The sequence below is a fragment of the Juglans regia genome, chromosome 1 (assembly GCF_001411555.2).
Source record: "Juglans regia cultivar Chandler chromosome 1, Walnut 2.0, whole genome shotgun sequence".
Lineage (NCBI taxonomy): Eukaryota > Viridiplantae > Streptophyta > Magnoliopsida > Fagales > Juglandaceae > Juglans > Juglans regia.
Genome location: NC_049901.1, coordinates 38,353,444 through 38,482,222, shown reverse-complemented (window position 1 = coordinate 38,482,222; position 128,779 = coordinate 38,353,444). Strand labels below are relative to the sequence as shown.

Sequence of the window (128,779 nt, the reverse complement as noted above, 5' to 3'; positions counted from 1 at the left end):
CGTTACCTTGTTCTCCCGCCCCGGAACCACGTATTGGGTCGGGATTTCCTATTAGGTCCATTTTCCCCGACCAAGGGAAAACGTCTCGCCCCTTCCCCTTTCTGTGCTCCCAACTTCTTCTTTAAGATGTTAAGTAACGTCTTATTGGTTGCTTCTACCTGACCGCTAGCTTGCGGATGTCCAGGAGATGAGTACTTAACCTTGATCCTGAGCTCTGAGCACCACTCTCGATAGTGAGAACAATCAAATTGCCTCCCATTATCGGAGATGAGGCTTTGGGGAATACCGAAACGGCAGATTATGGATTTCTAGAGGAAATTTGTTATTGCCCAAGCTGTGATTGTTGCTAAAGCTTCCACCTCCACTCATTTGGTAAAATAGTCCACTTCTACTACGACAAATTTTAACCCTCCTTTGCCCGCTGGGAGGGGACCAATGAGATCCAACCCCCATTGGGCGAAGGGGCACTAGGTAGTGACATAAGTAAGTTTTTCAGGAGGACAATGAGGTATAGGAGCATTTTCCTAGCATTTAAGACATTTCTAGGCGAACTCATCAGCATCCTTGTGAGCATTAGGCCAATAGTATCCCACCCGAGCAGTTCGTAATGCTAATGCTCTCCCACTATCGTGATTCTCGAAAACTCCTTAATGGATTTCAGCCAACACGTACTGAGCCTGCTCAGAAGAGATGCACCTTAACAGAGGCTCGGCGTAGCCTCTTTTATACAAAATTCCCTCCACCAACGTGAATCTGGCCACTCGGTTCCTAATCTTTCAGGCTTCCTCCCATCGCTGGGAAGGATTCCCTCTTGAAGAAATTTCAAAATATCTGTGGCCCATTCCGGGGCCTGTTGGACCTCAATAGCTTACACCCGAATTCCCACTGCAACCATATCAATAGTTCAGACAATCACATGGTCTGTGAGCGGAACCTTTTCTTGCCCTAAGGCCGACTTGGCTAGCCAATCCGCTTCTTGGTTCTCTCCTCTAGGAATCTAATGGATGGTAGAATACTGGAAGAGATCTTGCTCTTCTCCAACCTGCTGAAGATATATTTTCAGATTTTCTCCCTTCATAAGGAACTGTCAGATTACCTGTCCCACCACTATCTGTGAGTCAGCCTTCACTTCAACTTCAATTGTGCCAAGGGACCTGGCAATCGTTAGCCCTGACAAGAGCGCCTCATACTATGCTTCGTTGTTGGTGACTTTGAATCCTAGTTTGAGCGCATAGTCAAATCTTTCACCTGAGTCCATCACTATGTGCACTCCTGCTCCACCCCCTGCCTGACAGGATGAGTCATCAACGTAGATCTGCCATGGCTTGCCTTGGGGTGTGACGACCACTTCTTCCGGGAAGTTTGAGAATTCGGCTACAAAGTCTGCTAGTACCTGTCCTTTTATCGACGTCCGTGGAAGATATTCGACCTTGAACTCGCTTAGCTCGATTGCCCAGTTAGTCATCTTACCCGAAGTGTCAGGTTTCTGCAATATTTTCCTCAGGGGAACATCGGTTTGGATCTTTATTGGGTGGGCTTGAAAGTAAGGGCTCAACCGCCTGCAGTGATTACTAACGCGAAAGCCAGCATCTCCATTCGGGGATACCTGGCTTCTGCGACTCGAAAAGCTATGCTAACGTAAAAAACTGGGCATTGAACTCCCACCTTCGTTCGGGTTAACACAGAGGACATCGCATTGGGTGACACCGCTAGGTACATGGTCAGGTTCTCTCCAGGCGTGGTTTGGCTAAGCAGTGGTGGGTGAGCCAAGTACTCCTTCAGCTCGTCAAAAGCTCTACTACAATCTTCATCCCATTCTCGCGCTTTTCAGAGGACACTAAAGAAAGAAAGACACCGGTCAGTTGACCTGGCGATGAAGCGGCCCAGGGCAGCTATCCTTCCTGTCAGCTTTTGAACTTCGTTGATGTTCCTCGGTGGAAGCATATCCATGATGGCCTTGATCTTTTCGGGATTGGCCTTAATTCCTCGTTCAAAGACCATGAAGCCCAGGAACTTCCCCGATTCCACCCCAAAGGCACATTTATGCGAGTTGAGCTTTATTTTGTACTTTCTCAGTACTGCGAAGGTTTTGCGGAGGTCGTCAAGATGTTGTTTGGCCTTCTTTCTCTTAACCAGCAGATCGTCTACGTAGACTTCCATGTTTCTCCCGATCTGGTTCTTGAACATTCTATTAACCAGGCATTGATATGTTGCTCCCGCATTTTTGAGACCGAACGACATTGTCGTATAGCAATAAAGTCCCTGATCGGTGATAAATGCCGTTTTCTCTTCGTCACTGGGACTCATTCTAATCTGGTTGAAGCCAGAGTATGTGTCCATGAAGCTGAGTAAGGGATGCCCAGCCGAATAATCTACTATCAAGTCAATCCTTGGAAGAGTAAAACTATCCTTTGGACAAGCTTTGTTCAAGTCGATGAAATCACACACATCCTCCACTTCCCACTCGCCTTATTGACCAATACAACATTAGAGAGCCATTCGGGATAGTAAACTTCCCGAATGAAACCCACAACGATGAGGCATTCCACTTCCTCAGCAATAGCTGCATATTTCTCCGCACTAAAACTGCGGCGTTTCTGCTTGACCCTTTTAGCCTCAGGATTTACACTGAATTGGTGCTCTATCACCGATCCGTCGATACCCAGGATTTCTTCATGGCACCAAGCATAGACATCACAATGCTCCAGGAGTAGCTATTTCATGGATTGACTCAGATCGTCGGACATTTTGGATCCCATTCGTACAGTCCGCTATGGGTCTCCAGGATCCATTGGCACCAAGAGTAAGGGTTCGTCGGGCTCTGCCTGCCTTAGCACTTCTTCATTCCTCACTTCACAGTCTAACTTGGTCACCGTCGGAGGCTGAGGCAGGGTAGCCTCTTCGAGTCTCGCCTATCTTAGCCCCATTCGCTCTCACCCCATGCTCTTGTTCGGTCCGAGCAGGAGGTGCCGATTTGGAAGCCTGGTCGTGGTTCCGCTCTAGAGTCTGTATGGTTACCGCCTTTGACTTCATCTCCTTGGTGTAGCAGTCTATCGCGGTCTGCTGTTCACCCCGCATCTCCCCCACCCCGAATGCGATTGGGAATTTTACCTTTAGGTGATACGTGGGAGTCACAACCTTCATTTGGTTCAAGGACGGTCACCCGAGTATCACATTGTACGAGGAAGGGGCCTTGACCACCAGGAAGTCAACCATGAGGGATGTGGTTCTGGGAGCCATGCCTACCAATACAGACAGAGCAATCGCACCGACTGGTTGGATGGTGTCCCCTGTGAAGCCTTTAAGGGGCGTTGGCGCTGGCCGTAATCTATCGGGAGTAATCCCCCATTCTGCTAAAAGCTTCCCAAAAACGGATGTCTGCGGAACTACTGTTGTCAATCAATACCCTCATGGTCTAGTAGTTGGCTATTTGTGCTGTTACTACCAGCGCATCGCCATGAGGTCGTAACAATCCCTCCCCATCTTCTTCACTTAATGTTACCAAATGTTCCCTGGAAGGGTCTCTACGGTATGGCTGTTGGGCGGAGAACACTTCTTCCTACCTGGCCTTCCTTGCATGGGCCTTTTGAGCTGAGGAAGTCGCTCCCCTTGCATATCCCCTAGCTATGGTATTGATTTCCCCTATGGGGGATTCTTCCCTTCTTGAGTTTCCCTGATGCAGGTCCTCTTTACGAGGATTTGTAGTCCTTCTTCTGTTGGGACTTGCATTATTCCTCTTAGTAGAGCCTTGGCCTTTACGAATTGGGCTATAGCTCCTGCGAACTAGATCCCGACTTTCCCGAATGGGACTTCAGTCCCTGCTTTTCTGAACGAGGCTCCGGTCTCGGTTTCTTTGGACGGGGTTCCGGTCTTGATTTCTCCAGGATTAAGGGTGGTATTGTCGTGGTGACTCACTTCTTTCATTATTGCGTCGGTCGGTTTGGGTCTTCGGATCTTCAAATCTTCCCCATTTCGTATAACAATCTTGGGTGTTGTGCCCGCTGCTCCTATGAAAGGAACAATATTTGGGTCACGACGGACCCTGTCTCCACTCTCCCACTTCTACTGCCAAGCTAGAGTGCAAGCGTGGACCATGCTTCTCATTGCCTTTGATTTCGTAAGCCCCTTTCTGGCAGGCTCCTCGGTCTGGCCCTTGATGTCGTTCTATCATTGTCTGCCCTTTCCAAGTCACGTTTCCTAGGTGTTGTCAATGCCTGGAGCTTGTCCTCCCCGTTTATGTAGCCATCTACTCAGTCCATAAACTCCCTCAAAGTTGATGGTGTCTTACGGGCGATTTCTATCATAAAGCGACTGCGAGGCCAGACTCCTCCCAATAGTGCCACCAACGTGATCTTTTCGTCTTGGTCGTCCCTTGTCATCCATTCTCTGTTAAAACGAGAGAGGTATGACTTAAGGCTCTCGTCATCTCTCTGCTTAACAGTTAGCAGATAGGCGGCCGGCCTTCTCCTCGTCTGGCTGGCCATGAACTGCGTCAAGAACCGACATACCAGTTCGTTGAAGCTCTTTACTGTTCCGGGTTGTAAAGAAACAAACCCCACTCACGCCGCCCCCTTTAACGTGAGGGAGAATGCCCTACATGCTACCTCACTAGGGAAACCGCGGAGAGTCATGTGGGCTTTGAAGGTCTCCAAATGCTCCAACGGGTCCTTGGTCCTGTCGTACACTTTCATCTGAGGGACTTTAAACCTTGGAGGTATTGGTACCGCTAGAATCCCGATGATGTACGGTAGTTCAGCATTAGTGAGCAGCTGATCCACCGTGGTGGGTTGACCCATATGCTTTGCTACTTCCATCTGGATTTGCAAGTTTATTTTACGTCGTTCCTCCTCTACGGTGACTGCGTTAGGTTGGGGGTGGTCCCTAGAATGATGGCTTTGTTGATCCGCTTCGGTCTTTTCGACATTCCTTCTTAACGCAATGTTCTCCCGCCGAAGAGTCTCCATATCTTCCATGAGCTTCAGTATTGCCTCGCTTTGCTGGTTAAACCTAGCTTCGACCACTTCAGACTGCATCCTTTCATGCTATGAATGCTGGGAGCGGGTTTTTGCCAGCATGCAAATGACACGCTATTTATGGGACAACAAAAATCTCACAGACGGCGCTATTGTTGATGTCGTGTTTCGCAAGTCTGGGCAACTTCACTCTCCCGGTATCCGAGCGCTAGCCTGCACAGTTACAATGGGGGGACTTTGGGGCCCGTCGATCCTCCGATGTTTAAGTTAGTGTCTTGAAGAAGATGATAATAAAACAGAAGCAAAAAACGATGATATGTATGAAGGATGATAGTATTTTTTCTCATTACCTCATTTATTGCTTGGTTGACTCTTATTTATAGTTACCGATTAGGATTCCCTCGTAGTGGGGTGTTGCGCAGCATGGGACAATACGCTCCGTGCAATTGATTCACTAAGCAGCTTCCATGTCGTCACCTCGCCGAGCAGCGATGGCCTCTGTGCTGGGCCACATTAAATGCGACATGGCCTCCTGTCCCGCATCCCTTCTGTCTGGTGATGTATGCCACGTCCTGTTACCAAAACCCAACCCAAGTTCCCTATCCATACTCTGATCTGAGCATTTACCTTTCGTGCCCAGACTTAGGCGACGGGACTGGGCCTTACTTCGGCCCAACCTCCCACAATGTATTCTTCCTGCGACCCTGGGCCTAATGTAATGGATTTTCCCCCCATCACAGTAATCATGCTATGTTAACAATGGCATCATGGTCCATATGGCATTATGTGTGGGTGACTTGTCCTTTTTTCTCCCACGGCTTTCGTTTTAGTCGTCTTGTGCTCGATTGCAACAATCTTGGGTATGGTTGGCACCATAGATATATGAACAAAGTCAAGAATCTTGGGTCTAAAATGTTATGATTTTAATACCATGCGTGTTTGTAATGAGATCTTTTGTTTGGGCTTTAACATAAATTATTGCATGTCATCGTGACATCGTTGGATCAGTTTAGAAGGGTAGGATATTTATCAGAACATTGCCTACTAGCATCAAGGATGCTGCCATTTTCTTAAGCCTAAACCTCTTACCATCTGACAGATACATCAACACAAATATAATATATCAAGACTGGTATATCAATAAGCAAGCGATGTAGTTGCATCATTTAAATATGTCAAATACACAATTCATGATAGGTACAGTAGCACTTTTACAATTTGACCAAAAAAGAAAACCTATTTTAAAACCTATTTTTCATCCATTACGATCTAATTACCCTTGCTAGTCCACCACACTCACATATATCCAATAGGTGTCATGGATGATAAATGCACAATCCACTTCATCCCCTTTTCTTTTTTCTTCTTCAAATACAAAAGTCAGTCCATCCTTTGATACTTTGAGATCCATATTTCCATTCCCTTCATTTGTGTTAAAACCATTGTCATTGATCTATAAAATTCTCAACATTTATTTCCATCTTTCTTTTTGGCAAGAAAGAAGAAAGATATATGTTAGTTTTAAAATTTCACACAATTTATGGTGGATTTAATTAAGCTCTAAATCAATTATTAAAATAACTAAATAATAAATAAAAGCCAAAATAAATCATATTCATGCACCTTAACTTTGTTACACAAACACAATGAATAAATAAATAATGTGTGGCTAAACCAACATATCAGAACTATAAACAGATTGGGACTTAGGGCAGTATGCAAAGGGGCTACCAAATCTTTACAGTTAGCACTATCAACAATTTTTGCTATAATTTTTATGAATTCATATCATTTGCAATGTACAAGAAAAAAGACAGAGAAAGATGATATAAATCCCAACAACAATTCATTTACCTTACAATCATGCTGAAGATCCAAATTCTTTTATTCGAATATGAATAGCGTGTATAAAGTAACTGGATTCAACAAATTGCCACAAGGCAAAGCACAAATAACCATCTTCCAAGGTGAGCAAAAAGCTGCCACATTGCAAACAATACCACTAGCCTTAACACCAAAATTAGCAAAATGAACATAAATAATTGAAGCATGCACATAAACATCAACATACTCAGCAATACAGTAAACTTAAGGCACTGCTCAGCTTAATTAAGGTATCAAACATCTTAACATATCTACCTTCCATCTTAAACAAGTACACTAGTAGCTACTTTAATCTAACAGCTTCCTTGCAAAATGACGCTAAAGAATGGATCTATAATCTCAAACTTGCATTATATTGTTACACTAGTGATTGTAATCTTGAGTAATATTTAATTTCAGCAAAAATAATTTAATATACGTAAGGATATCGATGTCTAAATCTTGATATGTATGAGTAGCACAAGAGTTAACATCATCCAAGAGTTAGAAAGATGGTTGTACCTATCAAGAGAAGACAAGACACCCATAATTAATATCCTTAAAGAATCAATATTATCTAATTAGAAAAGAAATGAACAATTCCACAATTGATTGAGCAGTAGAGGCTATAGGAAAATCATGCTCAAGCAAGCTAAGCGAGCCAACATTTGTGACAACGGTTCTATCTAGGCATGACCTATTCTTCTGTTAAAAATTTCAAGACATATAGTTAATGTCGATAGATTACAAAATATAATTAGAAACACAAACTACAAAAACTACCTTACTTAGCCTTTGATTCTTCCTTGCTTTCAACCGATACACTGCCATCTCAGCTGATGATTATTTCCTCTTAAAAACTAGCCTACTTTACTGCGAGTAGCAACATGACATTCTAGTTTTTCAGGCCCCTTTGTCACCCATAATGACTTAATAAAGCAGTTATCACACATTGGTTGGACCTCAACCCACTCATGCTTCAACTTACTTAATTGAGTCATTAACTTCGTACAACTTTCATCTGAGGTGCCTGCAATTGAAGAAATCTCGTAAAAAGCCTTGTTCAGTTTATTCATTCGGTGTGCATTTGGACTATAATTCAAATCATCGTGACTACTTCAGACAAATGTGCAATCTCATTTCAGGTCCTTCCTCCACCTATCAAGTATGTATTTTGCAGGCACCTCTTCCTTGTCATGGAGTGTCAACACACGGATGACATGTCTACATAAAATGCCCTTAAAAGCAAACAACTGACATGTGCAGCTTGCTTCGCACTTTTCCTCATTAAACTTAACAATATATTTTGTTGAATGCCAGCCATATTGATCTACAAGTTCAATCTCATTCTTGCGCCTAAGTGCATTATCATATTGATCTACAAATTGTTTTAAAGTTGTCTTTGAATTTATGTAATCAACAAATAATGTATTCATACCCTTGCATCTTTAAGTAGATGACATTCCTACCCAAAAGTCATTCTTGACTTAAGCTAGCACCTACAGATGACGCTCAGAATATAACCACTCAAGCCATGAATGATTATGCAGATCAAAACTGTCAAGAAGTTGCAGCCAACACTTGTTGAATGCATCACGACTCAACGTGTCATAAACACACCTGTGTGAACAATCCAAAGATCAGTTGTTGAATTACCCATAATATGCCACAAGGAGATAACACAACATTCAAGAAATAATCAAGGAAAACAAATACCTATGCAACTGACTTTTGATATCATCGTATTGACTGTACGCTCCAAATTTCTTGGGAACTTTTTTCATTACATGCCACAAGCAAAATCAGTGTCAAGATTTTGAAAACACCTTTGTAATTGCATTTTGCATACTTCATCTTGGTCTGTTATTATGGCTTGTGGTGCACGACCATTCATGCAATTAAGTCATGATTCAAATAACCAAACGAATGTGTCTATATCCTCTCCAAAAATCAAGACATATCCAAATAGACTTGACTGATCATGATGATTAACTCCCATAAAAAGAGCAAATGACATTTTGTATGCATTGGTCAAGTATGTCATATCGAAATTTATTACATCATCGAATGATTTATATGCAAGTCTACTACAGGCATCTGCCCAAAACACATTCCCCAATTTGGTTTCATCATCAACGTCCATGACATAATAGAAACCATCATTTTGCGACTGCATACGAGTGAAGTAGTTTTGTAGTGCTTTGACACCTCCTAACCCAAGCTGAAGTAATCTGCTAATCTCACCTCACGTATGTGATTACATGCATCTCTCTTTCCAAATGTGAGATTCTCATATCCTCCTACCTCAGCGACGCAAGAACTGTAGTTCTTGCTTATATGAATGCCGGCCATATCGTTGTATTCTAATCTTCTCTTGCTCGACTCATCCAACCTCTTATAACATCTAATATATCTTGCTTTTATAGGATTGGGAGCATGATTGTGCACAAGGAAAATATGGGTCAAACAAAACTCTCCCTCAGAACCTAATATGACATTGATCTTTGTCTTGCACCCGTTGTGTTCCATTGGCCTTGGTTTAAGAATATTCGACGTTGTGCTCATAGATGTGCCTTAACTGACACAAGCAAAGGTGAAATACCTTATTTTTCCATCATCTTCAAGTTTAGAACTTCGCTTTGTCACTCCAAACCCAACTTGTTTTGCATAACTCATGTAGTATGCCCTTACTTCCACAACTGATGCAAATGGCATTCCTGCACTTGGCTCTTTGACAACATCCTTATTTCCAACATTTTGTTCCATTCCTACATAGACATACATAACAAATAAAGACAAAAAAAAAAAAATTAATAAGCCTACAAAGAAAAATAAATAAATGAAGCATGTAAAAAAAGCTGATGATACATCAAATATGACATACATTCAGCAAAAATACACACATCACACATCCAATGCATTTTCATATATATCATCATTGAAATTCATAGGAGGTAAATTTGAAGTTGTGAATTTATCATTTGTATTAATTTTTATTTAACTTAATTATGAGTCGAAATATCTTGTTCATTGTGCAAAGTTAAAAAAACCCTATTTAACTCTGTTTGGTTTCACTTGTAAGTTAAATACACATACTTGGTTTCCAAGAAAAATATGTATTAAAAAATATGCTTGTAACCATAATTATCATATTATTTAATTATCATATGTATTAAAGTTAACTCTATTTGGTTTCACTTGGACTTACATAAAAAAGTCCTATTTAACTTACAAGTAAACTTATATGTATTTTTTTACCCATACTTAATTTAACATTTGTATTAATTTTTATTTAATTTTAATTATGCTTGTGTTTTCTTTTACAATATTCACTTGTACTGGTGGCAAATACACATCTGGTTCATTGTACAAAAATATTCAACTGATTAGAATTACAATAACAAATTAAATTTACTTGTGAATATTCAACTGATTACACAAACAAAAATGATTAAATTAAATTTACTTGTTAAGGAATCAGATTAAATTTACACAAGTGGCAAATACACCATAAAGTTCATTGTGAATATTCAACTGATTACACAAGTAAAAATGAGAATTTCATTACACGAGCAATTGATTTGTTCATACGGCAAGAGGCGCCCTGCAGAGGCACAACGGAGGTGAGACAACTATCCTCATTGCAGGCGGTGTGTCACGGAGGGGGGCTCGAGAGTTGGGCTTGTCATCTGGTTTCCAGGGGTGGGCTCGATGTCGTTTGGGCTCGAGTGGTGGGCTTAACAGTGGCAATCCACAAAAAATAAACAAAAAATGAACGTCATTCAAGACGTAAGGAACGAATGCAAAACGAGAGAGAGAGAGAGAGAGAGAGAGAGAGAGAGAGAGAGAGTAGAGGAGAGAAAGAGGGGCTCGGTTGTTCTAATGCCACTTTGAAAATTTCTTTTCATGCTTTCGATAGGAGGATGGCTAGAAGCTAAAGCTATTAGAAAGTTAAGTCAGACACATCAGAGGCTATCAGAAAGATTGTCAACAACAAAGAAAGGAAAAAAAAGGACGCGTAATAAACCTGTAGTAGTTGGTGATAAGTGTATCATAATCCTTAAACTAGAATACATTACATAAGTCTTAGTTAGTTGTTTTAGATAAGAGTTTATAGAGAAATCATTGGGAATGTTCTTAGTGCTAGAGCACCATTTAATTTTGGAATCAAAATTTTCTACAACTTTCTACAATTTGAAAAGAAATAAAAACAATGTGTAGGCTCTACATAGTTATTTTATTTTATTTAATAAAAATATGAAATTTTATTACTCAACAAGTCTTAGGCTTCTGGGAGCACTAAGAGAACCTATCACTTAGCCTTCTCCATCCCGAATGATCACCCATATGCCAATCTTTCCCTTCTCTTTATCAATCGCAGCATCCCAGTTGGCTTTGTAAAACTGATCAGGAGGCTTAGTCCATTTCTGATGGATCTGTCCAGCATTCTGTTGATGAGGCTTTTTGTGGTTCTGAGCATTTTTAAAAGCTTGCCAATCATCCTTTGCTTTGTTGATGATGGAATTAGGATGTCTGAAATCTTTTCCATGACAAAAATCATTACTTCTAAATCATATCAACCTTGCTACTATTGATGCTTCCTCTAGTTCCTCTTGTTGGAGAGTATTGCATAGTTTACTCCAAATGCCCAGAAAATAGTTACTGTGAAAAGTCATCTTTTGAATTTTCTTACTACCTTGGCTCTAGACATCTCAAGATCCACCACAACTCTAAATGGCGTGACCCATTGATTTTGGGTGTAATTTGCAGATAGGGCACGAGTCATTCTCCACAATTTTCCCCTTGCAAAGATTGGGAAGGGTCGGGAATGCACCTTGGCAGGCTCTCCATGTGAACATCTTGATTGCATTTGGTACTTTTAGTTTCTATATTGACTTCCAAACAATTTCATTTCTCTTGTCATTAGAATAGCTCCCTTGACATCTATGTTCAATATCTCTATGTAAATGATAGGCACATCAAAAAGAAAAAATGTCATCCTTTGTATAGTGCCACACTAGACTATCCTCTCTTCTCCCAATGCAAAGTGGGATACTTTGAATTAAATAAGTGTCTTAAGTAGAAAAAAGGAGGTTCAACTTACTCATATTCCAGCTATTCAAATCAATGTCAATGAGCTCAGTAACCTAAGCATCTTCATTTGTATTCGAAATTGGTGACTGGATCATTAAAGAGTGAGGCTTAGGAATCCATTTGTCTTTCCATATTCTGACTTGTCTTCCATTTCCTATCCTCCATATCAGACCCTCCTTCAGTAATTTTTTTCCTACAATGATACTCCTCCAGACATAGGATGGTCTGCTCCCCAAAATAGTCTCTTGTAGATCGTTGTTTGGATAATACTTCTGTTTGAATACTTTAGCAAGTAGGGAATAAGGGTTCTTTAGCATTCTCCAGCTTTGTTTTGCCAACATGGCTAAATTAAAGCTTTTGATGTCTCGAAATTCCAAACCCTTATCCTACTTTGCTAAGCCCATCTATTCTCATTTTATCCATTGGACTTTTGTATTATCTCCATTCTATCCCCACCAAAATTTTCTCAACATTTTGTTCAGCTTCTAAGTAATAAAAGAAGATAATAGAAAGATGCCCATGGTGTAGGTTGGAATGGCTTGTAGAACGGCCTTCAACAAAATTTCCTTACCTGCAGTAGACATAAATTTTGTTTTCCAGTTAGAAATACGAGCGCATGTTTTGTCTAATAGAGAATTGAAAGCTAAACATTTAGATCTCTCCACTGCAGCTGGAAGTCCCAAATACTTCTCATAAGTTCTAGTTGATCTCACCCCTGCTATTTGCAAAATTGTACTCTTCACATCTGGTGGAGTGTTCCTACTAAAAAAGATAGAAGTCTTTTCTTTATTTAACTTCTACTCAAAAGCCCTCTCGTATTGTTCCAAAATACATAAGACTCTACTCCATTCTAAAGAATTTACTTTATAGAACAAGAGACTATCATCATCAGCAAAGAAGAAATGGTTAATAGTGATAGGAGATCTTCCAATAGGCACACCTGAAATGATGCCAATATGCTCAGCTTGGTTCAAGAGTGAAGTAAGAGCCTCAACACATATAATAAAGAGATATGATGAAAGGGAGTCTCCTTATCTTAGACCCCTTGAAGGTGAGAAAGGGGCCTGAGGTTCACCATTGATCAATATGGAATATGAAACCGAGGAGATGCATTCCATAATAAGCGAATGGATCAAATCCCATTTTGTTCATTACTGCTTCAAGAAAGCTACACTCCACACGATCATATGTCTTACTTATATCGAGTTTAAGAGCCATGTAATAATCATTTCCTTTCTTATTAGTGTTCAATGTATGAAAAGTTTCATAAGTCACAAGAATATTATCAGTTATTGTCTCTACATAGTTAAATGATGTTCTAGACGATATAAAGTCCAATATTAAATATTATAAGATCCACATTATTGGATATAAAATTAATTGGATTCAACCCATTGGAATCCCATTACCAAGAGTAAGAGGAAGAGATAAAACAAGAAATAAACCCAAATGAGATTAATTGACATACAAAAATATGAAACCGACATAAAGTAAGTAAAACTCAATTATTCCAAAAAAAAAGAAATGAAATCTCTATAAAAGAAGGGGACCACTATTGATCTAACAACTCTACAAGAAAAGATTTCTTCGCTACACTCTCTTTAGATCCTCTCTCTTCAAGTTTCTATAGGTACGACGTATTCTTCAATCTCTTCTCAACACTAATTTCTCTATTGTATTGAGAATTATGTGAAGTCATGAGATCCTGTACAATCATCAAAGATAATGGATTTCACCTCCAAACGATCCATGGTAGCTATCGTATTTTTATGTCGAACCACGTAATTCTCTCTTTATTCATTTTTGTATATTTTATTTATTATTTATTTCATGAATGAACATCCGCACATCGAATCAACATCCAAGCCATCATCGTAGACTATTCGACCATATGATTGGATTATGGCCATGTTGAAAAATTGCATCAACATAAATACTAAATCTCTCTCTCTCTATAAGTTATAAGTTGTTTATAGTAGGTGAGAATGGTAACCAAACTCTTTATATAAATATATATATGCTATGAAATGAATGAGAATAAGAAATGGAAGCAAACTCCCCATGGGAAGGGGGAGAGAGAGAGTGCATTTCATGCAATGCCATGTGAGTAAGACTAAGAAATCATAAGTATAATAGCCCATTTAGACAATCATACATTCCTATGAATTTCATGATATCTCTATTACGCAATGTGTGGGGTTCATCTAAAAGAAACCACATTATTTTATGTCATCATCAAATGCATGGACTAGACTATGATGTGAAAATGAGAGCGATGGGCCGTTATCAAGACTTTATGACATTGATTGGATATAAATTTTAGGTAGATTTTTGGTATTCGCAGTGAGTCAAAATAAATGTCAATCAAAGAAATAAGGTCATTAATATTTCTTTTAGCCTTTATTATTATTATAATTATTGGCCTTAATGTGCATTAAATGTCTTGTTGAATTTACCATGTTAGTCTAAAACAATTAGGCATGACATCTATATATATATATATATATATATATATAGGAGTTGGTGTGAGGCACCTAATGTTATTGTTTTTAGAAAGAAAGCCTAAATTAAGCGTCTTGATTAGTGGTGGCTAATTTAACTAAAGTAATACTAGATACAGTTTTCATATGTGTAAGTCTCTTATACTCGCATTAAAAAGAGTGAGACTTACCATTAAAAGATAGATTTTTTCATATGGATCTTAAATTTATCCATTTTTTTTAAAGAAAGTACGCGAAATTTACATATCTTAAAACTGAACAAATCATAAAAATGAATAATTCTACATATAACCGTGAAGTGCGTAAACGCTGCGTAATTGCTTTGAAAAATAGTAGAGTTCACTATTAAAAAGTTATTTTTATGTGAATCTCATATTTTATTCATTTTTTTCAAAGTAATTATGCGGCGATTACACAATTCACGATTGTAAATATATTTTCTCTTTTTAAATAGTTAAATTCAGGATGAAGCTATGGAGCCATGGTCTATATAATAATATACTTCAACCTTATCTATGCAGTAGTATGGATGTAATGTCTTCGTGGTGACCCTTACTTCAATTCAATCATTCCCATAGCATCACTCTAATTTTTTATAAAGATAGAAATTTATTTTTATTTTTAAATAAGAGTGCTTCCTAAAATACAAATAGCAATCTAGAAATGTACAAATGCCTATATTGTCCTAATAAATTAGGGTTTTCAAATAGGAAACTAAAAGCCCATTACAAATAAGTATAGCATGAATCATGGTGCATGATATGAACATGAGGTAGTTCTCCACTGAAAGTGGAGACCATTTATGACAGTTTTGAATGGCATTTCGGTTGTCATTGATGTTGTGCATCAATAAAGATGAAAGAAGATAGCTTAAAGAGACCTATATATATATATATATATGCAAGAGGGAGGAGTTATAAGTACTTGTGAATGCACGTGATGCATGGCCAAGCGCATTCGAACTGGAACATGCATACCCCTCTCATGTGGAGCAAGAGTAGGGCTAATATTGAAAGAGCAACAAAGAAGACAATAATGATCATAGATTGAAATGATCACGTAGATCTACAAAAACAAAAAAGGAGGGAAGGAGCCCGAAGGAAGAGGGGTTTCAACATTAGGGATGGGAGCATAAAAAAATCTTGTAAGTAAGAGGAAATGAACAAGAAAGAGTAAAAGTCAACTAAATATCGGAAAGGAAAGATGGAGCCCATGGTTATGTTCGGATTGTCCCACATCGATTGTGAAAGTGGCTAATAGTCAGTTTATAAGTTTGAGAAAAAACTTCATATCTTGAACTAGCGTTTGAGGTTGATCAAAGAGGTCCAAGACCACGTAAGAGGTTATAAGTACAAAAATTCTTATAAATAAGAGAATAACGAAAATGGAAGAAAATTGAGTTTCAGATAAATAAGAGAACCCCTCTTCATGAGGTTAGAGAATATCAATCTAATTTTACCACTACTTAGAATATGATACTCTCGGTTTAAAAACCAAAACAAGTCTATATATAATTTTTTTTTTTTAATTTAGACATATTTGTTATGAAAATGATATATATAGAGACAACTAGTTTACAACTTACAAATAAAATAATATTTTTTTAAAATTTCAAATAAATTGTAGAAAAATTGTAAAGGGATAGTTGCTTTATCATTTCTCCACAATCCAAACACCTCATCACTAGGATCTCCGATCTCTTGCACAAGCATCAGAATTTTATGCAATGTGAGATGAAACATAATAGGTCAGAAACTCAGAAGTGCAGGCTTTGAATCTATACATTTTTCCATGTAATTCCGGATTGCCGGATTTCTGCTTCTAACTAGAGGGTCCAAATACACCCAAAAAAAAAAAAAAAAAACTATACATGATATTTATTATTATTATTATATTACTATACGAAAAATGATAAATAAAAAAGAAAAAAAAAAATAGTGGATGCCATGTCCATGAAGTAAAGCAGGCAATGTTTTGGAAGCTTGTCTAAAGCTGATGTGACTTGCTTTGCTCAATATCAGCGGTAGGTGGCACCAGTCCATTTCATGCTTGTCCTCAATATTGAAATTCCACGTCTCTTCTGGCTGGCCATGCTGGCTGCTTTCTGGCCTTTCCTTTCGGCTTTTAGGCATGAAGATAAAATACTGATCCATTCTATTTATGAATTTTCTTTTCCTAAATAAGCATATTATATATTAAATATTTACAAAATCATGCGTCTAGAGGTTTGAATTAATATTTAATCACTTGGTCCCACCTATTTTTCTTAAAAAATAAAATAATCGCTGATAACAGTTTCCAATTTTTTTGAAAAGAGAGACTCTTAACAATAGAATTATAGAATATGTTCATTATATTTATGAATTGATGTAATTGATAGGCCTTCACTGATTAATAAAAATAGTATACAATTTAAAATTATCTATATTTTAAAGAACACATATTCAATACTTTTCAACCTAATAAAATTTGATTGGTAAGATAAGTTAATTAAAATTAAATTCTTATGTAAATTAAATCATGTCATATCAGTTGCGTGGACTATATATCATTCACATCCACTTATAAATAAAATAACTTTTATTTAATTTATCAAGTAGCATGAAATGCATATAATATATATATATTCTATGTATACAAATTATTATTAGAAAAATTCTTCTCATCAACTACTATTCATACCTCTACTCCTTCACATCTTATGAAAAAAATTATAGATAGAAGTAGAGTGTGAGAGTGAATAGTGACTGATGTATAATATTTATCTTATTATTAATATTTTATTTTTGTTGGCCAGCTTATTATTATAGTATTAATAGATACTAGAAATTAGTTGTAATAGAGATCGTATGCTAGCTAGCTTGTTTGGCTTCTTTGTCTTTTTATTGTCTTGTCTTGGACATGCATGTAGGGTATTGAACACATGACATGATTTTTATGATCGAGTGGCATCGTGCGTATTGTATGTTTGTCGACTAACACGCTTCAAATTCACATTGATTGATTCCCTTTGTGAAGTCCTAAGTCTTTACAATAAGAAAATTCTATACACCATTCTATATGTCTTCTTGTTCTTTGAGATCGTAAATAGATATTGGTGCTTAATAAAATTAACTCTCCCAATATGAGTATAAACTATATAATTTGAAGATTAATCTTCATGTATAAACTATATGTCATGTGTCCTATTGATGCATGAATGCATCGCCCTTAGTAATCATATAATTTGATACTATTAAATGGTAGAAATAGGAAGTGGGCATTGATGGTTAGAGCAAAGGGACCACTTCATAAAAGGTATGTGATGATGAGTGAACGTGGGTGGCGTTCTCATTTCCTCTAAGCTTCTTTTCTTGTTGGGTTCACATCCAGGGTGGTACTAGTTGTTCATTCAGCACGAATTATTGCATGCAATTTTATATTAAAGAAATGTTAGTATGTCGTCTGAATTAACCCTCTCATTTTGACTGCTTATATATTTTATTTTATTTTATCTTTAACTTTTTTTATTTAATGATTAAAAAAATAACTTTTAATGTATTGATGTATTTTTTTTAAATATTTAAATATGTTAAAAAATTGAAAATAAAGAAAAATAAAAAGATAAATTTGTATTAAGCGCACACTCAGTTACCATTGTTGAGGGCAACCTAGCACTACTCTGAATATATATAACACATCTTTATTTCATTTTTTATAAAAACAATAAACATAAGGCCTTATTTTATTTATTTATCTTTATTTATGACGAAAAAAATATTGTATATAAGAGTGGACACAACTCGTGAACATATACGAATATAAAACGGAATTAATAGGTTTGAACTTAATATAAATGAGTAAGTTTGGGTATAATATTGATTTTTTTATAGGTTAAAATATATAAAAAAAAATTATTAATTTTTTTAGTAGTTAGTCTTAGGGCTTGTTTGGAAAACACATCTCATCTTATTCCATCTCATCTTACATCAAAATCTCTTATAATTTCATTCCCAAACATCACTCAAACATAAATATTTTTTAATTTCAAATTTTCAACTTCTTCATCTAATCATTTTAACTAATCATTACAACTTTTCCAAACTTTCAAACAAAACACAAAAAATAATTCAACTTTTTCAAATCCTAAAATAAAAATAATATTAAAAAACTATATTCTAACAATATTTTAAATTTATAATATTTTTATTCAACTTTTTTCACTACTTTCTCAAAACTAAATAAAATATCTTAACTTAAACTATTTCACTACTATTCACAAATTTCTCACTCATTTCATTCCCCAAGCATCCCCTTATTATTATTTTTAGATATTGTGGTTACTAATAAATATAGATTTTAACTTTTATGTGAAATTATGTTAATCAGGTCAAATAGGTTATGCATGTTAGTTCAACCCATTTATAGGTTGAAATGAGTCGTGTCATGTTAACATATTTCTAATTATTTATTAAACGGGTGACACAACACAACTTGTTATTTAAATGAATCGTATTAGAATTTACTACAAGGAATATTGTCATTTCCAACGAACTCAATCGCCCCAAACATCAAGTTTCAGTCGCAAATAACCAATTGCGTCTAAATTAAATTGCCATCATATTGTAGCAATTAAATTGACTTAATTGAGAATTTGCTGCAAGAAATCAACCGAGATGCAACAGATTTAGCTTTTGCGGCACATGATGCTGCCGTAAAAAGATTTAATTACCACCGCAAAAGTGGTTTAAGAAGTCAGAGTCCTCGCTACAACACATAAATCTATTACGGTGGTTATTGCCCACCACAAATGATCTGGAGTACTGGTCTGCATTACGGACGATAAATTTATCGTTGCGAATAAGATATTGCCGTGACACAAAAGTCGCCGTTATAAGTTGTTGCAGCGATATTATTTGGAAGAGAAAAATGTTGTTGGTCGATGCAAAAAAGAAAAAAAATGCGGCCACACGCTATTGCCACAATTGAACCATCAGTTGATGCAGACCCTTTTCTGGCGATATTGCAGTCCCTAGAAATAGTATTTTTTACGACAATTTTGGTTGCCATCAAAGGCAAAGACTTAATTTCGTTTTCTGGCAAACTTAGATCGTCGAAAATAGTGTTGATTTTTTTTAAATTAAATTTTTTTATTGCTGCAGATGAGAGTGTGTAGTAGGCAATTTGCATTTGTTAAAATTTTATTTTCCCCCTTCTAATTTAGCATGATAAGATGTTTACCCAATGCATCCTTCATATTTGCTGGTTTAAAAAAAAAAAAAAAAAAAAACTTAGCTCATATCCATGGGAAAGGCCAAAGCAAATCAACAATCACAATAACAATTGAAACACAATATCCAACACTATCAGTTCAATCGACATGATATTAATTGATAACAACACTCCACCAAGCACATTAATATTATAAGAAATTAATCCAACTCAAATAGGTATTCAGACCACGCGATCTTTCCCATATAAACCGATGTATTCTTCAGTCCACAATCTAGCATTGGATGATACTTAGGAAACAAAGAACTATTCTAGTGCACGTGAAGTAGCAAGTGAATCAACCATATGCCATCAAATTGCAACATTCTATCCATTCACTAATCAAAATTGAGGGCCAAACAAAGAATTAAATAGTTAAGTACTTTCAAACACCATCATCTACTACAAAACACCATCCACCTATATCTACACATTCCCAAACCAGCCATAAGATAATTCCCAAACCAACTAGGAATTTAATTTTTTTTCCCAAACCAATAGCTATTTGATATATAATGTACTCCAAAATGGATAGTTCATCAAACCATTTTGCATTCATGAGGAACACTTAAAGGGATAAATATATTCTTTCTAAAAAAGGGTGATAAATACCTTCAACAATCGGTCACCAATAAACATTTAATCCAAGCTAATGGTTTGTGAGTCGGCACCATATATATATATATATATATATATATATATATATATTTCTTTCTTAGCTTCCCCCAACACTTACTTGCTTCAAAACTGGACACAGGGAGAAGTCATGCCATTAAGCTTGCTGTAAAAGGATGATAATTGCAAGTAATTCGACAGTTTGTTAGAAGCACAACCCAATATGTTCAATGCCTAGAATATTGTATTTCCATAACATTCCCCCAATAGTGAACACTTGATCATGATAAGAAAGAGCTATATACATTAATCAATCAAACATGCAAAAATATGGTAACAAACCTGCACATCTAAAAGCAATTTTACCTATATATAGAGCATATTGACTTTGAGTTTTCCAACATTGCCATTGCACATGGACAATCTCACAAGCATTGCTTCCTCAATTCCATGAAAACAAACAAGCTATCTCTGAACCACTTTACCTTCAAAAGATTTTACTTCCCAAAAGTTGCACACAGCCCCACTAATACCACATTACAAAAAGGTGGTGAACATTGCTTCCTCAATTCTATGAAAACACACAAGCTATCTTTGAAGTTACCTAGCTTCAAAACATAGCTCTTTCCCAATAGTTGCACACACCCCCAAAAAGCGTACATATTAGCAAAATGTTAGACAATTGTTATTGGTTTGTCATCGCCCTAGTCATCCCCAAAACCAAAATATTCCAAAAATTATTTCTTACTATTCTTGACTGGAGGTTATGCACCTCCCTGAGTCTCTCTAGGAGACTCCCCTTGGGACTGCTTTTCAGACATATAAGTATTCATAAACGTATCAAATTCTGCTTGCCACTCCAAGAGTACCATTACGTCCCCCATTAATGCATCTAGTTTGCTCTTGTAACACTGAACATCTTTTTCATGCCTTTCTGCATCTTTCTTATGCCTTTCTGCAACTACTTTTAGTTCTGCAATAACTTTGTCATTGCAATCTCTAGATGACTCCGAAATAACCATCTCTCCTAACCCCCTCACATACCCTGACCTGTGGCCCAAAACCTATTTGAATATTGTTGCTGTAGCCTTTTTAGTGCGCTTCTCAGGCTCCAGCTCAGCCAACTTTAATGACATCTCTTTCTATAGAAAAATATGAACCAAAGAGGGAGATTATCCACATCAATAAATAGCTAAATTAAAACATTTCTGCAATGAGGAATAACAGTAGACATACATAATTCTCTTGAGTCAAGGGAGTAACAAATTTTCCTTTTTTCTTTGACTACCTAACGTCTTTAAAGAAATCAACTAAATGGCTATTAGTATCACTCTGCAAATGAATCATCCCTTTGATGTTAGGAAACCAAGAAATATTACACCAAACAATATAAACACAGTGATGACAAATGTAAGAAGTATCTACCATTAATTCCATTAGGCACATAAATGAGGTTCTTCCTACAGTATGATTCATTTGTTGCTTTTGCCTATTACATTTATTCTGGTCCGATAGCCTCTGAAACTCATATACATTGAACCCATTACATGGATATTTATATTCAATCATATAAACGAATTAGAGGCAATCATGACAATCAAACCAATTTCCATACATCCAGTTAGATAACATCAATAAAATTTGGTTGATCAAATTACATAACACTATCGCATTACCTTAAACTCATCGCTTGACCATCTCGTACATAACTTTACCCAAACATCAGGGTTCAACCATGATGGCCTATTGGCGAGTGCTTCTTCGGTATTCCCAAATTGCTTGAAAATCTTATGGAGCTCATATCGTATTGCATTGAATCTCTTCCGGAATGTCCTCATTACCGTTAAGTGATGATTTTTCTTCGTCCAGTCTAGGATGAAATGAACCTAAACATCAATGAGAAATCATCATAATTAATATACAGACCATAATGTATTAACTTTTTTTCATGGTGGGAGATTAATGAAAACCCATTGAATTCAGTCCATTCTCATAAAGCATTCAGATGTAACCTGAACACGAGTTACCAATTCATCCTTTTCATTACTTGGTACGTCGTGCCAAGTAGCATGACTAAGGTCGCTATGGTGCTTTAGTATCCAAGCAATCTTTGTTGTATACAACATAGTGTTCTCGCAACAAGGGGTTGTCTCCCCATCCTTGATTTTCAAAGATATTTTTTCATGTTTCTAGACCTTATCAAATTCTATGCACTTTGACGATCCACGAACACGTTTCCGCATAGGTAGTTCTAAATATACACGCACAACAAAATGTCACTTTAGCATGCAGTACATAATTCAAATAGAAGTGGTATTTTACCCATATCATTTATGTTACCTGGAGAATCGTCCCAGACATTGGGAAATTCTATCATTGGAACCATATCAGGTGGCTCGATTGAGTCATCCGAGCCACTTGCCATCTCATCTCTAAGGTTCAGGGTAGAAATGGGCACTGTGTTTCTAGCTTGTGTTTTGCACGACGATCTATCTTGAGCACATGATCTTCCACCTCGGGGTCTACCTCTCCCTCTTTTGGTTAATGTCATATCCTGCATACTTGAAATGATGTTAGGCATAATAGAAAACACTTCTTTAGATAGCATCAACCACTTGTCGGTTTTGTGTTTAATAGGCCTAATGAATTTCTATTGCACACAGGAAAGCAAGGTTACTGAGAAGAAGTCTTGCATCAAATGGGTCACAATCCAACCCCCTATCCTAGTCCCATTTATGCCATCACATTGCAATGAATGGTGGCATCTTAACCATGCTCAGATATCTTAGCAAACAGATTTAGGGCTAAGGTGTAGGGAAAGCCATCTAATTGAGGGGAAGATGGCGTGACCATTTATGCAATAATATCTTAGCAAGCAAATTTGAACCTTAAGGTAGTCCATAAATGTAAAATAGCATCTATCTACGGGATAAATTGATGAGAGGGAAGGGTAGTACTTGAAAATTGCTTCAAGGGAAAGTTGGAACTGCGTAATAGAAGTTCAGATGAACTAAAAATTTATACTTTATTGCAGGAAAGGTTGTACTTTCAACCCATAATACTATATTTTTAGTAAAGGTTCATACTTTTAACCAAAAAAATAACCAAATGGCTCTAACCATCTTAAAATCAAACCATTAACATCAATATATGACCGAATACCCATGGAAGGAAAGCAGCAAAAATCGTCCCAAAGATATAAACAAGGGCAGATTGAGAAGTATCATCGTAGATTCCAAAGAGTTGAATGTAAAAGGTGGTGAGATAAGGGGTCAACGTAGAAAGTGCTATAACCTTCCATGACTTGTGGGTGGCTGATTTAGCGTTGCCCAAGGAAAATGTTATAATGTGGACATCAAAACAGAAGATATATACAGTAGCCGTCATTCCAAACACCACATACAATACTTATCCATGACCACAATTTCAAACTAACAATTATAAACCCAAGGAACCAAGTGAGTTGCTTTGGTTGTAGTACCCAAAAATAATTTAAGTACCCATGGAGGTAGGCTATTGCAGATATTCTGCTCAAAATAATAAAATCTCAAGACTAACATCAATACAACAGTTGCAGTCAACGAATTGTATAAAGAAAGAACAATTGGAATTACCATTGTTTTTTTTTTTTGGAATTACCATTGTACCAACACTACAAAATACAAAATGTATTTATGAATTTACTAGCTTATATTGCAAGAAGAATTACTAATAGGATTATAACAAATTTTAGGGCAATTCTTACATCCATACTATCAACGACAGTCAAGAACATAGTTAGATGTCATTAGCAGTGCATGGACATATTTTAGCAAGTGACTAAACCAAAATGGATAGTTTATAGCATACATCCAGTCAGAAATCCAATAGCAGCGTGGATTGACAAAATAATGAATAATTTGTACTCAAAATCAAAAAACCACTCAAATAGGTAATAATGACAGCATATAATTCACTCTTGACTACGTAAGTAAAATATTTAAATGGAGTGGGAAGACAAAACATCAATGAGAAACCAGATCCACAACATTAGTAATATAAGTTGATGGGTCACAAAATTCACAGTTTTACTAGCTAGTGCTGCCAATATGTATTCCTGCAATGGCTATATCACATGGCTATAATTTTTCTTCACCAAATGGCACAATGTTATGTATTGCAATGTATGTTACTAAATTTCTAGTGTAAGTTATACTAGAAATCAAAGTATCTGTGTGCATGAAAGTGCTATTTATTTTGCACTTCCATGTGCAACCAACAAAAAAGAAGAGATGATATCTCTTTATTGTGTGTGGACAAGACATGCACGAAAATACTTAACCCCTTGTTGAGAATAAATGATCTCGATCGTGTGGACAATTACACAACGAAGTACACAATAAAAAAATTGTATAGGTCAATCAAATACTTATCTATGTCCACAATTTATATCTGCCTATATATATATATATTATATATGATGCTGATTTGCATGCAGAACGAGGGGAAACTAATTAGGAATAACACAGGAACTAGCCTAAAGGGATTGAAAAGGAAACCTATTGAAAGACCCCAATAATATTGCTATAGAAATTAGGAGACAGAAATCTCTATCTCAAAAATTTTGCAAAATGATGACCATGAAACATCATGATCTGCCTTGTTGATTATATTAATTAATACACTTTATACCATCTATATCAACATGCAAATTATTAATAAGAAGGAAAGAAAAACGATTGAAGCAGAGATCTTCCTACCTCCTAAAATAGAGATCAAGTAATGAAGGTGTCGCGCGTTCATTGGCAGAAATCTTCGATAAGGACAAGCTGGAGCAGCCTAACGATGGAGGAGAGACACTTTGCTAGAGCGAGAGGCATAGATAAGATCAAAGATCAGTGACCGTGACAATAAGATAGAGACCTAGCTCACAAATTGATAATAAGAAATCCAAAGACAGCGGAGATAGAAACTTACCATGTCCGGTGGAGACCAGTGGCATCGCAGTAGGTGGATCAGCTTGTTTTTCATCGGCGATATGAAATATTTCAGAGAGAGAGAGAGATGGTATTAGGGTAGATTGGGGATGAAATGAAACGTGGATGGGGTTCCTCAGTGAATTCGTGTCCCCTAATGTTTTTTGCCGCGACATTTTCTTGCCACAATAGGTCTAAGAACAATAATATCACTTCTGTGCTGCGACTTTTTGTTGCGGCGATCACATTATAGATGCATATATTTTTGTTGTTGTGAATTACGGTCGCCACAATAACTCAAAATTAAATATAATGACTATTCGTCGACACTTTTTTTTGCAACGATAAATTTGTAACCTCAATATTTTTTTCACTGCGACTTTCGGTCGCCATAATAACTCCAAGTGTTATGTAAGGGCCAATTGTGGCAACAATATTTAGATGCAAAAAGTACTTTTTCCTGCTGATTTCGACTACGCCGGAGCCAATACACCCCAACAATAAAACCCAGACATTTGCGTCCACAATCATGCTGCCGGAAATTTAAAAAGCCACAAAAAATTAGATTTCTTGTAGTGAAATTTGAAGGTCTAACCTGTTTACCTTAACAGGTCATATTTGGATTTTCTTATATAACCGAATGTCTATAATTTGATACGACATGACCACAACCCACGAACACGAATTCTCACCCTAACTGTATGCATGGTAATTATGAGAAAAAGTATGCCAATCTACGAGCTACACAATTTCCTTATTTGTAAACATGATAACCAGACAAGAACTCGTTGAGAGCAGAGAAGTAGAACAACATCTCATAATGCATGATACTTTCAAGGAGGATTAGACTTGATCTTGATCCAGATTATCACAACCATCATAAAAAGAATGTTCCAAAATTATGTCTTAAATATTGAGCTGATAACACAAGTCTTTAAACCAACCACACCCAATTCCTCAGCATATAAAAACCAACCACACCCAAGTCTAATAAAACAAATGAGCCCAACTCGAACTTTACTCAAAATCAAGTAATTTTTTTTAAATGTTTAGAATACTTCCATTATTTACTTTATATATATATATATAACCATTAACTTTTAACTTAAAAATTAAAGTTCAAGTTGATAATAGGTACAATTATGTAACCTAATACTATATGCCTAATATTTTATATGCATATAATTTTGATATGATATAAGTAAACATATATATATATATATGTATATATGTATATAAAACAAAATTAATTAAATTATACATAAATTAAGAGTTTTTAAATGGACTTGAATGAATTGAGTTAAGTTTATATGAGCGATCGTGTTAGCAAGTTTAATATGTTTATGTTAAAATGAAAATTAATATTCACTAATGTTGTGTTTATTATACAAACTAAGTTAAAACCGAACTTATGCGATCTAACAACTTAATCCATTTTATAGAACTTAATTGGTGCACGGACATGAATATCTTATGGAATTTCAAGACATTGTGCATGAACAGTATATGAAAATGAGAAATTCTATATGCAAGCTTTACACCAAATACATTCACCTAATTAACATGTGATTTATCATTTTAATTCTTTTATATTAATGTTTAGATACGTACATGTTTAAATAAAAGGACAAAAATGACAAATTACATATTGGTTAACTGGAGATGTATGATGTAAGATTTCTTTATAATATTTTAAACTTTTCTTACAAATCATATCATCTTAAGTCAACAGTGATATACACTGACTTGTATATAAAAATTTTCAAATGAGTTATTTTATTATTAAATTACATAATTTATATATCATTTAAATAATCAGATTTGATTTATAAATTTAAATTTTGATATTTATTTTTTAAATTAAATTATTAAATATAAATATAAATATTATTTTTAAATATATAAAATTAAAATGGTATCGTGGATATAAAATTCTTCATATAAAAATAGATCACTTTTTTTAATTTATTTTTTTATATAAAGTAGAAGATTCAACTGAGATATGCTGTGCTTGACTGTTCAGGCTGAACGGTAGAGAAACAGTTCCTCTCGACCACGCAATTTAAGTAATAAGTACACAGAAAAAGGCAAAAAAGTACAACTATTGTATAATTTAAAGATTTTTTCGAAATTATAATATCAAAATACAATTATTATTTATTTAGCTGAAACGTACGTTTAACTTTCAATTAAAAGCATATAATTTGCGGGACGAATGTGATTTTCTATGGAAATATGGCGCGCGTGAATAACGCGGCACGTGGAGAAGTTGAGTGCACTGATCTCTGACGCTTGCCTTAGCGTGTGCGCATCACGCTCTCCATTCCCTCTACTGACTCCGTCACTCCAGTCCTAGCAGCCCATCGTCTCGTATTCGAGTGTCGACACCTGGGATGGCGTGGTGCATTTCGAGGAGAGTGCGTTTAAACTCGGATCTTTCTTCCATTTTGTAAATTTATCTGGTTTTCCTGTAACGGTTCCTGGGTACAGTGCATCAAGATCGTGTGGTTTTCAAATTTTGGTGCTACGAATTCTCTCGCTTTAAAACACGGACTTTTCAAATTTGGAGAAATCCCGTGCTTTGCTTATCTTGTTTCCAACTTTCATTTGGTCTCTTCACCGTTGGAATTGTTTGAGTACTGTTGGAAGATATGGTTTTGCGCGGAGTCTGGTAGATTTTCTGTCGCTTTCTCTCGCGCTTGAGCAATTTGGAATTGAAGGCTTATCCGGAAGTTGTTTTCCTAGCGATTCTTGGAATCGGGATTGCTGTTTTGGAAGCAGTGAGGGCGGAGGACGTGAGACCAGTGAGCTCTGGAAAAACTGAAGCTGATGAATCTTCTTGCAGTTCTGGCATCTGGGTCTGGCACTGTTCCTTGTTCTCAGTGATGGGTTGCGTTTATTCGAGGGTTTGTATCGGCGAGGTTACTACTCCGAGAATCAAAGGTACCCAAAATGCGAGCACGGGGGAGATCGGCGTGTTCTCTCCGGCCTCTTCCGACGACGGCGAAGGGGCCGAAATTAGGGACCGGTTCAACCAATTGGACCACAACAGAGACCCCGAGTTGGGCGTCACCAGGCTCTCTAGGGTTTCGGCTCAGTTCCTACCGCCAGATGGGTCGAGAACCGTGAAGGTTCCCGCAGGGAACTACGAATTACGGTATTCCTTTTTGTCTCAAAGAGGGTATTACCCTGATGCTCTTGATAAGGCTAACCAGGACAGCTTTTGCATTCACACACCGTTTGGTACTAACCCGGACGACCATTTCTTTGGGGTCTTTGATGGCCATGGCGAATTCGGAGCTCAGTGTTCGCAGTTTGTGAAGCGAAAGTTATGTGAGAATTTGCTTCGTAACAGTAAATTTAATGTTGATGCTGTTGAGGCATGTCATGGTGCCTTTTTAACGACGAATTCGCAACTACATGCTGATAGTTTGGATGATAGTATGAGTGGAACCACTGCAATTACTGTACTTGTTCGTGGTAGGACTATATATGTAGCGAATTCTGGTGATTCCAGAGCGGTTATTGCGGAGAGGAGAGGGAAGGATATTGCGGCCGTAGACCTTTCGATTGATCAGACGCCATTCCGAGCGGATGAGCTTGAAAGAGTTAGGCTTTGTGGTGCCAGAGTGCTTACACTGGATCAGATCGAGGGGTTGAAGAACCCGAATGTGCAGTGTTGGGGCACCGAAGAAGGTGATGATGGCGATCCACCGAGATTGTGGGTGCCAAATGGGATGTATCCCGGCACGGCTTTTACACGCAGTATTGGTGATTCGATTGCTGAGTCAATTGGGGTTGTTGCTACCCCTGAAATTGTTGTTTTGGAGCTCACACCGGATCATCCTTTCTTAGTGATTGCAAGCGATGGGGTATTCGAGTTTCTATCTAGCCAAACCGTGGTTGACATGGTATGATATCATGCTTATTTATGGCAATTCAGATTTATGTTCTATCAGAAATATGTGTTGGTACTTAATCGGTTAATTGCAAGCGAAGAGCAATTTCCCTCCTTTTTGGCCCTTTTTGTTACAACAAGAACAAATATATAAGGGCATTTTCCGAATTTAGGGTCTTTTCCGTTGGAGATGTAATCGAATTCTGGAAGTGTTGTAAATATGGTTGAGAGGATTCAGTCATGAGGCTTGATTGGGGGAAAAACCCCCCCGAGAGTTGGAAGCAGCATATGCTATACTTTTATTTAGCAATAAAGACCTGGAAATTATGTGACATGCATGTAAATGGGTTAAGTATAGTTTCAAACTTTCATTTCATATATAATTCAGTAATTTTTAAATTCCACATGTATCTTTGTTGAATTGCTCATAAGCAGTTTCTCTACAAAAAATATTTATGTTGACCATAATAAACAAGCATCCATTTCTATTTTTAATCCTTAAAGCTGAAATGTGGTCATGCAAAAACTTCAACATATAAGAAGTTGACGCAGTGTTCAAAAAAATATTTAGCTTCTTTTTAGAGTCTTCTCCCACTAGTACATTTTAAAAATGCTTTAAGATCTTATTCTCATAGATGAAAATAATTCATATCGCATGAGTTGAATTCATTTTTTTACTGATAAAAAATTTGGATTCAATTCCTCACCAGTGAGATGACTAAAATAAGCTCGACTTACCGATTGACCACATTAGCTTCTCAAATATTTTACCCACCTTAAGCATTTTTATGATCACAACTTACACGATCAGCTATTTCTTTAGTACTAATGTTTACCCTTAAAATGATGAGTTTATTTTTTCATTTTTCCTTTTCAAATCTCAATGTTGCATTACTTACATTTTCATGTCTAGAAACAGGGTACATTGTTAAATATCGTACCCATTCTGTCTTCCAAATCTTGGTTGGCATAGCTCCTTACTTGGCCTCTACTTTTGCAGGTTACAAAATTTAAGGATCCCCGTGATGCTTGTGCTGCAATTGTTGCAGAATCTTATAGACTTTGGCTGCAGTATGAAACCCGTACAGATGATATTACCGTGATTGTTGTGCATATTAATGGATTAACTGACGTAAGTATGCTTGTTGTTTGCAATATATTTGTTCATTTATTTTTGGAAAAAAAAAAAAAGCATTTCCTTATGGGTACCAAGTGAACTTATAATCTTCTTTCTTTCTTTTTCTTTTCGTTTTTTTTTTTTTTTTTTTTTTTTTTACAGACTGCTGGGGGTCAATCAGCAACTCATGGTGCATTTTTACGCCCCCCAGTTCCTCATGTTATAGAGATGACAGGATCAGAGTCTCCTTCGACCTTTAGCTGGAACTCTAAGAACCATCGTGTAAGGCATGATTTATCACGGGCACGTCTCCGTGCCATTGAAAGTTCCCTGGAGAATGGGCAAATTTGGGTTCCTCCGCCTCCGGCCCACAGGAAGTCTTGGGAAGAAGAAGTAAACCTTTTCCATTTTGTGTGCGTGCGTGCATGTGTATGCATAAACTGTGTATGGAACATAATAGTAGCATTAATATTCATAGAAGCAAATCAGTATGGGTGCTCAAGTGTTGCATACTTGCATGACACAGGCACACATTGAACGGGCACTCCATGACCACTTCCTCTTCAGAAAACTTACTGACACCCAGTGTCATGTGTTGTTGGATTGTATGCAAAGAGTTGAGGTCGAGCCAGGGGAAGTTGTAGTTAAACAGGTCAGTTCTTTAGGCACTCTACTTCTCAAAACTTAAGGCTTCGTTTGTTTTCACAGTTCATCTCAACTCATCTATCTAATCATTAAAACTTTCTCAAATTTCTACACAAAATATAATAAACAATTCAACCTTTTCAAATCCCAAAACAAAAATAATATTAAAAAAATATATTCTAATAATATTTTATTCAATTTTCAACTTTCATCTCAATTCATTTCAAAGGTTCCCAACAGCCAGCTAATGCATATGGGTCAAAATAACAATATGAATGAAGTACTATTACTGTTGTACATGATGATATGTGAATGTACAAACAACTCATTATTTGTCATTGCATGCAAATGTTACAGTACATCCTGCATAAGGAAATTGACCTTCAAAATGGTAAGCTGTATAAGGTGTCCTTTTGCATTGCATCAAATCTATGGGTGGGATTTCATTCATGACACTGAACCCTGGCTTGAATTGCTTGGGGACTTGGTCAGAAAATTGGAGATTGTATTCTAAATGTAACTTTGGCTGGAGTTTTGGAATTATGCAGGAGTGTCATTATTATTACATTTTGCAGGGTGGTGAAGGTGACTGCTTTTATGTTGTTGGCAGTGGAGAATTCGAGGTCTTGGCAACCCAGGTCATTTTGGTTGCTTGATTAAACTCAATCTTAATTTTTGTCATTCCTTTGATTGATTCTTCAAGCATATCAAGATTATTTACTATAATGGTTTTTATCTTGGGCAATGCAGTTAGATTTTTATGCCTCAATTGATATCTCATGGAGTGTAGTTCAGATGGATAAATTTTATGTCTGTTCATAATTGCTTATTTTCGGTGAGTTCATGAAAGTTTTTGCTCATTACTAGGAAGAACAAAATGGTGAGGTCCCAAGGGTTCTGCAGCGCTATACAGCTGAAAGGTTATCATCCTTCGGGGAGCTGGCTTTAATGTGAGTTCTTTCTCTATTACTGTTATACTCCTAAACCAAATTAAAGATATGATTTCTTCACAGAGACTCCAATTTCCAGGAGTTGGTGAATTGTTCCTGTCAATATAAAAACTGTAAGACACCATCAAAATCGGAAACCGACGAATTAAAATGACTTCAAAGTTCAAATCCATTTTAGCATGACCAGTTTAATGTTTTAATGCCCAAATGTGTGTGCCTTGGTGATGACTTATTATTCATATTATCATTCTTATTGTTACTTCTATTATTATTACTGCTACTTATTAAAAAGTGTTGTATTGTTATTATTTTGAATTACACAAACATCTTTTTTTTTTCTCTGAAATATGTCAAAATGGTCTCTTCTAGATTTGTTTATTGCTGTTGATCATAGTGGTATGTAATTTTTTTTGTGTTCTTTCGTTGCTATTTGTGACACAATAGGTATAACAAACCACTCCAGGCCTCTGTTCGTTCTGTAACGAGTGGAACTCTCTGGGCTTTAAAGAGAGAGGATTTTCGAGGAATTTTAATGTCAGAGTTCTCTAATTTGTCATCCTTGAAGTTGCTTCGATCAGTAGATCTTCTTTCAAGATTGACAATCTTACAGCTGAGTCACATTGCAGATTCCCTTTCTGAAGTTTCCTTCTCAGATGGGCAGACAATAGTTGACAAAGTAAAGTTGCTCTCTTAAAGAATAGACCCCGCTTCCTGTGTATATTTCTTTTCATATTCCCTCTGTATATTTCTTCTCATATTCCTTCAGCATCCATTTGCAGAATGAAGGCCTTTCTGCATTGTACATTATCCAGAAGGGACATGTGAGAATTACTTTTGATTCCGATTTATTGAGGAATCCAAATGTTTCCAGCCTCATGTCTGACAATCTAAAAGATAGTGATAATCCCCAGAGCAGTCCAGAGCTCTCAGTGGAGAAAATAGAGGGAAGCTATTTTGGTGAATGGGCCCTTATTGGTGAATATATAGGTTCCTTGAGAGCAGTTGCTATGGGCAATGTTATATGTGCCCTTTTAACGAAGGAAAATTTTGATTCAGTTGTTGGCCCTTTAACCAAGCTTTCTGAGGATGAACACAAGTACGTTGAAACCATGTTTTCACATCCAATCTTCCCTTTTAAATGTCATGGGTATACTTTGGAGTTAATTTGGCAAAACAATGACTCTTCTTTTTCCTTTAAACTGATCGATACCATCAAAAGTGCTTCAGGTCCCTGATACTTCGCATTTATATCATTTAGGTCAAGGAACTATTCCTCTGATTTTCCCAAGGACTTTGCCAAGAGTATTGATGTTTCAGCTTTTGCTAAAATTCAGCTCTCTGATTTGGTAAGGGGGGCCGTGATCTGCTCGAAACTAATATTGCCAAGAACTTATGTTTAAAGAAATCTACTTCTGAAATCATCTAATGGAATTTCCAATGTAGGAATGGAGGAGGTGTCTATGTTCCACTGATTGCAGTGAGATTGGGCTTGTACTGTTAAGAGACTCAGGTTGGCTTTGCCCTCTGCTATGATACCTTTTGTTTCCCCGGATGGAATTAGGTTTTGATGCTTGTTTGCTTGGAAGGCCTATATGCTACTAAAATGTGCATGAAATTGAAATGACATGAATTCATGAATAAACATTTCCTCCCCACACTAGAAAATCATCCCTATGGTAGAATGAGGATATATATGTTTGATGAATTGTTCTGTGTACTGATGAAATGATTTTCCATGATTCCAATTGACAATCAGAAAATCTGCTTAGTTTGAAGAGATTTGCAAAGCAGAAGGTCAAAGGTCTGGGAAAGGAAGCACAGGTCTTAAAAGAGAAAAACCTGATGAAGAGTTTGAGTCCTTCAGCTTGTGTACCTCAGGTTCTGTGTACTTGTGCCAATCAAGTTCATGCTGGCATACTTCTAAATACATGCCTTGCTTGCCCTTTGGCTTCCATACTTCACACCCCACTCAATGAACCATCTGCACTATTCTTTGCTGCCTCTCTCATTTCTGCCTTAGAAAATCTACACAAGGTCTGATATCTAGATATTGTTTACTTTTCCCATTTTCTTGTTTGTTGCTGTATATTTATTATAATTTATTTTCTCAATTTTTTTCTTGTATTTCAGAATGGTGTTCTTTACAGAGGTGTATCCCCTGATGTTTTAATGTTGGATCAAACAGGATATATACAGGTTGGTGCTGTATTATGTTTTATGCTGAATTTTCTTCATCGATATCTATATTCAAGTCGTGTAACTGGCATGGATTTAACTTTCTGCCACCTAGAAAGGGGTGAAATACATACATGGATAATAATATAACTCTTTCTTGCTGTAATCTAGCTAGTGGACTTCAGATTTGGGAAGAAGTTACACGGCGAGAGGACATTTACAATTTGTGGGATGGCAGATTCTTTAGCTCCAGAGATAGTCCAGGGAAAAGGCCATGGTTTACCTGCTGATTGGTAAAATTGCAAGTTGTACTTTGCTGTCATGTTCATCCTAAAAAATGTCTTTTATCGTTAGATCTTTGTGAAGCATGTGATAGTTTTACATTTTCACGCTAATTCATTAAAAAAATGTGAAATGTATAAATAACTTATATTCAGGGCTATTACCCCAACAAACAATGGACGTAGAGGTATCTGAACTTTAATCATCCCTATGCTGTTTGAAACTTTTGGCGATTTCAGCAGCCCCCTTTACAAAACAAGATTAGCAAATTACTCATAGAATCTTTTTGAGTATTACAATTGTAACTATCCAAGGGATGATGTTGCATTGACACTCGAGAGGCATTGATAACATCTAAAACAATATTCAACTATTAACTCATCCAGTTCTTCAGTATCACCATGGCTCCTCGATTAGAAAGAGAATTCCTATTCACTTTCATGACAATGTCAGGAATTATTAGGAAGGATTTTATAGATGAAGTGGGACGTCAAAATACCTATTGCCAAGTAAACAAAAGCTCAAGAGCAATCATTACACTTTCTGAGATTCTTCAGTTTTATACCATGGATGGTAAGGTGGATACATATTATAGTACTGTGTTTTTTTTGGGAGGATGTAATCTTTAATTGTAATTGGAATTACAGTCTGTGACATTTTTTCTTGTCTTCTCTTTGACAGTATTTTTGGAACTGTCTGGAGCCCCCTTAATTGTTTGTATATGTGCAGGTGGGCGTTAGGAGTCTTGGTATATTTCATGCTACAAGGTGAAATGCCATTTGGGTCATGGAGAGAAAGCGAGCTTGATACGTTTGCTAAGATTGCTAAAGGACAGCTAAATCTTTCAGAGAGTTTAAGCCCTGAAGCTGTTGATCTCCTCACCAAGGTATCATTGAAAGTATCTTGTTATTAACATTTATCTCTCACTTCCTTGATTGTACTGGGTGGGTGGAAACGCTTGGGTTTTTTTACTTGGTCATATTCTTATAAATGATTTCTTCAGTTACTTGAAGTTGATGAAAACACAAGACTTGGAAGCCAAGGTCCTAATTCTGTCAAATGCCATCCGTGGTTTAATGGTATTGACTGGGAAGGGATTATGAATCATAGCTTTCCTGTTCCTCAAGAGATCACCTCCCGAATAGCGCAACATTTAGAAGGTTATTCTGAGGAATGCAGTACTCTAGTTTCCTTTTCTCAGACTGTAGACGAACCCAACGTTCCTGAATGGCTTGATGACTGGTAGAAGAATGATCATCTTGGGTTTCAAATTCTTTTAAACCTTTTGTGATTGAAGTCCTACTTTCTCAAATGAGATTGACTAGTCGCTTATTTGAAGGATTAGAATGCTGACATGCTGAGTTGATGGAGAAGATCAAGTTTCTTGTGTAAATTTGGTCACACTCCCTTATATATGTTTCATTTTGGTAATATCTTTTCATGATAGAATTGGTAGAATATTCCTTTAGGATGTTTGCTCTGCCACCTAATTGGCCATTTAACCAGCTCGGAGGAGAGGTCAGTTAATAGATTGTTATTTATCACTTTTATTTATTTATTGTTTTCTGAAATTTCCCTAATGTAAATGCATATATATATGTAAATGAATGAGGTTTCCCTTCCCTTTTCACAATGAGATTCTAGCTTTTTAGCCTAAATTTTCCACTGTTGTTGATTGTGATTTGATTTGGCTTGGGAGAGTGATATTATATTTTTCTTTCTTATTTTGTCTTTGTTGCAATCCTAGTGTCGTTAATACATTGGATGTATACGCTTGTTCTGGCACTGAGATTTGGAATTGGAAAGATTCAACAATTTGTGCCCTTTCACTTGCCTTCTCACTTTCTCTGATGTGTGGTGCTGTTAGTTTCTTGCTTAATTTGAAATTTTGAGTTCTTTGCATAACATTAAAATGGTGTATATATATATATATATATATTGTCGTTGTTCATGAAAGCCCTAACCCCATCAACATAAATAGCATATAATAAGCTCTGGAACCATGGCGGTGGCAGGTCACATCACAAGACTGTAGCTTTTGCCGAGCTGCATGTGGTCATTGTGGTGTTCCTCTTCTTTGGTTTCTTGGGGATAATTCAAAAGAACCTCTGCTAAAAGAGTTTCTTAAGAGGACAAGCAGGCAAAAAAATTGAAGAGTTGCATGAGCACCCGAGGCTCGTGTCTTGGCGCTTACTGCAGTAAGCTTGTCTGGGACACAATGTGGATATATATATATATATATATATATATATATATATATATATGTGTGTATATATATAGTCCGGCTTTGAGCATTGTTGGCGAGGTTCCTATGATGTGCAGGCCGACCCTAGGGTATTTGTTTTATCTAAGCAAGTTATATTTTCATTATAATAACTTAATATAGGATACATGGGTAGGGGGTGGGAACAAACACCCTCGACGAAGCAAGTACAGCTCAAGGGAAAAAAAAAAAAAAAAGGGACTTTGCATTCCCACAAGTCTTGGATAAACCAAGTGGGGGGCACTCTTGTCGCCTCTCTAACTCAAAAATTAGGTCCGTTTGGATAGTGAGATGAGATGAAAAATAATTTATAAATTTTAATAAAATAGTTTGAGTTAATATATTTTATAGGGCTTTGGGAAATGTTAGAAAAAAAATTGAATAAAAAAATTATAAAATTAAAATATTATTAGTATATAATTTTTTAATATTATTTTTGTGTTTTATTTAAACGTTTAGAAAAGTTGTAATGATTATGTAATAATCAGATGAAAATTCAAAATTGAAAAGTGTTTGTATTTATGTTGATTGGATATTGAGATAAGATGAGATGAGATTGACAAATTTTGCTATCCAAACCTGGCCTCTATTTTATTTGTTAGGATTTCAGATGACGGAAGCTTGGGAACGGGGGAGTCTTGGTATATTTCAAAGAGATCCGAAAACTTGTTGATCAAGAATTTCATTTTTGACTTTGAGATGAGCACATCACCAGTTGCATGAAAATTGAAACCTCAAAATCATATGATCCATCAATATTTTAACCTTATTCCAAAATTTAAATACCCTCCTACCAATAATAAAAAGAGGAGATATGTAGGCACCATGTCAGCAGCAGACCTACTCATCACTAAATTATTAAACCATGATGTTAATTAATTAATTAACAATGATAATATTACATTAATTCATGATAAGATAATAAAATGTGGTGAGTCAATAATTTAGCATACACCCAATATCTCATATATCTAAGTCAACAGTTTTAAACTATCTGCATAACATATAACCCCAAATGGCATCTTCTCTTCTTTTAAATTTATTAATAGATCAATGCAAAACAAAACAAATCAATATGTATTTTAAGATCCAATATGGATGGATTCCTTCTTTATTCGAGACAAACGAAGTGGTTTTAGCTATTACGTCAATGCCGTTGCTGATAATGTGCTAATTTAATGAATAACATCTACAACTCATGCTTCAAATGATATATATATATATATATATATATATATATATATATAAAAATCATGCAGCATGGGGTGTTGTATTGACGTTACTACTTTTTCTGATCGCTCTAAAAACAGAGTCGGTAGGTGCGAAGTCGAATATCATAAAAGACGCGAGTGTGTTTTGAAGTCATGAATTGACATTTCACGATAGATGACATGGAAAAGAAAACTGCGTGGGATTTGATGGTAGTATCAACAAGATTATCATTTCTAATGATCTATTTATTGAGTAATGCTAGATACAGTCTTAACGTATACAAATCTTGCAAACTGCTTTCGGGAAAATCTAGGATTTACTGTTAAATTTTTTTTATATGGGTCATAGATTTATCCATTTTTTTTGAATGGAATGCGTGAGACTTATATAACTTAAGACTGTAAGTATCATTTTTTATTTTTAAACAATGAAACAAAGAAAATGAAATAAAAGGTGTAATAATATTTACAAGTAGCATGTTTGCGAGATTCCGGGGTTGTGCATTTCGTTTAGCCAACAAGTATGCATGATTGGGCGGTGTCGTGAGTAGTTTTTGTTCTTACAATATTGTTTAGCAAAAGAACAAAAGGACAACATTTTGCACGTTACAGAGTGGTGGAGAATTCCAAGGGTTTATCATATTGATCCAATGGGTCTTGCAATTGCTTCAGTTCCGGTTAAGGTTATTGTGATCATCAGATTCTTTGGGATAGAATATCTTTCTAAAAGTTGCTTCATGCATGGAACCAGGGTGTCATTCACCTAAGATACTCTCCAATTATGTGAATGTATTATATGGTTCAATGCAGAGAAAGATAGACAATGCACTAAATGCTCATATGAGACTTGAAAAAGGTTACGAGTCTCACGTGTAAAGAGGTTTTGAGTTGAAATGAGTTTAGTGATTTGAGAGTTGAATGTTTGGATATTAAACTCACCTTAAAATTAGACGAAACTAAGAAGTCTATGTTCCAAACGGGACCTTAATACTGTAGGTTCCACTAGACATGTTTATCTCCCTCTGTAATTTGATCATTCAATTCGATCAAACAATTAGATAGGGTGATCTTTATTGTGCTTTCTTCTGGCATAAGTTCCCTTCTTCATAATGTAAAAGAGTTTGTTTCTCAAAACAAAAGCAAAACAAGTGCAGAGGTGCTGAACCTTGATGAATAAATTGGCTTTTACTTTCATTTTTTGGAGATCAAAATCTCACTACAACATCATAAATTGAAAACAATGTAATGACACCATGTGAAACCATAGAAATAACATAAATGAAAAATGAAAGGTATATCTGTTCCCTTTGAACTCAACATTAGTCTTTGCTTTCTCAAAATGCTAACTAAAATCTACATGAAAACTGTATCCATGATCAACTCAAGCTGACTTCTATCTCCATTAAATGTCAGCGAAATTCAAGAACTATGAACTATGCAACAGTGATGGAAAAGATATTCTTTGGAGAGATAAATATATGTATCAATCTGATTTTTTATACATCTAATGCTGCAGAGGTTTGTGTGTTCTGAGAATGTTGAGACCTTTCTCTATTGGCATACCATTGAACTGTTCCTCTGGCAATTGGAAACCAAAGCCGCCTCAATCTTTCCTCTTTCACATCATTTCCAACCAAAGAAGACTCCCCATTGATTCTGTTCTTCATACCCGAATCTTCATGTCTCGAAACAGCAGTGATTTCAGACATTGATCTTCTCTCGCCCGGATTCATATACCTTGATGTCTGACACAATTTCAATGTGGCATCTGATGTAGAAGCAAGTCCTGGAAATGAAATTGGACTGGTTTTGTCCAGTGTGCTAACCTTGCTATCAAACGATCTCTTCATCTCCATCTCTTCCTTTATCTTCACAATCTGCTCGTTTTCTAAACCTCCTGCTACGGAGGCCGACTGAACATCATTCGAATCCAAAGAAGAGAACCTGTTGCTTGACGTAGCGTTAAGCATCTCCGAATTCAAGAACATCAGGTCTGAAGAACTCACGCTGCTCCACCGGTTCTTGAAAACAAAATCAGATGCAATGATCTTGTGATTATGTTTATGCAAGACTCCATGTGCCTCCTCACCATATCCGGCTTCTTCTTCCTGCATCAAAGATTTCTCTTCCTTGTCAACCTTTCCAGCTTTTCGAAAGCTACTTCCAAGACTGAATCTTGAAGACCCACGACGATCTTCTTCTCTCTGGACAAAGAGCTCTATGGTTGAGTCGCCTCTCATCTCCGACTGGTCCATCAATCTCATGCTATTTGTGTATGTAAAAATTGTTGGGTCCTCAACGCTGACCCTGTGCCTGCAAAGAGGACAGCTTGAGTGCTTTTCAAGCCAATTGTCGATGCAGTCAATGTGAAAGGCATGCTTGCACTTGGGCAGCAGCCGGAGGATTTCGATATCTTCGAACTTGGAAAGGCATACTGCACATTCAAGTCCTTCCTTTGACCCATTAAGAGAAGAGAATCTGAAGAAAGGAAGTGACTCGATCACCGTCTTGTCGATCCCGGAAAATCGAGAGCTTGATCGGATAAATCCCAAGTGTTGTATATTGCCATGAACGGAAGCTCTCCTGTGACAGAATTTTGCATAGACAAGGAGAAGGATTGTCAATGAGAACATGACCAAGAGGATCCCCAAGACAACAGCAAGACTAGGTTGAAAACTTTGTGATTCATCCCCTAGGTTGGAGGAAGTTTGTGCTTCGACATGGAAGAACATGAAATAAATATGCAAAATGAGAAAACTCAATCGAATCATGGCTGCCGGGTTTTGTCGAGTTATCAAGACTTTCTCAGAATCCTAGAGCTCTCCGACAAGCATTCTTCTGGAAAAATGTGAAATACTCATTGTTTGTGTAGATAACTTTGTAATGTATATAAATAGTCTGAGATCATGGGGTTGTTACTTCCCCCAAAAGGCAATCCTTCTGTTTTGCCAAAATTTCCTTGGTTTCTTCATAGATATTTCTCATGGGTACTAATTTAATTTATAATCTTTAGATCTTAGCTTAAGTATTAAATGTTTTGAGATTTGGTAGTGATGACAATATGGAGAAGCTTACAGTTTTAAACAAAAAGACTTTGGCCAATGACTTGGTAGAGGGTGAGAATAGAATTTCTCTTTTCTGAATTCTATAAACTAAGCCAATCTGACATCATTAGACCTACAAAATATCAAGTTTACAAACGTAATTAAAAATCATCTGACATCATTGGAGAGCTACGAAATTGATCTTAATGCATGCAGTCAATTTGAACTGTTCATCAGAGATATGGACCATGTTGCATATATAAGCGCTGACGCATTTGATCATACTCCTCTGGCTTTGCATCTTGAAACTATGGTTCAAAACTGACTTGATGATGGGTGATGCAATGAGTGACTGTTCACTTCTTTTGTTTTATTTGGTTTCTTGGCCCATTTGGATTCATAGTTGAGTTGTGATGATTTTAGATGAGTTAAATAAAATATTATTAGAATATTATTTTTTAATATTATTATTATTTTGAGATTTGAAAAAGTTAAATTATTTATTATATTTTATGTAAAAATTTGAGAAGATTGTAATAATGAGATGAAATGAGTTGATGTGAATTTTCAATCTAAACCGAGGATGAGTTAATTGCATTTTCCTCCATAGATTACTGTCCAATTCTTATTTACATCCACAATTTTTGGTTCAGACTCCAATTTGAAGTTTCATCAATGAAAAATTACCATCATCTTTAGTAAAAGTAAAAGTATATGCATAAAAACCAAGGTATCCTTTACATAGTTATATATATATGTGTGTATATTCAATTAAACTGAAGGAGAACATGAAACTTTCAATAATACTTTCATCATGAAAATTAAGTGGTAAACTAGTTGGCATGCATGAAAATACCCACAAGAAAGTCAATGGGGTTGGATCTAATTGTTCTATACCTGTGCTGCCGCTGATTATCTCAGTGTAAAGGTCATGATCCAAGCACTTATGTAAGTTAGTTCTGTTTCCATACTTAGAATATCTCAGTATATATAATAATATTAGTGAAGTTATTTGAGTTATAATATTTTATTAAGTTTTGAAAAAAGAAAAATGAAGAGGAAAAATTGAACAAAAATATTATAAAATTAAAAAAAATATATATATATTTTTTTGAAATTTTAAAAAAATAGTATTGTTTTTCGTGTTTTGTTTGAGAGTTTGGAAAATTTATAATGATTATGTAATTATTAGATGAAAAAGTTGAAAATTTAAAATTAAAAAATATTTTGTGTTTGCGTGATGATGATTGAGAAGAAAATATCTGAGAATAATTGTATTGACAAACAGAGCCTTAATTTGCTGAAATATTAAAAAAAAATCTCTATTTCAAATTAGTTTATCTAACTAAATCACCACTTCAAGTTAGTTTCCCAAGTCAAGGATGAGAATTTTGACAAAAAAGATAAATATGTTAATGAAAAGAGACAAAAGATATATATATACTGGGGGTGGAGTTGCTTTCCATGATCTCTAAAAATTATAGGAATTATGGTACTTTCTTTCTGGTTAGTGTTAGAGGGCGGAGGCCAGAATCCCCCCCCCAAAAAAAAAAAAAAAAAAAAAAAAAAAGGGAAATTAGGAGAGGGGCTTTCTGGCTTGGCCCTAGATGATACTATTTACAAATTGAAAATGATACTTGACCGCCTCAAAGTTACTGTTTAGATATTTTAATTTTTTTTAATGATTAAAAAAGTGACTATTAGTAAAATTATATATTTTTTTTCTTAATGATTAAGAATATTAAAAAATAAAAAAAAAAATTAAATACACTAAGGAGCGCGTCTTACAGGACATAGCGAACGCCCTCTTAACATTATTTTTTATAAATTTCTCATCTCATTTTATATTATTCACCAGACGAAATAAACCCTTGGGATTGCTTTAACAATTCCAGGCAATCCATGTAAAGGATATATACATGGGAGGAAAAACCCTGGCTAGAAATTAAAAAGGGTATTTATTGTAGAGAGCACAATGTCTTGTGGAAAATAAATGCGGGTCTGAAGTGTTGATGTGAGATACCTTGCAAAACAATCAAAGCTATTGCGTGCATAAGTTAAAAGGTCATGAATTTTGACAAATTTGCTGTTTGTTTAATTATTTTTTATTGTTTAAGATATAATAATAAAATGTCAATTTCAATAATTTGAAGGGAAGTGGTTAAGCATATAATAATAAGAACTTTGGAGAATATATATTTATATATATATATATATATTTTATTTCTCAGCACATGAAAACCAAGATGCAATCAAGAATAAACACAAAACCGGCCGTGTTTCTTTGAAGATGCACATGAGGCATGACAAAATTGCTGTTAATAATTTAAGAGAAATACTTTAAATATAAAAAAATTATATAAAAATAAATTAAAAATTAATATGATTTGATATATACGTTAAATTATAAAATTATTTTTATTATAAAATAAATCTAACAGATTTCATAAAATCACGTCAATTTATAAATTTATTTTTGTGTACAATAATTCTCTTTATTTAAACATGACAGATAGTAGATACGTGACCAATACGAAAAATGTAAGTTGTCAGTATCAGGCTTGTTTTTTGACACCTGTATTGTTTCAACTTCTTCTTCACCCCCTAACAAATTCTTTCCTTTTGAGTTGAAGGAGCTTCATATTAAAATAAAAAACAGGCGAAAATCATCTCTTTTTTTTTCATAATTTAAATCTTTTGATTTTCCTTTTTATATCCTATATAAATGTATATTTTAAAAATAAAATTAATTGCTCTCTAAAAACTGCAGAAAATGTTAGTTAAAAGCCACTCACATCTCTAGCATAGAGTATTTATCATGCTATTTATTTTTCATTTATTATAATATGAAAAATGATAAACATCTAATACTTTTCACAACATATTTCATAATCATATTTTAAAATAAAAGATATTATTATAAAATATCATATAAAAGTAACGTAATTTTATAAAAATATCTCTCATTTTACATCATGTATTGTGAAAAGTATTGTATATTTTTTTTAACGGCATTTCCCGATGCATAAACAATTATGACCGAGGAATACCGTTTAAAAAAAAAAAAACTTTTATGTTTTTGAGAAAAAAAAAAAGGTTTGGACATTCAAGGAATACTTCTGTTTTTAATTTTTGGTAATGCTAGAAAAGTGATAAATATTTCAACACAAGCTCGTCCATATGCTAATGTTCTTGCATGTGTAGGAGAGGAATATATACATGTAGTGTTTGTCTTCTTGTAACTTGTACGTAACTGTGGCCTGTGGCCCATGTAAGAGGGAAAGCTGTACTTGCTTGGCAGCTACCACCAAAAGTCAGCTCCAAAAAGATAAATGGATGTAGCTGATCTATAATCTATATGTGCGCACCACCGTTTTAGGTCATAGCTGCAATGGCTTTTTGAATATTAAAATTCATCCTTATCGGCCAGCCGCCAGCATTTCTGGACTCTTTTCTAAAAAGTTGAAACTGGTGCGGTGCGGTGCGGTGCGGCGGGGCACAAAAGCCGTGCTACTATGGCAAAGTCTTTCTATTTTCTTCCATCAGTCCCAAGCATTTGCAATAAATAAGCTTGTTTTGTCCTGTAAAAATAAGCTCTAGGAGAAAAGGAAAACGACTGAATTAGATTTGGAGACGTTTCTGTTTCATTGAAAATGTAATCATGGAAGTTAGTAAAAGATTCTCAGGTAGCCCATATTGCTCAGTAGTGTCATTTAGTACGCACTAATTCCACAAACCAGTATTAGATATTCACAGGAGAAGTTCATAATGAATGAAATACTTGGAAACTATATGCAATTTTACCTACAAATATCATCCTCATCGAAGCCTCATACCAACTATACAAGGTCAGTTGCAGTACCCTGAGAACAAGAATTCTACTTTTGACATTTAAGACAACAAATCCCATAAGCTAGTGGGGGTATCATGTTGGGTTTCACAAAGCAGCTAAAACTCGTACCATTTATACAAAAGTGGTTAACATTTTTCTCAAAAGGTACTGTGAAAGGCTTGATTCCACTATTTGACCAATGGATGACAGTAGAACATTATTACATACAAATGCAATATTTGATTGCAGATGCCAAGCCAACTGAATAAACTAAGACAGATAACTAAGCAAGCACATAGAGAAAAGGAGGAATCTCACAGGAGTAGACAAGACCATAGCCAGGTTTTCCTCCATAATTTTCAAGAGTTAATAGTCTAATTGTACATAATGATACAGAATCAGATCTGAGCAGAGGCAGCAGGATTGCTACCAGGAAATGTCACTGGACTAGTGCCATTCTCTGGATTAACATGCTCTTCGCTGGCATGCCGAACAAACTCTTCAGTAGACATATGGGAACCATGACAAGCGCACACAATTTTAATTTCGTTTGTGCTGTATCTGTAAGTAACACCAGAAATTGTTCTACCATTTGGGCCTGAACCAGTGGTGGAAACCCATGGTAGGTTGGGGTAAGAGCCACATCCCCCAAATTTCAGCTCTGCTGCAATGCCCGGCTTTATAGCTGAAAAATTGATTAATGAACCATCTGCTGTCGAACGATCAGAAGCGTCTTTTGCCTTGAGGTTTGTGCTACTCCCTTTCAGATCTTCTTCCACCTGAGAAGAGGAGCCTTCCTCAGGGCCATGCTGTTTGCTATCACCTTTGGCCCGTTCTAATGTCCTCCCATCATATTGTGTAGCCTCTGATGAATTAGGTGGAATTACCAGCAATGGCAGGCACATCAATACAAAAAAGGGTAAGAATTCATTTCCAATCATAAGCCTTGACCCGCAGTAAAACATAATACCATACGGTCAATATCAGTAATCAATTTTAGCAGAACTCTCAACAGTTAATTTTTAATAACAGTATAGCAAGGGATAGACAGAGACACTAGGCCATTGGAATAGGTCCTAATTTCACTGGTTGAAAGATGGCAGTGTCATGCAATTATATCATCTAGCAATAATATCCTGCAACCAGTTAAACTTTAATGTGGATCAAACTCGGGCTGAGTAATCCCAGTTCTCCCTAGGGCTTTAGTTATTGAATTAATTTAGCATCCTACGCCAGGTGACAAAGCAATGATGAACAACAAATGAGTCAAGATTGACATTTCAACTATATGCAGTTCATAGTCATGAAAGGTAAGGCTCCTTTGTGTGCTGAGGAATTGGGAAAGGTAAAAACTGAGTATATTAGACCAAACGCTTGTCCACCAACTGGATTTCAACCATGTTTCCTATTAAGTTCTAAAACAGTTAAAAATGAAACCTTGAGACATTTTACCTGAGTTTGGTGGACTTCTGCCAGCATAGGGTGAGTGGAACTGTTGTGGTTGAGAAACCAAACCCCAGGAGTTATCCTTGTCTAACATAGGAAGCTGGACTGGCGAATACCCAAACAATTGTGGCAAGTTTCCAGGATTCACAGGTTGTGTCCCTGATCGATCACTACCGGCAGAAGGCATCCCCTGCAACATTCCCGGGGGTGGATGGCCTGATGTGCTGGGTACCCCAACAGAGTTTGACTCCTTCACATGTAAAGAGTAAGGCACATTCATCATGTTTACTGTTTGGACGGAGAAAGGAACACCGTAGGTCATATTGCCAAGCTTAAATTCATTTTCCGACGGACTATTAAACCTCTTTTGCCCATTTAAGTCCACACCGCTTGAATCAGCCAACCCATGAATCTCCTTTGGAACCTCAGCAGACCCACCAACTCCAAAGAATCTTTTGGGGCCATCATCATGTTGTGAAACAAACCTTGATGTTGAGCCCTCAACTTCAGATTCTGCCACATCTTCATTTTCAGCAGTTGAACCATCATCTGTTGTTATGGAAATGTGGGATGCTCTAGTCTTCTCATGGAAAACAGCATGCACTTCTCTCTCATGCTTCTTTTGATGGTTTATGTCATCAAACATCATCTTGCGCTTGTTAACTGCCTCTAGTCGTTTTTCTTCCTCAATTTCGGCAGACTTGTTAATGTTTGCAACCCAGACTCCTCTCCCATTCAAGTTTATAGAAGCATCTGCTTCAGCAGTGGTCTTGGAGAGGTCATTAAAAAAGTTCTCCTGAAGCTTTATTGACTCACTTCTCTGCGATCCGGTACTTGAGTCTTGCTTCTGGGTGCCAGCTTGGAGAAAGTTCTTAAAATCATCCACTACTTTATTCCCTCTATCACCTTCTTCTAACTTGATATCTGAGGAGCTGCCATTTTTACCCTTGGACTTGATAGACAATCCACCACAAGATAAACCCAAGCTAAGCTCAAGCCCATTATCATCTTCCATTTTATATGAAACCAAAGATTATCAAAATGGCTTAAACGTAATCTTTTCTGCTTCTCATTGTCAAGTAGATGAATTCCCTAAGGATCTCAACCCTGAAGTGATGAGCAACCATCTTCAAGATACATCCATGAAAAAGAAGATTTCACTACAAGTGAAAAATCTATTATCCATCTATTATAATATATAAATTTTGTAGGAGAGAACTTAGCTCCCCTTTAGCCACATCGTCTGCTCCCCCATTATATACACCATTAAACGAATACTAAATACTATATCTACTTAAAGTTAAGGTCATTAAATGGAAAACATCACTTCTGATTGAATTAGTAACTTTCAATTAATATTAGCACTCTTTTAGTTTTCCAAGAATGTTTTATTTTTTCTTTCTCGACTCATGCTTTTTTACCTTTGACTGGTTTCATGAAAGGTTATTGAATTTTAGATGAAGTTAGAGCCTATAAGTTATTACTTTTAGTAATTGACTAATAAGCAATGAATTTCGGTAGCAACAGCACAACCAAATACAACAATACCAATAAATCTGGTAAATATTTTCATTAAAATTGATATTTAACTCACCCCCCATTTGGTGATAAATCGATCAATACAAATAATTTCTGATTTGGGGTATATCTGGTGATTTTCCATTTATATTGCACGGAAGCCTGAACGCTACAGAGGTCCAAGTCAAACATTTCCAGTTGCGGTCCAACAAAAGTTTATTGCCAGAAAATGGAAGATGCAAACAACTACAGAAATTACTACAGGTCTTGGATATCTAAGAATTCAAGTCAGTTTAGTAAAAACACCAAGCAATCTCAACGTATTTTTTTTTTCAAGAATGACTTTTGTAAAGTGAGCTAAAACTAAAATAAATTGAGCAAAACACAGTCTAAATAAAACTTACCCAGTATACAATACACTTCCAGAAAGCAAAAGTAATCAACTTCATAAACAACCACACCAAATCGCATCCATACTAAATTAGATCCCCATTCGCACATAAGACTGGTTGATAGCTGAAAGGGTGTTAAAGAAGAATAGGTACAAAATTTCCAAACTTAGGTTTTGCCTATTGCCTACTGCAGAAAACAAAATACTTGATACCGACTTTCCCTAACACAACCACATCCGTATTTGAGCAAAAATCTTCACATTCAGGAAAAATAACAAGAAAAATTGAGACGCGTTCTCAAAATTTCCTTCCATATCTTTTTTCCTCGCAACTAGTTGGAGCACCCAGATCTGCCCATCACCAAATCACGCATGCAAAGCCCATAAAACGAAATTGAAGACACCCAAAAGATGAACCCTCCCCAAAAGAAGAGAAAGAAACAGATTAGAGCGGTTGAGCCCCCAAGTAGAAACGATAGGATGCATTATTAACTATCAAATTACATTCAATCCGAGGAGAATCTAAGTCCCATATTTGACACATATATACCTTCATCAAAATCCCATAAGATTCAATGACCGAAGCTCATCGATTCCCATAGATTGCCAACAAAAGAAAACCATTAAGTTTCAAAAGCTTTCCCAAAGAAAAAAAAAAAAAAAAAGTTCAAATAAAGAACACAAACAACAAAGACAAGAAAAAGAGATACCTGAATTAAAGGCAAGACTAGATCAAAACTTACGCCGTCTTGCACAGAGCAGAGTGAGCCAGGGAGGGAGAGAGAGAGAGAGAGAGAGAGAGAGAGGGGAAACGAGGTAGATTTTTGGAATATAATAGTGGTAAGGAAAGAAATTGTTGAAATGAAAACCACCTATTTCTTATTTTCCTTTCCTTTTTGTATTTTGGACATGTGATGATCATGTCGATTCTCTTTTGGTCATTTTGCTATTATTTATTTAATCATTTCTGTTTGATATTTTTCACCGACTCGTCCTTTCTCCCAATTCTTTTATATTTATTGTTCTTAAAATATCTCTATAATACGAGTTCGCTCCGGACCGGAAAAATTAATCGGATTGAATGGTTCGATCCAGATCGGATCAACAAATTCCATTCGGTTCCGGAGTTTATAAATTTTAAACCGGATCAGATTGGACAGACTGAACTCTTATATATATTTTAAAAATATTTTTTAATAATTTAATATATTATTTTTATTTAATAATTATATAAGTTAATAATGAATTTTTTTTTTTAATTTATTATCATTGACTATTTAAAATATTTTTTAATAATTAGTTAAACAATACACATTAATAATTCAGTTAATTTTAATTTAATAATTTAAATAAAATTTTTTATTAATTTATTTAAAAAAATAATAATAATAATTGGGTCCTATAAATGTTAGGTCCAATCCGATCCAAAAAAATAAATTTCAATCCATCACTCCCAAGACCATACCGGACCAATTTACAATCCTAAATACATACATAGGTCTGTCTTTAAGATTGCAACCTTCATTAATGCTTTACTGATTATAAACTTTGCTTTCAAAATGCAAAACCCCCCAAAAAAATTTTAAAGCCTAAAGGTAGGTACAATGAAAAATATTTTTTTTTTAAAAAAACTATAAAAAGATTATTAGATATTGACGCGATTTAATATAATTTAATGTATATTGTGTTAGATCTACTTTATAATAAAATATATTTCACAATTTAATCTAATATATCAAATTTTGTAAGATTTTTGTAGAAAAAAAACATTTATCCATATAAAAAAAAAAAAAAAAAAAAACACCCCTACCAAACTAGACAGTAGACACAGAATTATTGCACGAAAGTAGGTGTACCAACTTATTTATCTTGTTTGATTAGTTAATTGAATCTCAAATCATTTTATTTGTAAGTTTGTCTTCAGAATATGAAAACTTACAGGATAAAAGATTTAATTTGTAAGAAAGGGTACTTAAGATTAATTTATTTATTTTTAAATCACGTTCGGTTTTATAAATTAGAATTTGAAAATTTTGTTATGATCTTGAGCTTATATAATCAAATTTAAAAGATAAAAAAAAAGGATGAGAAGAAAAATTCAACTATGACTATTTAAATTATAAATAATGGTAAGATTTCTTTAAACTTTGGAATCTCTCTTCAATTATCATGCATTTTCAAGAATTGACCAAACCATTTTGAGCTTTTAATATTACGTTGGACTAAACTTACCACAATCCCAATAATACGTCTTTGGGAAGTTAGGCTAAGGCCTGGTTTGGATACCAAGATATTTTAATCTCACATTATTTCATATCATCTCAATATCTAAATATTATAAACATAAACATTTTTTAATTTTTAATTTTCAACTTTTTCATCCAATTATTACCTAATTATTATAACTTTATCAACCTTTTAAATAAAACAAAAAACAATTCAACTTTTTCAAATCTCAAAATAAAAATTATATTAAAAAATTATATTATAACACTATTTTATAATATTTTTATTTAAATTTTCTTTCTCATTTGTTAAAACCATATAAAAATTTTAATTCAAATCATTTCATTACTATTCACAAATCATCTAATCTCACTATCCAAACTAGGCTTAATAACCAACATATACTCTTATAGTCAATTGAAATAAATAAAAATATTTGCGAAAAGAAAAGGGATGGGAAGAGAAATAGGGAAAATTGATGTAATACATTATGCTATTATATAATAAATAGAGCATTTAGTGATTGTTTGGATTGAGAGAACTCTCAACTCATTTTATTTAATTATTATAATTTTTTTAAAATTTTACATAAAATACAATAAACAATTTAATTTTTTCAAATTCCAAAATAAAAATAATATTCTAAAAACATTTTATTAAACTTTTAACTTTCATCTTATCTCAAAATATTATCCAAACCTCCCGACCTTAAAAGAATTTAGCACACTGATCTCCAAACTTTGGCGATTGATCAATAGCCCTTTTATACAGTGTTTGGAGGGGTGTAAACAGTCCAATCTGGTTCGATTTTAGATAAAATTTAGGACCAAACCAGTATGTATCGATTTATTTCCATGATGAGATGACCATCAAGAATTATAACTTGTTAGCTTTTTAAGTTATTTTAAAATTTATTTTTTTAACAATTTTAAACGTTAATGGTCTTTTATAAAACCGGATCCATTAATTATAAAACTAAAGCGACATAACTTGTGAAAACAAAAGAAAAAAAATTAAAAGATTCCACTAACTTTAACTAGAAATTAATAATTTAAGTTGATGATATACTCTTTTTTATTTGATAGCTTTTACTCAATTACACATCAGGGAAATTATTCATTTCACTTGTACCCATCATAGTTCTTTTATTTGAAAAATAAAAAATCTTACACAAAAAAAAAAAAAAAAAAAAAAATTGTACATTGATATTACTTTACATAATAACGTCATATTTATTTTCACAATAAAAAAAATTTTACAATCTAATTTATCATAAAACTACATCCATGTTTAAATTTTCTTATGCAAGATTTGCGTGTAAACCTAACACTCTTTTTTTATTTTGTTAAACTGCTAAAAGTCTCAATTTACACCTCAACTACTTCATTATATATATTATTTGATTCTAATTGATAATATTGTCAGAAGTAGGTGATTTGGTTGAAGATTAGGACAATATATTCGTTTCAAAATTGAGAAACACTACACTAACGAATTTTTTTTACCGAATTTTGTTTTTATTTTTTATTTATTTATTTTACTTAATAATTAAGAAAATATTTTTTAATAATTTTATTTTTTTAAATATTTAAAATGATTAAAAAATATTTGAAAAAAAAAAAGAAAAAAATTTACATTATTTGACACCCATTCGGTAATGAATTTTGGTGAGAGTATCACCGCTCTTCAAAATAATATATTGTACCAACAATAATTCTTTGTATCAGCCATTATTTTTAACAACCCGAATACACTGGCCATGTTGGCACAATCTGAAATTACCAATTACTTCCCAAATAAAGGAAAAACCTTTAGGCCAGATGGGTGTGAAACTATTTTTTACACCGGCCAATAAACAAATGCCACGTAGGCATTCCAAAAAGAGAGAAATTGCAGCCGCATACACCCCATCTCTCCCTCTCCCTCCCCCATCTGCACTCGACGCCAATGGAAGGAAGCCCCAAAAAAATTGTCTTATGTTTGAAAGGTTAAAAAAGTTTCCCTGTTTGGTGAAGTTTCAGATATTGTAAAAACCATATTTATTTATTTGTTTTTCCTTCATGGGTTGTGTTTGTTGATGGTTCCCTCTCATTCTTCAAGGAGCCCCTTGTCATTAATATACCTAGTTATTGTAGTTTTGTGAGCATGCAGTCTATAAATTGATGAGTCCTGCTACAGCCCCCGCTCCCTCTCCCGCTCTCGGTCCCGCTCAGTGTAAAATGTAATGTTTTTTTATTTTATTTTTTTATACAGGTATTTTTTAACACTATAAAATATTTTTAGAAAAAATAAAAAAAAATTATAATATCATTAAAAAACACTTACTTAATCATTAAGTAAAAAAAAAATATATTAAAAAAATAATTTTACACTGAGCGGGACCAAGAGCGGGACCGGGAGTGGTGAGAGTAGCATTATTCTAAATTGATATAGCTGAATTTTTGTCTAGCAACAAATCTCTCTCTCTCTGATATGGAAAATGGGTGATTGGAGATGATTAGTAATCTTTTGAGTATTAGCTCTATATATTTAATGTAATTTGAAGTTGAATTTTGCAAACAATTTTCCGATTATTTTCAAATTCCTTCCAGAGGCGTTGAGTGCAGGTGGGGGAGGAAGAGGAAGAGAAAGAATGAGAGGGAGAGATGGAGAGCTTGAGGTTTTTTCACTGCGGAAATGTTAGAATGTCACCGATTTTGTCTCTCATTTTTACCGTTCATATATGTAAATTTTTTTATTTAATATTGAGAAATTGAATTTTAATGTATTGATATATATATTTTTATTTTTTAAAAATTTTTAAATAAATAAATAAAAACCCAGTCCTGGGGGAACGTAGCACGACTCTTTTCAATGCACTGAATAGTTTCGCTCACTTGTAATGGTCTGAATGGTAGTTTCTCAATTTGTTATGTTGTAAGAAAAGGACACGTCACTTGCACACTACCCGGTGTGGCCAGTGTGTTAAAATTTTGATTGATCCGTAGCACGACTCATTGTACCAATTTGCAATTTACTTGTGTCATCAATAGACACTCAAGATCCAACAAGCAATTCTGGACCTAAGCTCAAGCTCATTATCATTTCCATTATACGTGCAAGAGCAGTGATACAGTGACAACCATAATAAAATAATACTTTTCATTAATTTAAATACATCAAATCAGAATCAAAATAAAATATATATTTAAAAAAATATTATTTTATTCTAAGACGGTAGAAAATTAGTAAAATAGTTGTTGGTTTATCATTTCTGATACATGCAATAAATTTTCAAAGCCACATACATGAAAAAGTGAAAATCTCAATTATATTTCAATGGATCTTATCATTTTTTCAAGAGAAATGATATTTACAATATTAGAGTTTTCAAGCCCCGTGTATCCTTTTTGAAAAAATTGGATAAATTTGAGATTTACATAAAAAAAAATAATGCTTTTAATAGTGGATCCTATTTTTTAAGGGAGTGTGCGAAACATACACACTCCAAAACTATATCTAGTATTACTCATTTTTCAAAGTCTACTGACAACACATCTAAAAAATCTTCTCAATCCATATACATCTTAAAATTGGATTCCAACACTTTTACAAAATCTCTTAAAACTCATCTATATTTTTATAAATTCCTAAAATTTCAAGAGAAATTATTATTATTTTTTAAAATAACCTCAGTATTCATTCGTTGATCTGAAACAGTATTACAAAGTTTTTCCATTACTCAAGATACTCTCAATACAAGCCAGGACTTATTCTATCCAAACAATTTCAGAAAACAATTATAAAGCTTCTTTAGCTAGGCAATGTGCTGCCTCATTAGCTTTTCTATAAATAAACTTAACACTCCATTGACTTCTTCCCCTTAACAATTTCTTGGCTTATTCAATGACACATCCATATCTAGAAAGATCTTCTTTTTCTTCATTAAATGCATTCACTATGACTTGATCATCACCTTAAAAAACAACTATGTTGAAATTAAGGTCTCTACAAAATTCCATGGCTTTCCTGAGTGTATAACCTTCTACTGCTGCAAAATCAGATACAAGGCTTCTTTGTTCACCAATAGCAGCTATAATTTCACCTTTTTTCATTAGTCCTCCATTTATGTATCACCATAATTGAATCAGACCAGACATCTGCAGCTGCAGGGCAGGACCCTAAGGCATGTATTGCTGTTTCTGCTTCCTTCTTACAAATTGGACACAGTTGTTCTTTTATAATTCCCTTCTTGTAAAGACTGTTTTTTGTAGTTAACAGTTCTTTTGCAGCTTTCCACAAGAAAATTTTGGTTTTCCTTAGGATATTCAAATTCCATATTACCTTCCATCTGTTCTCCCCTTCCCTTCCATTTGAGCACTCACCTTTTGTTGTCTCCCTCCTCTTCATTTCCAGATGATAAGCACTATTGACAGTAAAGAAACCTTTTTTAGTGTACCCCCATATTAATTTATCTTCAACCTTCATTTTGCTCATGGGTGAGCTCCATATCTGCTCTGCTTCTTCTTCACAGAAAATTTTCTTGATCAAATGCTCATTTCATTCCCCACAGTAATCAACTCATAAACTTTGGCTTCTTGATCTAAAATTGTGCAAGGATATTGGACACAATAAGAGGAAGGAGTTGGTAACCACTTCTGCCCCCAAATTTTAATTTTTTTGCCATTCCCTACTCTCCATCTTAATCCTTTATTCAACAAGTTTAGAGCTCCCCAAACACTCCTCCATATGTGAGAAGGTTTATATCCCAATTTTGCTTCTGTCAAAGGGACTGTTCTGAAATATTTTTCTTTAAACCCTTGCTACCATACTCCTCGAGTCCTGTAAGAATCTCCACCCTTGTTTAGCCAATAGAGCCATGTTGAATGACTCTATGTCTTTGAAACCCAACCCTCATTTACCCTTAGAAGTCTCTAGTTTTTCCCAACTGCACTAATGCAAATAGTTACTTGTCTTTTGATTTCCCCACCAGAAATTGGCCAGTAAAGAATTTAACTCCTTACAAAAGTTTTTTGGAAGTTTAAATACACTCATAGTGTAAGTTGGTATTGCTTGTAGGATTGCTTTGATCATTACCTCCTTGCCAGTTGTTGACAGAAAATCATTTTTCCAGTTATTAATCTTATTCCACACCCTTTCTTTTATGTCTCTAAATGTGTTATATTTGGATTTTCCAACTACAAGGGGTAGTCCTAGATACTTCTCATAACTGCCCTTCATAACTACTCCTCCTAACTCCATCATCTTCTCTTTATCCTCAACCCTCGAGTTGGAGCTGAAAACACTGATGTTTTTTCCTTATTTAAGAACTTTCCAGAGGCCTTTTTATATAAAAACAAAAGCTCTTGTAACCTCAACCATTCTTCTATTTTTGCTCTCCCAAAAAGTATGCAGTCATCTGCAAAAAGCAGATAATTGGCACGTATTCCACCCCTTAACACAATTACCCCTCTAGTATTTCCCTTCATATCAGACTGGTTTAATAAAGAACTGAGGTCCTCAGCACACAAAATAAAGAGGTATGGTGACAAAGGGCCACCCTGCCTTAGAACTCTTGATGGATGGATCTTAGAACCTGGTTTACCATTTATAAGAGCAGCATAACTAACAGTGGATACACACTTCATAACAAGATTAATCCATTTCTTGTAAAAACCCATCCTTTCTATCATTCCTTCCAAAAAAACTCCACTAAATTCTGTCGTAGGCTTTAGACATATCAAGCTTGATGGCCATATTATCCAATCTGCCTTTTCTCCTTGCTTTCATGGTATGCAATACCTCATATGTCACCATTAACATGTCAGTTATTAGCCTTCCAGGAATGAAGGTACTTTGATTGGGTGAAACTACTTCATTCAGAAATTTTTTTAGCCTATCTGCCAATGCTTTTGAAAAAAAAGCCCCAAAGCCATCTGGTCCAGGTGATTTCAAAGGGGCCATGTGTTTGAGAGCTTCCTCAACTTCATCTTTAGAGAAAGGTTTGGACAAATTGTCATTCATTTCTTCTGTTACACAGGGAGCCACTGCCTGCAAACAAGCTTCAATATCCCCATGGCTTGGGGTTATGGATTTGAACAACTTTTGGAAATAATCATTAAACACCTTGTCTATCATTTCAAGCTCTGAATGCATCTTATCCTGATCATAAAAAACTGTCTTATACAATTCTTCTTCCTCCTTTAGTTTGCACAGCTATGAAAAAACTTGGTATTACGATCACCCAGTTGATACCAATCCAATTTTGCTCTTTGCCTCCACTTTAAATCCTCCATTTCAAGACAAACCCCTCTCTTCTTGGAGTTTTTTAATCTCCACCATATTATGGCTCCCTTCATTCATCTGTAAGTTTTTTAACAATTCTAGTTTTTCTTTCAAGATTTTACCCTTGTCATTCTCTAATTGCTTGTTCTATTTAACAAATGCTCATTTGCTATCTTCCAGCAACTTCTAAAGTGTCCTAGCAGGATCTCCCCCTACTTGTCCAAGCATTTTTTATGACTTCCTCACAACCTTCCTCAAGAGACCATCTAGTCTCATATCTAAACATCCTCCTCCTCATCCATGCTATTGAGAGTTTCTGGTTCATACTCAGCAAAAGGGGTCTATGGTTTGAACATCTTGCTGTTAACACCTCTACCCACCCTTCTTTATAAACCTCCTTCTATCTTAAATTGGTTACTGCCCTATCAAGCCTTTTCTTTATGAAAGTCTTACTGTCATGCTTGTTACTCTAAGTAAATTTGTCTCCCCTCCAACCCAGATAAAAAAGATCTCCCCTTTCTAATACATTTATAAACATATTCATTTGCTTCTCCTGCCTTTACTTCCCTCCCACCTTCTCATCATGTGTAAAAATTTCGTTAAAATCTACCACCACACACCAACCCACCCCATCATTAGGTCTTAGAGAAGCCAACAACTTCCAAGCTTCTTTCCTTAAACTAGTTTCTGGTTACCCATAAAAACCAGTCAGCAACCATCTCTCTTTCCTTTCCTCATTTGTGACCCAAGCATTAATGTGTCTGTTTGAGTAATTCAGGATCTCCAACTCCACTGACTAGTCCCATAGAAGCATAAGACCCCCCTTCCTTCCTTCTGGATCTACTACAAAGCACCCCTCACTTCTCACCCTTCTTTTTATTTTATCACTCTTTTCACTCCTCAATTTTGTTTCCATAAAAAAGATCACATTTGGCCTCTCTCCTTTACCAAATGGCAAAGGTCTTGAACTGTTCAAGGGTTGCTAAGCCCTCTGCAGTTCCAACTTAGTGTTTTCATAATAATTGGTGGGACTGTTCAAGAGCCTCCACCAAAACAATTTGTGCCTCATTCACCTCACTATTATTGCCTTTTACTTTTTTCCTCTCCCTTTCCCCCTCTTTTCCTTCACCATCTTGTCTAAATAGCCTTTTTGATAAACAAGAAGCACTGTTAGAAACCTTAGAGTTATTTTTTTCCCTTGCTTTCCTCTTCCAAACCCCCATAGTTCTTCCTTTTGCCTTCATTAAGTTGTCACTTTTTTCACTTTTTTCTCCCAATTCACTCATACTCATCCCGTCCCTTGATTCCTCACTCTTTTTCTCTTGATTCTGTTGAAGTTTCCTTCCATATTTCAGTGCTTACCATTTTTGCATTCCCTTTATCATCTTCTTGAAAACCTTGTCTTTTACACATCACCTCCTCACTTCCTGCATTAAGCTCTTCCTCCCTCTGAGTTTCATTTTGTTTCTGACTTCCTTCCTTCTCCTTCACACTATTATTCTTTTCCTCATCCTCTACACCCAATACATTTCTTACTGTCATTTTTTGTTCCCATCTCATATTTCTACCTCCTCTTTTTGCTTAAATTTAGCTCTCATCCTTTCCCTCATCCAAGTACCAAACTGAGTCACTTTCTCCTCCTTCCCAAACATCCTCCCTTTCCATGGATGATACAACCACATTTAAAACATAAATGTGGAAGTTTTTCGAATTTCAGAGGAACCCAATAGGTTCTCCCTTTAATGGAGATAGTCCTCCCCCTAGCCAATGGTTTCCCCAACTCTATTTTTATTAAAATTCTCAGATATGAACCCCACCAACTCCCATCATCCTGCGACTCTACCTCCAAAATTCTACCCACAGTCTCACCTAGTTTTTCTCCTCTTGCCTTGTTCATACATACTATAGGTAAGTTGTGATACTGAATCCATAATCTCTCCCTACTGAAATCCATCTGCTGTGGTGGGATGAATCTACCTAGGTGCAATATCACAACATCTGGTTGTCGAATAACCAAGGTCTCCCATCAAGGATCCTCTGTTTATCAGCTTGGTTAGCAAATGTGATTACAAACATATTTAAACCCACCTCTTGAAACTGAGCCTTCCTAGTTCTCCACACTTTAGCCATTGTTGCTTCAATAACCCCCTGACTTATATTTCTTTTGATCCATACCTTTCCCACTAGACTACATTCTCCCTTATTTTTCAACTCCTCCGATATCTCATCATCCAAGTCTACATTTTTTTGCAAGGTCATTCATCATTGCTACCACCCTTTCCTGCTGTAAAAGGGAAAGAAAACTCTACCACCCCTAAAGGTGTAAATTTAAACTGGAAAATCGAAAAATTAGTCCAGACCAGAAAAAACCGGACCAATTGGTCCAGTTTTGAACCGGTCCAGTCCGGAACCGATTCCTATATTATGAAAACCAGTCGAATCTGGTCCGGTTTCGGTTTTGTAGTTTTCGTGACCGGACCGGTTGGAAAAAAATATATATATAAATTAATTTTATATATTATACAAAATATTTATATATATATATATAAGTTTTATATATAATATATAATTATATATTAAATTTATATATATATCATATATGAAATAATTTCATATTATAATTTATAAATTATTACGTAAAATGTTAATCTTAAATATGAACATTTGTAATTTGTTTGATCATATGTTATTAATATAATTATATATAAAATAATGTTATTGTAATTTATAAAATAAAAGTTTAATTTTAAAGATGAAAATTTAATTGATCATATGCTTTAAACATAATATATATTAAATTATTAATAATATTTTATCATAAGAAGTAACACTTTATTATATATTTTTTACATTTTAAAAAAATCGAAAAATCGGACCGGGCCAGACCGGAAACCGATAAAACCGGAGGTACGGTTTAGGAGGGTAAGCAAGGCGTAATCGGTTTTGAAAAATACAAAACCGATATATACCGATTCGGTCCTAGATTTTGTCCAAAACCGGACCAGACCGGACCGGTTACACCCCTAACCACCCCCTTCCTGATACCACTCTGTAACGTAAGGAAGAAAAACAGACCCCAAGCCCTTCTACCACCACGGTTCACTAGATTATTCTACAGAAGCAGACTTGAAAATGTCACCACCACCTTTCTGCCACCACTCAGCTACGTAAACCATACTAAACCGACCCTTCCACCACCTTACTACTACCACTCAATATCGTTACACACACACCCCGTACCCCTCTGCCACTTTCTAATTCTGTTAGAATATTCGTGGATCCCACTTCATCTCACACTCCTCCTTGGGAGAAAAAGATAGAGAGAAGAATTTTTTCTAGATTGTCTCATTGGATAAGCTAATTGATTTTCAAAGAGAAATTATAGGTTCAAAATTATATACCGGTCAAAACTTCTGAAGCCTAATATTTGCAATGAGTACGCAAAAATTATATAGAGTTTTTGATATTTTATAGATTGATTTCTCATTATTTATTTCTTTGGCTTTCCCACGGCCACTTAGGTATTCTATAAATTTATTATTAATCTTATTATAGCTATTGACTCTTCATTATTTACTTTTTTTTTTAGGCTTTTCTCGCGTCTTAACTAACTATTATACGATGAACTCCTTTGTAATATTACTAGTTACTTTTGATGTTTATTGAGAAATTTTCGTTCTTCGAGATTATAATTAGAATATTGAGATATTGAAATAAGATCATTGTTGTTAGAGCACTCTCATTAGATTAGTTAAAGTTAAAGTATATTTTTGATGAATGCAAGATGAATTTAATATTTAGCTATTACATTCACATAAATTTCTATATTGGAATAGCCATTTTTTTATTATATGATAATAAAATAATATAAGATAAATTTAACTTTGACTATTCACATCAAATCTCCAAATTGAATTATCCATTTATTCATTATATAGTAATGAGTAATTAATAATTTTGAAAATTTTTTAATTTTTTTAATTATGAATTTATTTATTTTATCATATTTTACTATTCATAATATTATATATTAATTAGTAATTATATTCTAATTATATTTTTTCAATTGTCATTTAAAATGGAAAGAGAAATAATTGATATTAAAAGGAGAGAGAAAGAAATAATATAAAAAGGATTTGATCAATGAATAGTGTGTTCCAAATTTAAAAATTAGTTTAGATATTACTGTAGCTATATTCCTAATGGAATATATCTAATTCAATGTGAGTAATTTACTGACCTAATAGTTAAATTCTCATTGAATTTAACTTTTAGCTAATCCAATGAAAATGCTCTTATTTCGTAGCATTTCCCAGAAAGATTCAGTCAAATTACTGTTATTCTCCTCCATCTTCATCCGAACTGTGATTTGTTTGCATGGTTAAAATAGCCCTTCCCTTCCGCTGCCCTGAATTATCTTTCTTATTCACCAACAGGAACCCAAACTCATGCGTTGGTTTTCATTATTTTCTAATTTCTATCATATAAAGACGAAAAAGAAACGAGAGAAAAGAGGAACAGCAAAACTGAGCTAATGGTCCCATAATTAGCACCCAGAAAGAGAGAGAGAGGACTCGATCGGATCAGGAAACAGCTAACATATGGCTAAATATAAATATCCTTTTAGCTGGGCTTAAATCTCTGTGACCAATATAAATAGCTCTGAATATTGAATGACAGCAAACTGCAAATACATGTTGAGTAGTCGTGTTCTTTCTACACACCAGAACTAACCCTGGTAATGTTACCTGCAAGATTCCTTGAAAACAACTTCAATAGGATTATGCTAAACTGATCGTCACTTATCTATGCATGTCATTGTTGTCTCGTTGTTTCTACTTCTTTTGTTTTTATTTATTGAGCTTTGTTTCTTTCGCATGACGTTATTGGGGTTGACTCTGGCTCCTCCTATAGATTCTGAACTTTTCGACCATTTAACAGATTCACAGGGAGAGGCACAGAGAGAGATCAGAGGAGCAGATTGAGATATGGCAGGTGGAGCATTTGCAGATGCAGACACTCTTAAGAGGGCCCATCTGTATGAGTACAAGATTACTGGGTATTTCATATTTGCATGCATTGTTGCAGCTCTTGGAGGGTCTCTCTTTGGGTATGATCTCGGTGTCTCAGGTGAGTTTTCCATGGATTTTAACGATCGATGTTGATGTTTTCTGCCTGTTATTTTACCAGGAAAATTTCCGTTCATGAATAGCAGTAAATTCTGTGAATTGGGTTATACGATCAACGTTTTGATATATACAAACACGGTGTCCTTTGGGGGGTTTCCGCCCGTAAATATCAGCACATTCTATTACCTGGGTTATAGGATTGATATTTTCATTTTTTAACATGATGCCTACCTTTTCTTTGTATCGTCGTCGTCGTCGTCGTCAATGTGGAGGTTCTTTTGAGATTTCCACAGGATATTAGAGATTTGGGGAAATAGAGAAGATTTCTATGATATGGGGACAGATTTAGGCACATTTTGGTGTTCAGAAAGACAGGACAACATGGGAAAATAATTGGAAGTCGAAACACGAAGAGAGAATTAGTTCTAATCTTATGGAATCCATGATCCAGAAAAGTAGTTTTGGGTTAGCAGGTTCATGCATATGCAACACCTCCAAAATAGGTTTATTGCATTTGGGTCCATGATGTGCAGCTCACCTACCATGGAACATTTCTCTTTTATGATTTTTATTTTCCTAATCAAAATAAACAGAATCCCTAAAAGAGTGTTTATTTTCTATGATTTTCCCAGCTATTGTGTTGTAAGCCAACTTAGGGTTCATGTCAGGGGAGTTGGTTTAACCCGGATCGTGTATGTGTTTGCTTTACATATTCCTATTTACAAAAATTTGAAGATTAAAAAAACCTTCATCTTTCAATTTACAACTTGAGAGAGTAAAAATAATGAAAAAGTAATGATAGAATATTAAATAGTAGTGAATAGTAGTGAAAAATAAGTGAAAATAATAATAAAATAATTAATAATAGTGAGGTATTCTCAGAATAGTAACGAATACTTGAGAATACTTCACTACCCAAACTAGGCAGAAAAAAAAAAATAAAAAAAAATCTTTGTGAGCTTCTTCTGTGAACAAAGAGACCACCTTTATTATGTTCATATTCTTCGAAAATCACATTAAGAATTTAACTTTTTATGCTGATTTCAGGTGGAGTGACTTCCATGGATGATTTTTTGAAGGAATTCTTCCCAGAAGTGTATAGAAGAAAGCAACAACATCTCAATGAAACTGATTACTGTAAATATGACAACCAGGTCCTCACACTCTTTACATCCTCCCTATACTTTGCGGGCCTCATCTCCACTTTTGGAGCGTCCTACGTGTCCAGAAAATATGGCAGAAGAGGCAGCATCCTTGTTGGAGCAACGAGCTTCTTTCTAGGAGCAGTTCTCAATGCAGCTGCAGTGAACATTGCAATGCTGATCATTGGGCGAATCTTCCTCGGTGTTGGCATTGGATTTGGAAATCAAGTAAGCCTGCTAATCAACAAACAAGAATAGAACAATATATATATAAATATATATAAGATTTGCATAAACTCCTCATGCACTTACTGCTCTACTCCTCATGCACTTACTGCTCTTGTTGTTCTAATGTTGCAGGCAGTTCCCTTGTACCTTTCAGAGATGGCTCCTGCAAAGATCCGAGGGGCGGTTAACCAACTCTTTCAATTGACCACTTGCCTAGGGATTGTGGTAGCAAACTTCATAAACTATGGTACTGAACAACTCCATCCTTGGGGTTGGAGATTATCTCTTGGTTTGGCCACTGTCCCAGCAACTCTAATGTTTATAGGGGGCGTTTTCCTTCCTGAGACCCCTAATAGTCTTGTAGAACAAGGCAAACTAGAAGAAGGAAGAAGGGTATTGGAGAAAGTGAGAGGTACAACAAATGTAGATGCGGAGTTTGCCGATCTTGTTGATGCAAGCAATGCAGCAAGAGCTGTAAAACATCCATTCAGGAATCTTCTCCAAAGGAGGAATCGTCCCCAGTTGGTAATAGGGGCTTTGGGGATCCCAGCGTTCCAGCAGCTCACAGGAATGAACTCTATCCTTTTTTATGCTCCAGTCATATTCCAAAGCTTGGGTTTTGGCTCAGAGGCATCTCTATATTCAGCCATTTTCACCAGTGGAGCGCTTGTTGTTGGTGCACTGATATCAATGTCATTAGTGGATAAATTTGGCAGAAGAGCTTTCTTTTTGGAAGCTGGTTCTGAAATGATATTTTGCATGGTAATTACATTTTTAATCTCTAGTTCTTGAACTTATTTCCGAAGAAACTTTATTGGATTGAATACTTACCAGCTCTGTCAATCTGTAGGCGGCTGTTGCCATAACTCTGGCGCTGAAGTTTGGGCAAGGAGAAACCCTCACTAAAGGAATTGGCATATTTCTTGTGATTGTGATATGCTTGTTTGTCTTGGCTTATGGAAGATCTTGGGGCCCTCTGGGTTGGCTAGTACCAAGCGAGATCTTCCCACTCGAGACAAGGTCGGCTGGTCAGAGTGTTGTGGTCTGTGTCAACCTCCTCTTCACAGCATTGATAGCACAGTGTTTCCTGGTGTCACTGTGCCATCTGCAATATGGAATTTTCTTGCTGTTCGGAGGATTAATCATCATCATGAGCTGCTTCATCTTCTTCCTTTTGCCAGAAACAAAGCAAGTGCCAATTGAGGAGGTGTATCTGCTCTGGCAAAATCATTGGTTCTGGAAAAACATAGTAAGAGAAACAGACCAAGCTGGTGACTCCGATGGGAAATCAACATTGCAAGTATAGAGTCCCCAGTAAATAAATCTCATGATTTAATAATTTAATAATTGCAATTGTTTCTCGCATTCATATTGTACTGAATACTAGTGAAGTTTCAATCGTTAGATTTTTGTTTTTTTTGGATAAGTGGTTTCAGTCGTCAGATTAACAACAGGATTTGTGCAACATGTTGGAAATGCAAAAACAGATCCATAATAGTAATGAAAATTAAGATAACGTAGGAATGCAAGAGAAAGAGAATGCCTCGTACTAAATTTTATTTATCTTGAAGAAAAATAAAATTTAAATACACCAATAAAGTTTTGCGAAGGACAGCAACAATGCCATAAAGTTTAATGTGAATCAGGCTAATAGTTTAGCAAGTTCATCCACTCTCAAGCTTCCTTGCGGTACTACATCTTGATAAAGGCCATCGAAATCTCTCCCTCTCGTAATATTAGAACTCTTCTTCTCACTTCCTTCTGGGGAAACTATTGTGCCATCCATTACTTTCAAATTTCTGGTTTCTTGCACCTCCACCTTTTGAAACACTAACTTTCTAGGTCGATGCCTAAAAACAGGACCAGGTGCGGCAGTCTGGGCAAGGGCAACTGCCCTTTGATAAACAACGTCATCATCCAAAGAGGAACCATCTAAAATAACTGCACTCCCATTGTCAACAGCTTGTTTCCATAGTTGAAGAATTCCCTCTGTGCAAGGTGCACTCAACCTTGCCGGCTCGTTGGGATGTTGAGCCACTACGGAAACATGTAGCAGCTTGTCATGAGTTACAAAACCCACCATGCCAGCTTCCACCCTACTTCCAGCATTTCCAGCAGTTCCCGCTTTGATGTTGGATCCTACTGTTATCTGCAGTCCTTCGTGAGTGCAACTTTTATTATCCCATGTGGCATCACTTTCAGAGTTGGTGCTCATAGGTTTATCAACACAGCCAGTAGAATCCGATATGGTTGCACTTTTGAAGTTATTCTTCCTAGATTCAGGCCCATCATCAGAACACCCTGTGACATCTGCTTCGGTTTCAATTCTATATGTCATCCCCATGTTTGAATCTGCATCAGTAGCTACAGATGGATTAACATTTTCTGTTGGGGATGGATCCTTATCTCCCTCTGCACCCCCATACACACAACTTGCAAGGTGCATGCTAGTACCAAGTGTTTTGAGACTTGGATCATCAACATTGGACGTGTTGGCTTCCTCATTATCATTACCTAGTTTTGGGAGGGTAGATTTCCAATTCCAGCCTCTCCACATAAGTATGTGCTCATATGCAAAGGAGATAAGCACACATGGTACAAGATCCTGCAGTTAAAAAAGAAATGAGGGAACAGTTTCATTTCTTCTACACATGGGAAAACATGACTAACCAAAGTTTACCAGACCTTGAGTTTGGCACCTATTCTTCGGTAGTCGCTCCCATTTATCCCCTGACAATCTATTCGGACCAGTTCACACTCTTCAAATGCCTCTCTGACATTTTTTACTAGGTCACAGTACACGCCATTTTTTGCTGTGTGACATACAAACCATGGAAAAATCTCAATTTACTTGGGAGCAATTTGAATATTTATAGTCAATCTATACATAAACTCAACAAAAGGAGTGTTACCTAGCTTGCATATTGGTATAAGTTTCTGCCCCTTGTTGCGCATCTCAGTTGCTTCTTCATGTGTTAGACCCTCTGGAACCTGCCGAATCAGCCTTGGGTATACCGGGGGAACAGGTTTCCAAAGCATGAGAGGAAATCGGGGACGAGTTCTATAGTTGTAGTTTCTTCCTCGGAAGAGGAATAGCACCCCACCTTTACGATAAATAATTTTCCCACCAGTTCTCTCCTGTCATATCATATACCCTTGGGAATATTAATTTGAAGAAAAAACAATACGATAATGTCAAATGGCCCCAAATAATGCATGATGACAACATCACCCAAACGCACATTGTAACGGTTTATGACATAAGCAGACTATTTCGACTATTCAAGAATTAGTTTTTTTTTTTTTTTTTTTTAAGTAAACTATTCAAGAACTAGTTATCCTACATTACACGTGCAAAAAGGAAGATTAAGGCCCCATTTGGATGGTGAAAGTGTTTTATCTCATCTCATCTCATCATTACAATTTTTTTAAATTTCCATACAAAATATAATACACAATTCAAACTTTTTCAAATCTCAAAATAATAATAATATTAAAAAATAATATTTTAATAATATTTTATTCAATTTCCAACTTTCATCTCATCTCAATTCACTATCCAAACCGCACCTAAGTCATTAACAGCACAGCTGACTTAATCAGCACAGGCATGCTTAGCCGCATAGGGCAATAGAGGCATGGAGTAGCAGTAGCAAGAAACCGACCTCTAGTTGCTGGTGCACGTTGTCCATGTCCACTGTACACACGCCCTTGCATTTTATCTTGCACACTCGCCGCCTCTTCCAGAGAGCATGGATGTTATCCAACATGTTATGTGTCAAACCATCTCTTCCTGACAAACGAACAAATAATCGTAAAGAGAACACAGTGTCAGTGTGCAAGAGATTTGCAACATTTTTCTTAGAAAAAAAACCCTCTTCTACTACACTAATCCAGTTAAAAGCATTCATCTCAATTTTTTCAAGTTATTCAATCTCCGTGGAGAGGACAAAAAAGAAACACCAAAACTAACAAAACAACGCTAAAAAACTTAGTAACTTACATTCGAGATAAGATAAAAAGAGAATCAATAAATTCAAGTAAATCAACATTGAATTGCACCAGAAGTGGAAAAAGAAAATCCTCAGAAAAAGGAGAAAACATAAGAATAAAAACCAACAAAGTTCCATGCATTACCCATATTCAATTGACGCTTCGTTTTAATGCATGCTTTGACCAAGTCCGCAATCTCCTCCTTCGTCAACGGCTCACCCAATATCTCCTCCCTCGACCTCGCGGGTCGCGGGCCCGACCCAGCCAAGAACGGGCCGGGAGACTGAACCGGTTTGACACCCTTCTTATTCGGCGGCGGCAACTGGAAGGAATCGAACTCCTTGAGCTGCTTTTTGCTCGGCGGCAACGGGGCCCGCCCAGTCCACGGTCGGGGCATTGTTGTCGGCCCAAACGGTACGAAAGGCGGCTCGCGCAGCCTCAACGGCTTCGCTTTTGGGGTCTCCGTGTAACTGTACTTGAATTCAAACGGAGCTCCATCGATAACGTAGGAAACCCCATCGGGACCAATGGTGATATTGGCGTCCCGAGCTTCCGGTCTTGGTTGTGACTGTGGTTGGGAAAAGTTGGGGATTTTAATCGTTTTCTGGGTTCGGCGAAAGGCGGGATGAACATTTTTGGGGTCAGGGTTGGGGTTTTTGGAGTACTTAGATCTCTTGCCCGGAATTGAAGGGGCGGAAGGAAAGGAGGGTGTGCCTACGGACTTGAACGTTTCGGTGGTGGTGATAGTGTCAGTTTCATGACTGTCGGCGATTCGGGTGGCGGACTCGAAGCGGCGCTCGCGGCGGATATCGTCTTCAATTTCCTTCTGGGCACGCCTGCGTTCTTCGAATTTCTGGGCGTTGGCGTTGTTCCAGCGGGAGAACCGGACCTCCGTGGACGGGCGGTGCTGTGAAGGGTTCGAATTGGGGTTCAGAGGTAGTGGAGGCGGCGTGAAGATTGGGCAGGGGATAGGCCATTTAAGCGCCATTGAGGAATTGAGTTTAAGAAGTAGAAAAGGGGCACAAAAGAAACATTAATGGTGTCTCTGAGAATGGTGTTTGGGGGGTGGAGGTGACTAGAAAAACGATTTCGAAGGAGGTTGGGTTTGAGACTTTGAGGTTTTTGCCGCTATCTCATGCTCCAGGAGGAAGAATCAACGTCCCTACTTCAGAAATTAACGCTATTTTTAGGACCTTTTGTTTTAGTGGCTTTAAAGTAATGCCATAACAATAGGTTTCAACATTACTTTTAGGCCATGTTTAATTTCACTTTTTACGCATTTTATAATAAAAATATTTCAGAATCTTAAATAATTAAATCCTGTAAATTTATAAATTTAATTTATAAAATCATTACATTTTTATTCTTTTTACATTTAAGAGATTTTTTTTTTTCCAATCATCTTCATGTCAATTTATAAATATAATGTTTTAGGATTTTGAATTTAGGAATTAACTTTGACCTAATTGTGTACATTTCATGTATGAACCATAATTTTGTAGAATTAAAACTATTTGTAATCGTCAATCTGAATCAAATAATTTAATGTTGAATAGAGATAATTTAATCAAATATTTTCCTTGACCTCTTTTCTTTTTCTATAGAAAAATGCATTTTTCTTTTGTTAAAATGTAAGTATTATGTTTGTGTACGTGTATGATTATTTTAAGTATTTTCTGGATTTTAAATATTTTGTTTTGTAAATATTGTTTCAGCGGCTTCGTTTGAAAGTTAAACTCATCATTATAATTTTTTTAAATTTCAACACAAAATATAATAAATAATTTAATTTTTTTAAATCTTAAAATAATAATAATAATAAATAATAATATTTTAATAATATTTTATCATCTCAACTCAACTAAACTCAACTCAATTCAATTAAACATTCAAATGCACCTGGAGCAATAGACAGACAGTCAATCAGCTCATCTTTAGTAAAACTTCCAATGTTTATTGGTTTATATTTTCAAAGAAAACACTATGCACTTCCCTCACGTAGGAAACATTTCCTTTTATCTCCTGCTAATAAGGGTTCAAACAATTCCCCATTCAATAAACCCTTTGTTCTAAATCTCCTGGTGGGTAATTATACTTGTACCTCTGATTCTGAAGAAGAAGCTGGGAATGTGAGAATGAAACATAAGAAACAGAAAAAAAAACAAGACAAATCTAGCTTTAGATTTGGAGTGTAAATCGATCCAGTACGGTCTGGTGGTGATGAATTGAAACTTATTTTTTCGGATCAGACTGGACTGAATACCTATAGGGACAGGACTGGATTGGTAGTTATCGGTCTAGTCCGTTCATTTTGGCCTAATTATTTTATTATTTTATTTCATCTTTTGTAAATAAATTAATAAAAAAATTATTTAAACTATTAAAATTTAAATTAAGTGAATTATTGATGTATATTATGTAACTAACTTATTAAAAAAATATTTAACTATAATTATATTAATGATGTTGATAGTTACTACTTACTAATTTACACTTTATTCTTTAGTATGCATAATTATTAATAATGTCATATATTTTATATATGGTTAATGAATATTAAATAATTTCATTGTACATAGATTATTCATGATTGATTGCAACTTAGATATTTAAAAAAAATACTTAATTATACTTTAATTAAGTATAAATAGTAGAATATGTATGAATGTATGATGTATTAACTATTTACATGTAATGACAAAAATTGTCATATGATTTATGATTTATTATTAATTGATAGTATATATTATTTTATATTTTATATGATCAATGATAATAAATTAGATGGAAATTATATCATTAACTTATATAATTACTATATAAAAATAATACATTAAATTATTAAAAATATTTTAAATATATATATAGTTCGAACTGGTCCGGTCCAATCCGATCCGATCCAAAATTTATAGACCTCAGGACCGGACCACATTTCTTTGGTCCACAATTTTGTGGGACCAAAACTGACCAGCATAGTTTTCTGTTCAGTCGATTTTTCTGGTCCGGATCGAAAATTGTATGCCCGTACTTTAGATTATGGCAACCTCTCACAAGGAAGTCAATTTTGGAAAAGGTTACTCCAAAGTATGCACAAATTTGACATTGAGTGAAGATCAAAGATTCAAAATCTAGTTGGTATCTTTCCAGTTGTATCGCTACCTGTGTTTTTGACAAGAGAAGTATTACAACTATAAAAAGATTCTATAAAAATAATTTCATAAACTAATATGACTTCATATGCTATATTAGATCTATTTTATAATAAAAATAATTTTACAATCTAATATACTCGTTAAAATATTTGTCTATTTACTTTTTATGGGACGTGGGATCTATTTGAAGCTAAAATAATTTTTTTTTTTATTTACAAAAGGCTTGGGTAACTTCCATGATAAGGTCATCACCATTTTCTAACAATATATCTCCGTACAACAATGTCAAACAAACTATGAAATTGCAAGTAGGGTTGTACATCGATGGATCGGCGTCGGTTTTAGTGCCAAACCGAGACTCCACTGACGTTTGCCATGAGTCTATTGAACCGGCCGAAACTGATCGATTGGGGAGAGAGAATTGATCATATTGGTCTCGACGTGCGTCGATGCAGTCTTCAGTCTACCGTCTTTGTCTTTTGTGAAGGAGGAGGAGCTAAGGAAGAAGAAGACGCGAGGAAGAAGAAGAATGAGGGTTATTAATCCATTTAAAAAGGGCACCGTTTGGCTTAAAAGTCAAACGACGCCGTTCTATTATTTTTTTTTTAACTTCCAGGTCCTAAAACGACGTCATTACACTCAAATGAGTGAAACAACACCATTTTATATACATATATTTAAAGAAAATAGATCGGATTGGCCGGTTCAATGGTTTCCCAGTGGTTCAAATTGACGTAGAACCGTCGATATCAATTTTCCCTCAAATCCTTTCACCTGTCGACCAATCCTTGTCGGTTCCGCCCTCCGGCGGCCCGTTTGATCGGTTCTCGGGCAATTCCCACGGTTCCTGTACACCCCTAACTAAAAACCAAAGGATAAGATGACAAAGCTAGATGGAAAAATATTAGTTTGGAAGATAAAATCACTTCAATTCACTTCAAACCAATCATTAATGAAATTCATTATTTTTTAAACTTCTCATAAAAAGTTAAAACTCATTTCAACCCACTTCATATATTCAAACACATATCTCAACTTATTTATATTCAAATACATTTTAATGAGATCAACAAAATATTTTTATATTTACATATTAACTCAGATCATCTGAAATCAACTCAATATCCAAACATAGCCTAAATTTACATTCGCAAGTATTTCCATTTGCATATTGAAGAGTGGAAAATGATAGTATGACCACTAAATATGACCACTAAATATGCCCACCAAATATGCACCAACTCATATACTATTTATTTATTTATGCTTTTAATGGTTAAGAAAGTGATTATTAGTAAAAAAAAATTTTCCTAATGGTTAAGGATGTTTAAAAAATAATTCAAGAAAAAAAAGTTCATTTATACTAGTGTGCAAATTTGGTAGACACATTTAATACTCACCCTTAACATTGTTCATTGAGGAGGTGGCACAGGCAGCCAATATCCATATCCTAGATGAAATACACTCCATATTTCTTGACAATCATTGTGTCTTATCCTTACATGGTAGGGATCTAAAACTGAACTATTTGAACAATGAGTATCAGTTAAGTGATAATATAGACGAATGTGGTCTTCTGTACCCACCTTGTAAGGGGATTTTCCCCACAAGGCCCAAAAGGCCCTATCAAGCCTAGCCTGGAGCAAAAAGCCATTAACCCGGTCCACTAGGAGGCTCCTCTATATATGACCTATAGGAGGGATAGTGTTGCAGGAGATGAGACTCTTCGATCTGAAGACCTCTCGAGTAGTGTCCAGTCCTCAAGTATCCGCCCGCACATTAGGCGTGATATATGAGGAACCAATGATCTAGTGACAGAGAAAACATGAACGGACCAGAAGGAAGGCAGGCTGAGAGGAGGATGTTGGAGAACCACGTCGCATTAATGGTTCTGCCACCTGTACAACACGCCACATTAATGATGCCATCACAGAGCCACGCCGTATTTAAAGACTCTAACAAAAGGAATAGTACGGGGAACAAGAACTTCATGAAAGAAGGCACGATCTGCTCCTCAGACCTGTAGTATAAATAGTAGATCCCAGGTACGAGAATACTCTCTCTGATCCCTAGATTCACTTACTTATTTGCTACTTTCAAAGAATATTTACTATATTTGGCATCGGAGGTTACTTGGCCCCAAGGCCGCCCTCTCAAAGCCATAGTCTTTTCTACGTTGTGCAGGCCCGTATTCAAAGACGTGAGTTGTCAGAGCTTGGTTCAAAAGTGTGCAGGTTGAAAATTATGGAGGAGTGAGTGACGAAACTAACTGGCGAAGTAAAAACACTCCGTAAAGAGAATGAGGAACTAAAAAAACCTCAAAGGGAGCAAGACAGTGGGGCAAGATCCAGCGATACTGAGCACATAGGATCGCATGCAGGACTTAACAAGGTTGAGGAGCAGAAAAAACATGCAGGATGAGCTCCGTAGCTTCAAAAGGAAATACGAGGAAATAGCAAGGAAAGTGGGTACGTCATCAATGGTAGACAAGTTGCTCACGAGCACGGGTCTACCCTATACCGAGGAAGTAATGGCCGTTCCTTTGCCACCAAAGTTTAGAATCCTTGTTATGGAGATGTATGATAGAGGAAGGGACCCCCTTGAGCACTTGTAAACCTTTAGGGCTCACATGACATTGCATGGCTTCCTTGAGAAAATATCTTGCATGGCATTTCCACTGACCCTGAAGGGGTCGGGACGTGTATGGTTCAGGTCATTGGCACCTGGATGGGTGGACAGCTTCAGCGAGTTGGCCAGGCTATTCCTAACACCCAGTTCATGTCTAGTCGAAGGAGGTGGCGTCCGGCAGCGTACCTCCTCACTATTAAGCAAACAGAGGATGATAGTCTGAAGACCTACTTAGCTCGGTTCAATAAAGAGTGCATGACCACCGACGACCAATACGAGAAGATAACCTTGGTGGCGCTCCTGGGAGGGGCCTGGCCACGCTCCTAGTTTATGGCAGAGCTAGCCAAACGGCCTCCCGTGACATTGTGAGAATTCATAGACTAGGCCGACAACTTCATCAAAGTGGAAGACACTTTCCGGGCATTGGCGGAGCCACGAAAGAAGGAAGTGGACCGTGTAGAGAGGAAGGAGAAGGCCCCAACCAAGGCCCAGCCCTATGAGAAAGGGGAGAAGGGCTCCCAGGAGAAGTAGTGAGAAGAAGTCCCGGCAAAAGGATCTGGACCATGGTACGACCGGCCCATGTTCCGTACCATTGGTCCACCTCACACAATATCAAAGACTGTTCTCCCCGGGAGGAAGGAAGGAATACGCTGAACAGCAGAAACACCACCACTCCCTGACCAGAAGATAGGAGCAAGAGAGAAGGGGAAGATCGAGAGAAAGGAGTCGGGATCGAGGCAACCGGAACAGACGGGCCAATAGCCCTCAACTATAGCTAGCGATATGGGAACCACCGCCAGGTTGCACCCATTCGACACCAAGGTAGCAAGCCCCCTTGGAGAAATTCGAACCATAGCTGGAGGGTTCGAATAGGAAAGCACATGCCAGACAGACCCGATACTACAAGGTATACTTGACTGAGTATCATCCCGCCTTCAACGAAGGGGTGGCCTTACTCAGAAAATCGCATTTAAGGAGGCTGATGAAGAATGGGTCCTGTACCCTTATGAAGACACCCTAGTGGTCACAATGCTTGTCACAAACTTCACCAGCCTCAAGATCCTTATTGATAACAAGAGTTCCACAGACATCCTTTCTGGGGAGCTTTTGCCAAGATGGGTACTAAGGCCTTCTGGCTGATGCCCACCCTCATGCCCTTAAAAGACTTCTCTGGAAGCATTGTCCAACTGGTGGGAACCAACACGCTATCCATCCTTATGGGGAGTAGCCCCTGCACAACCCCTGTTATGGTCGACTTCCTAGTGGTGAAACTCCATCGGCATCAAATGCCATCATCGGGGGGCCCACTCTCAATAGCTTAAGGGTTGTCACATTGACATACTACCTCAAAATGGAGTTCCCAACTCCCTATGGAGTGGGGGAAGTCTGAGTAGAGCAGGAATCAGCAAGAGAATACAACGTCTAGGAGTTAAAGTAGAAGGATGGGGGCCCGCCTCGGACTGCACTAACATAATAGAATAGGCCGGGCACCACCGAAGAAACTACGGCAGGCCTCTATCTACAACTTGCCCTGCCAGTTTTGATGGAGGAAGGGATGGTGCAAAGCTTTGAAGAGAAAGATGAATGAAGACATCCCAAACCGGGATTCTGTGTCTTTTAATTTTGTAACACCTCTTTGTCTAGGTTGTACTTTCCTTTTTATTTAATAAAAACGTGACTTCTCAGGATAACGCAAAATATCTGCTCCACGCTTTCATATTACTAGTAAGGCGCCATTAATAAAAAGTGTGGCTAACGAAATCTACGACAACAAGATCATCAATAGATTACCTCCCCACGGGGTACCATAGGGAAAGACATGCCTAAGAATTGCCTTATCCCTCCAGCGGTGGAGTGCGGATCAGCCTTTGGCAACCCAAAGATGAAAATTTACCTTCCTTGCGGACTCTAATAAGCAGGTGTGGGTCCAGTCTCAAACTGCCTGAAATCACCTCCCCGCAGGACATTATAGGGAAAGGTCGGCCCAAGGGTTGTCTTATCCCTCCATTAGAGGAGAGCAGGACTGGCCTCACGGCCCTTTCGAATAAATTATCCTGACCTCTGTTATAACGAAGAGTGGGATTAGCACCAGTCTGACCCAACAATTACATGGCGAAGAGCGGTTAGCCAACTCGTTATCCGAACTTACCTCCTCTCAGGATATCATAGGGAAAAGTAGGCCTTAAGGTTTCCTTGCTACTCCTGCGATGGAGTGCAAGTTATGGGTGTCAAATCATGTTGACAGATTGTGTTCGTGTTGTGTTAAGACATATATATTATACTATATGGGTCAACCTTAACCTGACTCGTTAAGCTTATTATGTCAAAATCTCAAACCCTAACATGACTCATTAACATAAAGGGTTGTATCGTGTCAACCCGTTTTGATTCATTTATGTAAATGGGTTGAACAGACCCAAAATTAACCTATTTAACCTAGTTAAGTTTAACATAATTTTATATAAATGTTAAAATTTTAATATTTATAAAAAATATAAAATTAATTACAAGTTCGAAATTACAATCCAAACAATAAAAATATCGAAATTAAAATCCCAACAGTTTTATTTTTAGGTATAAGGGTATAATTGTAACTTTAACTTTCTTAACGTGTCATAACGGGTCAAAACGAATTGACTTGTTATCAACCCGTTAAGCAATCGTATCTTAACGGGTCAACCCGTTTTGACCCGAACCCGTTAAGGCTAAACCCTAAGCGGCTTTTATCGTGTCGTGTTCATGTTGGATTAACGAGTTGTGTCACATATTGCCACCTCGGATGCAGGTTAGTCCTTAGCTACCTGAAATCAGAAACTATACCTTCCTTTTAAATGTCGACAGGAGGGAGCAAGTATAGTGACAAATTGCTCGAAAAACTTATATATTTGCCGGATATAAGGGGAAAGGTAGACCTAAAAGGTTACTTTGTCTCCCCCGAGGAGGAGAGTGGGTTTGGCTCTTGCGGCAACTCGAAAACTTACATTGACCTCCACTACGAGTGAAGAGTGGGTCTAGCACCAGCTTGACCCAAAATGTTACCTTTTCCTATGATTTCAATGAGCGAGAGAGGGTTCAGTAACATACTGCCTGAACGACTTACCTCCCTGCAGGACTCAACAGGGAAAGATTGGCCTAAAGGAGGCCTTATCCCTCTCGTAGAGGAGAGCAGGTTTTGCGTTCGAGGTGGCCCTAAGAACTTACCTCGACTCCTATCACAGTGAGATAGCAGACTGCCCCAATGGTAGCCTGAAGAAGTTACCTCATTGGGGAACCAAAAGGGGTGGGCTAATTTGATGTAGCTTGACCTCTCCTCAATGGAGTGAGAGTTTAAGTCTTACGATTGCTCGAAGTAAGAAGAATCTCCAGAAGGAAAGCAAAGTCCCGCAAAAAGGTTGCACAAGCATCATAAAGAAACATATCAAGGTTATAAACTCTCCAAATACCAAGACAAAAGATACAAGCAAGAGCAACAATGACACACATCGGAAGGTAGTAAGCACAAAACGATGAAAAAAAATATGAAATACAACAAGGAAAATGCGAACACCGTACAACTGGATACACCAAATCATTTTATTAATTATGCAAGATTACAAGGAATAAGTTACATCATAAAGTCTCAAAACTACAAAGAACAAGTTACATCATAAAGTCACAAAGCTATAAGGAACAAGTTACATTATAAAACCGCAGGACTACAAGGAGTAAGTCACATTGTGAAACTTACATATTCAACAAAACAAGTTCCAGTGTCTGACCCTAAACCTAGACCATAAAACGGCCAGGGAATCTAGACCGTAAAACGGCAAGGGATAATCTAAAAGAGATCCAGAAGACCTCACTGTTCTTGGACTCAAGGAAACCAAAATGAGTTCAGGGTCTGCAGCTATGTGTGTTTTACACAGCGACGGCAACCAAGCAGGCAACGAGTTCCGTGCAGGCAACGAGTTGCGGAGAATGGCTTTGAAGTCAAGCCTTGTAAGCAAAAGGGTGAGAACGAGTGAGGCACAATAAGCAAAAAAGCAATAACGAGAACAAAGGGTTCTGGACCCCAACAACGAAGGATTGACAGTTCCACCCTTTGGCGCTCAGACTACCACAACTAGCAGCGGCCTGAGCAGCACCAGAGGACCTGTCGTCCAGTAGGGTGTAAAGATTTCGTCAAAGCCATGAAAGATAGAAGAAAATGCAAAGGAACTTCAGATGGAAAACAAAAGAAAACAAAGGAACTGGGAACCTAAGCAGTAAAGCAAGAGGCACATAAGAAAAGAGAAAATGAAGAAGTGAGTATAATGGATTTTCTAATGTGGAGAAGGGTCCTTATATAGGCGGGGTTGACGTTTGGCCTCCTGAGGCACCATAACTCCATGAATCACCACGTCTCCCCCTAGAGAACCAGAATCCATTGATTATCAGGACCGCTGCAGAGCATATTTACTGATACAATATGCAAACTTAATGCCAGTAAAAAAATGGAGCCATGACGCGGAAATCAAAGGGCCGCCATTTAATGCAGAAATGTAACTAGCATTGTGTTGCCACGTATGCAAAATGCGAAAGGTCACTCAACTTATGACTAGGAAGGCCGAGAACTTGATAGGGCATAAGGTCAGAAGAGATAAGAAGAATTCTTTCCAGACTCGTCCAGAAGAATTAACAAGGTAACTATAAGGGATTTATTCCCACTACTTCGAGCCTGCTGAGCCTCTCGTAATTACCCAGCCCGAGGGCACTAAATAGTCAACAACGCAGGTCAGCCTAACAAACCGTGGCTGCTTTCATAACCCAGAAGCTTGCACAGAGCACCAAAAAAAAAATGAAGGAAGCCAGTATTAGAGACACAAACAAAAGGCTAAGCAGTTAGCGAGATCGAAAAGGTTAAACTGGTCGCCAGCGGAGTGGGCTGATAAACTTTAAAGGCATGACTGGACACGGCTGCCCAAATAATAATTAAAACGATGGCCGTATTCCGATAACGTCTATCCAAAGAGGATAAGCAAGCGTAGTGTGACCGGCCAGTGGAGTATGTTGGAGCTCTATAGACCCCTTTACCATGGTCCCCCAGGTTGGCCACCAAAAACAAAAAGAAAAAAAAGGAAAAAGAGGCAAAGGCGAGACATGACGAACAAGATATGTGTATTAGTCAGTATGTATATATATACAAGCTGCTGAGTGACAAAATGCATATACATGTGTAAAAAAAAAAAGGAAAAAGTGTAACGAAATAAATAAAATCTTTAAGCCTCAGCGCTAGGAGCATTAGTCTCAGCGGCAACAGGAGCAAGGTTGGTCAGCTCCACTAATGCCGGTGCAAGTGTGACTGGACCAGGGAAAGCATCCAGCATCTCTTTCCTTCCCAGGTCGCGGTTGGTTTGAAAGGAAGCCTCATCAGTGGGAATTTTGGTAAGCGCAAGCCGCTGAAGGTACTTGGTGAATGATCTTTAACGTAGCTCCGGACTCTCCAGAAGGAAGGCCCACATTGATCTGTGGTCTTCAACAACCCCGCATCCTTACGCCTCTTCGCGAAGTTTTGGGAACCACCTCAGCTACCTTTGTAGGGAGAGGGCGGCGTCCTGAAGGCTTTGGTTCCATTGTTCCAACCTGTCTTTCTCCTCCCGTGCTTAGGATAAGTCGCCTTGAAGATTTTGGTTAAGCTGTTCCAATCGGGTTTTCTCCTCTTCCTGCTTCTACTTGTGCTTCTGTTGACGACGCTCCAGCTTCTTCATTCTTTTGCGCTCATCCGATAGGTCGAGTCTTGTCCTCTTGAGGTTGCACTTCAGCTGTTCCCTCTCTTCCTTTTTGTCGTGAGCACGGTCTAAGTTATCCTAAACGATGACCTCTTGATCATCCACGATGAATGCCGCAAGTTGAGAAGTGCCTTGGCGACATAAAGTAAAGACTAAGAAAAAGGAAAAGAGAAAAAAGTAAAAGGTGAGAAAGAAGCGGTCGAACCTCTTGGAAAAAGCCTGACAAGTACTCAACAACTTGATTAATGGCTTCCTTTCGGCTACCCTCCATGGCCAGCCAGGACAAAGAAGGAAGGGCCTCTGCAAGGCCTACAAATTCAGGCAATCCCGCAGAGACTTCAGAGGGAGCAGGTAAGCCCCCACTCAAACCCCCCGGATGGTGGCCGATCGTGTCATCCGGAAAAGAGTTGTCCCCCATTGGATAATCGACCCGAGTGAGTGGTTCATCATGCGGAACCTCACCGATTGTATCACCTAAGGAGCCGCCACCTTCAAGGAACTCCACCTAGACAAATGGATCAATGGCTGGACTCCTCGAACCATCGTCGGCTGGAATATGCACAAATGAACTCCCCCTCTCTGGGAGTACAGCCTAGACAGAAGAATCCGTAGTAGGACTCTTTGAACCCCTGAGGATTGCAACGTTTGGAGGGGACCTACCTCCTGTATAATCCTCTACCTCCGCACGGGTGCTAGAAGTAGCCTCCATTCCTTCATCAGCCGCCTCAAGAGAGTGGCTCTTGACGACCGAATGAGGTGAAGAAGGAGGAGAGATCCATGAAGAATAATGTTGTCCCTTATCAGGAGCGGTAGAAGCGAAAACACTCTAGAGAAGGGCGTCCATCTCAACCTCACCCTTGGACGCCTCAACAGTCACCACCGGAAGAGGCGCCACTGGAAAACTGTTCGCCAGCTGTAACCGACGCTAGAACAACTATAGTAATGGGAGCTGGCCTTTAAGGTAGCTATTCCCCATGTTAAGGGGTCTTGTACCTTGAGAATGGATCTATCCTCGGCCTGAACAGTCTCCCAACGAACTTTCTTCCCCTTGTCTGGCAGAGGAAGGTCCAATGAACGCTTTCGAAGCAAAACAACTTGGGGTCGCATAGCAACCGACCTATTATCAAAGGGAATATGTCCCAGGGGAGGCAGAGAACTCCTCAAAGTCTCCTCGAAAAGGAGGATCTCGGAAAACATAGTATCGGGATGGTTCTGCACCCATTCTCACACAATCCCAATGCGCTTTGCTTCATAAGGGATGGCTACTGGATGCACAACCTTGTCTTTCGAAAATTTTCCCCAATTTGTTCGTATGGAAAACTCCCATCCGCGGCCAGTCACAAAGAAGAATTTGGGAGACTAGTCTTTAGTTTGCAGTATAGCAACTCCAAGGTAACTAGAGTGTGGGATGCCTTAAAGCTGCATACATTCCCCTTTAGACGTTGCATCTTATGGGCAAGAAGAAACTTATGATTGGTAAGGTCCGCATCGTCCGAGAAGGATTCCAACAAAGCCCAGTTCCAGAATAACAGGATAATCACAACGCAGTGGGAGGAAAATAGGTCCCACTCCCACGTTTTATAAAAGGAAGGTGACGGTTAGACTCTCATCCACCGTGGCAACAAGGATACTTGCTGTTTCAGATTCGGAGAATGTGGTTTACGAAATGACGCAAACATGAAAAGTCGTCTAACACCTCTTCATTAATGAGGTTGAAAAGAGATCATGAAAATGTGAGTCCATCATGGAAGATAGAAAACGTTGTCAGAAATGCCAATCCGCATAAGCCTCCCGGACCTCAAAATATCTAAATAGAGTTCCCAGCCTTGATAAGAAGGCATGATCGAATCGTAATAAATTCTCACCATACTTGTTCGGTGAGAATTAGCAGGATAACTGTAAGAGGATTTTCCCCACAAGGTCCAAGAGGCCCTATCAAGCCCAGCCTAGAGTAGAAATCCATTAACCCAGCCCACTAGGAGGCTCCTCTGTACATGACCTGTAGGAGGGATGGTGCTGCAGGGGATGAGACTCGTCAATCTGAGGACCCCTCGAGTAATGTCCATTCCTTGAATGCCCACCCGCACGGTAGGATTGATATACGAGGAACTGTTGATCTACTGACAGAGAAGACATGAACAAACCAGAGTGTAGGTAGATTGATAGGAGGAGGTTGGAGAATTGCACCGCATTAATGGTTTGGCCACTCGGACAACACGCCACATTAATGACGCCGTTGCAGAGTCACACCGCATTTAAAGACACTGACAAAAAGAACAATACGAGGAACATGAACTTCAAGAAAGCAGGTAAGATCTGCTCCTCGAACTTGTAGTATAAATAATAGATTTTAGGTACGAGAATACTCTATCTGATTCGTAAACTCACTTACTTATTTGCTACATTCTAAAAATATTTATTAATTTTAACATCGGACACTACTCGGCCGTATTATCAAAATTATAATCTTTTATATCTTTTGTAGGACCTATTTTCAAAAGAATAATACTACTCTTACTAATGAGTTGTACCAATGATTTTTACTGTTGTATTTTATTTTTATTTTTTTTAACTTAATGATTAAGTAAGTATTTTTTAATAATATTATGAAATTTTTTTATTTTTTAAAAATATTTAAATATATTAAAAAAATACATAAAAGAATATAAAAAAATAAAAATCACAAAATTATTAACAATAACTGTAAACGGTGGCTCTAGCTAGTCACACTCTTCTCAAAAACATGAATTATCGAAACTTGATTTAAATATATGCAATACACGACGTTAATACGCATCATGAAAAAGCTGAAGTTTCCATCATCTTCCTGCTAGCTCTTCGCTTTTTCCTTAATTGTCATTTTCAGCTTCGAGTGGATATCGATTTGGCACTACGGTCCAAATAATAGAAAGGATTCGTTATTCAAATCATTCAATTTCAGTCAGTCACTGAGGCGTGGTCACTGGTCATGACGATTTATGTGAAACCTGTACCTGGATTTGTCGTCACGTATTTAATTTTAGATAAATTTTTAATTTTTTTTAGATATATCAAATTAAAAAATTATTTTTATTATAAAATAAAAATAATATATCATATATCACAAATTTTTTTTAATAAATTTTAAATATACATATTAAAAAGATAAAGTTATGAAAGAAAGAAGTAAAAATGCCATGTCTAATTTGTTTACACAAATAATATAAAAAATATATAAATAATAGTGATATATTTTATGAATAATATTAAAATAATTTGAATTGAAATGTTTAATGAGATTTTAAAAAATAAAAGATTAAAAATTGATTAAAAATATTATAAAATTAAAATATTATTTTTATATTATTTAAAAATTTTAAAAAAATTATAATAAATAGTGATTCAATGAAAAAATTAAAAAATAAAACATTTGAAATTAAAAAAACGTTTATAAAATAACGTTTGGATGGGATGAGTAGGATGATAGGGATTGAGACCGAGACCGTACGTGAAAACGGGGCTTTAGAATTTTAAAATTACAAGAATGGTATTGTTTTTTTTTTTTCCTTTTAACCCGACAATAATTGCGGTTCCCTGTTTAGACAAAAAAAATAGTAGTGATAGCGTTACAGACACAGTGCCAGACTCTTAAATTATTAGTGTTATTTTATTACAACATGCATTTACGAATCTGGCTGCTGTGTATCAATTATCAATGTCTTTCTTTCTTTTTCTTCCATTTCTAGTAAAATCCATTGTTTTCTTTCTTTTCAACTTTTGTATTTTTAACGGCAAAGCTAAAGCTTACGATTCTCTGCTCTGTTGGGTTCTCTGAGAGAACCGAGGAAAACTTGAACTTCTCGGAGTCTTTCTCCCAATTGCACTCTCCAGTTTACTGCAGGTTTGTTCTTTTTCCCTTTTGTTTACTCTTATTTTCTCGGGAATCAAACAATGTCTTTTTCTTTCACCTCCGTCTAATGATAATCCACTGTTCGTGCTTGCTTGCTATATTATAGTATTTCTCAAACACAGAGGGTTTTTTAGACCCTTATATTCTCTTGATCCATAAAAGGAAAGTTTTTTGGGTGATCTAGCACTACATTGTAGAAGTTGAACTGTAAATACAGCTAGAGCTACTGCTGCAATTCTTATGTGGGTTTATTCTATAGAGGATTTTTTGTTCTCTAAATAATTTTGACTTTTTTTCTTTCTCTTGTTGTGGTTGAATGTTAATGATACGGGAATTTAAGCATCACTGGGCAAAAGAAATTGAATATCTGGAAAAACTCTTTCAAACGATGATCGAGTAGTTTCCTACACTTATTTGGCCCGTGGGTTTATTTCCTGGAATGGGGGTACACATTTCGGTTTTATAAGGTGTGTCAAATGGAAAAGCGGAGATGGGTTTTCATGTTGGGGGCTGTGGCTGTTACTTACCTATTATTTCAGTCCCTTTTGCTTCCTTTCGAGAATGCTCTCCGGTCTCTATTGCCGGAGGGTGAGGTTCCGGTACGTGCTGAAAGTAACCTCCTGGCTGTACATTCTGTTGCCAAGTCCGTGATTGTTCGTAACCCACTGACAGTACATATGTCAGAGTTTAATGATTCGATGTCAGTTGGAGTGGCAAAAAATGAGGATGTTGGAGGAGCAATTGGGGATGGCGGTAGATCAAAGGGAAAGGACAATGATGCAGAACATGGTTTTGAACTTGTTGTGTATAGAAATCTAAATACTGGCTCTCCATCTGAAAATGTTGAACATATGAAGGAGAATTTGGAGAGTGTTAGAAATAAGGGAAATAGTTTGTTTGATGAGGCTAGTGAAGGTAGGCATAGCATCCCTCAAGAAGACATTTTGAAATTGAGTGATGGAGTTTCTATGGAAAAAAATCCCCAAGAGAATATGCATTTCAAAACAGAAAAATCCAATGGTGTAGATACAACCATCCAATCCCCTCATCTGGAACTACCCAAGAAAACTTCATCAATCACCCTCACTCATCTTGAAAATGTGATGTCAAATGCAACCTCTTCTGCCGGTTCTTCTGCCCTGCAAAGTGATGTAGTGACTTTAAAAAATGATTCTGTGATGTTGACTAGCTCTGGAAAGAAGAAGATGAGGTGCAACATGCCGCCAAAGTCAATAACATATCTACATGAGATGAACAGCATACTAGTGCGGCACCGTGCTTCTTCACGTTCAATGGTATAAATATTTGTGATTTCTATCTAAGCGAAACTTTCACACACTTTAGTTTTATGCTGAGAACATTAACTTTCTTCTAATTGGTTTTGTAGAGACCACGATGGTCTTCTGTTCGCGACCAGGAAATTCTAGCTGCAAAGTCTCAGATTGAGCAAGCACCTGTTGCAATAAATGATCCAGAACTTCATGCTCCTCTCTTTCGAAATGTTTCCATGTTTACAAAGTAAGCCTTATATACATTAGATGATTTATAAAGAGATCATTTTCATTTTCATAAATGGGTTCTCGACCAGCTCTACTTCCTTGCATGACGTGTAAGGAAAACTACCTTAGGCCTTTACTATGGTGGATATATCTTTTGAGCACAAACACCCAGAGAACTTACTAGCCAATCATATATACACCATAATCAAAGATAATAACGGCAAGCGTATTTCGACACCCTTTCTATATTTGTGCTTAAAGTCTTAATGCCGGTCTTTGGACACAAACTAAGCCTGCTGGTGATGGTCCTGATCTTTTGAAAAAAAAAACATTTCATTTTTCAAACTTCGATTTGGCTGCTTTTTCAGGAGTTACAAACTCATGGAACGCACACTCAAAGTTTATATCTACAGAGATGGGAATAAGCCCATCTTTCATCAACCAATACTCAAGGGATTATATGCCTCGGAAGGATGGTTCATGAAGTTGATGGAGGGAAATAACCATTTTGTTGTGAAGGACCCTCGAAAGGCTCACCTGTTTTATATGCCATTTAGTTCACGGATGCTAGAGTACACCCTTTATGTACGCAACTCTCATAACCGAACAAACCTACGCCAGTATTTGAAGGACTACACAGAGAAAATTGCAGCAAAATATCGTTACTGGAATAGAACTGGTGGTGCGGATCATTTTCTTGTTGCCTGTCATGACTGGGTATGCTTGCAATGCATCTTTCATGTCTTGCTTTCACTCTTGTGCTAAAGTTGTATACAAGTAGTAACTCTATCATTTTTCTTTTCATTTAGAAGTGGGTGTAAGTTCTCAAAACTTGACTGACAGATTCTGTTAACTATCTTCTTTCGCATTGGTCCATGTCAATACCACACCACAGCCTTGATGATGCTTTAGTCATTTAAATGTGAGGTTCTGCTCCTTTGAACTTTGTTCAAAAGGACTAAGTATAGCATATCAAATGGCAAGTTATGGCACCATTGTGTAACTAAAGTTGGCTCACATTAACCTGCTTCATACGTATTTGACATCAGTTTAAAAACTGTTTGCACACATATTTGATACGATTCATTTGACACTCAGGCTCCATACGAGACAAGGCACCATATGGAACGTTGCATAAAAGCTCTTTGCAATGCTGATGTGACTGCAGGCTTCAAAATTGGAAGGGACGTGTCTCTTCCAGAAACATATGTCCGGTCTGCCAGAAATCCTCTTAGGGATCTTGGAGGAAAACCTCCGTCTCAGAGGCACATTCTTGCCTTCTATGCCGGGAATATGCATGGTTATTTACGCCCTATCTTGCTGAAGCACTGGAAGGACAAAGACCCTAGTATGAAGATCTTTGGTCCAATGCCTCCTGGTGTTGCCAGCAAAATGAATTACATCCAGCACATGAAAAGCAGCAAATACTGCATCTGCCCCAAGGGTTATGAGGTGAACAGCCCACGTGTGGTAGAAGCCATCTTTTATGAGTGTGTACCTGTGATCATATCTGACAACTTTGTGCCACCATTTTTTGAGGTTTTGAATTGGGGGGCATTCTCATTAATTGTTGCGGAGAAAGACATTCCCAACTTGAAAGACATACTCCTTTCAATACCCAAAGAGAAGTATCTTGAGATGCAATTGGGGGTCAGGAAGGTTCAGAAGCATTTTCTCTGGCATGCTAGGCCCTTGAAATATGATCTCTTCCACATGACTCTTCATTCAATTTGGTACAACAGAGTATTTCAGATGAAACTTCGATAAGTATGTCTTTTTTTTTATAAGCAATTACAATGTGGAGAGAAGCGGTACTCATGAAATAATAAGTACAGAGAATCTAGCCCGTGAAATGGAAATGAGGCTGTTGGTTACAATCTGTCTTTGCACTCTTCCTGACAAGCTGTGGGAAGTGTTTCTGTTCGAATGTGTGGAGGAAAATGTATAGCACTTATGAGGGATTCTCATAAAGTGGTGTTTTGTATGTATAATTGTATATTGTAACATTTTTCGTTCTTTCTTTCTTTTCCCTGTTGTAAACGCATAAGATCTCAAATCCTTTTAATGTAGAGCATATCCTTTTAATGTAGAGCGTTTGCTGTTCCTCAACAACACCAAAACTCTTAGGAGTTACTGGTGTTTTCTTATCATCAATTGTCCTTTATTTATTCATTTTTTTAAAAAAGAAATTGCCTTACCGTTACTGTAAGGATCTTTCATGTTAGTTTGATATTTATATGGCTTGTAGAATTTCGATGCAGACTTAACCAGAATCGGACCATGAACCCTGCTTAATGACTGAAGACGATTTGAACTTTCTACAGTATGTATTCTTTTACATTTTTGAATGGCAGCATTAATTTTGTAACTTGGGTTTTGTGATGGGTTCGAAATGGAAGCTTCTCATTGATTTTAAGATTTTTGAGTTTCGACATGAGAATGAGCAGTGGTGGCAGATTACGGAGAGACGCCGCAAGGTTACTAAGTACATCACTATCAATTTACTCACTGTGGACTAGCTGATCACTATGGTCGTTGCATGCGGGGAGCCGGCAGGTCCATCGGAGTTCTACTCATCTAGAAGAACTGGAAGTCAGGTGTTGTTGGCCCAGCATTGCCATAATAAATTTGCAGAGGGTTCCTTCTTGTGCTTACGTTGCATCGGGATCGAAGGGGACTTTTGTGGAGGTTTTGACGAGATCATTGTCGACTTTGGAGGCTCATAGTTGTTTGGTAGGCCGGCGGGAAAACCGTGGGGTGGCTGGGGGAGGGGGTGCAGCCAGAATTTAACTTCAAGAAAGACATTTGGTTTTCCAAGGGGGGCTCGATAGGGGGGTTAATGATGGTCCTTTTTTGATGGCCATGCAGATGGTCTTATTGGACATGAGGGAAAATGCGGAAGTCAGGTTGCGTTGGGTTGGCATGGGCTTGTCTATGGGCTGTGTGGGTAGTGAATATGGCATTTTGGATAAGTAGGTGGTGGCTAATGTAGATGGGTCAGGCTATCCTGTGGGCCTTAAGTAGTCTAAAGAAGAAAGTTGATGGCCGGGCTTGGTAAAAAGCCCACATCGTGTTTGGAGGGTGAAGCCTCTTACTAGGACTGTTTCGGGTATTTTGGGAGAGTAATGATACACAACACATTTTACAACACTTTTCACAACACATGATGTAAAAATGAAAGTATTTTTATAAAGTGGTGTTATTTTTATAAGGCATTTTACAATAATATTCCTCATTTCAAAACTAAATTGTGAAATATGTTGTGAAAAATATTGTGATTATCATTTTTCATTTTGGGATTGGCTCCTTCACCATTCACTGCAATGCCGGCCGTAGACCAGCCAACATCTAGTCCAGTACAGACTTCATCGTTGGTATTAAGCGACCTCTCAGTTGGTGCGCCGGTGTCGGAAAGTGAATGAGGAGAATTTTTGCTACAAAATTTGTCTTTGTCGTTAGTGTTAGGTGACCTCTCGGTTAGAGTGCCAACACCGAAAATTTTGCCAGAAAGTGAAGAAGGGGAATTTTTGCAAAGATCTGTGCATCGGACCTTATTGGTCGAGAAGGATACTATCTTGTTGTTGCCTCTAGTCTCATATGTCAAGGGTTTGCAGTGAGTGTCTCTCTCTCTCTGTCCCTCCCCTTGTTCTAGGCTTTCGAATGTATCACAAGTGGAGGAGACAACAATTGTGCCTATGGTGTCTCATGTTTTCATGGGTGTCAAAGCTGATCTTCCCTGTTTTCTTTGGTTAGTGATGCTTCTGTCATCACTGTTAGGCTATTGTTTGTGGCTGTTCCGTGGAGGATATTTCGATATCAGGTTGTGGGGAGCTTCTTTACTTTGTTGTTCCGAATGGTATAGTGGCTATTGTGTTGATTCAGGGGAATTTCAACTAATCGAGGGGAAGAGGTTGGTGTCGAGAGTGGTCTGGGGTTTTGTGGGGAGAAGTCTTAGGGCTAGTTTGGATAGTGGAGTATTCTGTTCATTATTTTATTATTACTTTTCACATACTTTTAACTACTATTCAATATTCTATCATTACATTTTTACTACTATTCACAAAATATCTAAGATCATCTCACTACCCAAACGCAACTTAAGTCTTTTTATATCCTGACTGAAACTATGGAGGTTGGTCGTAACCTTCAACTGGTGTATAGGGAGGAGGAGGTGGATCCAGCTCTGCTATGCACCTTATCTCCTTTGATAGCTACGGGAGGTTCATCCTAGGATGGGGTGATTTAGAAAGTGAAGGAAACTTAGGACTGTGTGGAGATTTCTTGTGAGGGGTTTGAGGAGCAATTTAGGGCACTACTCATTCCTATTAAGGAGAGTCGTTCTTTTTTTCCTAAATCTTTTTCTTGAAAGAATCTGGAACTTAAGCCACTCACTTGTTTGATTAATTATGATAGCCACGAGGGAAGAGCTAATAGAGGTAGATCTAAGGGAAATGATGTTTTTTCCCATTAAGTCTAAAATCATTTCTTGGAATATTCGAGAACATAATGATCCCAATAAGCATCTTTGGATTAAGAATGATTGTATCATTATTACCAGTTTATGGGGTTGTTCGTTTGTGAGTTGGGTTTACCTTCCCTCCAATAGTGCATCCAGAAGTATTCTTATTATGTGGGATAAGAGGGTGATTGATTCTATCGAGGAGTGCATTGGAAACTTTACGGTGTCATGTTCTTTTAAGAATATGGTGGATGATTTTAGTTGGGGTGTATGGGCCAAATGTGGACAGTAAAAGGAAGGATTTATGGGATGAGCTTGCTAGTTTGGGCAGCTGGTGGAACTTACCTTGGTGCATTGGTGGTGATTTCAATCATAGTTTTAAATCATGTTCCATTTCGGCCATTTTCGGTCGGAATTCTCCGTTCTGGTGTAGACTAATTGTAGTATCCAGTATACTATACCTCTTCATTCTATTTCGCTCTAAATTCTGGTTTGTTTTGGTCCGTTTCGGCCATTTCGATCCCTATTTAGTTTCAGACTCTTTTAATGGCAGTTTTGTAATTTTCTTGTGCTTGTATGACATTTTTGTAAATTTTAAATCTAGATGGTATTTAATTAATTCTAGAATATAAAAGATATTGATATAATGTTAATTTTTTGTAACTTTAAATATGTCCCATCATTCTTTTTTTTTAAATATCATTATTTTTAAGAATTTATCTATTCTTTTTTTTTTTTTTTTATGTCTCAACTCAAGTTTATGATTTTTTCAACGTATATTCATTTTATAAATAGTCAATTCTTCCATATAAATATATACATATAAATATATACTATTATTAATTTCAAAACGATACACTAAAATGTACTGATACTGAAATATTTCGTTCCAGTAATTAAACCGGAATGATCACCAAAACGAAATTTGAAAACATTGATTTGAATATCACTCGATTCATTAGTAAAAGATTGGGAGAAGCCAGGCAAAGTTGAGTAATGAACGAATTTTTTGAATTCATCTTCCATATAGATTTGGTGGATCTACCACTTCTTGGTGGGACGCATACTTGATCCAATTAGGACTGTAATAATAAAATGAAAATCTGGTCGGACCGATTGAATCGAACCGAACCAGTTTGGTCTTGTTTGTAACTAGTTCGGTCCAGATTTGGTTTCTAAAAACAAAAACCGGTTCAGTACCCATTTTCACATTTTGAAAACCGGCTTGAATCAATCTGGACAACTATATATATATATATATAATTTTTTATATTATATTATAGATATTATATACCAAATTGCTAATTAATATAAAATAAAATTATAATGTTATTATTCATCTCTATTAATCTTATAACATAAAATTAATATAATGCAAAATTTTAATCTTAAACATGAACATTAATATTAAGTTATTAATATAAACTTACTTTTGATATATATATATTTATATATATAAAGGATAAACACATTTTTGGCATAATAAATTATAATATATATTATTTTTTTTTTCAAATAAATTTTTACAAACTTAATTATATATACTCGTATAAAAACTATAGAACTTATATAGACTATATTTAAATTCAATACTATACTAGTTTGTGTCAATTATTATAAAATAATGTATTTATACTATAATATAAATAGATTAATTGTTTAGTATATGTAAATATCATATAATTACTAATATAAATAATCCGTAAACTTGGACCGGACCGAAACTGGAAAAATTGAAAGTTTCGGTTTCAATGATGAATTGAACTGGTATCAATTCTTAAATTTTTAAAACTGATGTATATAGGTTCGGTTCTAAAAAATGTTCAAAACCGGACTAGTTACACCCCTAGGTCCAATAATCGTGCTTGGTCCTGTTTGGACATATTTTTGATGTCTCCATTTTGGGAGGCTCACTACTCTATTTTGCTCTAGAAGAGATTAGCTAGGACATGTTCGGACCATTTTCCTATCGTCCTGGATTGTGGGGACATTCATGAGGGTAAGATATATTTTAAGTTTGAAAATATTTCACTGAAAGTTGAAGGTTTTGTTGAGAAAGGTAAGTTGTGGTGGTCCTCGTTTCATTTAAAGGGTTTGCCAAGTTTTATTTTGGCTGGGAAACTCAAAGCATTGGAGTGGGGTTTAAAGATGAGGAATGCAGATATCTTTAGACATATTGATTGCTCAAAATAGTCCCTTTTCGAAGACCTAAAAATTTTGGAAGATAGGGAGGTGTGTGCTCCTCTTTTTGAGGAGGAATCTTGCATGAAATCTTCTAGCACAATGGAGCTTGAAAAGGTGCTTCTAATGGAAGAAATATTGTGTATAGAGAAATCGAGAGCCCATTGGTTGAAAGAAGGGGATAGATGTACTAATTTTTTCCATTGGGTGGCTATTTCTCATTGAATGAATAATGCGATTGAAATGCTTCTGTTTAATGGATAGGTTTGTCAGATTACGATGTTATTAAGGGGTATATTGTCAACTTCTATGAAGATCTCTTAACAGAAAATTTTTCTTGGAGTCCCAAACTTGTGGTTTGTCCTTCGACATTATCAATTAGTCAAGATCTATTTGGTTGGAGAGACCTTTAGAGGAGAGTGTAGCTTTTCAGGTGATTGGTGGGATGGCTAAGGATAAAGAATCGGATCCAGATGTGTTCTCTATGGCTTTCTATCATGATTGTTGGAATGTGGGTGAGGATATTATAAAGGTCTTTTACGAATTTTAATTTTTTGAAAGGGCATTGCTAGGTACAGTCCAAGTTGGGGGGCCTGCGCGCAGATGAATGGGCTTTTGGTCATTTATTCCTCAAATTGGTTTGAAATGTCAAAAATGTCCTTAAATATTTTACCTCCAGTGATTCTTCTTCCCTCCAACGATAGAATTCTCATATCTCTCCAATAGCTCTCTCTCTCACCCTCCAACTCTTTCTTATCTCACCCAACTCCACCTCCTTTGCATCTTCTTACTCTTTTTCCACTATAAAAGAAATTAAAGCTAGTAATGTACTTCTGGACAAAGAATTTAACCCAAAAGATGGAGACTTTGGGCTGGCTAAACTTTTTCTAGATGACATCACGAATGGGTATGGAATGGTATGGAACCCTTCACAAATTTTTACAAACAAGTAGAGTGCATATTTCTCATTTACTCATTTGTAACTCATGCAAAGCATTTGTGACTCAAGCAAAAGAAAGAGAATGAAAAAAACTTGACCTGAGAGGTACAATGTAGTCCCTGAATGTATAGCAAGTTTTTCATCGAAAAATTAAAGACTTTTGGTTGTAGCCATTCATCAACAAGATGAGCAGGATATGTGTTTTACTGAGAAAAAAAGTTTTAACAAAAACATAATTGGCATAGCATGCAGTTACCACGGCAGTTGCACGAGGTGGATTTTGACTTCTCACAGAGAGAGATTTGAGGGAGTGTGAAGGAAGGTTTTTCTCTCTTTAGGAAGAAAGAGACTGATGAAACACTGCGTTTCATTTAGGCCTGCAAAGCAGTCCTCCAACTGTGGACTGCAATAAGAATTACTCTTTTTGAAAATTTTGAAAAAAAAACCTTAATGTGCCTTTTATTGCCCTTATTCCTAAGAAAGCGGGGGCAGGGAGGTGAAGAATTTTTGACCCATTAGCCTTGTTAATGGGGTGTACAAGATACTTGCTAAGGTTCTTGCTAACCGATTGACTGTCATTATGAGTAGCGTTATATCAAAACCTCATAATGCTTTTGTGAAGGGAAGACAAATCTTAGATTCAGTTCTAATTGCTAATGAATGTTTGGATAGTAGAATCATGGTGGGAACACTTAGGATCCTTTGCAAATTAGACATGGGGAATGCGTATGATCATGTCAACTGAGACTTTTTGTGTTACTTACATAGGAGTTGTGGCTTTCGAGAAAGACAGATTTAATGGATTAGGCATTGTATATCTACTATTCATTTTTCGGTTTTGGTGAATGGTGCACCAAAGAGTTTTTCTCGCATCTCTAGGGGATTAAGACAAGGAGATCCTCTTTCTCATTTTCTGTTTTTCATTGTGATGGATGTACTTAGTCTCATGTTGAGTGCTGTTGTTGATGGAGGTCTTCTTGCTAGTTTTTCCATGGGAGGTGTTAATATTTCTTATCTTCTATTTGCTAATGAAGCCTTACTTTTTTATGAGCTAGACCTTGGTCATATTCAATATTTGAGGGCTCTTTTGCTTTGTTTTGAAGTTATTGCGGGCTTGAAGATGAATCTTTTGAAGTCTGAAATGGTTCATGTGGGAATGTTTAGGGATTGGCAAACATCTTGGGTTGTAAGGTATCATCGCCACCCATGAAATATCTGGTCTTCCATTGGGGGTTGCTTTCAAGATGAACTCTATCTGGAAACTAAGGTGTATTAGAAAAGATTGATAAAAGGTTCTTAGGATGGAAAAGAATTTATTTGTCAAAGGGCAGTAGATTTAAATCTTATCAAAAGCACTTTATCCAACCTACCTACATATTTTCTATCTTTATTTCCACCTACAGGTGTGGTATCTCGTATTGAGAAAACTTTTCGTAGTTTCCCATGGGGAGGTACTGGGGAGGAAGCCAAATTTCATCTTCTTGGTTGGGATAAAATATGTTCTCCGGTAGCTTGTGGTGGTTTGGGGATGTGCAACTTGAGAACCTTCATTAAAACCCTTTTGGGAAAATGGTTGTGGAGATATCATCGGGAAAGGGAAGACTTGTGGAGAGTTGTTATAGATTCCAAATACGAGAGCTTGAGGGGGGGGGGGGGGGTTGGTGTTCTAATGAAATTGGGGATCATATGATGTAGGTTTGTAGTAATATATTCATTCCGAATGGGATCGGTTCTCCAACTTTTTTAGGTTGGCGGTTGGAAATGGTCATGGTGTTTACTTTTAGCACGATGTTTGGTGTGGTGCAAAGGCTCTTAAGTATATTTTTTTCAGTCTCTTTACCTGATTTCTAGTGATAAAGAGGCTGTGGTGTATGATTTGTTGGTGTGTTCTAATGGTTCTCTCCATAGAATGTCAGTTCTTTTAGAGTGCGTCATGATCGGGAAATTGGAATATTTGTTGAATTTTTCGATTCCTTATATGCTATGTCGTTCGGTAACGGTAATGTGGCGGGGGATAGGATGATTTCGATTCTTTTTGGGAGTAATAGGTTCTCGGTTTGTTCCTATTATAAGGCTCTCTCGAGATTCCCTAATAATCATTGTTTTCCTTGGAAGGTTATTTGGACGTATAAATTCCCTCCAAAGATTGCTTTCTTTGTATGGATTGTGTCTCTTGGGAGATTGCTCACCATTGATAATTTCAGAAAACATGGTCTCATCATTATGGATTGATGTTTCTTGTGTAAGAAAAATGAAGAATCTGTGGATCATCTTTTGTTACATTGTGAGGTGGCTTGGTTCTTGTGGAATGAGATCTGTAATTGGACTGGTGTGGCATGGGTTATACTTGGAAGAGTTATGGGTATTTTTATGTGCTGGAAAGGTATTAGGGGAAATGCTCACATTGTCGCTGTGGATGGAGAGGAATAATGGGTGTTTTAAAGACTAGGAGCTTTCCTTGGATAAGCTGAAAAAATTCTTTAATAGTAATTTATTTTTTGGGCTTTGGTCATTAGTTGCAATGAGGATAGTTTTCATGATTTGTTTGTATCCCTCACTAGCGCTTAGTGGTACTTAGGCATTTTCTATGTATATTTCCTATGTAGTACCCAGGGCCTCAAACCCCATGAGCCAAGCCTAGGCCCACGAGGAGCCCAACCGTGGAGGACACGCTGTTGTTTCTTTCAGGAATGTGTTCTACCTCTTTTGGTTTTCTTCCTTGATGGCTTCTCTCTCCCCCTCTCTGAATCTCCCTCTTTCCCATAACCCCTCTCCCTTTATGCAAACCCTCACTCCCCTAGCAGTTTCTTTTTTCTTCCGTGACTTTCTCCTCCTCAAAATCCTAACTCTCCCATGCCTCTTCGACTAGTTTCCATTTCTTATAAAAATCAATTAACAAACTTCACGCCGGTCGTTCTCAGTTGGCTTTCCTGTCATGCACTAGGCTGGTGCTCGAGATTTTGCTGTCGACGCGCCCATTGCCGAACTCGAAGACTGTTAGAATTGCAACTTGAGAGAAGAGAAAATGAGAAAGGAAATCAAGAGAGCAACTAAGGCCAAAAAAAAATATATATATTTTGACACTTTTCATTAATCGATATTCTGCATTACACACTGTCCCTTTATATATTGCACAAACCATATGGGTACAAAGATTAAGGATGGAGGAAAAAGACAAATAAGTTTCTATTTCTAGTATACAATCAGTTTTGCAAAATGTACATAAATGGTAGAGCAGCAGCTTGAACATTCTGGCACCAAAGGCATGCTGCAGGTTCCTCTTGCTTTATCATGGTGGCTGCTGGTCCAGTTTTTGCAGTGTTGATAGAGTAGCCTTTTGTAGCAACAATAGGGTTGCATTCCTTCTCCATGGAGCTTAGGACATTCGAGTTTTGTGACACCCCCTCAAGATGGGCATAGATATTTAAGATGCTCATCTTGGACAATAGAAACTGAAAATTTGCAGTGCTCAGTGCCTTAGTAAAAATGTTTGCAAGTTGAAACCTTGAAGCAACATGTAAATGAGTGATAACCTTGGCCAACACTTTTTCTCTAACAAAATGACAATCTAGCTCGATGTGTTTGGTCCTTTCATGGAAAACTGGGTTCTTGGTTATGTGCAAAGTATACTGGTTATCACAATATAGGGTGGCAAGCTTGGTATGCATAATGTTAAAATATTTTAATAAGGAAATTAACCATACTTGTGTGAGCTAGTGCTCTATATTCTGCTTCTTCTGCAGAAGAGCGTGAGACAGTTGCTTGTTTCTTTGATTTCCAACTAACAAAGGAATTACCAATGAAGACACAGAAACCTGTTATGGATCTCCTTGTTTCTGGGCAGGCTGCCCAATCTGAGTAACTAAAGGTCTTGAGGTGTAGATCACATTGAGAGGAGAAGAGTATACCTTGCCCTATTGACCCTTTCACATACCTCAAAATTCAATGGGCAGCTTGCATGTGCACCTCACTTGGTCTGTCCATAAATTGACTGAGTATGCCTACTGCATAAGTGATGTCAGGTCTGGTTATGGTGAGGTAAATCAGTCTTCCCACAAGCCTTCTATAGCTTGAGGGATCATTTAGTGAATCTGAAGCTGAGTGTGAAAGTTTGTGATTTGTTTCAATTGGTGTGCTTGCTGTTTTGCACCCAAGAAGCCCTGCATCCTCTAAGATCTCTAGGCAGTATTTTCTTTGGCACAAGTGGATTTTCCTTGGAGGTGGACTCCCCCTTACTGTGATAACCAGGAGGCAATTCCATATATATTTCCCTATCCAATTTTCCATGAAGGAAGGCATTGTGCACATCTAATTGATAAAGGTGCCAATTGCGAGTAGTAGCTAAGGCAGGTGATTGTGTGTAAGGTGAGGAGGGTGGAGGCAGGTTGTGTTCATCATTTTGTGAGGTAAACTTAGTGGTGCTGTTTTTAGTAGGGGTTGAGGGAGTGAAATGTTGGGATGTGAAGGGGGAGGAGATGGATTCTTGTATAGGTATTGGAAGGACTAGGTTTTGAGTTGGTGGGGTGGTATCCAAAATTTGATGTTGAAAAGGGAAAAATGACTCCTAAAAAATCATATCCCTTGAGACAAAACAAGAGTGATCTTCAAGATCATAAACTTTGTATCATTTGATTCCAAAATCAAGTGAGTAACCTATGAAAATACATTTTCTTGCTCGAGGATCCAGCTTACTTCTATGGTTCTTGACAGTGGATGCAAAGCATAAACATCCAAAGACCTTTAAGTGAGAATATGAGGGAATAGATGAGAAGAGGGTTTCATAAGGGGACTTATTGTTGAGGACAGGTGTAGGAATTCTATTGATGATGTGTGCTGTAGTCAACACAGCATCTCCCCAAAATTTGAGTGGAAGGGAAGCTTGAAAAAGAAGGGCTCTGGCAATGGAGAGAAGATGTTGATGCTTCCTGTCCACCACCCCATTTTGTTGAGGAGTGTAGATGCACCTTCTTTGGTGTAAAATGCCTTGTGAATTATATAAGTCTATCATTTGAAATTCTAGACCATTGTCAGTCCTCACTTGCTTAATTTTGGCATCGAATTGATTTTTAATCATGTGAATGAAATTATGTAGGATATTTCTTATTTCAGATTTGAACTTCATTAGGTATACCCAAGTGACTCGAGTTTTGTCATCCACAATGGTTAGAAAGTATTGATGGCCTTGAATGGAAGGATGTGAGTATGGCCCCCAAATGTCACAGTGAATTAGTTCAAAAGGAGTAGATGTGGAAATGGAGCTCAAATGGAAAGGTTTCCTCTTTTGTTTAGCCAAATGACAAATTGTGCATTGCATATCACTATTACATTTTAACATTTGGAACATGAGATCGAATCACATTCATCCTTTGATGGGATATATGACCTAGTCTAAAATGCCATAGATCAAAGTTTTTTGGTTGACTAGAGTTTGAGTCTTCATTATTGGTGTGCTAACTGGAAGTTTCTGTGTTTGATGGAAGGCCTTGAACAGCATGACAGGAAGGGGGTTGAGGTCTGAGGAAATAGAGGCCATTGGAAACTTCAGCAAGACCAATCGTCATCCATGAAGATAGGTCCTGTATGAAGCAAAATTTTTCAAGAAAAATGATGCAAAGAGAAGAATCTTGGGTGAGCTTGCTGGAAGATATAAGATTGAGGGCAAAACTGGGCACACATAAAACATTTGTAAAAAGGCTCATGTTTACATGCTAGTATATGTTCTTTGCTTATTGAATTGTTAATAACTCACCCCCTTATCTTCATAATATTTTCATATGATGTTGATGGTTTAGATGGAGATCAGGAATAGAGATTGTGAGCAAGACTAGTTGAGGATAGGAAGTTCACCTAAGGGTACCAGTGATTAATAGAGAAGTTTTATTTAGTAATCTATATTTCTACTTGTTATAATTTATGGGGATTTATGTAATTAATTGTTCATTATGTTGGTGTTACTAGAGATTGTGGAAACGTAGATTTATGTTTATTGGAATTATCATATTGATGACTTTGTGGAGGAATTTATGCATTAAGTTGAAACAGATAAATTTATGCTTTCATCTTTTGGAGGCTTTGGAAATGATACTTGTATTTTGAAAGATATGATTTTAGATGATAGGTAGTAACTTTCTAACCCATCTGGGTACAGGGCGTTACATCCTGTGTACTTGGGCTATGTTTATTCCTATCAATAAAGTTTACTTTTATTTACCAAAAAATAGTTTTTTGTAACTTGTTCTGGTAGAACTTTCATGTCTCTTTTCGTTGCATAAATTGAGTGTTTTTGCTCTCAAATGTTCATGATAAACCAAACATTACAGTAAGGGAAAACGGATTTCTACAAAAACAGTCATTCAAAGGCTCTTCTACTAAATTTAAGAGAAAAACTTGCACAAGTGAACTGTCTTACCACATAGGCAATGCACGAATGCTTGTACATAGGATGAAAGCTGTTCTTGAACAACAGTCCATGCACTTCCCCTAGATGTCTTACAATATATATCTTGATAAGTAATGCTACAAACTATATTTTCACTCTAAGGGAAGTGCTATAGTTACAAATAGATTTCATAAAAATAATTTTATAAATTTATGTGATTTCATGTGATATATTAGATCTAATTTACAATACATATAGCTTTACAATATGATGTATCACGTCAAATTATGTCAATTTATGAGTTTACTTATATGAATTTCTTTATAGACAAAACATTTCTATGGTAGATTAGGTTCGTTTGAAGTGAAACATAAAAAAATATCTTGGCCTTGAAGGGTAGACATGTGGCCCAATGGGAATTCTACATTGAGTATAGACAACAAATGGCGTTTGAAGGTTTGAACCAGCCCCAAAATCTCCAAACAACTGTTCTATTATGTCACACCACTGGCCCTTACCAGGGAAGAGGCATGGCAAGTGATAGAGAGGAAGTAGGCAAGAGAAGGGACAAAGGGGAATTAGGGCAAAATTAGTACGCAAGGGCTCTTTAAGTTGAGAAGTCATGGGTTAGGCAGTTGGGTGCAAAAGACCGCGAGCTTGGGCCAAATGTATTAAGTTTAAACGAGCCTGAGGAGACTGAGGCTGCTATGTGGACTAAAGAGTCCGTATGTTGGCTGATTAGTATAATAATAGTGTTACAGAGCCATAAATATGTGAGATCTAACATTTTGTGTTTTTTCTTATTTTCCTATCAGCTTCTTATGAAAATAGTGTCAAATGTTTGCTATGTTTGTTATGAACAACACCGTGTATATAGGTGCCTAGACATGTAATTGGGATGTTATTGGAAGAATTATCCATACAATCTCTCTCTCTCTCTGGAGGCTCCTAAACTCAAATTAGGAGTTTCTTTTTCCTATCATCACCCTCAATTTCTCCTACCTACATCTAAGAAGTGTTTATAGTTTTGGTATAAGAGAGGTGGTCTCTGTGAAATCTCTTTGGCATCCATGGCGAAAGGCACTCATCTAATCAACTCAAGAAAGGACTCAACTCCTTCAAGCAATCAACTAAATCATAGTTCAAGTCCCTAGAGACTAAGATGATGGCTCTTAAGCATAAGCCAAATAGACTAGTGCATCGATTGGCAGCTCTCACGATGAAACTCTGGAAGCAAAATCAGCATAACCAATGTGGCAAATCACCTTCTAGGAACAACAATGCTCATGGTGATGGGGTTGAGCAGACTATGGAGGTGTAGAGCAGGGCAATGAGGTTGGATTTCCCCACTTTCCATGGAGAAGACCCCACTAGATGGTTGTATAAGGCAAATCACTTTTTCTCTTATTACAACATCTTACCACAATAGAGACTTAAGGTTGGCCTCCTTCCACGTGGCAGGACAGGCACTGATGTGGTACTAGGACTTAGAAGAGTCTGGAGCCTTAACTGATTGGGATGCTTTTGTGAGAGCTGTGTTGGTGAGATTCGGTCCCAATGCATACGATGATCCCAATGAGGCCTTCACAAGATTGAAACAAATGGGGTCAGTGGAGGAAAACAAATATGACTTTGAAACATTGTCCAATAGATTATGGGGTTTGTCGGATACTTACAAACTGAGTTATTTTCTTTGTGGTCTCCGTGATGACATTAGGGTTCCTGTGTATATGTTCAACCCCTTTAACTTGACCATAACCTATAGTCTATTCAAGCTATAAGAAGAGAATATTGGAATTAATAAGAGGAATTTCAAAATAATACCCCATTCAATGGAACCTGGGATCCTTAAGAAACCCCCTTCACTTGTAGGTGTAGTGAGTAAGTTACCCCAAAAGGGAGTGATGTCAGTGCAGATGATTAATCAAAATGAGATGAAGGACCAAAGGAAAAAAGGTTTGTGTTACTACTATGATACCCATTGGAACCATGGATGCAAGTGCCAAAATCTAAGGTTATTTTGTATTAGAGAAATGGGGATCCAAACCAGTGATGAGGTAGGAGTAGAGGAAGTACTGAGGAAGAGACAGAGGCTGGGAGAGGTTACTGAGAGCATCTCTTTGATAGAGCACCTTGATATCTCCTTAAATGCCATTACAGGTAAGGGTGGCAATATGTGACACGATCAGTTAACCCAATACGAACATGACACGAAATCAGCAGGTTTCAATTTGATGTTTGACAAGTTCGGGTCAAAATAGGTTGACCCATTACACCACAATTCATTAATGGGTCACTAACGAGTCAACCAGCTTAACCCGTTAGTGACCCATTTAGGCCTGTTAAAGTTTTTATAGTTGTCAACCATGCAATTATTTAATAATTAAGCAATGACATAAAGTAAATAAATTGCATAATACCAAGATTAGTATCAAATGAGAACGCTTTAAAGAACTCTTTAAAGGTAAAGCCCTACGAGGTAACCAAACCCAGATAAGTCAATTTTGTTATTTGAAAATCAGTTACAAGTTTCCAATTACATAACCTTTATTAATTGACTCTCTTACTTGACACAATAAATAACATGTTTGTCTCTGCCAAAGCAGCAGCTAAAACCTTTGACGATCTTCAAATATTGATTTTTTTCTGAAACTTCAGTGGCTGAATCGTGATCACTCGACCTCCAACAAGGAGTACGATCACACTCAATAAGAGAAAAATTACTAGAAAAATCTTAAGAGAATTTCCTCACACATAAGCACTCGGAAAAGACTCTCCAAAATCTCCAAGGTTGAAATCTCTAGTAATCCTAACTAATAGGATCACTTAAATATTCTATCTAAAAGTAGTTTGAAATACAGTAGAACTCTACTGATGGAGTGACTATGTCGCAATGAACTTTGCTAACGGAATGCTGACACCTGACACTTTGTCTTCTCAATAGTAGCAAGTTCCCATTCAAATTCTTCTATGGATAAGACCAAAACTCTTGGAACTCGACTTCTAAACTTTTGACTTATCTAAAATACTTCTTGACATCTTCTAGGTAAAGTCAAAATAACTATAGATAAAGTCAAAGCTTTTTACATTCATCGTGTTCCATACTACGATGCCTTTAATGTAAGCCATTTTTACCTCCTAGAAGAGCATGGTAATCAAAGAAAGGATTTGGTAAGACAAATTTTCTACTTGTTATCATGTGTTTGTGAGTTTGTTTTCATTTATTTATTGAGACTTTCTTGAAAAAAGCACCATGACATGCTAGTCTGATACGTATAAATAGATGCCAAGGCTATAATATCCCAATTGAGTGTAGGCTGAGCAAAAATTTAAAAATCCGACTCCACTTCGACATTCACAAAACGGAGTTAGAGTCGGAGTCGGCTTTTTTTTTTTAGTCGAAGTCGGGGGTTTCGCTGGACCAACTCCGACTCCAACTCCGACTCCGATCCAATTTGACTCCAATTCTGACTTTGCCCTTAAACTCTAGATCCAACCCTGATATTGTACATATATTATAAAAATTTGTATTTATCTATATATTTATCATATAAACCAACATATTTATATAGTTATATAACTAGAACTTATATAGTTAAATTAAGTAATATACTAGTATGAGCTAATTATTATAAAATAATATACTTATACAATAATGCAAATAGATTAATGATAGTTTAGTATATTTAAACATCATAATATTACTTTCATACATAATGAAGTATAGAAATAAGTTAGACACTAGATTTAAATAAGTCTAGTATAATAAGTTAATAATACATATTAATTTATTAAAGTATAATAACGTGTAATTAGACATTAGTATAGAAATAACTAATAAGTCTAGTATAAAAAGTTAATTAACACATAATATTAATTTATTAAAGCATAATAACATGTAATTAGACACTAGAAATATGGCTAGTGTAGAAATAAGTTATAAATAAGTTAGACACTACTATAATAAAATAACATGTAATATTATAAGTTAGACACCTATCTTCTTGTATTTGATTCATTCGTGGATGACATTTTCACCTCTCTCTTGACTTTGACTAGCTATATATGTCCTCAAGTCATTCACTTTATTGGTGAGTTGTTTTTTCTTCAATAACTGCATGTTGTTGGCAATCTGTGTCCTTGTCATCACATGGTGAATGCCTTCGAGATGTAGAATGTTTTGTAGTTCATTGATGTCGTATAGTCATCCATGATTCCATGTTATTGAAAAATAATGGCTGAGTCAAGAATACCGTTGTTATTGCATAGGACCTTGCATTTAAATATATCATAAGACGCTTGAAAAAACTTGGGGGTCGTTTCTTCTGAACAACATCCAAGATCTTTGTGCCTTGGCATTGTAGATCCTTTTCTGAAGTTTGCTCACTATCTTCTAAACCTTGCATCTCCATTACAAGCCCTACAATCCTGAAGGAAGAACCTTAGAACTTAGGGAAGAATTTCTAGAAAATACAAGATTAGAAGTTGTAGGAAATAACTATAGTTCTCAGAGTGCCCGTCTCTTATCAAGAGCAAGAACTTCCTTTCCATTGAGATCATGTATGATGCTATTGAATAAAGACTCAGCCATTGCATATTTAACCAATAGTCAAGCTGAATGGATCAAATGGAAAATTACAAAATCAACCTGTATCATTTTCTTAAATGTACCAAATAATCAAAGATTCTTTGTGGCTTCAATCCATTTCACCTCCTTGTTTTTTTTTTAACCCCTTGAATAAAACAATAGTAGTGCCTTTCTATGAAATAGTTGTGTCCACTAAGTACTTTATAATGCTTTATAGTGCAATATATGGTAGTATCACTACAATACTACAGTGGATTTGCTTGGATGTTGGCACTATTGTAACACCTAGCCCCAATCTTGGCTCAGGCCTGCAGAGGAGCTCAACCCGTCTGTAAAACGACGTCGTTTCGGTGAGTGAATTTATATTCTCTTTTCTCTCTCCTTCCCCCGACGATTTTTCCTTCCAGTGTTTCTCTCCTTCCCGTCGCTTCTCTCCCCATTTTACTTTGCCCACTCTTCTCAATTTCACAATTTTTCTCAACCCCACAAATTTTCTTTGGTTTTCCTCTCTCTCACCACTCTCTCTTTTATTTTCTCTCTCTATGTTGTGCCATCCATTACCACCGAATATACGCGGCTAGCATCCCAGTAACTCCACAATCCTCTATCACTTTGTTCTTCCCATTGTCGCTCAGAAGGCCTCTTTTAGGAGCTGATTGTCTCTTCACTCGTTGTGGAGCGGGTCAATGCAGAGCTTTTTGGTTGTTAAGTTGTAGCCCTTCTATCACCTAGGTCTAAGCCCTACCGAGGCCATGCCAAACAGGATCATGGCTTCACACCCCAGCGCCTCTAGGTTCTCTCCAACGAGCACAGGCGCAACATCGTTGTCGCCTATTTCTTTAGCCATAAAGCTACTGTGGGTCAGCCCCTAGTTTCGAAAACGACAAAGCCACAAGCCAACAAGCACGTTCACACAGCTACACCATAGGTCAACCACGTTGGTAACTACCATGCACCACCTAGCCACTGAAATGAACTACTATGAAAACAACCTAGGCATGCATAAAGACCTATGTTTTAGGCAAGCCAAAACAAAGCACCCACTACACCTTTAAACCACCTCAGAAGACGCTACCTACCACCAAGCCATACCATCAGCTTCATTAGACTCATCGTAGTGTCCCAATGTGCCCAGCCACCTTGGTCCATTCATGATGCCACTGACCGCCACATGGAGCAGTCAACATCTTACCGAGAAGCTCACCATTATCCCCGCGCAAGGCGTCATTCCTCTCTTGGTAACCTCTGCTGCCAAAGGTTTTTTTTCCCTCTTGCCTATGTTGCTCTCAAATAAAAAGGGGCTTATATATAGGGGTGTAAAAAAATATCCCCGGATCTGGTTGGGTCCAGTACCCATTTTATTTTTCTTAAAACCAGTCAAAATCGGCCTAGTTTTGGTTTTTCTTTTTCTAAAACTAGATCGGACCAAACCGGACTGGTTCATATATATAGATAATAATTTTTTATGTTGTATATGATTTTTATATATAAAATAGTTTTGTATTATATGATAAATTACTAATTAATATAATTTTAAATTTTAAAATCTTATATCACTATAGTCTATTGTATTAATAGTTATATTAATACTATATAGTGCGTATTAATAGTTATACTAATACTATATCAGTATATATTATAATAAACTATAATATATTCTTATATTATATATTATATAATAGTATATTATAATTATACTAATATATTTAATAGTATATTAAAATAAAAAAATCTAATCGGAATCAGTAAAATCGGAAGTACAGGTTTAGGTTGGTAACTGGTGCTAAATCGGTTCTTGAAAATGCAAAACCGGTGCATACTGGTTCTGTCCTAAATTTTATCCAAAACTAGACTAAATCGAATCGGTTACACACCTACTTATATATATATATATATATATATATATTCATTGAGCATTGCTATTCATAAGCCACACATATTACACACCACAAATTCTTTTATTTTTTATCTTTTAATTTTTTTTTGGTTATATTCTTCTTAAAATAACTGAATTTTTCTACTCATTATCTATATACCACACATTTGATAAGAGAAAAAAATTACAAAATTATAAAAAAGATGGTGTGTGATGTGTGAGGCTTATGAATAGAATTTTATTCATTTCTGTAAACTTATTTTTACAAAGGGTAAGCTTTGAAGTTTTAATTAGCTTACTCACCTTAGTGTGTTAGCCCATTTTTTACTGGGTTGTTCACATGGGCTTTTGGTTTTGGGCTAGATGTATTTTGGACTTGTGTTTAAGTTGGGTTTTGTGTTAAGAGATTATTAAGTTAGGCATATATTTTAAGTTGGGCTTGGTTTTTTATTATTTAAACACACACACCCATATAAATAAATATATATATATATATATGTCTTAAGTTGGATGGGTTAGATTATTAAGTTGGATTGATTTTAATTGTGGCAGAACACCAGTATAATATTTTGTAGTAGGTTAGGCTTAAAAGAGAATTTAAGTGTAAATGCCTTAAATAGGCAATGTTCGGGGAAGTTACTTTGTGGTTTAGTAGTAACTGGGTTAGATGATTTGGATACTGAAATTGTTGTCCTGGAGTCGTTTAAGTGTGTCGTTTATTTTAGTTGTGTTATTTTATTTGTGTTAATAGTTTGTATTAATTATGTTTACGTGGCGACCAATTTTGCTTAACACTGTTGTGTGGATTTTTAAAACAATTGAAGAGTCGGATAAGCGGAGTTCCTATACTAAAATTTGCATAAAAGAAATTGATTAAGGTTGATTTTGAAAAAATATGCATGTTTTGTTATGAAAAGAAATTTGAAACAACCTTAGTTATTTGTTCTACATTACTCATGAAATCTGTATAAAAAATAAAAGTATTTTTGTCATGATTGATATAGACATTAAAAAAATTTTGGCATTTTGTTTCTAAACTATGCAAAAAGAACGAATATGAAATCTAAAAATTTGTGCATGATTATGTGAAGATACTCTAAATCTGTTTTGATTATGTGAAGATGATTTGATTCTGTTTAGTACTTTATTTTTAATATAGTGTGGAATCTGAAAACTTTTAGCATAACATTTTAACTCAGTATCTGGTTATGTTTCTCCTCTACTTTGACCTTATCACGGGTGTAAAACTATGGCCTCTATTATATGGTTGGTACCAACATCTCTGTTTCTGAGTGCACCAACTTTGAAAACAAAGTGGTTTTTCTGCATGGTCTTTCCTGTCTGTATACTCGGGGCTCTGAGAATAAATAAGAGGAAGGTTCACATTCTGATACTGCTTTGTTTGGCCACCAGGGATAGCACAACCCTACCATAAAGGTTAAACATGGTCTCTGTTTCGATATGATGCTTTGATATTATACGATATGACAAGATAATGATGTTCAGTTATGCTATACCAAAAGATGATTTTTGAATATGAACATTTTGAACTATCGCTTTGATATTCTCATAACATGTTTTTTTATCTGCATTCTGATGGTAAAATGTTTTGTTTTGCATTCTGAACTCTATGAAAAGACTCATGTTTACATACTAGTATATGTTCTCTACTTACTGAGTTGTTGAGAACACACCCCTTATCTCCACAATATTTTCAGATGTTTTGGATGTTTCAACTGAGGATCAAGAATGTGAAGTATGAGTATGACTATGTGAGTATAATGGATTAAGTGCAAAGAGGATACTTTGATTACTGGAGAATTGTATTCAGTAGATTGTTTTTGTTCTATTGACTTGGATTATTGGGATGTTTTGAGACTTTTTTGTGTGTTAGATTAATTATACTGGAGTAGTTGATGTGAAACAATTAGTATATGTTTGATAGAGAATTTTGGTGTATATATACTATGTGGTTGGAAGACGATTTTAAGTGACAAAAGCTAATTCCCTAGACCTTTGGATACAGGGCGTTACAACTATACTCTTGGAAAACAGTCTTTTTTCTTACATTAGATGCGTTCAAGTTCAAGTTCAAAGGTAAAAGAAGTAGTTTTTACTATGAAAAGTATTGGTTTCGTGTGCCATAGATGAAACCAGGGACGGTCTCCTGTAATATATATCAATTGACGTTATATTTATTATCAATTATATACTTTTACAATTGCTTAGTTTGGCTCAGTTCACTTATAACATTTACATTTGTTACCTTTAGCATTATATCTCGAGTTTTTCAAACATTGTGTGGTTCTTCTGATGATGTTGGATGGTTGCAATGCACTTCAGGATTGCCTCCTGTGGAGGATGGAACACCCAAATTCTTGGGATTGCTTTCAGGAATAAGGTAACAATAAATTTTTATCTTCTTACTATAAACTTGGTCTCTCCAAGTTATGTTACTAATCACTATGCTCTTTGAGCAGATGGTTTTATATCTTCTAGTTAGTAGAGTTTACGAAGCACTATTTCCATCATTTTGCTACATTGAAGTTACATTTGAGTAGTAATGTTATGGTACTCTTTTTTTTTTTCTTATAATTAATGTGTGCAAAGTAATATTTATCATCTAAAAATTCTGTAATCTAAGATAGTGTACTTATATGCCTTATGAATCTCTTTCCTTCATGCTACTTAAGAAACTTCAATAATATAATCTTACATTGTATCATATATCCATATATCTTATTACTTGTTCTGTTATCTATTTTCTTCTACCCAATTCATTTGTTTATCCATTAATTCCAGGTATGAGAAGATCCCTTTGTCCATATTTTCGTTTGTATGCATTTGAGGTTTGGCATAGGTACACCCCTTAAATGGGAACGTTGATCTGGCATGTCTCTTTAGTAATCATGGTCCCTTGTATTTTGTGGGCGTTAAAAGACTCTTTTCAAAGATGTCTCTAGCTTATCATATTTCAAAAATTCATAGTGAGGTAATGAACGATCCCTTAGTACAACAAGGCCAATATCGACCAGGGTGCATGAAAATTTCATTTTTTGACAATTTCTTCAATTTATTTCAATGATTATTTCACTTTATGTTTTTGTGACATAATTTTAAATATTGCTTCACTTCCAATATCTTTCTATGTTCATAAATGGCATAACATTATGCTAGTGTGCTAGCTTCTAATATGTATTCTTGTATGCAGGTATCGGTGGAGCACAATGCATAGGAACTGAAGCAATATATTGAGGAACTTTACTGGAGATTTGGCAAGCGTGTAATGCTGCTAGGGCACATCAAGGGTGGGGTTGACGATGTGGCTGCATGTCTGATTTAAAAGACAAAAGTTTCTGGTTTGGGTCTAGTGCAGAGTCCCTATAGTGGCATCCCTTTAGCTTCTGTTACTCTCGGTGAAGGCCAGATTGCTGACAAAGAAACCTGGATGATCATGGAATTCTTGATTTGCAAGCTTATTAAGATATTTGTTTCCTTTGTCAAAAAAAATTAATATGCCTCATGGGTGCATGTAATAAAGGACAAAGAACCGTTAGTTATGCTTGAAAGAATCTCATACTCGTGTTGGAAGTCTCTTCCACATTGCAGGGCTGTTAGATGCTGGTCACTTGTGGTCTTAGGTTCTGATACTCTTTCATGTCATCTCTCTTGTAAATTTCCTTTCCTGCTTTGCAGCTATCTCTCAACCCTAACTTGCTTACTTATAGAATTTCCAAATGCAAATACTATCATTGAAGTTTTATTTTGAGTTCATTCATTCCTTTTATTTTCTGTTCTCCAAGCTTGGTTGATCATTAGGCTTTCGATTTGGTTTGATAAAGTGCATATAATCTTTTACAATATCAAAGATCTTCTGAAGGTACATGGATTTTTCTAATTTTCAATTTCTCTCGAACATATGTGCTAGGGTGATGCAGGGATACTGGAGGATCTCACATATGAGAAACATAAGGATTTCATCATGAAGCACAAGCTCCCTGAAAACATCCCTTTGATCTCCTTCCACTCTAAAGCAAATATTGTGATACCCCCATATGATAAGAATAAAGGTTGGTAGTATATGAGATCCCACATTGCTTGTGAATGAGAAGTTATTGCTCTTTATAAGGTTCAAATGGGGCTCCAATTGTATCATTGACTAGTTTTTTGAAGTATAGATCATCTGGTTTGGGTCTTCTATTGGGGCGTTATAAATGGTATAAGAGCTTATCCCAACTAGAGATGTGAAACTTGAGCCATGCCACATACAACGGAATGGCCTGACAAGGACGTCGACAATTTAAGGAGGGTAGATTGTGATACCGTATATGATAAGAAGAAGAGTAGATAGTGTATAAGATCTCACATTGCTTGGGAAGGAGAAGTTATTGCTCTTTATAAGGTTCCAATTGTATCATTTGAAATATTTGCAAGAATATGTTTTGGTCAAGTTACCAAAACAAAGAGTATTAACTGTAATTTATATAAAATTACAAGTAATAGCCAGCACATGAGGTTGCTACTGATAAGTCCATATGTCTCAAATGATAAGGATAAAATACAACTGATAACTATCTAAAGAGATAACTCATCCGATAGGATAAGTGATGGTTGTTACGTATCAGATGTTATAGTGTTTATTTATGATCAAGTAGTTGCTTATCTTTAGGAATGTTATGTTGCAAATGATGATTGTCGATATCAGCATTATCCAGTTGGTTAACGCTAATGTTATCTCTAACAGCCCCTTGCAAGCTCATGGGAGAGGAACACACATGTAGCTTGGATGTTAAATCAGAAAATCAAGTTGAAGGCAATCCCTTGGTGAATATGTCTGCTACCTAATCTTTAGTGGAAACAAACTTCAGATGAACATCACCATTCATCACTTTTTCTTGAATAAAATGGCAATCTACTTCAATGTGCTTTGTTCGAGCATGAAAAACAGGGTTAGAGGCCAATGCTAAAGCACTAACATTATCACACCATATTATGGGTGCAGAAGTGAGTGGAATATAGAGGTCTTTTCATTTTTATGTGAAGGACAATCAGACACATGCATTCCTCCTCGAAGGCAAGAGTAAAAATGGGCTTTATCCATTGCGGATACAAGGAAATTCTCTCAAAAACCAGCCATCCTTTATAGCTTTCTTAGGAATAAAACCAGCCTCTCTGGCTAGCACTCTAGGCTAGCTCATCCCTCCAATAAACTTGTATCCAGCATTATTAAGACTCATTCCCTACCTTTGTCCAATGATGGTATGAATATAAATATTTGTAATGCTTGCCAATTGGGCAAAAGCATTTGTTTACCTTTTTCTAATTATACTCTTGTCTCCTCTCAACCACTTGATTTAATTCACAGTGATGTTTCGTATTCACCAGTTCAATCTATAGGTGGCTGCAAATACCATGTTATCTTTGTGGATGACCACTCTAGATACACATGGCTATACCCTCTTCAAACCAAAGCCAAAGTTTTGGGATTTTTTGTCAAATTCAAGCTGTTAGTTGAAAACCAGTTTACTTCCAAAATAAAACAGCTACAAACTGATGGTGGGGAGAGTATTGTTCCAATCGGTTTCAACACTTTCTCACTCAAAATGGAATAATACATCGCAAATCATGCCCACACACTAGTCAACAGAATGGCTTGGCTGAACGAAAGCTTAGACACATTCTTGACACTAGTCTTAGCCTATTAGCTCACTCCCATCTATCAAACAAATATTGGGTAGAAGCCTTTCTAACAACAGTCTATACCATCAATAGACTACCTACTCCAATCTTAAAGAATCAATCCCCACACTTCAAACTATTAAAAAAGCTCCTTAATTATACTTCATTTCGCACCTTTGGCTATAAATGCTACCCATTGCTGATTCATTTCAATAGTCACAAACTTCAGTATCGTTCTAAAGCTTGTCTTTTCTTAGGCTATAGTCATGCTAGATATAGGTGTCTTGATCTAATCATTGACGAGATCTATCTTTCTAAGCATGCGGTTTTTTATGAGAATTCCTTTCCTGCACTGGATTTGGCTCATTCTAATCACACCTCCAAGTTGAATGCAGCAACTGATTCTCCTTTACTCATGCCTCCAATACTTGAACAGCAACAATACTCAAAACCTACTACTCCACCACCTCAAGAATCCTCTCAGGTAATAACTACCTCCATCTCAAGTTTCCCCTTTGAACCTTCAGCCAGTCCTTCTAACTTAGTCAACTCTTCACTTGAATCTGTGTCCACTCCTCCAAATGCCTCTAGTAGCATACAACCTAAGACAACAATCAGTACAGCTCCCATTCATCCCATGATTACCCGAGCCAAGACCAACTCCCTCAAACCAAAAGACTACTCTGATTACCACCTATATTATTCAACTAAGTACCCCATAGCCTTTCATACCACTCATACCAAGACTACTCCCACCTGTTACTCCAAAGCAGCAACTGATTCGCGATGGAAGGCTACAATGGAACAAGAATTTGAAGCTTTGATACCATGAAAGATTTGCAGGAATATGTTTTGGTCAAGTTACCAAACAAAAGTGTATTAATTGTAATTTATATAGAACTACAAGTATAGCCAGCACATGAGATTGCTGCTGATAAGTACAAAGATCTCAAATTGTAAGGATAAAATACAAGTGATAACTATCTAAAGAGGTAACTCATCCAATAGGATAAGTGATGGTTGTTACATATCAGATGCTATAATGTTTATCTATGATCAAGTAGTTGCTTATCTTTAGGAACATCATGTTGCAGATGATGATTATTGATATCAGCATTATCTAGTTAGTTAATGAAGGAGTTATCTTTAACATCATTAATTAGTCCTTTAAGAGTATAGGTCATATGGTTTGGACATTCCATTAGAGCGTTACATATCATGTGTTTGTATGTCTATATATATATATATATAAACATTTTAAGTAGATGCCTTTTAAATGGTTGACACATAAAGTCATTTTGTGACTGAAAATGATAAGATTTAGAATAAAGAATATCATTGCTCTAGTAATAATTACAATCTTAATAAAATAAGAATTATTTGAAATTTCCGTGTTGTGAGACTCTGGGTCATGCATTCTTGGATTGTAGAATGGTAAGGAGTTTTGAAATTGGAACCTCAGCAACTAGATACATGATGATATATAACTGTTGCACTTAACCTATTGATACAATGCACAAATCATGCAGTGAACTTTAAGTTTACCACAATGTTCTGGAGTTTAAGCTTGCGGAAGTAATCATTACTCAATTGGGACTCTCATCCACAAAAACAATGTTTTGTTTGAAGCTTTACATAATGTCATTCGATAAGAGCAAATCTACAACTAATTAGCAAGATTTCTCTACTAGCCATTGATTCTGAATAGTTGTTATGGATACAGGATGGTGAACTTAATTAGAGATACTTCCCTAAAACATTTCCTGTTTGGGATCATGGATTAATTCTTAGATTTCTCTCTTTCTTCTTGCTTCATATCCCCAGTCTCCACAAGCAAATCAAGAATAGCCTCACATTTCACAAGCATCAAGCTCATTGCGATTCCCCTTCCTTGAAGATTACACCATCCAGGCATGGTCAAGCTTCTGGTCTGGTCTGACAACAACCGTGCCTGGAACTTCAACATCATGACATGTTACTTGACCATCACTCTTCTATCCATACTTGGGCTGCAAGTGGAGTGCACATACAGCTAGGGGTGGCAATATATGACATGACTCGTTAACCCAACACGAACATGACACGATAATAGTAGGTTTGGGTTTAGTTTTAACAGGTTCAAGTCAAAATGGGTGAACCCGTTAAGACACGATTGCTTAAAGGGTCACTAACGGGTCAACCTGTTATGACCTTTTATGACCCTAAGTGATACATGGATATCCCTTATACTTTTTACCCTTATACTTAAAAAGCTAAAAAACTACATTTTTACCCTTAGACTTAAAACTAAAAAACCCTATGTGATACACGGATATCCCTCCCTCCGCTCACAGACACTCCCTCAGGCTCACACAGACCCATACAAATTCTGAAAGTGTCAATCTCAAAAAAAGAAACCCTAGCCCACGCGGCCACGCAGTCACCTCCCTCACGAGTCGCAGCCTCACCGTTCAACCGTCATTTGCTCAGCAGTCTCATGGCATCATAGGCCATCTCTAAGTCTCTCATAGCTGTCATTCACTCAGCAGGTTCGTTCTTCTCTTCTTCTTAATTTTTCTGTAAGATTTGTTTGGTTTTCTAGAAAATAATTTGTTTGGTCCCGCATAAGTTGTTCTTCTGTGCTCGATAGTCGATTATGCATAAGCTGTTTATTTTCTCCATTTGAGGTTGTTGCCTTAGTTGACATTGAGTATTGGGAATCCGGTTCTCCATTTGCAACCACAAGAAAGTTGCAGTTGATCGCTAAGCTTCATATATTCTCTAAAATTGAGTTCAAGACTTCTTGAAGTCGGATTCTTTTGATTTGTTAGTGGGGACTTTGCTGTGTAAATCCTCAAATTTCCCAACCCCAACCATTATTCTAAAAAACTAGATCTCATGTTGCACCAAGATATATAACATCACTTGTCATTAATAGAAATTCCTGCAACTGAATATGGGTCATTAATATTGCCCCAAATTTGAAAAGGAAAATTAAGATAACTCATGAAGGGCAGGAAGAAAATGAAAAATCTAAATGCTCTTGAAAAACACCTTAGATCTCCTTCTTAATGGCTATCCAAAGGCCAAGAGAGCGAACCCAATTCTTGTAAATTCAAAGAGAAGTTTCCCTCTCTAACAGAGTAAGCCCAATTACTGTTAATTATACTTTTTCCTAATAATTATATATTAAAGATATTGGTCAAAGTAATCTACATATCACATTTGAGTTCAATACTATCTAGATGTTATCAATACTATTTGTGAGGTATTCAGTTAGTTGATAGTAATTCTAAGAATAATAATTCATTGTGTGGTCCACTTCACTTTACTTTAAGATCATATACCAACAAATAAATTAGACATCATCACTTCCATGGTTAAACTAAGTTTCAATTAAACATGTGTTTTAGATCTTTTGTGTGTTAGTCTCATTAATTAATGATACACCTAAATCACGTATTATTATATGGCTTGTGGACTATATAATGAGAAAGGCTGTATTTTAATGTAATACCTCAATAATTCAAATAGATGAAGTGGTGATCCTACATGAAAAAGTCATATGCATCAGAAAAGAAGTATATGTTGGCTACTTTTGGTTTTTTCATAACTATATTTTTGTTTGATAAGAACGCTTCCTTCCAAGAACATTTATTTAAGTGTATTCTCTTATATATTGCATCCACTAACAAAAGTGTTAGGAGTAAAATGCATGCTATTGTCTTCACTGACTATACATGTCATTGTCTTCTCTGTTTCTCATTTCAGAACTCATAAGCATCAATGTTGTTTAATGGTCTTTGACTCTCTTCTCATTTTGTTGTCTAGAAATCTTGAGTTTCAGATCCTTAATAATTGATTTTCCTCTTTAACTTGGGCTTGAAAGATAAAAAAATCTCAAGGTATGCAGAAATTTTGAGTTGTAAGAAGTTAAATTGAACGAGTTAGCCGAAGATGTGATGGAGTTAGAGAACAACAAGAGCAAAGAGGACGCTCTACTTCCTTCTTCAAATTCTAAATTTGTTTAGATCTGTGTTTTTATCATATTTGCCAATTTGAGATTGTAACATTAATATGTTTACAGTGTGTGTTTTGTTTATTATATTTGGGATGTAATTTTAATATTATTACAATGTGTGTGGATCATATTTGTGTGTTTATCATATTTGGTAATGTTAAGATTTTAATGTTGGTAATTTTTATTGTTTGAATTATAATTTAGACTTGTAGTTAGTTTTTTATTTTTTATATATGTTATTTATATTTTAATATTTATATAAAATCAATCAGGTCAAACGGATCACTAACGGGTCTATTCAACCCATTAACGTAAACGGGTTGAAACGAGTCTTATCGTGTCATGTCGTGTCATACCATGTCAATTTATTCTAATAGGTTATGTCGTGTCAACTTGTTATCTTAATGGGTCGTGTTAGGGTTTGAGATTTTGACACGAAATCCTTAACGAGTCGTGTTCGGGTTGACCCATTAAGTATAATGTACTTGTCTTGGCACGCACGAACACGACCAGTTAACACGATTTGACACCCCTACATACAGTCATTGCTGCAGTTAAAGGGATCACCCTGGACACCTAACATCCTGCTTTGAACAAAATTATTAGACTCTTTATTCCCAAAGTTTGGTAAGGGCAGCCAAAGAGGTTCTGCAATGGCTATGCAGGTCATTGTAGAAAAGGACTTCTGGGACTATATTTGCAACGCCCCGGTCCTGAAGGTCTAGAGAGTTAGCTCCTGTCACTTAAGTTCATCTTTATAACACAAGTATATATCCTCCAATAAATCCATAAAATATAAATATACTTGTTTCAACCAAATAGTTATGTTCCTCCACAAGGGGCACCAAAGAAAAACCTCAACAAAACAAACTAAAAATCTCCATAAAAACTCAAAAATATCCACGTTTCAAAATACTCAAGCCACATAAAATAATAAATCTACTCAATATGACTCTCCAATAACTACGTGTACCATTTGGCACTTATCTCTCTACGATCATCTAATCTTTCTCAAGCTTCATACTCTTGATTTCCAGATGAACCATCAACATTATCTGAACAATATTGTGAAGATAAGGGATGAGTTATCAATAACTCAGTAAGCAAAGAACATATACTAGTATGTAAACATAAACATTTACAGAGTTCAGAATGCAAAACAAAACATTTATATTTAGAGTGCAGAATCAGAATATTTGCTTTTAGAATACAGAATCAAAACATGTTATCAAAATATCAGAGCGAAACTTTCAGAAACATTCTTATTCAAACATTTTTTGGTATAACATAATCTGAGATATCATCTTCATATCATATCAGAGCATCACATTGGGACATAGACCATGTTTAACCCACATGGTAGAGTTATAAACCACCATTATACTTGTGGCGAGATTGTATATCACTATTATCATCAGTGCCTGAGTCATATGCCACTATTATCACTCGTGCTGGGCCGTACGTCACTTTTACCACCCGTGATTGGGCCGTATACTACTATTATCACTTGTGGTTAGGCCGTATACCACTATTATACCTATGGTGGGCCTTAACAGAACAGATCAGGAATAAAACAAAATCATATACAGAAACAGAAAGTCATATCAAAAGTTTTCAGAGACCACATCATATCAAAGCAGAGTATTGAACATACTCAAATCATTAACATATTCAAAAACAGATTTAGAACATTTTTGGATCACATGCACAAATTTTCAATTTTAATATTCGCTCTTTTTTTCATAGTTCAGAAACATAATGCCAAAAAGAAGCCCATGTCTACACCAGTCATTACAGAAAATACTTCATTTTTATACAGAGTTTCATGAGTAATGCAGAATATATGACTGAGATTGTTTTCACATTTCTTTTCAAAACATATCATACACATTTTCATAAAATCAACCTCAGTAATTTCTTTTATGTAAAGTCTAGTATAAAAACCCCGCTTACATGGAGTTTTAACCTTTTTTTTTTAACTTTCTCACAATAGTGCCAAGTGGACATCAATCATCACCTACAAAATAGTCGCATAACTTACGTAAATTTTTAATTGAACTCAAACTTTGTAATTAAAATCTGAGAAATAAAAAAAAAATTTATATTTTCTTAATATCTAAAAATTCTAGAAATCGTAAAATATTGTCACTACCCAAAATACTTTGATTTTTATATACATTCTCCAAATAATTACACGATTAATTCCTAAAATCATATTAACTCCATAATAATGACATTAAAGTTATAAATCTAGTATTTATGTGTCCAACTTTAATTTCTCGATATTTCGTCAATTTTTCTAAAATAGTCTCACCTTTCATAACTTGATACTCCTCATTAAACCCATGAACATTACTGAAATCCCGTTAACATCACCAGCTAAACTTATAAATAAACCCATGTGCCATCAAAATCGGCCCAACAAGGGGAAAAAAAACCAACTTAATTTGAATGTTCTATTCGGTGTAACATTGAAGAGAATAATAACTGTGTGATGTGTTGTACTAACGGAGAGGTAGAGAGAGAGAGAATCTTACCGAGGGAGAGAGAAGGGTCAACAAGAGCTTGAGAGAGAGTCACGACGAGCTAAAGGGAGATAAACGTGAGAGAGGGAGAACGTGGAGAGAGAGCTTGATGTCGGTCAGTCCGTGTGGCTACCAAGAGTGAGATGTAGAGGTGAGGGCTATGATGGTTCATCTGTCTCCCCATTAAACACTCAGCAACGTGGAAACTTTTGATGGTGGTGCTGCAATAGTGCACAGTGGGAGGGGGCACTTGCTCTGTTCTTAGGTGATTAAAACAGGGCATGCCGCTGGGGTTGATGCATGGAGGAAACTGGGCTTCTGTGGTTGGTGTTTACAACTAGGGACAATCGGTGGGTGCTTACTGCATCTTCCTTGGACAGATTCCAATCTCTTGGAGCTGCAAACAGCAGAACACAGTGGCAAGAAGCAGTACTGAAGCAAAGTACAAAGCTCTTGCAAACGCTACTGCCAAACTTTTGTGGTTACAATCTCTCACGTTGGAACTTGGACTTAAGATGGTTAATCCACTAGTGTTGTGGTGCGACAATATTGGGGCTTATTATCTGACTGCAAACCCTGTATTTCACGCACGAACAAAGCAGATTGCTTCGTACGTGATCTTGTCGCAAATAAAAACTCCTAGTTCGATTCATCTCTAGCCGAGATCAACTAGCGGATCTCCTCACCAAACTGCTAGCAGCTACTCGATTTAGATTGCTGTCTTCCAATCTCAATGTCCAAGATATTCTCCTGAGATTGAGGGAGCGTATTGACGAACAACTCTCGACAGACTCAACACTTGCTGAAGTAGTTCCTACAACGTAGGAGTAGGATATGGTTATCCTATATTTGAATTATAACTTTTAAGTTAGTGGTTGTAATTAAGTATTTTGAATTTTAATACTCAACGACAACTAGAACAGAAGCAATAGATTAGAAATTATGTTATACCAGCATCTTATATAAACACGACAATGTATACGTTCATAGTAATGAAAACAGAGGTTTTCCAATCTTCTAGTTATCTTGTATTCTACATTGGTGGAGGCAGAGGCTCACGGTGGGATTCCCAGCAGCCATAGACGGTTCTCCTCCAAACCGAGGCTGGCATATGGTGACCCAAGCTACAAAAATGCTGCCAATTGGACTGGACTTCTTCTTCTCGCTCCAATGCGACGGTGGCTGAGTAGTTGGGCATGGCCTAGATGAACGAAACCGTGAAGACTGAGTGGCTTGGGGATGAAATTTTGTGTGGGGAATTGTGTGTGGCGGCAGCCCTAGGCTCTAGAGGAAGAAGATGAAGGTGCATGGGGCCTGTACGTGACTACATGCATTTATGTGTATATTTATAGGCAACTAAAAACCCTAGTGAGAGAGGAAATTTTGTGTGCGTGCTTTTTACATGGGATGGAAAATCACAAATCTGGCTTAAGTCTTGACCACCTACACGGGTTTTTGTTCCTTCGGGCTTCCTAAAAGATTCAGCCCATTAATACCATCTCAATAATAATTTCCTAAACCTTAATGGTTCTTAAAATAATTTTTGAACATACGGGCCGAAATTAATATATTTTCAGTTAACCTAGAGAATTGTAGCTCGTGGGCTTATCCAATATGATCATTTAAATCCATTTTAAGCTCAATAATTCAATATTCCTCCAAAATAAATTTTGAGCCCGTGTTATTCAAAAATTACTCGTCAAATTTCAAATGAACTTCCTATAAATATTCATCTCAATAAATTAAAGGTTCACGGGCTTGGTGCTAGACCTAAGTGTTACATGATATACGTGCTGTCCAATATTGGCCTTGATGGACAGGCAAAATCAAACATGTATTATTGCTTTAGGACATGGACAATCATGTGGCCAGCTTCTTAGTATAATTGTTTGGTCTTAGGGGTCCCCCAACCAAAAAAACGCACCGTACACCAAGATGCAAGACAAGAACTGAATCAATCAGAGTTTCACAGTGAGGGATATTTTGGTGTTTTAACTATAGATATGTGGAGGAGGGAGTGATGAAATTAATCTGGGTCCAGTTCTCATTCCCAACTTTTAAAGCCCCATAAAAAGCCTGGCTGATTAATCCAATTCAACAAATCTTGGTAGGGCACTCACACTTAAAAACACGAGAACTGGGTAGGCCCAAAAGTGTCCCCAGCTAACATTAACTTACACCCATGGATTTTCATGATGGAAAAGGCCAACTACCTGCAATAAGCATGTAAATGCTATGCTATATATATGGACAGTGCAGTGCAGTCATGGCGAACTAGTTAGACTGTAAGCATCAAGGGTTGTGGTCCTGCTCCCTCATTTCTACCGCGTTTGATAACCACTCCATTTCTTAGGCCCCCCCATATGGGTTTTCCATTGTACATGTGATGGAGCATATGTTTTCATTATCTTGTATGTCGCCTTGACGAGTTATGCTACTTACAAGTTAGTGTGCAAGCATACTACTTACTGAATAATATTCGTTACAATTATGGGAAAAAAATCAAACCACGGATACATTTTTATGTTATATATCTGATATATAACATCAGTAGTAGTATTGTACGCATGTGTATGTGTGTCAATATGAAAAATCAGGTCATCTGTTGTCCTGATCAAGCATTTAAAGAAATATGTCTTTTTTTAGATTCTTTTAGTTGAATCAAGATTTTTAGTTGTAAGTCATTGTATTCTTCTTCTTGATCTTCTTGGAGGCCGTAGGGTTCAGATAGAGTGAAGTTGCATTGTTCATATGGCAAGCAAGACTGTTTGATCATCTCATATAGACAAGTTCCAGCTCTAGTATGCTCAATTGAAAGCAATTTCACCAATAAAATCTTGGAATAAAATATTAATTAGTATCCGACCATAGAAACAAATGAAAAAGAATTAAAATTTAATTTTCTCACTACAAGAAAAAAAGTTCTTTTCTAGAGATTTTGTAGATCGTTGCAAAAAAAAATCGTCGCAGTTAGAATTTTAAATTCACCGCTGAATTCCAACCTGAATTTGGAAAATTCGGAGGGAGAATTCAATATTAAGTTTTTGCGGCGACTTTTTTCACCGCAAAGAACTAATGTCACTGTAGCAGCATTTATTTCCATCGAATAGAAAAAGCGCTGCAAAAAGTATTTATTGTGGCGAAAATTATAGCTACAATAGGAATTTTGTGGTTAATTAATGTTTATTAGTGGCGATATGTGAAGCGCCGAAAATAGCCTTTTACAAATTATAGGAGACACTGTACAAGACTATTTGCGGCAAATTTTTGTAGCTACAAATGAGGAGTGCCAACAATTTTTGTTTTGCTGAAAATGAGGAATTGATATTTGAGGCGATGTTTTTATTAATTGCGGCGATATTATGTCGCTACAAAAAACTAATAAAGTTTAATTCACCCGCTCGTTTTCAATTGGTCATTTCCTTCCCATCTCCCCCACCTCCCCCCTCTCTCTTCAATCCCTCTTCTCCCTCAAGCCTTCGCCGTGCACAACCCCACCATGCCACTACCACCTCACCTCGACGGCCACCCCCCTCCTTCTCGCCCTAGCCCCTAGTCGATCTCTTTCCTTTTTCCTCTGGATCTGGCCTCACCTCTCTCTCTCTCTCTCTCTCTCATATTTCTCTACATCACCGCCGCTAAGGGTGCCGTTCGCCACCACCCACACCTCCACGCCGTCGCCAGTCCTCCGTCGAAGCCCCCTTCTCCTCCACACAAGGTCAAGCGATACAAACACGCTCTGGATGTCTCTCTATCTTTTTCTTTTCTTTTATTTTCTTTTGTTTAGGAATAAATTGTCACCATTCTCTTTATTTTGCCCAAGTTTATATTGTGGGTTGTTGTCATTCGCTTATTTGTGTTCACTAGTTGTTTGGCTTCTACACTATGCATTTTGTTGGCTGCTTTTCTCGAGCTGTTGGTTTTTCCCCTTCTTTGTTTTTTATATCGGCTCTAATCCAATAGTGTCATTATGGCTTTAAAGTTGCGGTATTCTTCTAGTGCTACGGGATTCTAAGTGGTTGTTTCCTCCCTCCTCACATTCTATATAATGGGCTATTTGCAAATAGTAAATTTGTATTTTATTGATGAAATAGGGGCTCAATTAATCTGAGTAGAATGTGAGGAGTCAAAACTAACAACAAATCCAACCTTGAAAGTACTAATTAGTAATTTATATTACATTTATATTTAGATTATTACAAATGCTTTTATAGACTCGACCCGACCCGACTTTTATCGGGTGCCATCTTTTCAGATCTCCAACCCGACTAAGTAGCGGGTCTGTGTTTTGGGTGTCAACCCGTCCAACTATAAAGAATACTTATCTTCAGTTCTCAAACCCTAGCCTCCCAAATTCGGATGAGAACCCTACCTCCCATCTCTAACTAGCCGATTAATTCGTAAGCGAGGTTGCCTTCATTGGACGAGGTGTCTGCGTAGGAGACCACGCGCAAAGCTTATTCGGGTCACAGGATACAAGTAGGACCGTAAGAGTAGGGTCTTGGTACGACGCCGCCTAGTTTGCTTCTTCTCCATCTAGTGAACGATGCTGCACAGCTTGCTTCTTCTTCATTCCTCGACAACTACTATTCTTATCTTCATTGCCATGGTCATAACAATACGGGTTTTGCAGGCGAGCGAGGAGCATGGGATTGGAGAGTAGGAAGAAGATAGAAGTGGGTTGAATATGGTTTTGAAGAGTTGGTAATAATTTATTTTGTGCAGTACCATCACAATTTAAAACCTAAGAAAAGATTGCATTTTGATGTTTTTTTTAAAGCGACCCATTTGGAAGAGGTTTGTGATAACTCTTCTCATCAACCCACTTGGGTACCTAAATGAGTTTCTTCGTTTTTATTTTACTATATATTTATTGCATATAGAAGATTATTTTAGAGTAATTTGTTTATTTGCTCTTGTAATTACAGTTTGTTATAATGTTTATGGCTGTGATAAGAACCAGGGCCACCGTTGCGGCACTCAACCCAGTCTACACCTCGGACGAGTTCGAGTTTTACCTCGCCGAGTCAGAGTCGAAACTCCTGCAAAAATGAAGATGGGTCTGTCGGGTCGTACGGTTCGACCCGATTTCATTTTGTTCAGGTCGGGTCGGATCGGTTTGATGCCATGAACAACATTATTCATTTTTTACACTCAAATATTTTACCTACTGGTTGACACTTGTTATTGGTTTTTAGATCATTTGTAAGTCTGGTTTGGTGCTTTCCACTTGTGTAATTGCTTTTTTGAGCAAAAACATATAATTTAGATGTGGATTATATTTTTTTTGTAGATTCTGTTTTTGTGCATTTTTTTTTTCTGCAAAACTCTTTTGTGGCGAGTAAATTTCGCCACAATTAAGTTTTTCGACAATTTTAGTTATTTGCGGCGATACTTAATCGTCACAAATAGTCTTGTTCAGCAACAATTACCCGCTGAAAATACACAATGAGGACAATAATTTAAAATTGCTAGGAACATATTGAGTCATTTGCGGCGATTTTCTAACCTTTTGCAACGATGTATATTACCGCAGTTGAGTTTTCTCAACGATTTAGGAGTAAACGAAAAGGCTATTTTCGTATATTTTTTTAACAGTTGCGACAGAAAAAAATTGCCAAAAATAGTAGTTTTTTACGATAATTTTTATCTATCGCTAAAATTGATCAAAAATGACATTTTAATTTCGTCGAATGTGCAACAAATTATAAATCGCAAAAAAGTACTAATTGCAACGATTATTAGAAATATTTACGACGAGCTTGAGCACTGGAAAAGACTTGATTATAATTCTACCAATTTAATATTAATAATAATTATATTCTAATTAATTAATATTAAAAAAATCATATTTTCAATCGTCATTTAATGTTAATAACCCAAAATTGAGATTAAATTTATCTAAAATTTTATCTAAATTTCTTATTCACTAACCAAATATCTAACAACATACTCATTTCAATGTCAATAAAAAAATCTGCACCTACATAAAAACCTACAAGTGGTTGGAGTAAGAAATTAATATTTTAATGTTTGGTGAATCAATTGTGATTCTTTATATTTTTGCCAACCACTATAGCAGAAGTCCAAATTGTTTTAGAGATGCCCAATCTCATGTAGAATCTTTTTGGTATAGATTATCTAAATTTTAATCATCTTTCAACTTTAATCAAGCCAATGAAGATGCTCTAATGCGACTAAGATTGGCTTCTCAGGAGTTTAAAATGTAGGGGGGCATAGACTTGCTGACGAGGCCTTGGGTACTGCGTCTGGTTCTCTTGTTTGAGAAATAATAGAAACCCATCAATTATTTGATGCTATTTTTCAAATATTTGTTAATATTTTAACTTTTCTAGCTATCATATTTGTTGTTTTGACAGACATATATATATATATATATATATATGTTTATTGGAAATTCCCACCATCTCTTGCTATATAATTTTGAGTAGGAAAAAACATGCCCATGATACTATACTGTATCACTTTGACATTGCTACGGATTTAAATCTCTTAGAGTTATTGCCGAACGCTATGATCTAGAGTGAGAGAGAACGATATTAGGAATGGCAATACATGACATGATCTATCAACATGACACAAAAATATTATCAAGGATGTTGGGTGTGCTATAAATGGATTGACCTGATAAGACATGATTATTGAATGAATAAATTACAGGTCAACCCGCAAAACTTACAATCAACTAGTATAATACAAGTAAATTCAGTTTTTAAATTTTATAAATGTTTAGTTTTATATACATTTTGTTGTTGTTGGGATGCAATATTAATATTAATATTTTATTACTTAATATCTCAAACTATTAAGTTTTTTTTGTTAATATGTAATTTAATTTTATGAAAATATTAATTTTCTTATATAGTATTGGTTTGAATATTGATAATAAAATATCTTATCATAAATCAATTGTAATTATGAATGATTTTATATAATATCTTTATATTATATATGAAATTATATTAATTGAGTTAAAAAATAAATATACTAGGTAGCTCAACCTATTTATATCAAACATGTTGAAACAATCCTATTCAAAATTCTTATATAGGTCGTGTTAGGATTTCAGGATCTAACCCATTTAATTAAAATGGTCATGTTTGGGCTAACCCATATAATCTAATAGTCATGACTTAACATGACACAAACACGAAAGGTCACCCTTAAGATTTGATACAGAGTATTAGTATTGGTCTATGGATATGTATATGCAAAGTCATATTTGTATAATACGATCCTAAAATATTTCACATTGGCTTATGCATATCAAAATATTTAGCTACCTATGAACAGTTCTTATCCAAATTTGAATAACCATTATTTACTATACAAATCATATTTTAATCATTATTTATCTCTCCTCCCACTCTTTGTCTCTCAATCCTTTCTTTTTCTCTCTCCTTCAACAAAACAACAAATCTTCACTTGCACATTTATTTTATTATTATAATATATTATATATATTTTTCATTTTATTATATTTTTAATATAATATATAAAAAAATTATATTTTTTATTATTACATTTGTATTATTAATGTCAAATGTATGTAGTGGATGCTAATTGCCAAATATATATATAAAAATTGATTTTTACAAAAAGTTAATAATAATAAAGTTTTATTATTATTTTGTCTCAAATATGCATAAGCCAATGTGAAAATTTTACTTGAATGACAAAGTGGATATGCAAAAGAGATGATTTTACATATACATATATATAGACCAATGTTAATGCTCTAAGTCAGTTACGTACACAATATCTATTGGATATTATGTTGTAAAATTCCGTTTATATTTATATCTCTTTTCTCACTTTAGAGTTTGGCTAAAAACTCTACAGGATCCAAGTCCATTATACATATATGTGCTTGTAATATATTATTGCTTACTATACAAGTCTTGCTATAATTAAATAGAAAGATCACTACAAGAATATAGTAATATCATTAATACATTGCAATTAATTGATGTTGCGGAAAGTTGGCAGCTATTAAACTATATATAGTACGTAAACAGGCCAACTTCCCTTTACAACTATAAATCCTAGAGCAATAAATAACACCATTATTCTTTTTAATCCATCAATTTACTGCACTTACGGTCGCATTAATTAATTGTACCTTAATAGCTAATTATTATTGCTTTACGATAAGGTCCAAAAATGGCAAAAGAAATAAATTATGTTCACCATAAAGCTGAGCGTCCCATTAAAAAGAATATTACATCAAGTTTTAATTGAGGTGAAAATTCATTATTTTATGGAAAGATCACAAGTTAATGATTTTATTTTTATTTTATTTTTTACTTTTATATTAATGGCCAATAAATTAAGCGTACCCGTCCAGCTAGATAGATATTGTTATGGCCATGGTGCAAAAACGGATAAAGACTTTGGCCTCCCCCAACTATATATTGAAAGATCAGTACTACAAGTATTAACATTTTAATAATATGGAAAAAATTGAGATTTAATTTGGAGACATTGGGATATATATATATATATATATATATATATATATATTTTAAGAAGAGGACAGTACTTCAATTTTATTGATAGCTCTCACTTTTGACAAAGGAAAACCGTATTGGGATATATTAATTTGTAACGTCGTTGCTGACTTTATTAATCCAAAAAATTGAGGTAGTTAAAAAACTAAGCTAGCAACTAATTTAATTTCCAAATACTTAGTGATAAACTAGGTCTATAAACTTGAAAGAAAAACTATACACTACAACAAAATTGTTTATTTATTGCCAGCTATTTCCTGTGAAAATTATTATTTCTTATAAAAATGAGTCTATTTTTATCCTAAATGATCATTCTCGTCGCAAATAATCTATCTCAAATGCCTTCTTTTTTTTCTTTTTTTTTTTTTTTTTTGTGCTAAGAGAATAATAATATACATGAAGAACCAATACAATATTAAAAAAAATTAAGGTAGTTATAAAAATACAATGGATGAGAGTAAATGAAATGCTTTAAAAATAGTAACTAGGTAGCTTGATAATACCACACCTACAATTTTTTTACAACCAATCATTGCAATCTTTCCACTTTATTAAAAATATATTTCAATATTATAAAATTACCTATCATTTCATATAGAGTTATAGAATAGTTATAACTTAATTATTTTTTAAAAATCATATTAATAATAAAAGATCATATTCAAATTAAAGGAAAAAAAAAACATTTAAAACTATGAAAAATGCTCGAGGCATGCATGCACGGACCCAAACACGGGGATTACGTTTGTTGACTACTCTTACTTTTGCAGTCAAGTTTTTCTCATCATGTTTTGGATCTATGCACACGTACGTACGTAGCTAGCACGGCTCCACATAATCAAATTATTTTAGCACCCGGACATGCATGCCCACGATTTGCATGCATGAGAAAATTCTAAGATGCTCTCACATACCGCGTACGTACACGCCCAGCTAGCTTTAGCTCACATTCATTGTACACGAGCAAATTACTGCTGCAGATTTTTTTATGCCATTTCCCAACATTAATATTCCACGATTAAATCGTGTGAGGGTGAGTTCAAGTTTCAACTTCTCGATCGGGCACTATAAGAAAAACGAAAATTTGTAATAATTTTTATAATGAATATCATGACTATTTGCGATGAAAATAGACATATTTTAATTAAAAATAGTCAATTCATTAAAAATACTTAGTCGCAAATAAACAATTTTCTTATAATGGAGTTTTCAAATAGTAAGAAGTTCACCAAAATTACAAGAAAGGCAACAAATTTCAACACCTATATAGTAGCTAGCTTGCTAGCTAGTAGACATTGCATCAATATGGCATGCATGGGAAGGGTCGAGAAATGATACTTGCAGTCGTAAGTGTGAAAGCGTCGTGCAGTCGCATTGAAAAAAATGAATAAATATGAAACCCACATGAAAAGAAATTAATTTTTTAATAGTAAATCTCACTCTTTTCAAAGCGATTATATGGCACTTGCGCACTCTACGACTGTATGTAGCATTATTTTTTGAAGTTTATGCACGTACAATAATCTTCATATTGTACATGGATGAACAATCTTTTGTTAACTTGAGTTTTGGCAAATTTTTATGGAGTGGTTTGCTACTAAAGAGCTTCAACTATCAATTTTCTTTCCTTGATTTGCTTTCATGTTCGCAAGAATCAACCGATGATTAAGGGGTGGAACTAGAAAATATGGTTTAGGAGGCCAAGTTACAAAAAAATAATTTGAGGGGCTAAATATACTAATTTTGATCATATAGTCTATTTTATAAAAACACCTTTCAAAATTTTATTTTAATCAAATTTTGAAAATTTTGGGGGGGCCTTGACCCTTAGTAGTTCTGCCCCTGCGATGATAGAAGGATTTTCTTGAAGCATGATCATAATTAAAAATATAATGATCTATTGAGAATAATATCTGTTGAACGACTTGCCATTTCCTTGTTTAAATTGAATCCAAGCTAAGGAAAGTGATGATCATTACACTTGGTTGCATGTTGAGTATGCCAAAGTAGATGGATGGCATCCATGGCTACTAGACCATTGTTTTCCTTTTTTCCAAGTGGAGAGAGATAGGAAGAGTACTCCATATATAGTTTATTGAAAGTAGCTTGTATATAATATGTTAAGGTTAATGATACACTTACACCTCTTTTATTATTATTTTATACTCAGTTATTTTTTTTCTTTTTGCTTTTTGAGTTTAGATTAAAAATCTCAAAACATGGCTCTCTTGCTCAATTTGTATTTATTTTAAATTAAATTACATGAATATTACGTTAGTTGATTGAATTTATTTTCTTCTAAATTATGCAAGAGAGCCATGTTTTGAGATTTTTAATCCAAATTCAAAGAGTAAAAAGAAAAAAAATAACTAAATAGTAAAACAATAATAAAAAAAGTATAAGAGTATCATTATCTATATGTTAATTATTAATGTTGGAATATTATACATATATATATATGGAGCTATGCATCAATTGATTCGACTGATGAAAGGTTCTTTCACCGATCATCGCGACGCGATGATCGGATGCATATATAGTAATCAGATCGGACCTTTTAGATCATGATGATCAATTTGCTTCGGTTTTGCAAGATTTCTAATTTCAAGCCTATAATGTAGGGCTTTTGGGGTCTAATAAACTTAGGTCATTCTATTCTCCATTGGATCTTTATTTTTGTACCATTTGCTTTGAAATAGTTTTTTTTTTAAAAGAAAAATAGATTCTTCAAAAGAATCTTAAAAATATAAATTTACAAATTGATTTAATTTGATGTAAATGTAAATTTTTTTATAATAAAAAATAATATAATATATATATAGTCATGTTAATTATAAATTTAATTTTTTAAAAAAATTTATAAGTCAATAATTTCTAAAAAAAAAAAAGTGATCGATAGGGACAATTCAACTTTTTTTCCTTTTGACATAAAGAAAACATTCAAGGAAGGAAGAAGAAGAATTAGCCCTTGTCGCATGCTTGGAAAGTGGAGTGGTTGTACAAAGGAGGTGGCCCACATGAATTAGCCTCGTTTCTATTTTCTCTGATCACGTGAGATAAGTTAAAAGATAAAAATTTAAATTTAAATAAAAATATACTTATCTGTACGGAGAAAAAAGGACACAGAAAATGTAATCATAGGTAAGATTGACATATGATTGGTGGTAAAAAAAAAAAAAAAAAAACAGTATAAAAAAAACTGATTCTAGTATATATTTTATATATACATATATTATAACATCAGTCCAAGGCCAAATAATATGGTTTTATGATGTTGCCACATATGCTAATAAATTTTGACTAATATTATATATATTTATAGTTTTATTTATATTTTTACTTATAATATTCATTTTTAAAAATTATTAGCTTTTTTATTTAAATTTAAATTTTAAATTTTAAATTTTATAATTTTTAACATATCAATAACTGATACGTGGAAAAAGATATGTTTTATAAATTTTTTTTAAATACATTTATCATTTTCCATAAATTTTTGTTATGGATTTAACACAAATACAATACAAAATAAATAGTCAAGATTATATAATCAGATTACGATTGACTTATATATGATTAGAATACAATTTAACGCTATCAAAATCCAACACGACGACAAAGTAAACAACATAGAATCAAGAGACGTTAACCGTGAAATCAAAATGATACCACAAATAATATTCAAACCGGGTACTGAAGTA

The 128,779-nt window shown here is 36.0% G+C and overlaps 7 protein-coding genes across 8 annotated transcripts; 3 read left to right on the top strand and 4 right to left on the bottom strand.

The window, feature by feature from the left end:
- The first annotated feature begins 27,603 nt into the window (after positions 1–27,603).
- On the top strand, positions 27,604–35,976 carry LOC108986673 (protein phosphatase 2C and cyclic nucleotide-binding/kinase domain-containing protein). Its single transcript, XM_018959374.2, has 15 exons — positions 27,604–29,162; positions 30,150–30,281; positions 30,429–30,659; positions 30,793–30,918; positions 31,487–31,549; positions 31,779–31,861; positions 32,306–32,537; positions 32,641–32,957; positions 33,120–33,207; positions 33,305–33,371; positions 33,618–33,895; positions 33,992–34,057; positions 34,208–34,329; positions 35,048–35,204; positions 35,322–35,976. Exons 1-15 carry the CDS (start codon positions 28,137–28,139, stop codon positions 35,562–35,564), a joined length of 3,231 nt encoding a protein of 1,076 aa, XP_018814919.1. The 5' UTR covers positions 27,604–28,136; the 3' UTR covers positions 35,565–35,976.
- Positions 35,977–39,238: 3,262 nt separating this feature from the next.
- On the bottom strand, positions 39,239–40,794 carry LOC108986662 (E3 ubiquitin-protein ligase ATL42-like). Its single transcript, XM_018959366.2, has one exon. It carries the CDS (start codon positions 40,561–40,563, stop codon positions 39,289–39,291), a length of 1,275 nt encoding a protein of 424 aa, XP_018814911.1. The 5' UTR covers positions 40,564–40,794; the 3' UTR covers positions 39,239–39,288.
- A 3,977-nt stretch (positions 40,795–44,771) lies between these two features.
- LOC108986652 (ninja-family protein mc410) lies at positions 44,772–48,899 on the bottom strand. 2 transcript variants are annotated; one of them, XM_018959347.2, is made up of 3 exons: positions 48,734–48,899; positions 46,121–47,221; positions 44,772–45,533 (listed from the first exon to the last, which is right to left on the bottom strand). In XM_018959347.2, exons 2-3 carry the CDS (start codon positions 47,127–47,129, stop codon positions 45,067–45,069), a joined length of 1,476 nt encoding a protein of 491 aa, XP_018814892.1. In that variant the 5' UTR covers positions 47,130–47,221; positions 48,734–48,899; the 3' UTR covers positions 44,772–45,066. The 2 variants fall into 2 exon arrangements, with proteins under 2 accessions (XP_018814892.1, XP_018814901.1); XM_018959356.2 differs by having other exon boundaries at positions 46,121–47,241; positions 48,734–48,885.
- A 12,261-nt stretch (positions 48,900–61,160) lies between these two features.
- Positions 61,161–64,477, top strand: LOC108986644 (sugar transport protein 14-like). The gene is made up of 5 exons (XM_018959332.2): positions 61,161–61,251; positions 61,455–61,643; positions 62,690–63,012; positions 63,145–63,774; positions 63,863–64,477. Exons 2-5 carry the CDS (start codon positions 61,502–61,504, stop codon positions 64,316–64,318), a joined length of 1,551 nt encoding a protein of 516 aa, XP_018814877.1. The 5' UTR covers positions 61,161–61,251; positions 61,455–61,501; the 3' UTR covers positions 64,319–64,477.
- A 59-nt stretch (positions 64,478–64,536) lies between these two features.
- On the bottom strand, positions 64,537–68,184 carry LOC108986637 (CRS2-associated factor 1, chloroplastic). The gene is made up of 5 exons (XM_018959322.2): positions 67,150–68,184; positions 66,678–66,805; positions 65,925–66,150; positions 65,698–65,825; positions 64,537–65,617 (listed from the first exon to the last, which is right to left on the bottom strand). The coding sequence occupies exons 1-5, from the start codon at positions 67,991–67,993 to the stop codon at positions 64,655–64,657; spliced, it is 2,289 nt and encodes a 762-aa protein (XP_018814867.1). The 5' UTR covers positions 67,994–68,184; the 3' UTR covers positions 64,537–64,654.
- Positions 68,185–82,897: 14,713 nt separating this feature from the next.
- LOC108986392 lies at positions 82,898–85,316 on the top strand. Its single transcript, XM_018959008.1, has 5 exons — positions 82,898–83,716; positions 83,809–83,939; positions 84,289–84,637; positions 85,019–85,220; positions 85,309–85,316. The coding sequence occupies exons 1-5, from the start codon at positions 82,898–82,900 to the stop codon at positions 85,314–85,316; spliced, it is 1,509 nt and encodes a 502-aa protein (XP_018814553.1).
- Positions 85,294–86,087, bottom strand: LOC108986628. Its single transcript, XM_018959312.2, is given in 2 exon segments — positions 85,294–85,548; positions 85,550–86,087. Coding segments are annotated over 2 exon segments (240 nt in total). The 5' UTR covers positions 85,646–86,087; the 3' UTR covers positions 85,294–85,404.
- Positions 86,088–128,779: the final 42,692 nt, after the last annotated feature.

What these genes read in the sequence shown, in the direction of transcription:
- LOC108986673 (XM_018959374.2), top strand. Translation starts at nt 28,137, where the DNA reads ATGGGTTGCGTTTATTCGAGGGTTTGTATCGGCGAGGTTACTACTCCG. An exon ending in GGAAGTCTTGGGAAGAAGAA is followed by an intron (nt 30,660 to 30,792) that starts GTAAACCTTTTC and finishes TGCATGACACAG; the next exon opens with GCACACATTGAACGGGCACT. An exon ending in TCGAGGTCTTGGCAACCCAG is followed by an intron (nt 31,550 to 31,778) that starts GTCATTTTGGTT and finishes GCTCATTACTAG; the next exon opens with GAAGAACAAAATGGTGAGGT.
- LOC108986662 (XM_018959366.2), bottom strand. Translation starts at nt 40,563, where the DNA reads ATGATTCGATTGAGTTTTCTCATTTTGCATATTTATTTCATGTTCTTC.
- LOC108986652 (XM_018959347.2), bottom strand. Translation starts at nt 47,129, where the DNA reads ATGGAAGATGATAATGGGCTTGAGCTTAGCTTGGGTTTATCTTGTGGT. An exon ending in CAGAAGTCCACCAAACTCAG is followed by an intron (nt 45,534 to 46,120) that starts GTAAAATGTCTC and finishes CTAATTCATCAG; the next exon opens with AGGCTACACAATATGATGGG.
- LOC108986644 (XM_018959332.2), top strand. Translation starts at nt 61,502, where the DNA reads ATGGCAGGTGGAGCATTTGCAGATGCAGACACTCTTAAGAGGGCCCAT. An exon ending in GCATTGGATTTGGAAATCAA is followed by an intron (nt 63,013 to 63,144) that starts GTAAGCCTGCTA and finishes CTAATGTTGCAG; the next exon opens with GCAGTTCCCTTGTACCTTTC. An exon ending in CTGAAATGATATTTTGCATG is followed by an intron (nt 63,775 to 63,862) that starts GTAATTACATTT and finishes GTCAATCTGTAG; the next exon opens with GCGGCTGTTGCCATAACTCT.
- LOC108986637 (XM_018959322.2), bottom strand. Translation starts at nt 67,993, where the DNA reads ATGGCGCTTAAATGGCCTATCCCCTGCCCAATCTTCACGCCGCCTCCA. An exon ending in GAAGCGTCAATTGAATATGG is followed by an intron (nt 66,806 to 67,149) that starts GTAATGCATGGA and finishes TTCGTTTGTCAG; the next exon opens with GAAGAGATGGTTTGACACAT. An exon ending in GAATAGGTGCCAAACTCAAG is followed by an intron (nt 65,618 to 65,697) that starts GTCTGGTAAACT and finishes TTTTAACTGCAG; the next exon opens with GATCTTGTACCATGTGTGCT.
- LOC108986392 (XM_018959008.1), top strand. Translation starts at nt 82,898, where the DNA reads ATGGAAAAGCGGAGATGGGTTTTCATGTTGGGGGCTGTGGCTGTTACT. An exon ending in AATGTTTCCATGTTTACAAA is followed by an intron (nt 83,940 to 84,288) that starts GTAAGCCTTATA and finishes CTGCTTTTTCAG; the next exon opens with GAGTTACAAACTCATGGAAC. An exon ending in TTGTTGCCTGTCATGACTGG is followed by an intron (nt 84,638 to 85,018) that starts GTATGCTTGCAA and finishes TTTGACACTCAG; the next exon opens with GCTCCATACGAGACAAGGCA.